The sequence below is a fragment of the Trachurus trachurus genome (genome assembly GCF_905171665.1).
Source record: "Trachurus trachurus genome assembly, chromosome: 15".
Lineage (NCBI taxonomy): Eukaryota > Metazoa > Chordata > Actinopteri > Carangiformes > Carangidae > Trachurus > Trachurus trachurus.
The window spans coordinates 13,163,106-13,307,284 of record NC_139906.1 but is presented as its reverse complement, the minus strand read 5'-3'; the positions used below and the strand labels follow the sequence as shown (position 1 = coordinate 13,307,284).

The window sequence follows — 144,179 nt, the reverse complement described above, 5'->3', positions numbered from 1 at the left end:
CTGTGTTTCTTCTGTTTGCTATCTATTAAATACCAGCTGCTGTCCTTGATCAGGGAAGCATGCCACTGTAATAAACCTGCCTGCTACACTTGTACATGATATACATAAAAGCAGGAAAAGACGCACATACTTGCGCACAAAGACAGAAACACACACGCACATACACACGGTGATAAATGAGCTTTATTATAAGCAGGCTATTAATTCAACAAGGAGGCTGAAAAGAGACTACCACAAGCACAGTGCTCATCAGAGGTGGGCTGAAGAGACAAAACCGACTGTCATTGAAAAGAAGTCTTGTCAGGTTGCACTGTTCATAGCTGAAATTATAAACCCCTGTAAACGAACACTGCTTCCTGTGATGGTTCGCAGTGCGCCATCATGACTACAGTCGCTATCTAATGTCTCGCTCCCCTTTCCTCCAGCCTTTCATGCTGGGCAGACTTTCTCAGAGCCCCCTCCCTGGAGGCTGGATGCAGCCAGACACCCACCTTGGCCCCAGTTCCCAGCAAACACGTCTGTGTTTTTGGGTGTCCTTCTTATATATGTGTGTGTGTGTGTGTGTGTGTGTGGGCAGCAGCATTCAGTGGTGTTCTCACAACCCAGCTGAGACTGACAGATGGAATCATTTCACACACCGACAGAAAGGCAGGATACAGGAAACCTGGGTGTTTTTAATAGTCCTGGCGCTGCTGTGGTTGGTATTAATCTAGGTCAGTGGCGTTCAGCTCACAGCGAGTCGGCCTCTGGGGCAAACTTGGCCTTTACTTAACCCCATTTACTCAGCTACCTTACATTCTGCTCACCTTGTACTTAGTTTGCTGTTAAAGAACCTACTGTAACACGATGTTGTGCGACCGCTGGCAGATTCCTACTGTACCTGGCTTAACTAAGTCCTTTTGCAAATCAAAGCACAGTGGCTTTTCCTTGCAACTCCAGATGGCTTGTACCATTGAGGCCCCTGGACCTTTGATAATGCACTCCAAGATGTTCAGCTCACAGCCTAGTGAGTGAAAAGCTTTGCTGAGCTGGGTTAACGTGACTAGCATGGCTTTAGGTAACACAGCGCCAGTAGGGATGGGAGTACAACCTCAAAATCCTGAGTACTAACAGCTGTCATGTCATTAGGGTTCGCATGAAATGCTCTTCAAGATTGTTTTTGTTCTGTTTACTTAGTCTTTGAGCAAGATATTTACTGATGAAAATCATAAATTTTGTTGATATTGAATCAGCTTTCTTTGGCTGCGTGTCTACAGTATCTGCTCAAATTAAGGTCAAAAAGATTTTAGGCTCGTAATGTGATGTTAGGAAATCATTCAAGTTTGTGTATGTGTGGAAAAATATTTGCGTGGGAAAAGATTTTGAACGCGTGTGTGCACAGATAGAAAGCATAAAATTGTCTAAAATGACTGGACTGTGCTTTGTGATTGGACATTAATTGTCCAGTCTGGTCTGTTTTTGTGTAACCTTATATATAGGTTTACAAATACAAATTTACAACCTTGAATTTCTCATGCAGATCCATTTCTTGACAATTTGTGCATTCAGGGCTATGCAATGCAGACACGGGTTCAGGAAGCTCTCTCATTGTGACATTTTCGTATCAAGGTTTAGCTCCTTTGGAAGTGTGAAACTGTGAACCAAAGCTCATTGAAAATATGAGCATTTGCACTCACGTCGTGAACTCATCTCTACAGTTAATTTGCAGTCTAATTGCTTTTACAGTTGTTGCATATGCATCAGGTGCTCAGTCGTTAATTGGTAGGAAGAGACAGATCATCAGGTTCAACAATTAAAACAGGCACTTGCCAACCTCAACACATGAAAGTGTATCTAATTTGACTAAAACTATTCCGAGGGGATTTTGCAGAAATGGTTTACAATTGGGTATTATGTAGAGACTATATTTTCTGACATGGAGAAGATGGTATTTACGGTATGTGTGCTTTCACAAACGCTCACTTTGCTCTTTAGACCCAGAAGCAGTTGTTTTGAGAGTCACTCTTCATTAGTCATGCTCTGTGTTTCTCTGAAAATCTTAAATTTACTCCTGAAATGGGATTGTGGCATCTTCATCCTGCAATCACATATTTCCAGGTTTTTAAAAGATTGGCTCTTTTCCAATGCATTCGTTTTTCATTTAATTTTTTTTTGGGTAAGAATTTCAAGGGCCATCTCCCTGATGCATAATTATTTCACAGCCCTAAAATATAATTGCTTTTTTGTCGCTCATCTTTGCTCTTTCCTCTGGGTTTCTATCGCGTTACAGTTAAATGGTTTTAAATATTTTACTCTGGAGAGGTGTAAGAAATCAGTGAGCATGAGGTTAGATATTTTGAGTAAATGGAGCTAAATTGTTTAGACTTGAGCTAAACGATAACAGACATTGTGCCTGTGTTTTTGCTCTGGCCTTGTGTTAATGAGCTGTTAGCTGAGGAATGGAAAGGTACTAAAGAGCTGAGAAAGTCAAGGTGAGATGGCGAAGACAGCATCCAATTGCAGTTTCACACAGTCTGAAGACACTGGAGCAATGGCAAGACTCCTTTCCTTATCTTACAGTATGAAGAAAAGACAGGACATGCCAGATCTTTGGTTTGTGCAGCCTGTGATGTTGTTTACCCTTCGGTTGAAGTCACAGTTACCAGGTGTTGCTCACTAGGTCAGTTGCACCTGCATATTTCAGCTCCTTTCAAGTTTAGAGAGATAAAGGCGACTGTAGTGAAGTACAAGAAACATCTTGTTGCCCTTGTTTTAATCAGTTTCATGTTCACACTGGTTTTTACAAATGAACCTTGCTGTACGCATGAAGTCATGCAGCACTTAACTGCGCCCTATGTGTTTATTTATCTTCGCCTGTGTCACAGTGTGTTTAACAAGAAATAACTGATTAAGATTTTCTGTTGCAACTGCAGCTCGGCTTCAATTCATGAATAATGACAAATGAATGACAAATGAATAAGGAGCTGCCGCAAGAGACGCAAATAGTGCCCACTCTCTTTTTAATTGTGATCCGTTTTTTATTACTGCAGTTTTAATGTGATATATTTGTATACATTTGTTCCTACAGTTCACTTAATGAAATTGCTTTCCAGACAGCTCATGTCCACAAAATTGATTTTAATTATTAATTGTTGACAAGTTGAATGTTTAGAGTGTAAAATGTCTCATTTTGTCAGGTGGTATTCGGCTTTGAATTTTATTGAACAGTGAAAATAGAGAATGCAAAATATTTGGCATTTTCTGCTTTAAGGGTCTCTATGTGGGCTACATTATTGCGTTTGCATGAGCAGCTGTTAACCTACCAGTCCAAAGAAATGTTGCAAGTTCAGCATCAGACTTCATTTCTTTACTTGCCAGGAGCTTTTGGCAAGTGGTGGAAAGCAGAGCACCACTGTTAATGCTAACTGCTAATTTTTATCCAAATTTTCTCTACTGAAATTAGCATGCTAACTTGCTAGCACTGCCCCATCTCATCACTTTCCGATAGTGATATCTCCTCCGGCACCTTCCGCCTTCTGCTCTGAGGGGGTATCCTCTTGTCTCAATGATGTCTGCAGCCTTTTTCAAGCAATAATCACCACCACTCATTCAGAACCAAGTTTGAGACAACTTATGTTTATATAGCCCCTTTTAAAAACTGTACGTTTGTGTGTATTAATATTCAAATAGTTGACATAAATTTTCTAAAAACAGATTAAAATCAGTTAAAATATCATTAAAGCAGAAGTGAGTGGTCCGGTCGTTTTCGCTAATGCTGCGTTCCAGGCAGGCTTTTGAAATCGTAAATTACAGCTTCAAGTCACAACTTACGACTTTGTAGCGTTTCAGGCAACCCACTCGTGTTTTTCCGACCTGTTTTACCGGTGAAAGTCACTATAACGGCCACTCGTAACTTCCGACCGGTGAACTCGTACCAGATCGAACTGGTACCACTTCACGGTCGGAAAAATATGAGTTTCCTTGAACGCACCATAACAGTCCTCGTCGCTACGTCACCACATTCACGGCGTTCCTTGGCTGCACACACAGCCCTGCATGCCGTTCTCTCTCCTCATTGGATAAAAACTGTAGGATACGATAAATGTTTTCTCTTCGGCTCAGAGCAGAGCAGAGTGACTGAGAGACCCGTGTTTCAGTCCAAACACTCCATGTAAGTGATTGCTGTCGGAAGATATAACTATTTAAGACTTATATTAACACAAATATATCACTCACTTCTGCTTTAAGCTTTTGAATTTTCACTAAAATATCAAAAGTGTAGTTTGTTTAAATGGAACCAAACAACCTACAAGTGAAGGCAAATGTACAAACATCTGTCTTAATTTAAAAACAAAAAAATCTAAAATCAAACTGGCCCCACAGTTCATCAGCTCAGGGGAAGAAGCAGACTCGTGTGTGACCTTGTGTGTACATCCCACTTCATGTACACACAGTATCAAGCATCATTAGTTGTCCCTTATTTGCATTAATTATCATGATGTAACTATCACCAGTGAGATTGGTCTCAGAGTCCCAGAGAAACCTTGAAAAGAAGTTGATCCAGTTCTCTCAAGTGTATTGTCCATATATGAAGGTTAGTATGTGTGTGCGCAGTTGAGTTCTCAGTGTTGGTCTTTGTTCCTCAGAGAAAAAGATCTGATGTTGAATGTCAACAGGAAAGTGGAAAAGACAGATTTATTACCACAATAAAAGCATCTTAGACACAGCATTTTACCTGTCAGCTTAAGTGCTACTGGTTTTGCTGTGATTGCTTGTTTGTGTGCTCTGTGTGTTGAGATTAGTAAATACTGTATGTTTTCAGTATCTGGCCTGTCAGGTAAAAGGCAGAAAAAAAAATACCAAGAGAATATTTAGAGACAAGTTTACGGTCCTTTTTTAAATTTAATTCAAACGTGGAGTCTGTATTGCTCAGAGACTTCAGTGGTCTGCGTTGTGTAGTGGTGTTGTGGAAAAATAAATTGCCAATTATACCAGTGGAGATTTTATGCCAGACTTTGTTTTAGTTCATTAGATGTAAGGAGCTGAAGAGAGGAGGAATGCAGGCCACGCCAAAAGCCTCGACGGGTTAGGCTAACAGGCTGCCGTGCACAATAATGTCACCATTATGTGTTTCCTGGGTGACTTAAACGAATAGGCATTATTACAAAATTGTGCATTAGCCCAAGTCAGCAGTTAGTACTGCTGCAGTCTCATTTCGTTTAGAGTTGAGAGGAGAGAAAGATGGAGAGAGTGTGGCAGGAGGGAGGGAGGGAGAGGGAGAGGGAAATGGTTCAGAGAAAAAGGCGATGTAAAGGAGAAACAGGGAGTGAAGAGGACGCTATCTGCTAGAGGCTGACAGGACATTCAAAAGAAGGTTAAAGGATACACGGAGAGGCACAGATGGACCGACAGACTTGTGGGATCGTGATGATGATGGAGAGGTAGAAAGAGGAGAGCTGTAATTATCAGTAACTGGTGTATTTAGACAAGGAGGGCTGGAGGAAGAAAGAGGCTGGCAAGGAGAAGGGAAGTGTAAATCAACGGTCTGAGCGACAGCTTTACGTGCCCCTTGGAGCCCCAACTATCAGATTAATGAGAGAAGAGAAACCTTAACCACCTTCTCTTCTCCGCCGCTTCCTTTTCTGCTATCTTGCACTTTCAGGAACATAAATCACAGACTCTTAAGCAGTCACTTTAGGTAGCTGCTACACAACTCTTCCTCAAAATGTTGACTAAAATATCCCTGTCCGATTATGTGCTGCGCTAATGAGATTTCACTGCAGCTAGTGACCATCAAAAACGGCATCCCCTGGTTTCTAAACCACGTTCACTCCAGTTGTTAGAGTATAAGTCAGTATTATGTGAAATCTGATTAATTTACTTTCTTGCCAAGAGTTAAATGAGGATATAAATATCACTGTCACGTCTCTATAGTGACTACAAAGCTCAGGCAAGTAGCTTAGCCTACAGTGTAGTTAGCCTAGGTTTGCATTAAAACTGGAAATGGGAATACAACTCTGTTCCAAGTAAAAAAAAAAAGTTTTTTAAATGTGTTAATTAAAACTTTTAAAACCCACTGAACATATTATATCTGATTTATTTAGTCAGTCTACATAAATTAAGACCAATATTGTTACTTTTGAACACTTAAAGCAGAAGTAAGTGGTCCGGTCGTTTTCGCTAATGCTGCGTTCCAGGCAGGCTTTTGAAATCGTAAATTACAGCTTCAAGTCACAACTTACGACTCTGTAGCGTTCCAGGCAACCCACTCGTGTTTTTCCGACCTGTTTTACCGGTGAAAGTCACTATAACGGCCACTCGTAACTTCCGACCGGTGAACTCGTACCAGATCAAACTGGTATGACTTCACAGGTCGGAAAAATACGAGTTTCCTTGAACGCACCATAACAGTCCTCGTCCCTACGTCGCCACATTCACGGCGTCCCTTGGCTGCACACACAGCCCTGCATGCCGTTCTCTCTCCTCATTGGATAAAAACTGTAGGATACGATAAATGTTTTCTCCTCGGCTCAGAGCAGAGCAGAGGGACTGACAGACCCGTGTTTCAGACCAAACACTCTATGTAAGTGATTGCTGTCGGAAGATATAACTATTTAAGACTTATATTAACACAAATATATCACTTACTTCTGCTTTAAGCCCACTGCTTGACTGTCTTTATGCTGAGCTAAGCTAACTTGCTGCTGATTTTAGGTGGTTATTATCCGACTTTAACGATAATGACATGAAAAAGCATATTTTTTTAAATGTTAAAAAGGTGTGTTATGTTTTGAAGGCTGTCACATAAAGAGAACAAAACAGTAAAAGATAAAAAAAAAAAAAGACAGCAAATTGACTTTTTTTTCTTCTGATCACTGCACAAGTAACAAATAAAGAAAGATATTTTCAGTTTATCTGAAGGGCACCAGGTTTTCTCTCTGCTCGATCCTTCACCTACAAACCCACACTCTTGTAGCTCAAAGCTTTTTGTGTGTTTATAGGCTGGTGGTCATCGCATTCAAAAAAAAAAAGTTCACTGAGGTCGAGGGCTGGATGCTCGGTTGATGATCTAAAAAAAAGAGTAAGAGAAAGAGTAAGATGTTCTTTTCTGAAAGCCCCCTTTTAGTAAACACCTGCACAGATATTTCAGTCAAACGGGCGTTATGAGAAAGTCAAAGCCGGAGATTTTCTTCATCGTGTGCCTTTTCACCTTCAGCCAAAGCCACAGGTTTCTTAATCTGATGTGAGGGCCCCTCTGAGATATGGCTTTAGTGAGAAAAAGACCTTTCTCTTTCTCTTCCCTCTCACTCTGTCTTCAGTGCTATTACTGTACCAAGCTAAACAAGGCGCCCTGGCTTTTTTTTGTATTTTTCTGCACAAAAGGAGCAGAAAAGAATGAGTGCGAGGTAAAAAGATGTAGCCTAACGTACCGAGCTGAAAACAGAGATGTGTTTCTGAAGTGTAAAACTGTCTCTCTTTATGCTTGTGAAATTTCCCGATGTACAGGGCGTCAGATGGAAAAGCACTGTGTGAAATCATAACCTCTCTGAGTGATGCAACAGCTGCAACAATGTAGTGTAATGCCTGGTGCGCTTGATTTTCTTTTTCTTTTCTTTTCAGAAGTGTTTTTTTTTTTTTTTTACTTCTGTTTGTTTCGTCTGTGAGACAGAGAGGCTGTGGTGGCATCTGTGGTCTACATCTGCCACATTTCAATCAAGTGTTACAGAGCTCTTATCTTTGAACACCACTCAGCTCTGTGCCATTAATTTATCCACTGTTAAGAGAGATTTATTTGTGACGTCCATCCCGTGTGTGGCATTTAAATTATTTGTAGAAATTATCACCTATGTCGATGCTTCTCAGGGTGACTTCACACTTCTGCAGCCCAAACATGTAACAGCCTTTCTGTGCAGTGTAAAGGGCTTCGTATGACATGAGAAACTGTCACAGGCATCGGATGTGAATGATTTTCTCTGTAGTGGCTTGCAGTGTTAGTAGTAGGGAAAATGTTTTGGTGGCGTTTTTAACCATCACTGGGGAGTTGAGCTTTGTCTTTTCACTGCTAGTGAAGACACATTTTATTTTTGCATCTGCATGCCATGGAAACATACGAAATGACATAAGTTGTACTGCATCAAGAGCAATGATTAGTTTAATTTAATCAGTGGATTGATTCATTTTAGTCTGTTAAATGTCAAAATATCACTGGTGTTCAGTTTGCAATTATATGAAATTGAGACAAGCTTCGCAATCCTCAAATCACTGAAGCTTCAGTCGATATATATTTGACATAAGTCAGTGAAAATTAATTAAGTATCAAAATAGTTGCAGGTAGAATGAATAAAAGATTAATCAACAAATTCTTTCAGCTATAAACACTAGAGATCAATTTGAGCAAACAGTATCGACTAAGTGTACAGGAGGATCATCTCCCTCAGGTGGTGCTCAAGCTGATAATATAAAACGTATAGTATATTAAAACGTTTACTCTCAGGAAAAGGAATTCCTTTAAGTGACGCTGATGCATTGAAATCTTGGGTTAAAGATACAGACATCAACAGGATTCACTGCAGGAGAAACTGACAGTACTCTAGCAGATACATGGTATAGTATGTATACAATGTACATACCTTGAAAATGGTTTACATCAGGCATTATGGCGTACTGCAGGTCACAGTCACAGTGGTGAGTCCAACAGTGCGTAAAATGCATCCGAGTAGAAAGGCAAAATGTGATTACAAAAATCACATCTGCAGATTGGCCACACTGCAGAAACGGTGCGTTGGGATCAAGTCATAACTCTGCCTCATAAATGACAGAATTTTATGTATTGTTATAAAATCCATATTTTTTTTTTTTTTTTTCTTAGCTCACAAAGTAAAAATCCTGGCATGGAAAAGTAAAAAAAAAAAATCTTGTATTACCAAGAATATTGTGAGGTTTGCATCACTCGTCAGATCTGACAACAGTTACATTGCTCACGATCTGACTTGGTAACATTCGCAGAGTTGTCAGAGAACCTGTGAACACGACTACAAGCCACAAGTAACACAATGACGCGTGAGTGTGTGTGTGAGCCAGACAATCCCTGGAGTTGTGTATTTCTGTCGTTCTCATGTGTGTGTGTGTGACTTTCTCCTGTGTTTCTCTTCCTCTCCTCCGGCACGGAGCACGTATTTTCTCTCAGGTCAATCCCCTTATTGTTAAGTTACATAACAGCACTTAGTCAAGTAACAATCCAGCAGCGATGGGGCTAAGGGCTGCAGGATAACTGTACTTCCTCTCTGGCACTCATCTGGCGAAGAGCTCTGCTCAAAGTTGTTGTTGACTTTTCAACCCGCTTAGTGGAGTCGACTTTTATTTATTTCTTTTTTTTCCCTTTTCCTCTGGAAGTGGAGTGAATCTCCTTCTTACATGAGTCAAATCTCTGGAATTAATTTATGGAAATGAAGTCATAGATACCACAGCTTTGGGCTTTTGGTAAAATGTAGCTCTCAAAGTGCTGACTGAGGAGGCCGTTCCTCTGAGCTGGCGGGACTTTGCCATCCCATCAGTGGAGAGACCACCGGTGAGAAGTATTGAAATGTGCCGTGTTTGAAATGATTCCAGGTGTAGATGATAGTTATTATTCTGAGTGACTAGGAGAGGGGGTGTGGGGGTTAGGCTACATGCCCCAAGTTACATAACATTGATGTGATAAATAATACAACAGCTCAGGTTCTGTTTATTGAAAAGCAGGAGGCCTTTTTTTAAATAATGCATGGAGGGGATTTTATTTTTCAAATATATTCAGTGAATTTATTGATAATAAATGTGGAGTCTAAACTATATGAAGTGGACAACACCTCATTTCAGGACTCGGTGATCACAGTCATCCTAAAACAAATGTGATAGGTATATCAATAAGTGATCCAATTAATGGGCAGTGGAATTAATTGTGTTAATTATCACACAATGAAAACTAAAAACTTGGCATGTTATGATCCTATCATCATAAAACCAAATCTGAATATTATAACATTGGCTCAGTTTATAATCTCATTCAAATTATTGCTCCATGTTGAAACTACTTCAGAATATTAACTCTAAGTTGCAGTTTTAACATAAAATAAAGATGAAAAAAAAAAAAAAAATCTTGTATCATATTGTGATGCATTTCATTCCCATATGTTATTATATGAGTTTGTCCACTGAGGCAGTTGGCTGTGAAAAGTCTATATCAGGAGAGTTTATAGTGTCTAAATGGCCAGATGCTCTCATGACCTATAGTGTTGGTGCTCTGCAGCACAGAGTCTGATGCCCGTGCATGTCTCCTCCGGTCTATTCATAGACAAGGCGGCGTGACTCCCCCGCCTCTGACTGACTGTTTCCTGCTTTCCCTCTTGCTCAATTACTTCTCTTCTGACTCCCACATGTGGGTCTTGGGCTCTTTGGCAGGGAGGCTTACCTTGTGGAGGAGGGAAGCGGCAGCCGCAGCTGACTTGTGAAAAGCAGGCAGAAATATAGTAGCTCAGAGTGTGTTGAATGCAGCAGAAATACAGCACCTACAGTAACGTGTCTTTTAAATTTACTTAACTGCAGTGCACTGCACAGCCTCCTCCTCCTCCTCCTCCTCCTCCTCTCCCCCTCCTGTAGTCTCCCACAGCTGGGAAAATGCCCCCAACAGCTGGCCAAATAAAAAGGCTATGCATCAATTCATCATTCAGCCATATTGCTTATTCTGCCCTCCACCCCAGCAGAACGTAACAGCTATAATTGCAGTCATAGCGCAAATATCAATACATCATCACATAAATAGTCAAGTGAGAGCCATTCTCAAAATGTAGCGCTCTAGGATTGGACCCAGAGGCCAGTATGGAAAGAAACGGAGGCGAATGCAAAAGCAGTGAAAGAGATACAGTGAAAATGTAGGAGGAGGATGGCGTCACACTGTACTCATCCCGTTAGATGATGTTTTTCTAGTACTTTCCTCTCCCTCCCACCAACCCCCTTTTCATGTCTTTATTCTGCTGATACAACCTCCTCCCGTCTGCTGACTAACTGACCCACATTCCTCCGTGTGACTCGCTGCCCTTAGACTGTGTCTGTGTGTGTGAGACTACATTTCTGCGTGTCATCTTGCCTGTCTTTTTGTGCGTATGTGCACATAGTTACCCATGTGCACATGTTCTTGTACCTACCCCTGTCTGTGTCTGTCTCCAAAAAAAAAAAAAAAAAACTGTGCCGTGTCCCTCAGGCTTCAGGAATGAATCAGTGAGGGGGAGGCTGCTGCTCTTTACAGGACCCTCAGTGACTGAACATAAATGTTTGGTAAAACGCCTCATTTAATCACTCGCTCTGCATTCATCGGTGATGGGGCTCTTGATTGCAGAGGTGACATTTCATCATTACGTTAAATGAATGGTGGTGGTGGCGGCTCTGTGAGATGAAGCTCCCTCTAGTGGAGAGTGGACCCCGCAGGGCAAATCTCACATTTTTGCAAATTCAGTGATTCTGCCCAAGACTGTGAGACGGCAACAACCGTGCAGGACCTCTGACTGTCACATGATGAATCCTCAACATGTTGTGATGCCTCTTCGTGGGAAATCATGGCTATTTATTTGTCCGGTTATATCAGATTATGATGATTTAAAGTCATGCAACGCGGTCATAGAGCTGTTAAAGCCACAACTCTCTCTTTCTCTCTGACACTGCATTTATAATGGCTGTGTGTGTTTTATGTGTGACCTGCAATGTGACTGTACTTCTAAATTTCAAGACATCTCAGATATGACTCAACTGTGTTAGATATTTTCCCTGGCCCCTCTTGAACCATTCAACTAATCAGTCGGTTAAAAAAAAAAAGATAATTAGATTAGAATTGGAATGAAAACCAGCAAAATTAAGTTGTGAAATGTCCACTTGTCTATTCTGATATGATCATTTGTCCTTTTCAGGTATAAATCAGCTCATTAACATCTGGAGGATCTGAGACTTCGGAGGACTGGAGGGGAGCTGGATAGAAAACCAAGAGACGAGGGAGCGGTTCAAGCTGTGACAGGATGGCACTGGTCGACAAACATAAAGTCAAACGCCAGCGGCTGGACAGGATCTGCGAGGGTAAGATGAACTCTTTTACCCTTTTACTCCCCCTCTCTCTTACTCTCTGTTCTTCTGAGGTGCTGGCTTCACATTCGTTGGTCATCAGAAGCTGGTTATTTAGATTGTGGGATACGTTTCTTTGTCTGTATGTGTGTGTGTGTGTGTGTGTGTGTGTGTGTGTGTGTGTGTGTGTGTGTACATGCTTGAATGTATTGACTCCACAGGTTGATGTTGTAGCCATGAAAAAAAAGATTTGTTGTATGGAAAACAAGTTTCCAGCAGCATTCAAGCTTCTTCAAGCCTGCTGCTACAAATTCAGTGAAAAGCCAGAGGGATCGTTTGCATAAGTGTGTTTGTGTGTGTCAAAAGGGAGCCCTGGGACCAGCCGAGGCTCCAAACTTCAGCTTTGAAGCCTGTCGAGAAGAGAGAGCGAGTATGTGTGTGTGTTTGTGTGTGTGTGTGTGTGTGTGTGTGGTTGAGAGGAGGTTCGGTTGATGGCTGAATGAGACTTGAGTTCGATGTTTCCAGATTGCTAGCGAGATGAAGTAGTGAGTTTGTAATAAATTGAAGCGCTCCTCAGAGCCCTGGGTAGGGGGTAGTGGGATTGATTTGCGTGCAGATGTGCATTTTATATCTGTGTGTGTGTGTGTGTGTGTTTATGTGTGTGTGTTCATGCTTTGAGAAAAAGATTTTCCTTTCGTTTTGGATTACTTATTCTTTACTTAACCACCAACCGGAGCCTCTAAATTTCCGAATGTTCCCTTGGCGTGTGTGTGTGTGTGTGTATGTGTCCACACACACTGAGCTCATGTTCATGCTCTAGTGATACAGACACTATAGATAGTATTGTCTCCTTTCTGTAATGAGATAAAGCAGCTACCTCACTGCAGCCTCTCGCCGAGGGTTTCTTTCATCTGTCTTTGTGGAATAGTCAAGTGTTTTCCTTCTGTTTGTTGTATGTTTCAAGATAAGTGAGACTCAACATCAATTAATCTGTCGGCTTTCAGAAGGTTATAACCTGCCATAATGTTTTTTTTATATAAAGGGTTAGTTCTTGTTCCTTAAACTCACTCACCTGCTGGTCAGACAGTGTTTAATTGAAACCTTGTACGTTCACTTTCTGTATCAAGAGGGATGTAGGTGTACACACAACCCCTTCTGTCAGTTTTTTCCTTGTACAAATGAGTGCAACACACTGAGTCCTTCAAGGACACACTGTTCAAAAGTGTGCGCCATTATTCTCCATTATAGCATCTTACCCTTCTCTCCGGCTGCTGCCTTTTCACCACTGCTCGGAGCTGCCATAAACACAGCAGACAGCTTTTTGGACGTTGCTGGATGACATGTTGTATAAAGTAGTTCGCTTCAAGCATTCCCTGTCCCGTAACTGTTTCCTCTGTGTCCGTAATATCAATAGCCAGACTCTCTTCTAATGCAAACTTTTCCAATCGCTGTCTCAGTCCGACTGCGACTGCAAAACTATGAAATGACATTCAAAAGAAATTCACTTTCACATTCCTAATGGAGTGAGCGAGAGAAAGGTTATGTTACATGGCTGTATGTTTAGTCATTTGCATTATCTCAAATGTCAGTGTGATTTCTTCTCAGTCATGTAAAAAGAACACAGACGCTGCATGTCTGTAGAAGTGAAACCATAGGTTTCTGTTCGCTGCCACCGCCGACTTCACATTAAAAGCCTCCTATTTGTTCCATTGAGATTGGGAAACAAAATATAATAGATTCCTAAATGAAGCAGTGATGCTCTCTGTTTCCACCCTCAGAATGAGAGCCACATGTTGGCATCTCCAACCTCTCCAAACCACCGACCCTGGCTCGCTTGGAAACACTTTTTCCCTCCTTTTTTTTTTTTTTTTTTTTTACCCGAGAAGAATGACTCTGTACTCTCTCAGGGGGCAATGTGGGGAACATCACATACCAGTATTTTCTGATGTGCACCATTTGTCCCGCAGACATCTTAAGCTGCGTCTCCTCTCCTTATCAACAATGAAATCATTCTGCCAAAGAAGACGGGGGATTTTTCTTTGCTATTCTCTTTCTTTCTTTCTTTCTTTTTTTTGTGTGCGTCTGGAGCAGTTAGTCACCACAGCTGCTCTTAAAAAAATGTGTAGAAGAGGGTGATTCACATCGAGGAAGTTAAAAGATCAGAGGTTGGTGAATCACGCTGTTCTCACAGTAGCGTTAAATCTGTTCAGCCATATAAAAAAAAAAGGGCATTTCGAAACCAGAGGCATGGGGCTTTTTCTGCACCATAATGTCAAAGCCACCCACTATTATCTATAAACAGAGTGTCGGGACTGAGGCGTGAAATAGAAATCAAAGTTCATATTATGTGTATTGACAAAAACAAGAACGTTACGGAGTGATTGTGATTGCGTCGCCGCCGTGGGTTTGCGCCTGGCGAGACGGCCAAGAGAAGCCTTCCTAATCTCCATTTATCTCGGGAGGGTAACTGTGTCAATCCAATACTTGTCTCACAGCGGAGCGCATTGATTACATCTTTACTCATTGTGATGAGTGGCTAACTGAGCCGAGCCTGTGGCCCTAAATCGAATTCGAAATGGATGATCAAGTGTGGCTGTTTACTCCCATCAGAAGTAGTCACAGTCGCAGGAATGTGATGCGTTTTTTTTTTTACCGGAACAGTGGATGTTTCACCGTTGAGGATTTCTAATTTGATTCACTGTCCTTTGCTTTCATGTTTGATTTTTGTGGTTTTCAAATTGGACACGCAAGGTCAAAACCAGGGCCGTCTCTCTCTCTCTCTCTCTTGTTCTCCATAGAAATCCAATAAAAAAAGGCTTATTTCATATCGGCGAACACTACAAGACTTTGTTTAGTTAGTATCAGTAAAGTCACCTTTAATAGATGATACAAATTGCTCAATCTATTTCTCTATTAAGCCTCCCAGCATTGTTTAGTTTAGATGTCAGTTTTCAAGATGTATATTGTGCAACTGCTCCTTCTGTTGTGGGTTTGATAAAAAGCCAAGAGGAGTGTAACTGCAATAAGGGAACTGTGGCAAACATCTGTTGTGAGCATCAGTTCCCATACTCCCTCTCTCTCATTCTCCCCCTTTTCTCTCTCTCTCTCTCTCTCTCTTGCTCTCTCTCTCTCTCTCACTTCCTAACTCTCTCTACGTCTCCTTCTGTCCGCTCCATCTGCGTACCCAGCATGCATTGGCTTGGGCAAGCAGTGCAAGTCGTTGCCATCGCCGTTTAGCCAGAGCGGGCTGACTGATCTGGGCAGGGACGGGGATGTGAGCGGCGCCGGCGACGTGAACTAGGTCGCCGCGACAGCATGTTCCTGAATGTTGATTTACAAGTTGTGAATCTGTGCTTGGATGCAAACACCACAAGGTGGGGTAGTGGAATTTGTCATGGTGCTGAGTCCAAGTGTTGTAGTTGGCAGTTAAATAAACATGTTAATGCTTGATAATGCGTCTTGTTTTGTCATGTGTACAGCAGGAGGAAGTGTTTAAACAGTGAGCAGTAAATAATGTGGTCAGTCAGGATAAAATACTTTAAAATTTAGCCTTTGAATTATTCATTCAAGTTATATTTTTTTTTAAATATTTAACAAAATGCCTCATATCAAATAGAAAGAACAACCAGGGAGACTAGGGAGGAAAACGAAACGGGGTGTCCTGATGTCGGGGAGGAGGGGGAGATTCAGACTCAGGACTCACTCTAGTGCATCCACCTCTTTGCTTTCAACACCCTCCCTCGCCCCCTTCACTGGCATCCAGCTCTGGTATGAAGTCATCGGTGCGGTGTCTGGGTTTGACCCCCCCTTCGGGCTCGTTCCAGGCTCCTCACCAAAACCCGCGACCCCTTTATAGGCTTTGTGGAGAGGCGGGGAGGGGCATGGAGCGCTGGGGAGGGAGGAGGAGGAGGAGGAGGAAAAGAGTGGATGAAAAAAAGTGCTGTTTTTCTTTTAGGGGAGGGGTGTTATAATCACTTATAGGAAAGTGGCACGTGTGATTGTGTTATTATTAATAGTGTGACTGACTTATAAGTGTTTTCTTTTCTTTTTTTTATTGAAGTCAACTGTCTGCACTCGTCTTTGTAGAGCTGGCGTGTATCTTAGCCGCGGTTGTTGAAAGTTGGAAATGAGTTCCTGGAAAATATCTTAATTTCAAAATGAACTCTCCAGCTACAACACTAAGCATTATAATGACCTGTGGCTTTTCTGGATCCGCCTGGAGAGTGGAAGAATGATGAGCGAGGGAGGGAGGGAGGGAGGGAGGGAGAGATGGATGACGGGATGCACCCTAAGGAGATGGATTATGGATCGAGAGATCTCTCCATAACATCGCTGATATAGAGGAAATTCTGGAGAGTTTGTGGGCTGTGTGTGTGTGCAGTGCATGTATAGTATCAGAATGGGAAAAAAAACAGTGTGCTTTTTTGAAAATGTTACACAAAGCAAGTATACGATTGTCATTTAGATAAGTGCTAGCTTCACTGCCATCAACATCCATTTAACAGTCCATCTAGCGGTCCCTATGGAGATGCTTTCAGAGACAAATAATCCCACTGGAATCACATACAAGGCAGCCATGTATATAATGTATGTCAAGTGTGCATTGCAATTTATCTGACAGCATTATTCTTTGCAGCCGTACTGGCATTGTAATCCCATTTCCAGTTAGTGCCTCCTGCCCCATGCTCATGCATAAGTCAATGTGCGTTTAACATTCACATCATGCCACGAGTATGTGACGTGTCACACCATAGGAGACAGTTGTTTTTATTTCTGTTGCAGCGCAGCATTCACTTTGAGTTAGCGTGTGATTCTTATTCATGTATGCACGTCAGGCCAAGGCCAAGGCTTTAGCGGCGGCTTGCGTGCGTGAATGAAAAGGGACATTAACGAAGCGCCGTGGCCGCTGCTGTCTCTGCTGCACGTCAGAAAACGAGCAGAACGGGCTCAATAGGATGAGAAAGAGAGTGGGAGGGGTGGAGGGGGGGTTACAGGATTGTGCAAGCCATACATGTGCGTGTGTGCGAGTGTGTGCGAGAGGATGAAAAGGTGGAGGGGTGAATGGGCCTATTGCATGTGAACTCTGTCATTTCAACATTTGGTAAAGCATGCAAACATTTTACATGGTCAAAACGCTCACCAGCACATGCACAGGAAAGTAAGTCCACCTCTATTTCTCCTGCAGCATTAATGAGCACTGAGAGAGACACCGAGATGCTGAATCTTCATCAATCAAATGCAAATGTCTTGTGTTTAACTACGAATCTGACTGTTGTTGCATCACGTCCTTGCTGCTTAATGCAGACGTCTCAAACACTGGGAGAAGTGTGGTCCTATCAGAGAACACAATGTAAACACTCTATACAAGGCTGCAGTCAAAGGTTTTCTGAAATCTATTAGCAGCGAAGAACTCTGAACTATATAACTACATTCTTACACAAGGTTCATTTACCCGAGGTTTCTGTATGTTTTAGTCGTTTCAAATTTTTCCTCCGTCAAGTCTTATTCAATGTAAGGTCTTTATAAGCTTCTGCTGGGGTGGTATTATATTTGTTCTAAAATCCCCAGCTTAATTCCTAAATCCCTCTGTTACAGTGAATCTGGCGTTGTGTGCACAGTCTGGCAAGTATGGCAAATGGAGGAACATTAGAATTTGAAAGTCAAACATTGTTTAGTTTGAGACAAACAGAACACTGTGATTTACTTTCCTGTCAGGATTAGATCTGCAAACCCTGAGTACACACCTCTGCCCCCGTCCCTCTGTTTGAGGTTGACTTTATGGGGATGTGTGATCTACTCGGCGCTGCTGAGCGCCAGAGTCTCCTGAGAGTGAGTAATGAGAGGAGTGGATGAGGCTGGAGAGAGAAGCCAAGGGATCATATATATACTGCATTGGCTGTTGCTCTTGAATTTGCAGAAAGGTAGAAATCGTCCTTCAAATCACAAAAAGAGACAGTTAACAATTGGCTTCAAATAAGCAATGATGCTTTTTGACATATCTATGGAAGTAGGGATTGTATGTTGGCTTCTACGACCCCTGTTTTATATTTCATAAAGGCAGATTTATAACTACAAACTTTTTGAAATTATTTGCAAACATCGTTTTATAACCTCAAAATCTTTCTGACCCTAATCTGTGCCTGAACATAAGCTCTGAATAAAAGCACAGGAGTGACTTTGAGCCTTTAGGTGATGAATGGACACTATTGAAATTGAATGACTATAAAACTTGATTGACTACATAAAAAAAAGAAAAGAAAAATCAAAACTCTTGATTGTTAAATAAAATCAAAATGGTCCTCAAAAGTGATCTTTCCCCCCCTCCAAACCTCAGCTTTGATTTAATAATTCATCTTTAAAGTTGGTTTTAGATCTCCACTCCTTCCCTTTTTAATTTCCTTTTTACATCAAGCTGACTAATGTTCCTTCCTCTGACCTTACAAAAAAAAAAAAAAACGTTCTCAGTCATCTGCACAATTGGTTTTGGAGCCACTGTCATCAGCGTTTTCCTGTCATCTTGAGCAAACAGCAGACTTCTCCGCTCCCTCTCTGATCTCTTCCTCCTTAATTACACAGCCGTGATTAAACAAGATATTAGCGCTGATGACAGACATGCCTGCACAGTTTCCACGTGCCCTCTGTGAGATATTCAGGAACTTTTCTCAACGTGCTGATTTTAACGGAGGTGTTCCTCGCTCTCTGAAATATGTTTTCCTGCCGCACTACGGTTAGATCTAAGATTAGATTTGGATGCGAATAGACACTTCCTCACCTTACATCTGTTTTCATGCATTAATAAACAGGGATCATCTGCAGAAAGGATCAGGTTTCAGCCACAATGACATGAAGTGTGTGCAGGCAGCTATGTAGGTTGGTAGACTGTGTCCCTTGGAGTATTACACTACATAACTCAACAGCACCTTGGTTGAATAAAACGATGAATGTATTCCATTAATTACATCTTCATGTGTGGCTCATGGCCAAATCTTTAGCTTTATAGCAAGTAGTTTTTTTTTTCCACTATGGCATATTTGAATGGAGTGGAATGAGCTCCTGTTGTGTGGCAGCTCAAGCATCGTGTTTTTGCATAGCAAAGGTTGTAGGTGCTTTGGATTAACTGCTGATACAAAAAGAACCCTTCCCCCTTTCACACTCATAATAACACACACACACACACACACACACACACACACACACACACACACACACACACACACACACACACACACACACACACACACACACACACACACACACACACAGTTTTACTTTTCTGTGCAAAGGGGCAAATCCAGATTACAGAGTCTCTCTCAGTGAAGGAGATCAGAGGAGCTTTGGGAAAGAGGGGGCAGGTGCTGTGTTTTGCTATAACAGTAGTATGTATGTGGTTTGAGTTTGTGTGGTTATATAAACTGACAAAATACACAGTGTTGAAATCCAACATTTACATCCAGCATTTTATTTCCCCAAACAAAAGTAGCAGCAGTATTGATTATCAAGCAGATCGTGCGGGAATCAGTGCCTTTTGGACAAAAGGCAGGTGGGGTTTGTTGTGCTGTTCGGTCCAGTGTGATGTAATTTTCAGTGTCCTCCAGTTGACATCCAGAGTTGCAGGTCTGAGTGAGAGTTGGGCAGTGACAGCGAGCGACCACAGAGGCATCAAGGACATTTCAGAGTGAGTTGGACAGCAGTTGCGTGGTGTCTCTGCCGCAAGCATAGGGCCCGGAGGATTAGTGTCCAATCAGAGTGGATTTGATGTTTACTGACAGCACATGGGACTTAGCTGAGAGAACTGTATTTCATTTGTATTCAATGAAGCTGTGTGCCCTGCCCGGCCTCCCCTCCCTGCACTGTTACAAACCAAAAACCAGGGACCTGTTGAGGACAGCGCATCAACAACAACCTCAGGTAGGTGACTCTGCAGGAGGAGGGGAGGAGGAATGATGGGGCTGGGAGGTGTGGGTAGACTCTGAATCACTGGGCATCATCATAACCATCATCATCATCATCATCACCACCATCATCATCACCACCACTATCACCAGATATGCTTGTATCTGGTTCACATGACGTCACAGTGGGAAGTGGAATTAAACAGGCTTTATTTAGATGTAATCCCTCAGAGCAATCGGCAGAGCGAGTAAAATGTCCAGGAGAAGAGAGAGATAAACCCCACTGGATTAGTACAAGCCCCTGCCCACCCCAACCTATAACCCAACCTATCCCCTCTTTTCGTGTCTCTCTTTTTTTTCTCTCTTTTTTTATGAGCGTTTGGTGGCCATCTCACCCACGCATCCCATTACAGTGTTTTCCATGGAGTAGCTGTTGTACCTCTGCAGTGTGCTGGTGTTTGTATGATTTGGTGGGATGTGTTTGTGCGTGGTGTCCTCTTTCCTCGTGCACAACAAGCCGGCATGACCAGAGATTAATTATTCAAGGACTGCAAGCCAAAGGGAGAGTAACCTGATAGCACGGACTTACAATATTACAACCTGATATCAGGTGAAGAGGTAGATCCTGCTTCGTTTTCTTTTACGGCATCCACTCGCTCATCCTGTCACTCTCCGTTCCTTGTCATGATGCTGCGGTGCTTGACGATTTGAAAGATAACTTTTCTTGAACGCTGCTTCGAACTGAACTTTTTTTTTCAGTTTTGTCTTGTTTATTTTTTCTCCGTTACGACTTTCTCAGCTTTCTCTTTTTTTGTTTTTTGCCAATGCTTGTCCCTAACAAACAGTTGAGCCTTGGTCGCTCCCACAGTTGGGACACATTAGGGGGGAATGAGGGTCAGTGGGACAGAGCTGACAGCGTCTACGAGCATCAGGCAAGAGTAGCAGGCCGACGGAGCTCTCTGTCCTACGGAGAGGGAGGGGGCTGGTACGAGCCTCCACCAGGGGTGCGTCCCCCTGACCTGGATTTGAAACGTGACCCGTATTCCTACCAAGACTCTCTCTACGGACAGGGTTACGCCGATCGGCACGACCCGCGGGGGCTGAGAAAGGGCTCTGTGCCGGATCTAAACCACTACGAACGACCGCCCATGGCTCATCGAGGATCCATCCCACATCAGGATTACTACTCTCATGACCCGGCCATGACTCCTCGACCTCCCGAGGGTTTCTACCGGCCAGAGCACCAGCCTCCGCCGCCTCACCCTCATCCACTCAGTAGGTCGAGCTCTCATTTTGGGATATCTCCTGTGGCTCGTGCTGCATGGGATCAAGGTCAGGGAGGGAGAGCAGGACCACAAGCCCCTGCATCGCCTCTACCTCCTCCTCCTCCTCCTCCAACTGCTCATGAGTTGACTCGGGGTTACAGGGAACCTGGTGCTATAACAGCTGCCAAGATGTTGCCAGATGCACAACAGCGCATTCCCTCCCGAGAACCATCTCCTGCTCACTATGGTATGGAGCACATGTCTCCTCGGTATGCCAGTGAGCCTCCACCTCTGGCCGGTCAGTCGGTTTATACTGATGTCAATGGGCGCCCAGTGGATCCACAGCAGCAGGGTGCCACCTGTCTAGTCGTGGATCCTGCCAGTCAAGGTATGATTATGAGGCAAGAGACGGCCTCTCCCTACACCATCCAACAGCAGCAACAAATCCAGCAGCAGCAACTTCAGCAGCAACAGTTACAACAACAGCAACTTCAGCAGCAACAACTACAACAGCAGCAACTCCAACAGCAGCAGTTACAGCAACAGCAAATGCAACAGCAGCAGCTTCAGCAACAACAGTTGCAGCAGCAGCAGCTTCAGCAAGAGCAGCTGCAGCAGCATCTGCAACAGCAGCAACAAGCCCTGCCACCTCCACCTGCCATGCCCATCTCCGACCCCAGCCTTTCTATGACTGCTCCACTTGCTGCTCCACCTGTCCCAGTGCAGACCACTGCAGTTGTCCCAGTTGCACCTGCTCCCATGGAGGCTGTCCCAGCAGCACTCCCACCTCCCCCTGTAACACCACTTCCTGCCCCTCTTCCTGCTCTTCCACCCACTGCCCCTCAAACACCTTTGCCCATGGACCCCAAGAAATCAGTCGATCCTGAATTCCTCGCCCTGTTGCGAAACGAGGGCATCTCAGAGAGCACCATCTCCTCCCTCATCCAGCAGGGCTTCGACTCCACCAGCATGCTGGTTGTGATGGAGGAGAACGATGTCCGCACTGTCGCCCCCAACCTGGGCCAGGCTCGTGTACTTTCTCGCCTGCTCCACAACTGTAAGCGTCCCGCTGAGGCTCCTCCAGCCCCCTCCCTACCTCAAACACCCATGCGAGGCCGCTCCAATAGCTTCAGCCATCGCTCAGATGTCTACCATCCGCAACAGCACCACCACCCACAGCACCCTCCGCAGACTTTAACTGTGGACCCCCAGATGATGCCCCCACCGACTCCTGGGGGCATGCACACCATCTCCCCAAGAATGGGAGAAGTAATGGGAAGGAGGCCCAACAGTGCCCCCTCTCAGCACCTGCTGGAAGCCTCCGGAGGCTACCCAGGCCAACCACCTCGCTCGCCGGGGCCGTATTCTGGAGCCCTAATGCCCGTTCAGTCGAGACCCATGTCCGCCTACTCTTCTGGCGTGGCAGTGCCGGGGATGTCCATGCACGGTATGCAGATAATGCCACAGCATCTGACTGGGTCAATGCCTGCCATACCAGGGTCTATGCACTCTATGCAGGGCATGCCACAGCAGATGCCCGTGTCAATGCCGGCTTTACCGCAGCCACCGCAGCAAGTACCAAAAGCATACAACACCAATTACACAGTGCCCATGGAACTGATGAAGAGGGATAGGAACATACTGCCGTTGTCACCCATGCACAGCCCTCACCCTAGTCCTCAGATGATGCGTAAGGGTGGGGGGTCGGCATCAGACAATGTCCACGTCCCTGTGGGAGCACCCATTCAAGGCCAGGGTGCCCTGGCTGCGAACCAAAAGCTAAGTCGACGCACAGGTCCACCAGTCATCGTGTCCACTATGGCGTCTCCAGATACAAGTAAATACATTTTAATTTTTTTTTCTGCCTTTCATCCTTTGCTTCTGTTTTTTGTCTGATTTCTTGATACATTTGGTCTTGTTTTCTCTTGACTGTTTCCCATGTTTTTAAAAGATAAGAAAATCTATTCATGCTAGAGCTGCTCTTCTTTTTTTTTTTGCATGGTTTATGTTATGACAGCATATTCCATTCCTCTGATTGTTTCCTCTGATTGTTTTGAATAGTTTTGAATAGCTCCATGAAGCAGAGCTGCTGCATTGTTGAGAATCATATCATGTTTTCACAGTTTGGTTGATATTTGTAAGAGCCACTCAGTGGATTGACAGCAACAACCTCAGCATTAGGTTCCAGGCATTTCAGTGTTGTGATGAATCGCTGTCAATTAAGTTTCTGTTTTGTTTGTTTTTTTGTATTCTGTTTGTGACATTGCCTCTCAGAATGCAGTTTGTGGTGTGTGATGCTTGGGGCTTGAACTTAAGAAAGTTCAAGCACAAAGAGAATGTTTACTGAACATTTTTGAATCATTTTATCATCATGGTCAATGCTGTCATTTGTTTGCTGTTCTGTGTTTGTTCTCATTACATCAACAATAGATAAATCGTGGGTCTTTTCTTATCTAGGCCAGCGGAGCGAAATCTAAATGTTGCTGCTTATCTCTTTTCCAAAACTGTTGTCAGGATTATGAATTAATACCGTAAAAGGATAACTTTTGCCATTGCAACAATCCATCCCCTGTCCTACTTTGCCATGATCCTAAACTGATACTTACATCTCGTTTCTTGTCTGCTTATCTCCGTGAGAGCCAGATTTGTCAGAATTCCTCATACTTTGTGTGAAGACCTTTATTATTTCAGTAATCGCATGCAGTTTCTTTGTCAGGATGACATATCAGCCCATTAAATACAACACAAAATGGCACTGACGAGGCGCAATACAGAGGATTTGGGAGGAACAGCTGTCAACGCCCTTTCTGATACCTTTTAAATTTTAACAACTGTGCACGGTCCTCATGTTACAGTCTATCAGTCATTGCATTCATGTGTGAGCAGTTCACATTAAGACTCCTCTGACCAGAAAAAAAACAGATATTGTGTGCAGTATGGTGTTAGCTGTCTTGGAAAATGAGTTGTCCAGGCAGGCATGTGCAGTGGCTTGCAGTGGTGTGCATCTTTGCACAATATGTGTGATTGTGTTTTGCACACAGTCTCCTTGCAGAGGTTTTTTCTTTGTTCTTCTAATTTCTTCATTTCTTTCAGTGCTTTTATCAGCTGGATGTAATGTCCTTGGTGAGTAATTGGAGCAAAAGCAAAAGAGCAAGCCACTTGTTAAAATCACATAATCTCCCACCACACAACATTCAGAAAGTTGCATAAAGGCGATAACAGCTCTGTAACATTGGTATAGTTGTAACAGCCACTGTTTTTGATGGAGCCCTTTCTGCTTTGCCACACACCATCTCCCAACAGCCCCCCAAGCCCCTGGTGTTGTAAACACGGATGTCTTAGTGCATTATGATAATCAGGGTGCATCAATGTAGCCTGGGAAGGCTTTATAGCCACTTGGACTACACAGCCTTCCCTCTGTCCTGCTGCTGTCAAGGTAGTCCACTGACCTGCATGGAATAGTAATTAGCTTCATCTACTTCTTCTTCAATACATATAATGCACATACGTATAAAGCTGTTAAATACATTCAGTATATCCGTACTGTGTAACCAACTGAATGTGGATACATCCAGCTTTGGTTCAGCAGCATAAAAGATGCTCCATGAAATTATTATCTGATTATCTGACCTGATGATAAAAGTAAATTTTGGGCAGTGAGGGCTGATTTCCTCCGTCAGCACCTGCTCACCAGAGGCTGAATAGCAGCATCACTGGACAGATAAAATCGAATTACGGTGCTGATGGCCGATGTGTGATTGTGTCATTTTCTCTGTGCAAGTTGTAATGAGAAGGGGGGTGGGGGGGGGGTGTTAATCCTTCAGATCCTCCATTTCCACTGCTGCACTAATCCACACATTCTCTAATTCGGTTCAGAGCAGCCTTCAGGCTTCCTGTGAGACTCTGTGAACTACTGTACACACAGCCTGTGGACTGAAATGGACATTAATGGAGGCTGGAGCAGAGCGAGAGTGAGTGATTTAACTGAGGTGGTTTTGTTGGCGTTGTTGTGATCTTTAGGCCCAGGAGAACACATATTAAATAATCCCCATTGATTGTCTGTCAAAAACAGGCTGTTGTAGCTTGGGAAAGGATTTCTTCAAGTCTGCCACATACACGTAAATCACATTGTTAGTACACACACAGTCAGCGGAGTAGACCTCATTTGCATGTGGCTGACATTTGTTGCTTTGGTAATTTCATCTGTTAATGGACGCGGCCACAAAGCTGCTCTGAAAGCATATTCCTAAATTGTATGTTGCTAGGCAACATGGGTTTTGGTGGCAGATTTGCTTCTGGTTAAAGGGTCGGCCCATTGTCAGAAAACACTGCAAATTTACTCGTTACTTTTTCTTTTTTTTCTTTTACAAAATGACTGGCTGAGCTAATGCATCAAGAAGAAGGTATTAATAAATCATGTTCGCTCACTTCTTCTCAAGTGGGATAAATTAGGAGGCTTTGCTTGGGAGACATTATATGCATTTTAGACACAACAAAATTTCATATTAATAATTTGTCAGGTAGACAAATTACATTGTAATGGCAGCAATAACATATTTTGTATTCCTCAAAATCCAATTAGCTCTGAGTTTATGATACCGCCTCATATTCTGACAACCTCACACAATTCATTCGTTACAGCACTCAATTGTCACCCACAACCAGAAAGAAATTCCCTCTGAACCAATAGCCCCTGTGTAAATACAGATGGCACGCCACCGCCCACCTCAGCGTGCGATGCTTCGCAGAATACCCTTGAGCAAGACCCCGCCTTTTATATGACTAACTGGGACTCACTCCCCATCCCCCACACCAGCATAATCACTGCATTTGACACTTCCACTTCTTTACTTCCATCCTGCGGAGTGTGTCGGTCGGCCCACCGTGCGTGCGCTGCGTGGACCGGCCAGCGGTCACTTCTGCTCTGGATGACACACTAGCCGCGATTCTTGTCCTCGCTCGGGCCTAGCGTGATGATGGGGGAGGGTTGTGGCATATTAGTTCTGGAGATGGCAGATTATGTATTAACGGGGTCCAGGTCAAAGCTACAGACAGTTGTTACACTGAGTGAGGGATTAAGGAAACGGGGGAAGGGAGAGAGGAAGGGAGACGTACACATACTGCTACTGATAGATGATTATTGCCGAGCGCAGGGTGGGGGGAGGGTGCTGACAGCTGTCAGTCAACTGCGGACGCTCTGTGGAGATGAGGTTAGCTGTCAAATGTTGCATCTAGACTTCAGTGAGGGTCAAACTTTGGCCTCAATCTCGGTTGAGAGTCAAAGGGTCGTCATGCTGCTGGTCGCTCGCACACGACCTTGAATAGTGTAACCACTGGATGAAATTGCAGCAAGGGATATATTATATCCACACATTATCATGATTATGGCTTTAAACATCTAAAGCCTCTACTGCTGACTTATTCACCTATACTCTGGCGTATTTGTAAGGTTGTGTACATATAAATTAATAGTATAGTAATTTTGTGTAGAAACATCTGACCCTTCATCTGAGGGATTTTTTTTTTAGAAATGCGATGGTGAATTCAGGACTTTAAATCAACCCATTTTCCGATTCTAGGTTAAATTTAGATGGATTTAGAAACTATGAGGTGGGACTTTGTTCATAGTTGCAACAATGAAGCATTTGTTTTATTGTTCATATTTGAGCTTGGCTGGCACCTACTTGTTTGCATTTCCAGCTGAGTTTCATGGGCATCAAAGTATTCAGCGCCATCTGCCAAAACCAATTCAGTGGTAAACAAGTGATTTTCTTAAAAATGAAGCAAAAATAACTGAAGTTGATGAGCATAACATTATCATTTTGTGATTGTTTAGTGTTTTGGGATAACATTAACAGAAAAGTTAGAAAATAGCACATAGCTTGTGTGGATGATGCATGTGCAGCAGGTGTCAGTGGTGATGTCTGTTAAGGCACAGTGCAGGGCTGCTCTCCCTGCCAGATGTTCCTCCTAATATCAATGATTTCCTTTTCCTTTATGAGTAAATAAAGTCTCTGGTTTCTGTCACCCTGCCAGGAATTACATTCATATAAATCATCTTCACTGCTCATTTTCTATTCATCACTTACTCCCTTAATTTTTTTTCTCTGTTCAAATTGACCCCAGTTTCTCTTTTCCTCTGCCATTGTCTCTTCGTTTCCCTCCTGGTCTGTCTTTCCTCTCTGTCACTGTCTCGTTGCAGAGAATGAATCTTTGTAGGAAATGACATTCCCCGAACTCGACTGAGTGAGCTGGGGAGGGGAAAGAAGTTAGAGGTAATAGAAGAAATATGTTTCTAAACAAACGTCATACCCAGCTCAGCAGATTCATTCATGACTGTGGGTTGTGGGTTAAAGAGCCCGTCTGCGGGAAAATGAGGGGGAAGGGGGGAAATGAGGATGAGAGGTGATTGAACCCGACCAGAGAGACATCACAGAGACTGAGTGAAAAACACAGGGAAGAGGAGTTTGTTACGTATAGAGGACTGCTTTAGATTAGATAGCGAAGGATCGGCCGCTTTAGGGCCAGCGAGTTTAAAAAATGGGTGGAGGAGAAAATGGGAGATTATCTAAATGGAAACTCTGTCATGCCAACATGGAGCGAGTGAGGGAGGGGAGGAGAGCAGTGCGAGGACACCTCCACACTGCGCAGTGATCTGTACAGATACTTATACGAGACTGTCCTTCAGTTAAACATGAGCCCAGAGGTCGTTTGTTCAGCGGCTAATTATGAGCCATAGTTACCATTCTTTGTAAAGCAACATCTAGTGGCTGTAAGTATGACAGGAGCAGAGGAAGCGATGTAGTATAAAGAGCCAAAGGTATGATGGATGGATGGATGGATGGATGGATGGACGGATGGATAGATCAAAGGATCAAACACAAGAATTTCAACTAAGAGATTGGGGGTTTGAATCTCCTGTTAATGTGGTGCGTGTGTGTGTGGGTGTGTGGGTGTGTGTGTGTCATGATATTTTTCTTACCCGAACCAAATAGGCCTACTTTTATTGCCTAAACCTAATGAAGCCACAACCGTTATTTTAGTAACCATGGTGACAATCAGTACACTGGTACAATCGCTGTGGTTATTATCATAACAATGATAACTGAGGTCCATTACCTGTGGCGCTGTAGGTGCAGTATTTCATGACATTCTCATATTGGTCGAATGGGAGAGACGTGTTGATTCATTGACAGAAGAAGAAGAAGATTGAACATTATGGTTTTCTTGCAAATTACAGATGAAATGTGAATGAGTAAAACAAAAAAACTGTAAATCTGAACCACTGTCGTCATCTGATCCCTTTCACTTTTTTAGATAATGTTTAATATAAAAATGTATGAAAGTTATTTTCTCCAAGCAACAGTCAGGAAAAAAATGATTTTCAGTGACGAGAAAAACAGCAAACTCTCACACATCAGAAGATGTTTAGTATCAATGACATAAATATTCAGTAAATCAGCAAATTGTTTATTTTCTGTAACTATTGAGTCTTGTTTCAGTTCAATCAAGTCTCAATCTGCCACTCTGCCTTTTCCTTTAGAAATGTACCGGTAATTTAAAAAGAAACACACATCCACATCAATAACCTCTGAAAGTGGATACCACAGAGACACTGGATCTATTTGCATCCCCGTGTGTATGTGTGTAGACCCACTAGTACACGGAGGCTATAGATAATATACAGTACAGGTGTCATGAAAGGAAGTTGGACCTTGAGAGGCAAAGTCTTATAGAGAGGCAAAAAGCTCTTTCTGGCTAGTTTGCTGCACCTTTCACAGAGACTTGAAGTGATTAACTGCTGCTGGTGGGAGCAGAGGCGAAGGAAGGACAGAGGAGGTCACACGCTCAAACATTTGCAGCTCAAAAGGTAACGAAAAAGCAAAGAAGAAAGAAGAAAGCAATGGAATGAGAAGCTGAAAGCCCCCTGACTCCTATTTTTTCTCATCAAAAGTCATACTACCTTCTAACTCCTCTCCACTCCTCTTGTCTCCTCTTCTTCTTTTCCTCCCTTTCGCTTTCCCTCCTCTCTTCTCATTTCCTCTTCTCTCAGTGCCAACCAGGGAGTCACCCTGAATTATTCATTTTGAGAAAATGAAATCTTCACGGGTGTTAAACCAGAGCGAAGAAGAGGCAGGGCTGACCATGTTCTCTGTATACAGTGTCTGTATGTGCGTGCGTGTGTGGCGAGGCGTCGCGTTAACTTATGCGAGGGGTAGATATGTTTAGAGGTGCAGATGAATTTCATTTGCACCCTAGGAAAACATTATACATTTCTCAGTAGGCATGTCAGCCATGTTTCGTGGCTGTCTGTTCACACTCTGTTTGTCTAAACCGGCAGCACAGGAGCCATGAAACAAGCAACGCCTTCGCCCATTCATTCCTGATCGTCTCTCTCACACACACTCACGTCCTCTTTACATCTCTTTCCCTCTATTTGAATGAGAGAAACCGCCGCCTACCTAAAATAAAGAAATAAAAAACCAAACATCTGTTGTCCACCTGCAGCTGTGCCATCCCTCCTTCTCCCTCTTTTTTTTTCTCCTCCTCCTCCCCGCTTCTCCTCTCACCCTGGATCTCGTTTGTGCTTCAATCATTTGGCAGCGATGCGACATGTAGATCACAGGAGGCAGATGGGATGGTGAATTTTAGAGGTCAAATTATACAGTAGGCCTTTCTCCCTCCAGCGCACTCCTTCCATGAATGAGGCTTTTTTTTTCTTCTTTTAACTCCAGGCCCTGGTTTGTGTCGTGTGCTCTGGTTACATGTTGTAACCAAACCTCTTCAATGGAGCTCTTTAAACTCACTACACCGCTATTGAGTACACGCAGTACTTTTAACACAATTGAACAGCGCACTACAATAGATGGAGTGTGTTTATTTTTTGCTCAGAAACTCATTCATTCAATCACTTCAACTAACACAGAGTCTATAAAATATCAGAAAAAAAGTGGAACTTATGATCATGACGTCACATCTGAGACGTTTTTGACATTTCTGCTTTTGACAGGTGATCAAAATAGTTAAATAGATTAATTCCTTTTGATGATCTCATTAAGTTGCAGCCGAACTGATGCCGGATTTCCAGGTGCACGCTGCTGATGTTTTGATGTTTATTGTATCATAGTCATTTTTAGCAACATCAACAGTCTTGATTTAGATGATTCAGAATCAGCTGACACATATTGACTGGAGATGATAGGCTGGTTTATGGTCTGCACACTGAGCCCCAGCCACTTGCACTTATGCAACTGCTTAGCTTTGTTTAATATTATCGCTCAGCTAATAGTGACATCATCCTGCTGTGACATCATAATGTTCTGCAAAAACTCATCTGGCCACTGTTCAGTGTTATAACTCTTCATATTAATATTATTATAAGTATTCTCAGAAGTTTTAGTGCACGTCTGGAGGGGATCTTTAAAGCTGAAAGGAGAAAAATGACACTTGACTCTGTCTATAAAAAAATGCACCTGAACACTTAAACTTACAGTATCTGTCAGTACATGTATCATGTTAAGCTGATTTGATTGATTAATTTGGTTTTTAAAATCTAAAACTTGTGAAAAATGTTCCTGAAAACAAATATTTTCATTACGTCCATGCAAATCGAGGAAAAATAAGAATGAGCTGTTTTTGCTTTTACAACTTTTACACTTGACAATTAGTTGATTATCTTATAACTTTGTTGATCTGCTAATTTGCTCTAATAGCTCTGACAAATAAAACGAGATGGCTCACCGTCGCCTCAGAGGTGTGTTTTCCCTCAGCAGGAGCCGTGTTGTGTCTGCGTATGTTGACCTGGGGGCAAACACTTCTTAACCTTCATTATTGAAATCCCTGCAAAGCGTTGGTGCTGCTCGGCGCTGTAGCGTGGCTGTGAACACGCTAATCTGTCACCGTGCTGGTGTTTAAATCTCCAAATCAACTCGACTCCTTGGAAGGATTTTCCCCTAAGAGGAGCCACAAGTTCACATGTAGGAAACGGCTGCACACACACACACACACACCCTGAAGTGTGAGTGATTTGTAGATATTTTTTTTTACATATGGGAAACAATTTTGCAAGTGAAGGATTTCCAGTCTTCTCGGGTGGTTGCACCGTACATGTCCGTCTCGCCTGAGCCGTCACCACCATCACCTGTGTGTCTTGTGTTTGTGTGCACGTCTGAGCCCTTTGTGCGGGCGTGACAAGTATTGACGCGAACATTGAGTAACGTTCTCGCACCGGAGCCTCAGAAAACGATCCACTTGATGGCTCGTTGAGCGGCCAAACCGATCGGCTTCTGCCTGTGCTCGTGTTAAAGAGCAGCAGAGTGGGATTGTGTAAAAGCAGGAGTTTTGTGAAGCAAGTGGGAGTGAGACTGAGAGAGCGGGTGGTGGGGGGAAGGGGCTGGCACTCTTAAAGGACCGTGAAGGCCAGATCACAAATAATAAAACAGAAAGACGGGGAGGGAGGGAGGGAGGGAGGGAGCGAGGGAGGGGGGTAGGAAAGGAGGGAGGGGAGGAGAGGGAGAAAAAAAAGAGCGAAGGAAAATATGTTGAGCGGAGGGGAAGGTCGGAGAGAATGGAAGAGGGAGTCGTTCGTGTGCCAGGAGCGCTGCACCTCTCGCTGTGACTAGTGCTCTTCAAGGATTTTATCCCCCTCCTCCTCTTCCTCGTCCTCCTCCTCCCTTTCGTCTCTTTTATTTACCTCCCTCTGTTATTTTCTCCTGCATAGCTGTGGCACCGGCTTGTTTTCTCTGTCTTTTTTCCTCTTTTCCATTCCTCCCCCCCGCAAAACCACCCCTTCCCCTCTCTCTCTCTCTCTCTCTCTCCCTCTCTCTCTCTCCCTCTCCCTCTCTCTGTCTTTCTGTGACTTGCAACAAAAGGCTGACGGAGTGAGCCTGACGTCTGAATGAATAGCCCAAACCTGCCGTGAAGGGACAGAAGAGGGAGACGGAGCAGGAAAAAAAAAAGGGGGGGAGGCTGACGAGAGAAAAGATACAAGTGATCTGGCTGAAGAGGCGGAAAAGAGGAGAGCGCAGAGAAGAAGTGGTGATTGCTGGCTGAAGACAAATAGAGATCCCATCTTTTTTTTTTCTTCTTTTTTCCTCCCCTTCTCGTGGAGATTAAAGGAGTTGGAGGCACCGCTTTAAAACCGCACAGGCTGGTGACGATCGTAGTTCTTCTCTCTCCCCCCCCCTTCCCCTCCTCCTCCTCCTCCTCCTCCTCCTCTTCCTCTTCCTTCTCCTCCCTCCCGCCGCTGCCCTCCTGTGCCACCTTCCCACCCCCCCCACCCCCACCCCCCCAACTCTGAAGAGTACCAGTCGTCTGAGAAAAAGAAATGGAGCTTCTGGGGGTGAGGTGACGAAGGAGGACGGATTTGGAAACAAGCAGCGGGAGAACAAGTGAAGACAGCGAAGGAAGGAAGGAAGACAGAGAGAGAGAGAGAGAGAGAGAGGGAGGGGGGGGAGGCTGGAGGAGGAGGTTGAGAGGAGACAAGAGGATAACCCCGGGGCATTACTGTGTGAGAATCCCCCCAACACCCACTTCTTCTCTTTTTTTTATTTTTTATTTTTTGTCCCTCTCCACTACATTTCCTCTGCCATGTGCAGCTCCTGATTTGAAGAATGTGGAGACAACATTTCCCAGGCAAGGAGCATGTTTCACGTTCTCTTGTACATGTGTTAGTGTGTGTGTGTGTGTGTAGTGTGTGTAGTGTGTAGTGTGTGTGTGTGTAGTGTGTGAAGGGTAATAATAAAAAGCTGTGGTGTGTGTGTGATGGCGAGAGGTGAGGGGGTGGGAGGGGTCGGGTTTGGCTTTAAGGCTAATGAGCCTCTTATGTATTTGCAATGAAGTGTGTCATGAAAACTGTGTGTGTGTGTGTGTGTGTGTGTGAGGGCAAGGACCCATATGAGTGTGTCAGTGTTTCCTTGGTTTGTAACTGCAGAGCTCGGCGCAGCAGCGAGAGCAGCGTGTGATTAGACTGGTTGGTTGCCATTTGGGGGGGTCAAAGGTCACGGAAGAATGGGCATACGAGTCGTCGCCTGTGTGAGCGCGTTAACGGCGGTTTCCTGCGTGTGAACGCCGTCTGTCTCAGGGTGTGAATTCAGGCATGAACTGTGGAAGTAAAGACGGATTTGGGGCTCGTTATTTTAGATTTTAGAAAAAAAAAATACTCTGTGGATTTCTCAGTGCTGCTTTATAAAAATGAAAACAATCAACAATATGGGGGTGAAAACTGAGCAAAGATAGGATTTGAAGCGCAAAACAAACAGCTTTAATTGTATTGGGACTGCGGCGCATAATCAGCAGCTAAATTAACACTTTCTGTTTGTCTTTACTTTCAATTAGCAGAAGCAGACACGTCCCTGAGAAGCCGTATTTACAGTAAACTCAGTGTCGCGTCCTCAGGCAGCGCTAAACACAACTTCTACTGCACGTTCCTGACCTGCACACACCCACTTGTGTGTGTGTGTGTGTGTGCGTGCATGTGTGTGTGCCAAGAAGGCTCGAAGTGCACTGTCCACCATTCATTTGCTCTGACAGCTGCTTTTGTCTCGGGGCCCGCGATTGTTTGTAGGCCTTGTCCGCGAAGCACAAAAGACAACATTTAAAGAGATGGTGATGGATGGATGGTGCTCGTCTTCTCTCTTTGTGTTGTCAGTATCACACTGACATCACCTGTGATATCTTAATGTCAGCGTGTGTTTTCCTCCTTTCTTCTTCCCCTGCGTTGTACATTTTTTTTCTTCGTAGTTTCACACCGGCTTCCTGTCATCCTCCTCCTCCTCCTCCTCCTCCTCCTCCTCCTCCTCCTCCTCCTCCTCCCTTCGCCCCCTCTTGGCTGGGTGTTCGGGTGGTGATAAGTTTTGGAGGAGGGCAGGCAGAGGGAGGACAAACAAGGTCTTTGTGTGTGCACATAGTGGAACAAGAGACAGGCTGGGGTGGCGACGTTGCAGCCGGGCGCTGATAGGGTCCGATGTGGGGGCCTGGAGGAGGCAAGTCTGCCAAAATTAAAGAAAAAAAAAAGGATTTCACCTCCCCTCCTTTCTACAGATGCCAGGGGATCGTAAACACACTCGAGAAAGCAGACACTCCCCAAGAACACAGGCGCCGGATTCTTGTCAACATGTATGCACAGTTGTGGAGTGTAACATTGCTGCTTTATAGTAAGTACTGTAAGAGTGCAGGTGGACACACAACCAACAGGAAGCAGCAGAGTCGCTGGGAGAATTGGCACCGAGAGCTGTGAATGCCCTTGAACATTTTATTTAACAAAATCCGTGACACCGCTGATAATCGCCGGTCATTAACGGCTATCATCTGTGGGTGTGTGCGAAGATAAGTGCAGCCAAACTCTGTGTGTGTGTGTCTGTGTGCAGCGCTGAAGCATGTTGTTAGCCTCCCGATGTCTGTTGGGAAATGCAGAAGAGAAACACTCGTGTGTTTGCTCGGATGCTGCTCTGCAAACCTCCTACAAATTTGGGTTGCCAGGTTGGGTGATTTTTCATATCATGGCATCCAGCTTTTTCCTCTCTGATGTTGCTGCACTTGCCACAAAGAACAAGAAAGCCTGCTGGGTTATCAGCTTGTCCCCCCACCCCTCACACACACACACACAACCCCCTCCTTCCCTCTTGGACTATCCCATCACTGAAGCCCCCACCCACCCCTTTCCTCCCTCCTCAGCTTGGGAGTTGCTAGGTAACCAGAACCAGCTGTTGGTCCTAAGCCCCGTTTGAGCCCGTCTTGGCTCGGCGTCAACCACCGAGTATTTTTCTCCTAAAGCTCGCTGTGAACTCGGTGACCGCCGCTGTGGCCCTGACATCATCGTGCCATGGAAAGAAAGTTAAAAAAAAAAAAAAATCTTGCCTGGCTTCCTTTTGTTTTTCCAGTTTTTATTGTTCCGCCGATGTGAGAGCGTCCACGGCGCGTATCACACCAGTCTGAGTAATTTAGGAGCATTTCATCACCTTTCATCACACACACAGTGAAGAGGGGGCAGGAGGAGAGTGAAAAACCCCAGGCTGGTGGGTGGCGAGGGCGAGGGGGAGGGGGAGGGGGAAGGGGTTGCCAGAAGAAGTCACATGTAATTTAGAGTCAGTTGAAAATGACATCCAGGTATAAAAGAGAGTCTCTAAAGTGTGTCACTCCTTTGTAGGAGAAGATACTGAACAGTCTCTGAACACTATTAACAGAGATTTGAGATGGTAGAGTACACAGTGTAATTTATTCAGGAAATCACAATAGTGCAGGTAAGATAATACCACTCTGCAGTCCCAAAGTGGACCATTTACCTTTCAGTGTGAGTGAGTGAGTGAGTGAGTGTGTGTGTCTGTGTGTGTGTGTGTGTGTATACCTGGCAAACAAGCCGCAAGTAAATCTGAGGGGAGCGCATTAACTTGCAAATGGAATCGTCTTTGTAAACCAAGCGAGGCGTGTTTGAGATCCATGAAACCACAAAAACCAGAGCGCATGATCTGTCAGAAAATAGAGCTTGAGAAGTAAAGATAACCGATGTTGTTCACTGTTATTAAATGCCAATTTCAAGATTGGTTTCCAAAACCCGAGGGGGGGGGGGTGGGGTGGAGTGGGGGAAGAGAAGCACCGGGGTTGAGCGACGGTTTATTTTCTTTCATTGATTGTTTGCGCTCTATTTAAGAAATGATCCTTCTCCCTCTGAAAACTCTGACTCACAGCGTCTGGCAGCAGAGCTTTCTCTGAGCTGCTTTTCCAAGATCAGCCCGTCCAAATGAGAGAATTAGACACCAGATCGTATTCACTGAGGAGAGACATATTTCTACGAGTTCTGATGATTTTTTTGATTTTTTTTTCTCTCTCTCTCTCTAATGTTTGAAAAGATGACTTCTATTTCTGTTGTCATAATCCAAAAAGGCTTTTTAGTGTGGAACATCTGCAATCCATTTGTGGTTGAGAGTACGCTCTTGCCAGCTCTGCCAGAAAGTTTTCACAGAGCCTGGAAGAATCATCCAGTTTGTGATTAGCTTTGGCTAAAGGATGATATCAACCTTAGTACATAACAGCTTCCCTTGAGGGATGTAACGGCACATGACCTCCACTGAGCGAGGCTATCGGCTGTCACACCGAACACGGTTTAGATTTACTTAGTCAAGCTGTTGGCTTTGTTTCTTTATTACTTGCTGGCCTACAGACAATGCTGGCTGTTGTGCTATGATAAATACTTTGGGTACAATAACAGGAAATTGGCACAGGCAATTTGCATTTTTATCCAGCCAAGATATCCTACCGCTTAATGTAAACCATCTTTCAGTCGTGTTGTTTCTGCCGCTCACACAAGTTTACGTAATAGCAAATAGGGCTCTTGAAAAACCTCTCTGTGGTGCAGCTTTTTTTTTTTTTTTTTGGTCCTGCTTTAATGTGAGTGTGGTGTTCTGTGTGATGTTGGGTGGGACTCTGTGTTGGACAGGGAGAGGTCTGGCTTTCCTTTTAGTTTTCCCAAAGAGTCCAGGTTCTGGGTCTGGCTGCCGGGTGGGGCACGGCTGGAGAGCTGCCTCCACACTCCCCATGCAGGCTGGGTACAGGCCCAGGGGAGAGAGAGAGAAAGAGGTAGAACAGGAGTTTAATGAAGTTTAGTTTTTCCTTCATTAATAGCTGGGCCTCTGGGCTGTGAGTTCTGGCTTGAGACCAGCTCCTGTGTGGTCAGTGGGTAGGGTGGAGGAGGGTACGAGCCAAACAAGGGTGACACAACAAATGTAAATTATTGGAATAAAACTCACTCACGGTCTCCCCTTTTGAATAAGTCGCCTTCAAAGGCGCCGTCCGAGGGAGAGGAAGGTGTAGGCTGTGATGTGTTTGTGAGTTTCTGTGATTGGGAAATAAATGACTGTGTGATCTCTCAACACAACAGGCTGTGTTTTGTCATGATTGCAAATAAGTAATCCATCATCTCAACTCTAACTCAGATTGTCTTCTCATAACCGTCTATTCTCACATTAATCATCTAAAATCAACAGACATACGGTAACCATTCCCAGTTATTTTACCGCTCGAGTTTAACATCAACAGATGACTGTTATTACAGCCGTCTGCAGCTGCAAGCTAATTCTGTAAACCTCTGTAATACTCCACAAGGACCAATAATGCCCCTATGGTAATGAGCGTTGAGTTTACAGAAGCCTGCAGTGACCAAAAAGGTCATACAGTAAGGCAGCGTATAATATTCCTATAATATTAAACCAGTGGCCTTAATGGTGTAACATACAAAAGAGGTGTTTTTGCCTGTGGCTGCTCGTACATGTACAAAATGTGTTAGAACTGGGAATTAACAGTATTTACAATGTTATTGTAATGAGATAATTTTTCTGTCCAGATGAACTGCTCCACACGTTTTTGCAATTAGAAAATAACAAAATGAATAATTTAAAGTTTTGTTTTGCATATTTATATAAGGAAAAGATGTATCTTGTGCAACCTGCATTTTATATATCGTGATAATACTTTCAACTAGAGCTGCACAAGAAATAGCACTATAATCGAAATTGCTATATATGGCAGTATGTAAATTGCAGGAGATGTACATTGTAGCACCGTAAGTGTTGTGTTTCTACAGCGAAGCTTGTTCTCAAGATGTAAAGGGACATGTTCGGGATGTGAAAATGAAAATGAAAAGGCATGTCACACATCAATATATCTTCCCATATTGCTGCTATATGATGTTTTTACATATCTCGCAGCCCTAATTTCAACCATGCCTCTCCTTTTCTTTTTAACAATCTCTGTGTTGGTTTCCGACCCGAGATTAAAACCACAGTTTTGATGTCCTCAAGATGGTAGGCCATGTTCTGTTCTTCAACACAAACCAACAATACATCCGGACCCTCCTCTTCTTCTGGTCCCGCACACTAAAAAACAAATGTTCTTTCCTCCTGCTAACAAACTGAATAAACCAGAACAGTCATTAAAATGTGTTGTAATAATAAAAAAATAAGTAAATTAACACAAAAGCTCTGTGAGGACGGCAGAAAAACTCACTGGCCTTGGCCTGACCTTTTAACCTCGCACAGTGTGACACATTTTCTTATATTGAAGGTGAGATGTTTCCTTCTCATGCTAAAGAAAGTCTGCTAGTGAGGCAGCTTCCTTTCATCTGAGCAGCTCTGCTTGTCTGCTTGTGTTTAGTTTTGGCTTCGCTCACGTTTAATGACAACTGCAGTTGATTTTGGAGGGGTGAGAAAAAAAACGCTATAGAGATGTGAGCTGTTTAGGGCTAATTTAAAATGAATGTCACCCTCCATGTCGTCAGTGCGGTCCTATTTCTGAACAACAACCCCCCCCCTTCCCTGATGCTTGTAGTGCAGTTGAAGTGTGTCACTGATGATGGATTCTGGGGGAAAATGCCATGTGGTGTAGAGTCTATATAGTGTACCTCTGTTCTGTTCTTCAGCGTGAGACAAGAGACCAAAACTCATTAACTGTGACGTGACAGACGATCCCCAGAGGGATGAGTGACAAGAGGCTGCTCCTGAGTCAACAGTCAACAACACCTTTTCAACTGAGAGTCTGTTTATTCCTTTGTGAACACACAGGTGTCTGAGCAGGGAGGATTTTTTTTCTTTCTTTTTTTCTTTTGGTTTCTGCATCTTCGTTCTTTTTTTACAATGAAGTCTCCAAAACACACAGTGTCTCGTGTTCTTTCTCTCTGTGAGCTTCAAATCACCGGCCAGGTATCCCAGTCATTAAGACCCTCATTAACGGACTTGTTAGCTGTTAATTATCCACAGATTCATAATATGTTAAATGCGGTGCCACGTTCTGCCTTATTAGGCTGGAGAAAAGCTCTTAGCCACCAGGAAATAATTAATCAACAACGTTTCTGACCTACTTCCTGCAAGTGACGCTGCTTTTTTAGATTTTTTTTTTTTTTTTAATTTCTTTCCACCAGCTGCTTTTTGTGCAACTCGGTCTGTGTTCGCAGTTTTAGTCCCTACAGTGTGTGTGTCTGTCTGTCTGTGTGTGTGTGTGTGTGTGTGTGTGTTGTGAGTAGCGGTGCGTTTCCTCGTTGTGCGACTGTTGGATGACAGAGGCATCTGATTCCTCAGCCGGTCGGAGCTGTGATAATGAACTCGGCGGGAGTGTGATGAGGAGGCGCAGGGAGAGCTGTGGAGCCACAGGTGTGTTTGGCGAACAGGCTTCTGCCTCGCTGTAACACACACTAACCACACACACATACACATACAGACACACACACTCACACACACACACACGCTATATGGGTCCCTCTGGTGAGAATAAAACATGCTTTCAGCTCCTAGTGAGATTGAGGTCGCTTCGACTCGTCCACGTTATTGTGTTTAACCTTTTCTTTCTTCTTCTCTCATCATTCTTCTCCTTTGATTTGCCATTTAAGCTTTTATGAAGTCCTGCTTTCATTAGGAGCACTGCACAATAATAACATTGTTAATGGCTGCAGTATAATAGAATATAATAAAAGAAATAATAATTTTCTTCGTCTCCAAAGCATTTTATAAAGCGCAGTTATAAAGTGGCTCACACAGCAGTTATAAAAGCCTTCAGCTCATAAAATCTAGAGCGATGTAAGCAAGACATAAAACATAAAAGCAAAGCAATAATATAAAATCAACTGCAGAACAAGGTCAGTAATAACCAACAGAATATCATTTAGTAAAAATAAAAAAAGAAGCCCATAAAAGAGAGTTTCAATTTCCTCAAAAGGAGGATTTTATCCAAAAGTGTGAATGTGTAATTCACTTTTGCACTGTGAAGAAATATAATGATCCAAATCAAAGCAGCAGAGGCACCGACATCTTTCTCCCATCTGTTTCACACAAAGCAGCTCTGTGGCTCCGTTTCTCAGACCCTCTCCGCCTCCTAAATGACCCACAACTTCGGTTTGTAACTCAGATTTTGTGTTGAAGAAATGGGTGGCACAGCCCTTTTTAAAGGCCCGTCCATATTTTTATAAGCGATCATGCAGCCAGCTGGAAATGTGAAGTTTAAGAGATAACGATGATAGGATCACACTCTAGTTTTCCTTCTCAAGTTTTTTTTTTTTTTTCTTTGGAGCCATCACCAGACTTTCCTCCTTCCCTGCTGCTCTCCCTCTCCCGGTTCTTCATCTTTAATTCCCTGACTGGTGAACTCCTCTCCGGCTCGTCTTCTCTGCTTGTCGGGATTTTGCGCCTCTACACACCTCGGTTTGGTTTTCTCGGCCCAGAGACGTCTGAGCGCGTTGCACCTTCCCCTGTGGTTTGATAGAAACAGGGAGAGAAACAGACAGAGAGAAAACAAGCAGCGCTGAGATGAATTAACAGTAAAGGGGAAAAAAATGCAGGCTGTGTGTCAGTTTATCAAAGCTGGGATTAATGACACACTGCTAAGCTCTTTTTTAAATTATTCCCATTTCCATTTCTCTGTAGTGCAGGTAGTCTGTTATTCTCTGTGTTGTCTGTGTACGTGTGTGTGCGTGTACGTGTGTGTGTTTGTGTGCAAACGCATCAAACTGCATAATTTACAGCCTTTGGTTTTCAGTATCACTGTAGCACTGCAAACCTTCAGAGGATATGACACTACAGGGGTGTGTGATATGATTATTTTTAATAAACACACTAATAAAATGTGTAACAGTGTGTTTTACTGAATTAAGCCAAACTTTCTCTGATGCGAATTCTCTATATTTTGGACTAAATAAGCAACAATCACAGTCGATGTGTGGAAAACGAACATAATTGGTTATTATTATAAAGAGTTTAACGCTGCAAATCTCCACTAATCTCCCTCATAGTGTGTTTGTGTGATGAGATTTTTTTTTTTTTTTTGACAGCAGCCTGCTAACATCAGCCAACTGCCCAAAAAACCCACTGTCAAATTTAGACTCAGCTGCTGCTAGATTCTGTCGGATGCATGGAAATTTACAACATCTTTTTTTTTTTTTTTTTCACAAATGAACTCCACCCATTTCACAGCAGGGAGAAGCACCCTCCAAAAAAAAAAAAAAACACCCAAAAAAACACCGCATCTCTCATGTCAAATAGCCAAAGCTGTTCCCAAAAGCACCTCTTGCCTTTACGTTACAGTACATGCATCTGGCGTGTTGAAAGCGGCGCATGTTGGCGTGCTGCAGCTGTGTAGGTCACAAAACAGCGTCCTCGCTTCCCCCAAAAAAACCAGAGGAGTTAGGGCGACAGACAGGGAGGGAGCAGGCAGGCCTGGACGTCCTCTCCAGCAGCGCAGATGCCACTAAATAAAATATTTCATAATCCTGCCCAAATCCTCTAATCACCATGACAACAGGCAGCAGGGAGCCAGAGTGTGGTGATGTATGGACCCCCTCCCTCCCCTCCCTTCCTTCCTTCCTCCTCTTTTTCTCCTTTTTCTTTCCCCTCCTTTTTCCCTCTTTTTTTTTTTTTTTTTTTAGCAGAATGTGGGTCCATGCTGTCAGATTTCTTCTCCAGCGTTGCTCTGTTTTCCTAAAGTAAACGTCACAGTGATTTTAGGGAGAGTAAGAGGAAAGTGGCGCACAGTGTCACAGCCGGCTGCATCACTCCATCTTTTAGTCAGTCATGTCAGATACTCACATTCACAGTTCTTGTTCTGTAGAGCCACACAACTCGCCACAAACTCTCTCAGAGAAGACAAATCATCTTCATCATTTGAGTTTATAATCTACATCTTATCATTTGGCTGCTGAGAACGCCCTGAGTTTAGATTTAATTACTGGGGATCAGCTGATATTCTTCAGTGTCGGAACGAGGCTAGTTTAAAGTGTTATGTGTGCGATGGGTGTAGACCCACACACACACACACAGAGGACACACTGTAGGCCTGCCGGCTTCTGTACGGTGATAGGATAATGGAGGTGATGACCTCATGGGGTGAAAGGACCTGTTGCCTGGTAACAGTGTTGTTAACAGCAAAGGAGAGGGGTAGTCATATCACCAGCATTGTGTGTGTGTGTGTGTGTGCGTGTGTGTGTGCGTGTGTGTGAGTGTGTGTTGCCAGGTAAGGGAGATGATGATAGTGGTTTAAAGTAGAGAGCAGCTGAGTCCGGTTCAAAAGTATCGATCCCACTTTGGTGTGTGTGTGTGTGTGTGTGTGTGTGTGTGTGTGTGTGTGTGTGTGTGTGTGTGTGTGTGTGTGTGTGTGTGTGTGTGTGTGTGTGTGTGTGTGTGTGTGTGTGTGTGTGTGTGTGTGTGTGTGTGTGTGTGTGTGTGTGTGAGTGAGTGAGTGTTTGTATCTGTGTGTGTGCGTGTGTGTGTGCCACTGATTCAGTCCATCACACAAGCAAAACACACAGTCCTCGCCCGTATAAACACTTTCTGCTGTGGGATGCATTTTCTGCATTTTACTGATTCTTTCTGCAGCTCCCTGTGTGTGCCAGACATAAATAATTAACTCCCTCGCTCCTCTGTCTCTCCGGCTCTCTGCAGGTATTCGGCCCCAGATTATGAATGGGCCTATGCACCCGCGCCCTCTGGTGGCGCTGCTGGATGGCCGCGACTGCACCGTGGAGATGCCCATCCTCAAAGACCTGGCCACTGTGGCTTTCTGCGACGCCCAGTCCACACAGGAGATACATGAAAAGGTACAAAAGTCATCAGCACAGTCATCATCATCATCAGTCTCATTTTATTCTATAGGCCTGGATTAGTCCAGTTGTCATCTGCATGAGCACAAACCTGTAGCACTAACCTGTAAGATGGTTGCTTATCCAAAACCTTGAGGGTTTGTTATGAAGGCTCCTTATTTATACTCTAATTTTAGAAGCTTTTTGCTTATTTTAATTTATGCCTGTTGTTTTGTTTTGTTTTTTTGTTTTTTTTAGTTTTAGCATTAAAAAGGACTTTGCAATAAGCCATTTTTATACTTGGAGAGCCCTAAAAATTTAATTATTTTACTGTTTTTCTTCAGATCATATTCTTGTCATTTTTGTCTCCATGTTGAAATTCTATGAAACAAATCTTTTGCACTCAAAGTTTATTTGCAGGTCTGTTTCTGGTGCTTCTAGTGGTTTACTTTTTACATTTCAGTTAGATATCAAAAACAAATGTCACAAAAAACTGTAGAGGAAATAATCAAAAACGAAGTAAAACAGACAAAATTAGAAAATAAGATGCAATGTCAAAATATTGTTATTTGCCAATATGAATTATATACAAGACTTATTTTTTGTTTCTTCCACTGTCTTTACATGTAAAAGATGCATAGTTTCACACACAGTAACACGCATTATATCTATGAAAAAAATCTGAAACCATCAAACTGTACTGTTCTCTGTAACACCATTAGTGGTGGTGATATCTGTCGCAACTCAGAGGCAGAGGCAGGCACATGCTGTGATTCTCACATATGAACTTTGAATGGGATTCTTGAATAATTTGCCGTCAGATGAGCTCAGAAGAATCATCCCTTTCCTCTCTCTCCGTGTCCCCTCCTCTGTAATGTTTTAATAATATTTCAGCCCACTGGCTTGTTCCACTCTCCCAGTTCAGCCATAATGGTTTCATCACTGACTCTAATCCCACTGGGTGCTGAAGTGCTGCTTTGTTAAATAAGGAGGAGGAGGAGGAGGAGGCCGGTAATAGAAATGCAGTATAATTGTTCTGAGCCAGAGTGGGTGAAACATTTGTCTTATTTTACTGTCAAAGCACTAGAGCAATTTTACAATCCAAGCTGGAGGATTTGTGTCTTTACACTCAGAAAGAGAATAGGCAGAGTTTCACTTGATGGTAAATCAGCGCACTAAATTATCGAAAGCTCCAGTGTTTCTCACCATGAAAAAGGAGTCAGTTTTATTTTAGTGCCAACTTAATAACAGGAATTTAAAAGGTGCAATGAAAGAAATGCAAAATAGAAACTGGATTTTTTGTCTTTTCCTTCACATTACTTGGGTATTTTCTTAGCTCACACACACGCACATGCATACAAACAAGCAATCTCTGCCCAGTAAGATGTTCTCATAGTGAATACATTATACACACAGAGGACCCATCTGGGAGTATAGTTGTTGGCAGCAGTCCCACGACTATAACTGCACAGCAGAGGGTACAGATGGGGCACTCACACACACACACACTCATACACACACACACAAACACACACTGACTAATAACCTCAGTGCCAGTCTCAGTAGTGAAGTACTGTTCACACACAACTACATAAACAAACTCACACAGCAAGTGAGCAAACAACAGGACGCTGCTGTCTTTTTTGCAGGTGCTGCCTGAGAGCGAACAGATGCATCGATTAAGGAGTCTGTCACTCAGGGAATCTGTGGAAACTGTAGCCAGTGCTGAGCTGTGGAAATTTAGTGGCCACGTTAAAAATCAATTTATTGGAAAGCAATCACGGCCCGTTAACTACTGTGATACAGTGCTGCCCTTGAAACGGCCTGTTTTTCAAGTGTCTTTGGTATCACTGTGACTGTAATCACAGCTGAAGTAATGAATTGCTGCTGTTTTAGTGCAAAGTGAAACCACTCAACACTTGAACCACAGCTGAGGACGTGGACTAACTCAGAAAATTTCTTTTATGTATCTTGTTCGTGCAGAAAACGCCACGGAAGTCAGGACAAAAAGAACATTTGAAGAGAGATGAAGCATGTCATGAATACAAGAATGACTGCGCTCTGAATTGATTTATTTTGTGTTTTTTTTCTAGTCATTTATTTGATACTTGACCTTGTAGCGATCAGGGACGTTGCGGTTATTTAGTAAGCGCCTTCACAATACTTAGACGCTCTGTGTTTTGAATAATCTCACATTTTTGAGTAATAGAAAATATTCATGTATAAAAACGAAGGATCAGGACTTGGCATATCTTAGCTTCCTGCATTGTTGTCCTCTGGTGAATCACCAAAACCTTCAGTCAGACTCTTCCTTTGACTGAAGCCCATTAGCCTACGATCACAAAGGAAGGTTCAAAATACACAGATGAAGAGACGGTGCTAACAAAGGTTTTGGAGAGAAAAAAAAAAATCAAATGATTTATTCAAGTAGTTATGTGGGTCAAAATTGGAGCACAGCCATTAATGAGAGGACAGTATATGTCTGCATGCTAATAAGGAAGCCAGAGCCAGGTGGTGATCATCATCTTAGCGTAAGGAACATAGTGGGGAAATGTGTGATCTGGCTAATTTTAAAGCTCAGAATGAGTTGACCTGGCCAACTTTGAAACAAAGAGGCTGACCAGGCAAATTAAGCGAAACTTATTAACTGAGATGGCTAACTTTGAAAGCTAAACCTCAGCGATTAGCATAGCATAGCATAGACTCACTCCTAAACTCAAAAATATATCTATAAAGTTACAGTTCTATTAACTTCCTATTAAAAACTGAATATCCATACTCAGTTATTTCTCACAGGCTGTAAATATGTTAATATTTCAGGCCTGCTGTAGAGAGTTGCCATTGTTAATTGATGCATGGGCTTTCTTTGTAAAATTCATGATTCCTCCTTCAACTAATTAGCACAATACAAAACCCATTTGCTCATTTTTTCCACTTCATGTCAACTCCCTCTCAGCTTAAATTCCTGTTGCTGAAGATACCGCTGTGATTCTTCTTCTTCGTCATTTTCCAGCATCGCCTCCAGCCAAGCCTGCTATAACGGCCTTCTTCTCTAAAAGTAATAGGATTAATGCACGAGGGCAGCTTTAACCTTGACTTTAGCATCCAGTTCCTGCTAAGGCTAGCTTCAATAAAAATGCTGTATGAAAATTCATGGCTATGGTAATCCGGCTTGGTTAGGTTAATTCAGTTAGTGGGTTGTGAATTTAAACCTGTTATTTAGCAGCCGTGGAGCAGCAGCAGCAGCAGCAGCAACAGCAGCAGCAACAGCAGCAGCAGCTACTTGCTTATGCTTTCTGGGTTCCTCAGCAGCTGTCAGTTTACTTTATGGGGCTGCCTGCATCCACTCTAAGCTTGTTTGCATACAGGCTGAATGAATGGATTGTGACAAAAACCAGCTTTGGCAAGCACTCATAATAAACACACAGACAACCACTCATATTTTAGAGCGCACATAAACAATCCATTTGCATTTAGATGAAGAATAGCAGACATAAACTTAGGTCCAGGAAAATGGGAGGTGGTGAAAGCACTCTTATTCATGTTAGTCGCAACAAGTTGCTCATACATACACCGTTGTGGGAAAACCATCTGAATATCAATGTGGGGATGATAATGATTACGAACAATAATGACATTGTGATCGTAATAAACATGCAGATGGAAATGCTCCGTTTTCCTTCACGTCTCCAACACAGGAAATGATTGTTTAGGAAATACTGATTGCAATATGACAGTGATGACCAGCTGTAAACCCCCCCCCCCCCCCCGCAGGTGCTGAATGAGGCAGTAGGAGCCATGATGTACCACACCATCACCCTGACCAGAGAGGACCTGGAGAAGTTCAAGGCGCTGCGCATCATCATCCGCATCGGCAGTGGCTACGACAACATTGACATCAAGGCGGCCGGGGAGCTCGGTGAGACAACGGAGGAGGGAGATAGATATAAATAAGTGAGGTCGTCGCGTGCTGAGAATAAAGAACGAGGAGAGTCCTGTCTGCACATATGGCTCATTTATTCAGTAGCACATGAGACGAACTAAAGAAAACATCAACAAAAAGAGAAATGATGCATTATGAATAAGGATAGTACACCTCTGGACCAGGGCCAAACCAAACTGTGGTTGTATTACCGACTTAATATAAACAACATATGTAACAAGAATTATTACATACTGTAAACAGAATATGTAATGCTACTGATTGCATATTCAGAGCAGATGCTCCAACTGGTATGAAACTCTCCCCCAGATTCCCATTTGGCCCCTTCGGCATATGTTTGTATGAGAGCAGGATTCACTGTGATATCCTAATTATTGTCATTTGTGCTGCTAATACATTTCAGTTTTTGTTTTTGAGTTCTTTTCATGAACATAATTAGCTGTTATGCTCTTATCCGTCTCAGTTTAGTTTCACAGTTTTATTTTTTTATATTGTACAAGGTCAAAAAAAGAGAGAAATTTCCTGCCAATTATTTTGTGAAATAAAAACCTACAGACAAATCTCTCCTCAAAACACCTACAGTAATTATAACTATTAGATCTGACAGGTATTTAAGTAAGTACTAATTTGAGGTGTGGGTCATTGCCATTGTCTTTCCCAGGCATCGCAGTGTGTAATATTCCCTCAGCGGCGGTAGAAGAAACAGCAGACTCTACGCTCTGTCACGTCCTCAACCTGTATCGACGAAACACCTGGTTGTACCAGGCCCTCCGGGAGGGCACGCGGGTCCAGAGCGTGGAGCAGATCCGGGAGGTGGCGTCGGGGGCAGCCAGGATCCGAGGAGAGACGCTCGGCCTCATCGGCTTTGGTGAGTGTCCCCCCTTGGAGGTTTTACTGCACCGACGTGACACCATGTAAAGTTACAACAGGTCGACTCGGTGATGCTCTTGTGACAACGTATGTGGGAGTGTTTGCGCTCGCAGCACATCTTCAGAACCATTTGCTCTCAGAGGAGCGTGGGTGAGTGTGCGGCCATCCTCAAGCAGAGGATTGTTCTTCTTTTTTTTTCTTTGACAGGACCTGTGTGGTCAGTAACTTTATGACTACGACTGTGTCCAGCAGGGTCTTACTCAGACACTAGAAAAATCCTCAGACGTCAGATATTAAAATGTATTTTATTTTATCTGCCCATTTTCATATTGTGAGAGCGACTGTTTTTCCCTGTTTCGTTTTTTCAAGGCAGCTGTTTTATTTGAGGTTGGATCATTAAAATGTTTTGGTTTTTTTTTTTTCAGATAGAAGTGCTAATGTGCTTATCACTTTGTTATGTTTTTATTGCTTAACATGTTTGTTGTTACTCATTAAGGCTGTAAAAAATATTATTTCAGTTATTGACTAATCCGTCTGTGTAATTTTCATAATTGTTAAATGTCAAAAAGGTGTGAGCAAGACAAAGAGTCTATCACCATACTGTGAGGCTAGCACAGCAATGACAACATGGAGTTGTTGAAAAGTTAGCCTCATTAGCAGTAGACAAAAATTATAGCTGCGGCTGTAAACTAGAGGATTAGATACATTACAATTTTAATGATGATGGTGATGCTATGGGATCAGCTCAGGGAATATTATTCATCCCGAAGGGGACACAACCTTAAAAACTGAATTTCATGGAAATCCAGTCGATAATTGTGGAAACTTCTCACTCAAAAATAAAAATGTCAGCCTCATGGTGGGCCGAAGGAAAAGTCAGAGATCAGCAAAATCGTTTGGATACATTGTCTGGAAAACAAGAGCGTTTTCCAGAAGCTGAGATCTTTTATAGAATATGATAAGTAGAAACATCCTGATCAATCACTAAATCACAGCTGTTGTGATCAATTATCTGTCAAACAAGTTATAGGTTAAAGAGTCAATCTTTTCAGTGTGAAAGTGATGAATGTATTTTCCAAAGGCCAAGGATAAAAACTATTCAACTGGAGTTTAAATCATCTCTTTCTTTCTTTCTTGCTCCTCAGGTCGCTCAGGCCAGGCGGTGGCAATGCGGGCTAAGGCGTTCGGCTTCAACGTGATCTTCTACGACCCCTACCTCCAGGACGGCTTGGAGCGTTCGCTGGGCGTTCAGCGGGTCTACACGCTCCAGGACTTGCTCTACCAGAGCGACTGCGTCTCCCTGCACTGCAACCTGAACGAACACAACCACCACCTCATCAACGACTTCACCATCAAACAGGTCGGGGAAAATGAATAGTTTATCTTTATTCTTAGATAAGCCTCAGGTGATGGAGAGTAAAGGAAACTGAATTTACATTAAACACATGACAGTATCAAACACCAACAAGCCTTGATTTGTCAGAGGCTCTCCCTCATTACCCTCCAGAGCAGCCTGCACACTCTCCTTACCAAGCTAATGGTTCTCCGAAGTTGGTAGAGCAGCTTTAACCCAGCAAACTGCCAGCTGACTTGGCCGGCCAACGGCATTCTTTGGCTGCCAGCGCTCCTTTGTTAGCAACTTCCAATTATAGGCTGTTTAAACAATCTTTTAATGAGTGGTGAGACACTCGGAGTAAGTCCATGCAAGGAAATACAAAGGAAAAAAAAGGATCCAGAATAAGAGAGATGTAGAGATTTGGGGGAGGTGCATCTTTTCATATTGTTGTCGATACATCTTATGTTTCTGTTAGTGTGACCAAAAGAATGCCAAGATGTTTGTGTGTGTGTGTTAGAGCAGTACATATATTTTTATGTTTAACAACAAAAAAAATTGTATTTATATAGTACATTTCATGTGACAAGCGCTCAATGTGCTTCACAAAAACAAAACAAAGCAGGAATACACGTAAAAGCACAAAAAGACAAAAAGAAGGTAAAGTTGCAAATTAAAAACAATTAAAAACTAAAAGCTTGTGAGAAAACAAATGTTTTTAGTCTGCTTTTAAAACAAGATACTGTTGCAGCAAACCTGATTTTGTGTGGTAGGGAATTTCAAAGAGTAGGACCATAATGGCTGAAAGCACCATGAGCTGACTTTGAGTGTATTCTTGGGATAGCTAGTAGACCTTTACTGGATGATCTCAGGGTTTAAGTAAAAACAAAACTCAGATTGTGCACAGTAATTTGACATTCTTACACAATAAACCTTTGAACATTTCCTCCACATGGAGTCAGGACATTTATCCTGCAATACAATCTGTATTTTGACATACTTGTGCACACCACACCTATTGTGAGCTGCCAGGAAAGCGACAAACCAAAGAATGCCACCGCCGGGCCAAGTCACAGTTGGCAGATGAACGAGCTGCATGTCCAGGCAAACAAGTTAACCAGGCCTGTGGTGAATCAGCAGCTAAGTTAACAGTTAACAGCATACCTTTAACTATTAAGGTGTTTTTTTGTTTGTTTCTGGATTGGAGGTGGGTCAATGATAAATCTATATGAGCAGATTTGATAAATGCAAGAGACACTTTGTGCAAAATCTTACTGCACATCCTCCTCTTCTGATCACTGCTGCCACCTGGAGGAGGTCGACTGAAGTGCAGACGGTGTTTTTATAACTTCATCCATCCATTAGCTATACCTTAGATGACATCAGGCGAGAGGGGGGGGGGGGGGGGGGGGGGGGGGGGGGCTGTCAGGCTGTCAGTCCATCACAGAGACAAACAACCCCACGCACTCACACTGACACTTCCGATTAACCCTAATGCACAGCAGCTGAAACTGACAGACCCGAGTGTTTTCGTCACTCTTCAATCTGCCACGTTCATCTAGTGCTAGTTTCTATTAGACCCCAAATAAGAGTTTGTGTGAAGATGAAAGGTTAAGAGTTAATTGTTATCTTGTCGTTCTTTATTTAAAAGCATTTTGTCTTTCCTTGTATTGGGTTTTTTACAAAATATCCCCTATGCAGCACCGAGCTAGTGACAGCACCTCTGGGTGAACCCATCCCAGAGCAATTATGTGTTTATTGCAGAATCGAGAGGATAAAAATGTATCTGCTATATATATATATATATATGTTTGTGTGTGTATAGATGCGTCAAGGTGCTTTCCTGGTCAACTCTGCACGGGGAGGTCTGGTGGATGAGAAAGCTTTGGCTCAGGCCCTGAAAGAAGGCAGGATACGGGGGGCCGCCTTGGACGTCCATGAGTCAGAGCCTTTCAGGTGTTTATGATGATGCATTCATGGACTCAGTTCACTGTTTTAAAAATGTTCTTTCTCTTGTATATGTACATGTCTCACTTTGTTTCTGTCTTTTGCTGTTGTAGTTTTTCACAAGGTCCTCTGAAAGACGCCCCCAACTTGATCTGCACGCCCCACACCGCCTGGTACAGCGAGCAGGCGTCACTGGAGATGAGAGAGGCCGCCGCCACGGAAATACGCAGAGCAATCACTGGTATGGTGACGTCTTTGAACGCACACTTTGTTGTTTTTTATTAACGTTTCCCCCCCTGTTCTCACTGATCTTCCATCTTGCCCCCCTACCCCCACCCCGCGCGACACAGGCCGGATCCCCGACAGCCTCCGAAACTGCGTCAACAAAGAGTTCTTTGTCACCTCGGCGCCCTGGGGGATGATGGAGCAGCAGCAGCCTCAAGTTCACCCTGAGATCAACGGCGCTGCCTACAGGTAGGAGGCGGGTTTATGTGAATCCAGCAGGCAACTCACATCACGCAGAGACCACCTGTGACAGATCAACACCTGAGGCTTCACACAGAGGGGGGGGGTCTAGTCTAGTCTAGATGTTCATGTGTATGTTTGTCACAATTCTGACTTTCTTTTCCTGAATATTATTAGGACGGGTCCTAGTTTTTGTGGCGTATTTATACACAGAACGTGGCCCCAAATGAATTTATCCCTTGGTTTCTCAGTCTCTATAGTGTCTCAACCAGACTGAACTGCTTCTCTCACACAGCCGAGTGAACCAAACCATGGTACAGGCCATAGCAACGGGGGGAATGCAGGACAAATTATATACCTAATTCTCAACCAGGTAAATGAATCCTCCCACAGCTGGCCCACAGGCCAGGGCTAACGAAAAACATAATTAATAAAAAAACAAACAAATCCCATTCAAATCTGTAGCCTCTTCCTACTTCACACTCATGTCCTGTAACTGTACCCACACTACCCAGCATCCCATCAATGCCCCCAGCTCCCCTGCCCCACAGCCACCCTGAAACAGAGCTGCAGAAGAAACCTGACTACAGTTTTACAGATTGTGTAAAGATGTAAATGGTGCAATGACTGTTTTTTGTATTTTTGCTGTTGTAAACCCCCTGTCAACAAACCTGGGAGATTATCAGTTGTTTCATTTACTATGAAAGTTTCCCTCCACACTTTCACCGTAGCTCCCTGTAGTAAAGGATCAATTCACCCAGAAAAAGTGTTTTCCCATTTACTGAACACACGATTTTTTGACACCATGAAACAACCAAAAAATGGCAATTTGGAAATTTGAGCAAACAATCAATATATACTGTACATATAATCTGGGTGAATGAGCCTTTAGATCCTGATTTACACCACATTAGGAGCCCTAACATTCTCATTGATTGCCTCCATGCACTTTAACCTTGTACCTACTGTATATTTATGTTTCACAGAGGTGACGTTGCTTAGATCTGTTGACTGTTAAAGGGCATTTCCAGTCGTAATCAATGTTTACCTCAGATAGGTCACCAGTTCATTTCATACCATTCATACTCCCAACTGCAGCATGTGGACATTTATATTCTATTTATATATTTATATATTGCAAGTAACATCCTTTTGACCATCATTTATATTTTAAAATTCGCTTTACAATTAAATTAAATCAAAATTCAGACTTACCGCGGCTTCTTCTTGAACAAAAACAAATATAAATGTCCACATGCTGCAGTTAGGAGTATGGATGGTATGAAAATGAACTGATCATAACAAGTGACCTGATATCTGAGGTAAACATTGATTACGACTGGAAATGCCCTTTAATGTTTGAGTGTATACTCCAACAGTGTATCGATATATGAGATCAGTTTAATACACATTTGTTCTGATTTCATGAGTTCAGTCTTTCTATCTTAAGCTCAGTTTAACAAATATTAGTTGAAGGTTTATAGAGCTGATCCTGCTCCGAGCAGCTGGACTTGTCGTTCATAGATAACGTTACTTTCAGTTGAACAGTTTTCCCTTGCTGCTCTGCTCTTCTTGTTCATGTCCGCTGATCACCTCCTGTCCGTTTTCCAGATTCCCTCCTGGTGTGGTGGGCGTCGCCCCCGGTGGGATTCCTGGACCTATGGAGGGGTTGGTGCCCGGGGGTGTTCCCATCACCCACACCTTGCCCCCTGGTACCCATCCGTCACAGGCCACCTCCCCCAACCAACCCTCCAAACATGGCGACCCCATGAGAGAGCACATGACTGAGCCGTAGGACTGCTGCTGCTGCTGCTGCTGCTGCTGCTGCCGCCGCTGCTGCTGCGACTGAGCAGGGGAGGGGGCTTCAAAAAAAAAGAAAAACCTCAGCGACCTACCAATTCAACCATCCAACTGTACGCTTGACTTCAGCCATCTGAACCTACCAGCAGACTGCCTGCCGGGCAAACGTTTCACTCTTTTTCTTTTTTGTAATGAAACCACTAGGCCCAAGTGGAGGACAGTCAGTGGACGTTAACACACACACACACACACACACAGACAGACACACAAACACACGTGCTGCCACACTAAGATGGGACTGACCATCGAACTCATGCGCCGAAGATCTGAAACTTCTCCTCCCTTCATATCTTGTTCTTGTTCCTCCATCGATTTAAGTCGTCCTTTTGTTTTTATCTTTACTTTCGAGTATATTCCAGGGAGATTCCTCCTGACGCCTGGGACACGTTGACGCTGCAGCGTACAGGACGGAAATCTGACCTCCCTGCTTTCAAGGAAGAGCATGACAGGACAGTGACTTGGTCGAGCCTCCTTTATTCCCCTCCTCCCTCCACAGTTTCACCCATTTCAGCGCAAACATGTCTTGTGTTTTTTTTGTTTTGTTTGTTTTTTGTTTTTTTTACTTCTGTTTATCCTATATTGTGTTTCTGTTGCAAATGAATATCTGTTGTTCTGTTCTTCAATGTGTGAAAATGAATGGATTTACAGCTACACATATGTTATAGCAAGACAAGAAAAGTCAGCTCACGACAACAGCAGCATCAGTTATAATCTGGACTCTTGGCATCTTTGCTCTTTCCTGATTGTTGTGGCTTGTGGCCCCTGAATGTAGAGACGGGACGCGGGGCAGTCCCAGGAAGGACATTTTGGCTTATGAGATAAAAAACCAAAAAAAATGAATTAAAAAAAAGGAAAGAAAAAGGAGAAAACAGACTTCCAGTCGGGGTTAGATATTATACGTCAAATTGTGCTGTTGTAACATTTCCAACTCTGCTGAACTGAGGTACCTATGATATTTGGTTATTGTGTCCCAGATATGATCTGTTTTCATCCAAAGGACCTGCAGTACTTCCCAGCACCAGCTCGGACCAGGTAGGAAAAAAAACAGTACATTTCTTTCTGACTCAGGAAAAACAAAAAAAAACTAATAATTAACCTTCAAATCTGTCCAAATCTGAACTGAGAAGAAAAACAAGTCTGGATTATGGCTTTTCATGTCTCCACCTCTATTCTCCATTGTGGTATTTTTTTTTTATATATCAAATGTATGTTTTTTGATGTTCAAGGTTTTCAGTCCTGTTAGATTTGTATTGCCTTGTTAAATGTTATTATAATCATAGTCTTATGTGACCGACTCCTCCTTCCCTCCCTCCCTCCCTCCCTTTCTCCTCCTCCTTATAGTTTCTTCTTCTTTTTTTGTTTTTCTGCTCTAATGAAAGCCAGCTGTGGCCCCCGGAGGCACCGTGCCCTCTGAGAACAGCAGCAGCCACATCCATCCCTTTAGCTCCATGATAATAGCAAGAGACAGCTGCTAGCAGATTGTTTGGTTTTTAGTGTGAGTATTTGTATTTGTTTCTTGTACAAGGTGAACATATAGTATACAGTGCAGCTGGAAACAATAAATAAAACTTGCTGTTCTGATTGATGATCGGCTCCGTGGAGCGTTTGTGGGATTTTTGCTCTTCTGTGTTTACGGTTATTTAAAAGAAACTTGTTTTTATCCCATGAAGACGAAATTTGATAGTCACGCTCCATGTTCCAAGAGTTAGGAAATACAGTTTCCATTATTTCTGTTTGATGGATTCCTTGAGTTATTCTGTGAGCTACATGAACCTTGATGTGATCTCTAGCTGATATTTGTTTACATTTTGACCTCATTAAAACAATGCCAAATTAGCTATCATTGGTTCCTGTTTGCAGGGTCTCCATGGACGCACAGACGACTGTCACCGGATTACATTTATGCTTTAAAAAAAAGGGCTTCTCGGGCAAATTTAAGATCTACAGGCAGATTTATGGCCAGTTATTCAAGCTGGACTTCAGAAACATTGATATCCTGGGAAAGTGCAAGTCACAGAATCTAGAAATGTGTGTATCATCAGCATAACGTTAGATCAGCATGATCTGAAGTTATCAACTCTTATACGCTTAGCATTTAGGAACAATAAAAAGTATAAAAGTGATCTAATGATTAATAGTTGATCAACTGGCTACCAGTATTTCAACGTTTTTAATGACCACGTCCTATCATCATCGACCACAGATCTTTACAGTTTCTTTCGCTGCCTTGGTTCATTGTGTTGTTTTCATGAGAGGAGATATTTCCCTCAAGGATTAGTGGAGGAGACCAAAACTGAGCCAAAACGAGACTTTATGTTCAACAAGTAGCCACAGACAGGAAGTCAGATGTCATCGCTAAATGTGTGCATACAAGAAGCAGTTTGCCAACATTCATTCCCAAGCATAACCTACATTATAAAAGATCAAATTCCAGATGTCTTGTTTACCTCTTGTTTCTGCTGCTGCCAAATAAAAATCATTCATTGCAGGCAGCTGACGTAGGCTACTCAACAGAATCACAATGCATTCAGACAAAAAGAAAACCTTTTTGAGACCTTATCTCATAACTTCTTTATCTCACAGTTATGATTTCATATTTCATAATTAATTAGAATAGCATCTCATAATTACAAATAAAGATGATTAGAAATAAATAAGTGTCTTGTTTTTTTCCGCTTTCATTTGTTTACATTCTGGATACTTATTAAGCTGAATTAAATGATATAGTAAGTCACAATTGTGAGACTCCATTTTTTCTATTTTATGAATACAGTGCACTTCTATAATATTGTAACAGATATAAAACCAATTAAATGATTAATGTATTTCAAGTTCTGCTGTGATGCATCTGTGCCTGGTGTATAGTTAATGACTGACAATCCAACATGGTTATAGAAAATATAACTTCATACTTAACATGAAATATGAAGCATTTGTTTTTGTAATAATATCCGTCTTACTCAATAAGTCAGTATGTTTATACTAGACTAGTGGGGAGACCTCGAGGAGAAAATAAATTGAGCATGTTGGCCTTGAATTTATTTATTTTTTTCTAACTACTTGAGCTGAAATGATGAGTTGATTAATTAGAAATTAATAAGCAATTAGCTCGGTAACTGATCATTTCTGTCATTTTTAATCAAGAACTGTCAAAAGGTCGCTGCTGCCAGACCGTCCAATGTAATTATTTGTCGGTTTCCTTCATCCATTATGATAATGAACTGAATGTTTTTGGTTTTTTTCCTCCAGTTTTTTTTTCACATTTTATGAATCAGATCATTGAAAATAAATACCACCCACAGATTAATCAGACAACAACTGTCAGCTGCAACTCCTATAAACCTTATGCCCATTTCCAAGGTCAGGAATGGACTTTCAAGGTCATCATCTCTTTGTGAAATCTGTGAATACTTAACAGACTGTAATCTATTTTTTTCCATGTGCAAAATCACAAAATCATTATTCAAAATTCATTAACTGCTTATACAACAGTAACAGATGTATTTTTTACAAAATAATTTGTAATAAATGTTCTTATATCGGTATACAACTATATTACAGTGTGTATGGTGTAAACCATTTATTACTTTTTAAAAAATACTAATTGGGGGGGTTAAGTGTTTGTTATTGATCTTTAGTTGTCAAGTGAGAAGTTTCCCTCCACTAGAGGGGGCTATGAACCTTAACCCACATAGAGCAGCTTATGTTGTGTTTCTGAGCTGAAAACATGGACCCAAGAATATCAGACAGGAAACAGTGTAGTTGGACATTCAAAACGGTTTTCCTTTATTTTTTTTTTCCTTATTTTACTTGTTCTTTGCGTTACACTCTGTATAGTGAAGTCAGGCCTAAATCCACAAACCATCATAGTCACAACTGCAACTATTGCATAAATACAAAGCAACATACAGGTGATGCTCAAAACGTGTATGACTCGAATGAAACACGAAAGAGGTTACAGTACGCAATGGCAAGGAAAAACAAAATGCAAACATTCACAGCAAAAAAAGGTAACGAAAACTCGTGTTTTTTTTTTCTTTTTTGTCAGCTTTGGTTTTATATGTTGCAGTCTTTCACAACAACCTTAATCAAAAACTTAAAGATGTCTTCACATAATGACAACAAACAGGCGTAAGTTACAGAGGAGGTGAACTGACGTGTACTGTGAGGGTGACTGTGACGACGGATGCTGTAAGGAAAGAGGGACAAAGAAGGAAGTCGGAGACTGAACGATGATGAGACAAGACGTTGAATGTGTCTCGATCCCTCACTTGCCTGCCCCCCCCTCCCTAAAAAGAGGAAAATCAAAAGCACCAGATTTTAGGCATCCAAATGAGGTACTAAATCGCACGCAACAATATAAGTAAACTTTTCACCGATGGTCATGGTTGGTTCTTTCCTCACAGCAACAGTGTTTCTGTGCAACATGTCTTCATCAAGATTGAAAATAATTAACAAAAACCACAAAAACGAGAAAAAATATACAGAAAGCTCTTATTAGCTCAAATAAGTTTCCAAACAATAAATATGTAGTTCATAGTTCATAGAAGAAAAACCACACACCCACACATACGCGCTCACACACACATGCACAACTTTTCAGTCAGTCTGAAAAAAAAAAGAAAAAAGTAGTAAACCAAAGATCCAACATGAATGTTTGTGTGCTAAACCTTAGTGAGTGTAGATTTGACTTGTAAAGGAAAAATCTCCCTTTTCAAGAGCTTCATATAATGACCTTAATTCAAGCCATGATACTGTATTTATATATAAATGTCTTAATAAATGTGCAGTGCTTAGTAATAAGGATTAAAGTCATTTAATTATTACACAATCTCTGGTTCTCTAAAGATAATGATATTTATTATTGGCTTTGTCCCTGCCTGTTCAAAAACAAAATGCTAAACAAGCCAACTGTGTTACAACTGGAAAAAACGTCATAAAATCAATTTGGAAGTGTGCTTTTGTCAGTGCCCATACTGATCGGATATAAAGTTTTGTTTTGAATCAATGCTGGTATATTTCCTTACTCTTTTTTTTTTTTAAACAACCACATGCATTTTACATCTATAGATAAAGATTCCTTTTTTCCTTTACATTGTTAAACTCAACACAAATCAAAAGGTCATCTGAATTCGTAAACCTTTATTCTCTCTCCACGTCTGTGTGTTGCAGCACAGAGGCGTTTGTCAGTCTCAGGTTGGTCTGGGTTAAAGTGTTGAACGTGTTTCATGTCCCGGTGCCTGTGTGTAGTAGTCGCAGTGTTTCTTTCTCTGTCAGGTGGGAGTTGGGCGGGGGGCGTGTAGTTCCCTGTCTTCTCCTGAAGGCTTCACAGTTTGTCCGTGTCAGGAAAAGAGGAAAAGAAAATAAAAGAAGGAAAAAAAAATTATAAAGTAAAATTGTAAGAGAGAGGAGGGGGGGAGGAGTCCTGCCCCGTCCCCCCCTCCCCAGTCCCTCCACTTCAGTTTTGTCACTCGTCCTCGTCGTCTTCCTCCTCCTCGCCGTCGGACAGAGAGGCGCAGGGTCGGATCTGTCGGTAGCCGTCCAGCCACTTCTCCACCATCTGGGTGACGAGCGGGTGGTTGCGGCGGCGGGAGCTTTTCTGAAGCGCCACCAGGACCCCGCCCTCGGTCACGCAGCAGTCCAGCCACTCCCGCAGCAGCTTCTCCTGCTGCTCCTCGTTTCCCATCTGAGACGCACGATGGAGAGACATGGAACAATCAGAGTGAGTTTTCAAGTCAACAAATTTCATACTCGCAACAAAAAAACCATACATTTTCTTGATGTTATTTATATGGAGTTGTCGACAGCACGAATAAATGGGGCTAAAGAGGCGAATGTCAATATGTGGTTCATTACGGCTGAAACACTGAAAAGCTCACTCTGTGACCTGTTTGTGTATCTGACTTACCTCACTTGACATCTTGTATTGATCTGCACATCTGTATTAGCTATCCCACAATTCCACAAGTCTTTCTTTTTTGATTATTGTTGTTTGGTTTAGCCGCGTTGTCTTAATTCTCTCCTCCCCCCTTTCCTTCTTTCAGGATATTTTCATATGTATTTTTTAGTTTTTTTAGTATTTGGGGGGAGGGTGGGGTGGTTGATGTAACGGTATGTTCAGTGGCTGTATATCAGCATTTGTTTTGTGTCTGAATTAAAATAAAATAAAAAATTTGATCAAAAAACCCCCATCAATTTTCCATACGACTTAGTGCAAGGTGCTTACCTCCTGCGCTGAGAGGAAGTGAATGTGGAGCAGCTTCCTCTCGCTGTCCACCAACGGCAGGAACGTGACCGTCACGTCATCGTCCGTGTTGAGGTTGGCGCCCGCGCCGCGATTGTCAAATCCGTCGTTCTCCATGGCCACCAGTGCTGAGAAGTGACCCCGCGTGTAGCCCAGAGCGATGGGGCTCTTCCAGCAGAAACTCTGCTCCCATAAAAGGGGCAAGTACACACCTGGAGGGGAAGGAGGACGGAGAGTGAGACGAGTGTTTTAATTGTTTTCTGAAACCAGTTTTACAGGCGTTATTACACAGTCAGGCTGAGCCGGTTTCGCTACAGAGAACGTGTCCAAAACAAAATGATATAACAAGCAGTGCACAGAGAAAAGATTAAATACAAACAAATAAAAAGCCAAAATGTGATGAGTTATGTCTTCATGTTGACAAATGAAACATTGGTTCAGTGCATTGAATTTGTCTGAATAAAACATAATTTGAGAAAAAAAAAAATCAACATTCTTGAACAATTTGATGAAGTGTTAAAACAATGAGCTTTGAGGTTGGTCAACAGTTACTAGGAACAGACAGATCTCAAATTTCTTTTGTTTTTCCTTTTTGTTTTAATCAGAGGGTGAATGACAGAGCCACTGACCAAGGAGCTATTAATTATTGACCAAATACTGAGCCCAACAGTGTGCAGCATTTTCTAAAGTGGAGCAGAGGGAACTATCAATCTCTAAAGGGACATTTGGGTAGGTAGGGTGTGGTGATGTCCGACAGCGTACGGTGTCAATTTTGCTGATAAAGGATCTGGAGAAGTATCCGCAGGTGTCCGATGTTACTTTGAGACGACTTGTGACTGTGGGGAACTGACGGCTTAATCTCACAGAGCAACTGACTCAAAACTTGGACCTAAAACATGTTACACAGGTGGAGCTGTGAACCAGGGTCCAGGAGTCAGTGGATACAGGATACAACAGGATCCAGACGGAGGAGGAAACTGTAGCTCCATTGACACACTTCAGAGAAACACACCACTGTGTTGGTTCAGGAACATCATTTTACTCACAGTTTTCTGACAAATAGACTTAATTGTAGTGCTGGAGGAGAGCATGAATGTTTCCGAATAATTAATAATTAATTTGGCTTGGTTCATTCATCTTGAAGAGTCATGATTAAAACAAGTTAAGTGTTAATCAGGATTTGAAAAAGAGTCAAGGACCCTCTGTGATGTATATGCAGGTGTTGTACAACAAATTAAAAGCAGAACAAAAATATTTGCTCTCAGTTCACTACAGTACAATACTTATTTTGAAGGCGGCATAATGAACTTTTGATTCTTTCATGAATACCTGTGAAACTGAGAAGCCTGTGTAACGCTCCTCTCCTCTCCCAGTAACAACTGTGTTTTTACTGGGTTCTCTCGGTCGCCACTTTAACGGAGCTCCCTCTGCAGCCTATAGGCGCTGTGTGTTCAACATCGGCTCATGGCAACAGTAAATCACAGGCTTTACCACAAACACTTGGCCCTTTACCGAGCGCTTTCATCATCCCCAATGCAGCGTCACTCAAATTGAATCCAGACTGTTTTTACTGCTGGCAGTAAAGGTGGACCATAGGACTGTTCGACTCGGGGTCCTGATGATTCACATATGTTCGCATGTGTTTGGACGTGTGTGTGTGTGTGTGTGGAACATTTTCCTGCAACACGCTTCTAAATGTGCTCTGGTGATGACGGAGGGGGTGTTTGTTTTGTTGTTTATGTTATTTCGAGTCCCACGCTACTAAAATAACCCCTTAAATGAACGACACTGGACTGATGCATGTTGTAAATAGCAATTACTGACAGATCAGAGGGGCAGTTATGTCAGCTATGTCAGCTATGCAGACACATGTAGGCTGGAGCTATTTCACAAAGGAAGTCTAGTCCTACTCCCACCAGAGCAGAGCTGCATTCACATCTGACGATATTTGACCAAAACAACATCGACCCACGCCGTCGACCGGCCGCTCACCTTGAAAACGGGTGTACCCGAGCGTTTCGCCACGGAAACTTTTATAATACTTCACTCCGTAGACGATAATGGGCCTGCGAAGTATGTGTGCAAGAACGAAAATGTGGGTCTGCTCCAAGCTGGATCCTGGCTGTGAGGAGGAGAAAACACAACACAAGAAAGGGAGTAACAGTTAAAAAGCCATGTTTGGTGAAATTACAGCTACGACGACTGTTGATTTCTGCACGTCGCCTCTGCCAAGTTCCCTCGGCAGCACGCTCCCAAATGTTAAAACACAAAAAGCACACAATTACTACTCTTTCACGCCCAGATATAATAACAACCCGCCCAAATACTTGGTCTGTGAGGTCACACAGAGCGGAGAGAAGCAGAGAAGTGCTGATGACAGCCAGGATGCACTTTCAGAAGGCATTGCAGATTAACTACAGTGTGGTGGGAGCAGTAAAGCCTTTTGCATAATTCATACATCATTAGTGTGTCACATCTTTAAGCACATCGAGCTCCTGTCCTCCATGTTAATGTGTTTGCTCTCATGTGCACATACCTGACTGGCCAAAGAAAGAATAAAAGCCCAGTCTTCCTGCCACTGCTCCTCCCGGAGTGAAAAGTGGAGGCCGAAGCTCTGGGAATACCACGACTCCCACTCCTTCCAACGCGTGTAAAACCTACAGACCACACACACACAGACAAATACTGTTATGTTTATGATATTTGAGCTCTCTGTGCAAAGGTGTGCTACAACTCCTCACTAAATCCCCCCCCAACTTTGTTGCAGGTGAGGTTGGATGGCAATTACTCATCATAACAAAGCCGTAATTTTCTCAGTAAAAAAAAAACACGAACCCACAGCTGCTTAGACATGAGTCACACTGGGCTGTTTTGTTCATGTGGAGCGAGTCTCACATGAGACTTCAGACCTCGCTGAACAAGCTGCCAGTTAAAACTTTGGAGAAACCAGAAATGTCCCAATATGTGACATAGTCACGCGAAGCACAAGAAAAATGAATGTAACCTGAGAATGTTGAATATCATGTTTCCGCAGTTTTGGTGTCCTCGAGGGAGACACGACAACACAACCTGCTCACTTCTTCTAAACATTTCTCTGAGAAAAGCTCAGCTAAGTGCTTAGAGTGTAAGGGTAAAAAGACCTGGCTGTGTTGTTATTGAAACCTGATGGTTCAGAGGCCGGGGATTCAGTAGAGAAATACACATTTACTCCGTCTGCAGTACATGTACATTTATATATACTGTATATTAAAGAAGCAGTACATCCACCTTTGCGCCGGAAAAGCAGCAAACACCAACTCACCAGCACTCACTGAGTCAACACTTTTCTATTATTGATGTGCGGTGCATCACTAAACACAGAACTGAGACTAGATGGAAGTCTTGAACACGCTGTAACGTGTGCTCCCGGTCCCTGGTCTGCAGGCCTCACCAGTGAGAGCAGTCGTGCAGGCTGTCGTGGAGCGTCTTGCGGAGCACAGAGTCCTTGTCGTAGATGCCCCACGTGGCCTGCAGCACCGAGTCGAGCAGGCAGTCGCCGGCCGTGCGGTTCCACAGGGCGTACAGTCGACTGTCCAACCTGGTCCCGAGCTCCAGGGACCAGTTGATGATGGGAGACTCCTCTTCAAGCTCTGAACACAAGAGGAGAGGAGAAGGTGAGTGGTGTATCTCTGCAAAAACCTCTGGGGCAATTAGAAGCCAAAGTGTTTTTGTTTTTTTTTCAAGGCAGCAAGACACATGATGGCGAAAGAGTGAAGTGTGTTAATGGCTTCTAACACCTGTCAAAATAGAAGTGACATAACAGTGTCTAAATAGATCTGCATCCACACCACAAAACCCGCTGACTGCCACAACTCAGAGTATATAGACCGTACAACATGCTAATATTTATAGGAGAGAGAGCCAGGGAAAGCGTCATCTGTTGCCCTGTGACGACCGATCTCTGTTCGCAGCCGAGCAGACAGAACACTGTGATCTCTTCTACTGTTTCGTGTTATTGCGACGCAACTGGCTGAACACAAAACAGCACATTGTCTTTTAAAATGCAAAGTGAAGTCAGTGATGGTTGAATGCTATGAGTTTCAGTGAGCATGCGTTGTCAGTACTCAGATTTCTGACCAAACCTTCCACGATATTTACTACCAGTGCTGGTGCATTTAACGTATTTTACTCCACAGAAGGATCTTACTCAGCCGTTTTAACAGACTCTTTTGGGCGGGTGCAGCTTTTGAATTGGCAGAGCGCTGAGACAAATGAGCTGTGTAGTGGAAGAGCACACACTCTTTTCCTACTGTGACCATGTGTTTGAAATTTACAAATGACCTTCTGTTTCGCTGTAGAAAGTGATTTATTTAGCAGTTTAGCTTTTTAGTTTGTAAGAGCAACAACAAAACAAGGTCAATACGGTTAAGTTCAATTCAAATCAGACTCAGTCCTGAATCATTCTGGACACAGCCGCGTAAAACCTCTCGTAATGATCTCACTGCTGTTTTTCACAGCAAATGCATTCACATCGTGCACGCTTAAGAAAGGTGGAAGGGTTTACATGTCCCAGTAATCAGGTTTAAAGTAGTGTTAGCTGGTCTTGTCTTAATCCCTTAACAAGGATACAAGGTTTTTCTGTTGACTCGGGCATTTCATGTTTCTGCCAAAACTCTTAAGTACAAACGCATGTAGAGGATCTTGAAGGTGAAAGAAGGATTTGTGTCTCCCCTTTAGTCTTTACCTGCAGTCCCCGATGTTTGGTTTGACACACTGGGCTGATTATACACACAAAGACACACTACAGAAAGAAAAGAGTTGCTGGAATATTGTGCCCTTTAAAAGTGTGTTTATATGTGTGCGTGTGTGTGTGTGGGCCGAGAGGAAGTACAATCATTCAGCGGGGATCAGAGAAATCCCTAAAACTCAATTAGGCTGATTAGGGTCGACGCAACTGGTACACACGATAAAGGCAGACCTCCTGGCAGGGCTGACAAACAGGCGGGCAAACACTGCGTTGGCAAGAGAGAGGATACAAGTAATAAAACACTGCCAGTGCTCGGCAGCCTTCCCGTTATAGTATACAGTTTGCGAGGGGGCTCCTGTGTTTGCCAAGCTGCCACACCACCGTTGTCAACTTGGATCTGGTTTCTCTCTCCCTCTCTTTCAAAGCAGTTGCATGAATATGTAAGCACAGCGTGTGAGAGGTGTTACTGCTAGGCTGATAGAGAAAACATTTCACCTTTTTGTACGTCTCGGTCCAGCACCTCATCAAACAGCTTTTCCTGAACTGCTTGGGGCAAGTCCTCAATGTCTGAAACAAAAGACAGACACAGAAGAAGCGTGGTATCAGACACCCAGGTTATTGTGAAGAACACATTCATCTCCATCTAAACTAACTTCACCACTTAACTGAAACGAGTGAAAAGGCCCAACTAGAAATGTTTTCAGTTGTGGCTCATTTCAACTCAAGCCACCATGTTTTGTTCTTTCCACAATAGCCACTGGCTTTCACTGTGTGCTCCAAGCTCTCGTTAACACAGTGGCTCATTCTTTCACTAAAATAAATGAATGCATTGACTTGTGTGGAACTGAACAGAATGGCTTTCTATAGTGGCCAGAAGCCAAGTTCTGCATTGTCCTGAACACTCGGCCTAACAAAAATCCTTAGCTTAGCTACCAGCAACAGGCAGGACCATAATAGCTATTCCCTAACAATGAAATTCAACAGAAATGGCACTGAATACATGCAATTTTACACAGAGACATTGGCAAAAATGCTAAATATAGCTTTGTTATAGAGACGAGAGATATGCACCGTTGGCAGTCGGTGTACTCGGTATTCAAGAACAATGCACAGACAGTGAGCCAGAAGTGGCCTCCGTCTTCTGGCAGTTGGAAACAGACAACTGTGGCATTATGTCCCTTCAGCATCTGAACAACAGGCAATTTCATACGGCACAAGTAAACAAACAAGAACTCTATCACACACTTGGAAGGCCAGAGGGGACGACTGGACTGGGTTTCTTCAGCTACAGAGTTTTAAATTCCCCTTTCCACAAAAACTCGTGAAAATACACTTTGACAGCTTCTGGAAATCATGTCATGACTTCTGTCAATTTGTGTGAGAGAGCGCTGTGTGTCGTTGCCGTCGTCGTGGTCATATTTGTTTATTTGTCTGCTGATGAGGTGCTGACCTGCAGGCAGGGTAAAGGTCACCAAGTCTGTGAGGAAATAGCAGGTGAAGTCTCCCTTGCGCTGGTGGAGGGAGGCCGCCACCTCACGACGGATCTGCTCCGTTAACTCAGGACAAACCATCGCTGGAATACACTTGGCTGCCTGTTGAGACACCTGCAGAAAAGACACAAGGATGTGTGAGGAGTATGCAGAGATGAAGAACATCTTGCAGCAAATCTACAACAAGTTTTGGATGATTCAAAAGTGAGAATTTATCATGCTAAAGTGATGTTGTTGTCTACAAGCCTGAATACTTAACAAAAGCCATTACTGTTTCGTGTGTTTGGGTAGGTGACAGTGATGTGAGCTAATTTTACTTTCTCTAATCTAATCCAAGTCTCCTCTAGGACAAGAGGATGAAAAGAGATGTCTCTGTGTTCGGTGTTCGAGCCGTCGTCAGCTTTGAAGCATTTTCCGAGCATGATCCAGCGGTTGCTCACTGACCCCCCCCCCCCCTCCTCCTCCTCCTCTTAGAAAAAACAAAAGTCTGACTGAGTGTGGGAGGAGAGGCAATCCAGGATCACAGTGCTGACAGCAAGCAAGCTGCTATCAACCTTGGTACACACTGTTCACACTGTTCACTCAACGAGGCTTCAGTTCTCATCGGCACAAAAGGGAACTAATGTTTTTCTAACAGAAGACTGGATGTAAACGTCACTGACAACATAGAATAACTACTGGGGATAAGACCATCACATCCCCGTCTGGTTCTGTGCTGAGCTGAGATGGACGAGGAGGCGAGTGTAGAGCCGACTTCCAGCCTCATTCCTCTCTGCAAACCCATTGTCCTTATAATTTCTCTTGGCTGATCTCATTGGATGTTGAGATTAACAGACTTCACAGGAAAAAGCTGCGTCAACTCTGACTCATAAACAACATCCCATAATAAAAGGGTCTATTTCCCACCAGTGATAAAAATGACTATGATTCAAGTCTGTTGCTACTAGATGAGACTTTACCTTTTTTATGGATAGAGCCCAATAGTTTTTGCTTTGTACTTTAACGCCTGTGCAAATGCACAAATTATGCTGAATCGTTTGAGATTTGGTTGAACCTTGTTTTGAATACAAGTGGAGAGGGAGTAGGAGAAACAAATGTGAGTTATGTAACATGACTAATGACTGGGAAAAGGCTTAAAATCTGTATCTGTTGCACACAACTAATCCATAGTGGATCCCTGTGCGGCAGTAGCAGGTTGTCTCCACTGACCTCTGTGAGTAACACAGCCAGCATGTCCTGCCTCTGGAAGCGGATGGCCAGGTGAACCAGCGTGAAGCCGTCATCGAACGCCGAGGGACGATTTAATAGGCGCACCTCGTCTGACGTCAGCTGTCGCGCTATGTCGCCTCCTGATGACTTGTAGGCCTCCACAGCCGCCAGGTCGCCTTCCACCACACCTGTCAGAGAAAGAGAGAGAAAGAAGAAAAGGTCACATTAATAAACAACAGTTCAAACTGGAAACTATTTTCTTTTGGTATTTGGTATTTATTTGGTACTTTTAAATAATTTAACATAAAAGAACCAAATTATGTGGTGTACAAAGTGACCAAAAATAATTTTTTGCTCCAACACAAGTTCGTATTTTAGAGTGTGTTACAAAGACCTTCAGCGATTGATTTAACAACTTCAGAACGACTTTGAATCAAACAACCTGATAAATAAATCAAAAGGTGTTCATCAGTTTACTTTTTTGTTTGCATCATGTAGCTTGATGATTGTGCTTTGCAGACAAATCAAAGAGGACACCGAACAAACATCAGTTGATCAGTGAGGCTAGAATGAGCTGGCATGATGGATAAAAAATTGACTTATCTTCAGAACAACCTTGTGCAGAGGACATTTTGTGCTCGACCAAAAAAGTATGAAATATTGGAGATCAAAATGTGCTTTATCTCCGTCACAGCTGAAACAGCTTCACCGACTTTGAAGTCAAGGGGAAAAGACAATGGGGGGCCACTTTGTGATCTGCCAGTTATTTTTTGCACTCTTAATCTGCAGGCTTAGATCTTAGCGTGTGGGTGGAAGGAGGTGCTGGATCAGATACGTGCAGGTGTCCTTTCTGTGCTGGTGCAAACATCAAATACTGAAAAACTACATACAGACAGGTGTCAAACACTATGTAGAGCACAAAATGACTCTGTGACCAACTCACCATGGCAGCCAAACTATTGAAAATTATTTACGTAACTGTCTGCAGAAGGAGGGTTACTACAGTGTACACCCACTTGCCTTGAGGTTATTATGCTAAATAAGTTATTACAGTAATCCAGCACTAAAACCATTCGCTTAAAAACACACTGACTGTTTGGATGTGAACTTGAACATTTTCCATCTGTCATCTGTTACACATTTGGCGCACAAAAAATGTCAGCATTTTTTTTGTATTTTGTATTTCAATGAAGTGAAGAAAAGGGTGTCTCTGGGTGAGTGTGCAATAGTAAAGCTACAATGATAATAGTCAACTCATCAAATGTGGATGGTTGTATGATCAGAAAATGTCTGTTTCAAGCCTTTGTTACTGTGATCAATCCAGCACCACAGTGAGATGAAGCCAAACTTATTTCGCTTTTGAAAGAGAATGAACAGTTTGACAAGAATTAGAATAAAATAAAGCAAAACCTTTGAGTGTGCACAAACTTCAATGCGACACAGCAACGCAAAATTTCTCTCTGCATTTCCAGCATATACAGTAAATGCCCATGTAGCATTCTCTCGCACATTTGACAGCATGAAACACTGTTGAGCTTTTGTTCTCATGTCAAAGGACCACACACAATGCTCAGCTGCATATCTGCGCGAGAGTGAGACAGAGAGCGAGAGAGACATGTGGAGTGGGTGGAAGGACACGCTGTGCCATGTGGAGCCGGCCAGCAGTGTGAGAGATGAAGAGAGAAAGTACACAATGGCAGCGCAGTGCGATAGAGAGAGAGGGATCACAACCACTTTGCACAAAACACTCCATTAGTGTGGGCGTGTCTGCAGCCCCGCAGTCAGTACTGTGCTCTCAGTACTCTCAGATCCTTTAGACAACACAAAAGGCACAAAATATGCAAACAGGCGTTCACTTTAAGACAAGACTGATGAAAGAGAACGGACGAGGCTAAGTGGTGCTGGTCTTTTCCCTCCACACTGTAAATGTTCTTTTCCTTTCCGTTATGTGGAGAGTGGTCACCTGTATCATGGGGATACGAGCAACAACCTGCTCAACCAGCCACTTCAGAGGGTAACTGACTACCAAGTTAAAGGAATAGTTCAACATTTTGGCAAATTGGCCCATTGCCATAATCCCTATAGTTTTAGCAGTCCAGTGTTTCCCCCGAAAATGTATTTTTGTAACGGCGAAGCAGAGCCACGAGCTGCTCAGAGCTACGCTACGGAGGCTTATGGGATTTCTTGGTTTCCCCTCATCAAACTCATCAAATACACAATCCAACAACTCCAAAACGCTCTTGTGGACAAGTTGTGACCTGCACATTCATTTTTCCTAATTTTCTGGCAATTGGAGACAAACCATGAATTGGGGAATTGGGAAGTCAATAATGATAAATGGTCATTAGTTGCAGCCCTAAAAAGAAAAACTAAGCATGTCCACCTTTGCCTGAATTTTCTTGAATTTCTTAAAACAAGCAAATAAAGTGCAGTTCATTTCACGAGTTTCCATGAATGATTGAATGTTTTGCAGGATAACATTATTCATCATAACGCAGCAGTCTGCCTCCTTTTGTTGCATTTCAACAATCTCAGCCCAGTGGCAGAACGGTAAGTGCTGAGTGCCGAGTCTGACACATTATTAGCTGTGAAGATAGATGATGGGTGTTGTTTATTGTAAACCCAGTCCCAGTATGATGGCTTTTACATGAGCTCTCACAAGACAAACAACCCTCACATCTCTCTCAATATATAGACTTTTTCAGTTCACAGTTAACAGCTGTAACACCGCATTGACATGCAAGTTTCTTGGTATTGTGTGTGTTGGCTCACAGACATATCTTACTGAGACACCCAAACAGATTGGAGCCATTATTAATACCATTAGTTACGCCCATGCTTTTCTTGCAATAACATGTAAAAATGTCTGTCTTCAAAGTAGCCAGAGATTATGCTGGGCTGGGTATTAAACTAGAGAAGAAAAGGGGTCATTCACAAATACATTTTCTTAGTTTTTCAATATGATGAGATTTGCTAGAAATCCACATTGCTTTCTATTTTGGGAAATCAGACATGTCATGTATTGTCAAATGTCTATAATATATCAGTCTCGAATGCGAACATTTCATTCTTGTGGGATAAAAGAATTTCTATTGTATTACATGTTTTATCTATTTTATGGAAAGAACTTTTGATAAATGTCTTTTTCATGCACACAGTTAATGGTATTTTTTGTATTTTACCAGTGAACGGTGGTAAATCAGTCATTAACCAATTTTGTTTTTGTTCCCTGTGCACACCTGATACACAGACTTTCTTCACAGAGAATGTGTAACTACCAGGCTACACAAAGCCTAAAGTCCTGAGGTACGAGTTTTGTCCCGTATCACTCAGCCCTTGTTACTACTGTCACCTCACTGAAAGTAGGACACGCGTTTGTTTAGTGTTTGCACATTCCCCCTGTGTTCACTTTGGCTTCCTTTGACGGTGCTCCTGTTTCCTTTCACACTCTCAGGCCAGGAGCACTGGAGACTTTGAACTGCATGAAGGTATTCATGAGTCTGTGACGGTGAGTCCATCATGTTATCACTGTAACGGACTGACACCCTATCTGGGATATTTCCCAATTCATCACCCTCATATGATAAGTGAGGCCCCAGACCCCTGTGCACACAGAGAAGAACACATGATCGAAGTTTACACTGTAAACAAGGGCCTAATCTAACCTATTTTTGAGTATACTTGTTGTTCTATTATATTTTAGTAATAGTTTATAGTTGGCCAGTAACACTACACAAGTAACACTAAACAAACTTACAGTGATCCAAGTGATACGTAAAAGAAAGCTACTTGTAGCTCATCAAATTCATCGGAAAAGTCCCAGGCATCATGCATCAGCATCAAACTGCCCACTGTCAATGCCATTCACCACGTCTGAAGGAAATCTTTGCAGAGCAGCTGAGGCAGCCAGCCTGCAATGTCAGCATTTGACCTCGAAAAGCAACATCATGAAAGTCACTCGTCTGAAAACAGATGAACAATCACAATCCTGTTTATAGCATCATAAACAGGATAAGCGTGTAATGCTCTGTGACTGGGTGGAAACGAGAAGTGCCCACACAGACACCACATGTGTAAGCGACATCATTTGAGCTGGCTTACGGTCATCCACACAGCAGAGGGGCGAAGGTCATCGCTATTGCCCCAGACTTCTTTATTTTGGACGTCTGTTTCATGGGTTTGTGCTATTTCTGGAGTAGCAGGCCCCTCCGGGAAACTAGGGTGTCTACTCTGTCAGAACTTTTTTGGCCACTGTTTACAAACACTGAGGTCTATACGTCAGTGACAGGGAACCCATCCAGAAGCCTGTCCTCATCACAACTGAGCTATGAACTCCCTCTATGTCCTGTAAGACCGCAGCTGGGTCAAACCTCTTCCACTCTCTCAATATTCCCTACGTAAATAACACTTGGTAATTTAATTTACTCTATGTTTAGTATAAAACTGAGCTGTCAATTGTGAGTCATCTTGTGTCGCTGCTGACAGATGTAGTGCGACATTAGTAAGTTGCATCTGTCATGATGTCTGGAGTGAAGGCGAAACTTTGCATTGTGGGTTTATTGGCAAATTTCAAGTGTGTAAAATATGGACACTACATCGAGGAAACATTTGAGGACAAAATATCAGACACTCACAATATCTGGAGCTGAAACAATCAGACAACCCATCTGCTAATCACCAGGCAACCATTTTAATTATCATTCAATCATTCCAGTCATTGATGAACCAAACATGCTCCTCGAATGTGAATATTTTATGCCTTTTCTTTTCCAAGACAGTAAATTGAATATTTCTGAGGTTTGGACTGTTTATCAGACAAAAAAAATAAAAAAAAATACTTGAGTCATATGTCTACTTGGGCTTTGGGAAATTATAAGAGCCACTGTTCTCAAGTGATTAATTCAGCAAATAAATGCCAGATAATGATCGTGAAAATAATGATAGCTGAAGATCTCAAATCTTCCAAAGCAGATAATGAACTTGGTGGCAAAGAGAGAGTGATTTCAGACGTGGTTTGGATTTAATTTCCTTCAAGGGACAGCAGAGAAATAAAAGGGGCACTTCCAATCAGATAAGGAGGGTGAACACTTAAATACGCTAAAAGAAATCACAGCCACTCACATCAGGCACTCTGAGCAGATGAGACATGGCCTCGAAGGGACAAGCAGCGCCGACATAAGTGAATTCACCATGTCACATGCAGTAAGACAGCCTGTGTAGGACCAGAAGAAAACTAACTGCAGTGATATTTCTTTGACTTTCGTATCGAGTGACTCCTTTGCTCTGAAGATGGTAGGAGCATGAAAACCCATAAAACGTATTAATCACAACAAAGGTGTCACTGGGATCAAATGCACGTGTGGCCGTCACATTTGTGCTGTCAGCGTGATACTGAAAAATCAACTGTCATGGAGATAGATAGGGAAAAAGGACTGGCTGTTGAGTGGGTGCACAGAACAAACCCTACATAGGCATGGCGAACGTAGGAGAAACAGTGAGATAGCGGTGTGAGTGAGGGAAAAAAAAGGCAGTTGTTCTTAAAATGTTCATCCTCCCTCCCACTTCACATTCACCAGTCTACAGTGTGGGTGGCCGGACACTTGCTGCTTGTGCAGAGAAGTTTTACACTAGCTCATAGGATTTCTCTGTATATATTCAACACCAACTTTAGTAGGAAACCAATTGGGGTCATCTTAGAGGAGAACTCCAGTCATTTTCAAAGTAACGCTCTAGCTCTAGGTCCCCGAGTGCGACCATAGGAAAAAATCCATCAAAAATATGTGCAGCTAGGACCTAGCTCTCCTCCTGCTAGCTGCGCTACACTGCAGTTAAACAGCGAAGTAATGGAGGCAGTTCTTCTAACCGTGACTTTGGCCTCTATATAATGCTCAAAATATCACTACAGTGTGCATAACTCCATTAATATGAGAGAGCAGTGTTAACGTGTGTTTTATCACATACCTCTGTTTACTCTAGCTTCCTGGGTAGACCTTACTAGTCGACTGTCAAGCTCAGGACTGTTTCCATATCAACAAAAACATGGATTTAGGAGGAAAAAATGATTTTGGATAGGGAAAAAATTATCAATATGAATGTAACTGTTTTTTTCCCCATCCAAAATCTTTTTTCCCTCCTTCCTGGTAAGGAACTGGTGAATGTTGCAAAGCATTTGTAGTGATATTTTGAGCATTATACAGAGGCCAAAGTCGTGGTTAGAAGAACTGCCCCCATTACTTCGCTGTTTAATGGCAGTGTAGTGCAGCTAGCAGGAGAGCTAGGTCCGGTTTGCACATAGTTTTTTCATATTTTTTCCTATGGTCGCACTTGGGGACCTAGAGCTGTAGCGCGTTACTTAGAAAATGACCGGGATACTCTGTAAAAACTGCATTGCAACAAATTGCCATGTTGATGGTAAAACTATATTACTCATTCCCGAGAGTTCTGGGAAATCCCATTTCACTGTGTTGGCCTGCCTTACATAATTTAGTTGACTCATCGCCCAACTAACAGCACAACAATATACAAGGAAAGCAAGTGTAAAGTAAGTAAATCCTATACTTGAAACTCACCAACACAGGCATTGAGGAACAGCCAATCAGTCCTTCTCATCCTGTTCTTGATCTGCTTCAGTTTTTTGAAATCCACCTCCAGCTCCTCTTTGCTCCCGATACCAGCCCCTGACGCCAATTCAATCCTCTGAAAGTCCATGTTCACGTCTGACTCCCGCTTTGATGTTGGGGGAGACCTTCTTTGGCTGGTGCTGCAACCCCCCACCCCACCCACCACACCCCCCATTCCCTGTCCAACAACACCCCTCCTGTTGTCCCTGTCCTGTTCGTTAAGTTTGGAGGAAGGTTGTTGGCTCTCGGGCTCCGAAGCCAGTTCAATGGGTTCAGTTAGTAGACTGTTTGGCCTAGGGTGGTCACATACCACACACTTTTGTGCCTTGGCCCAGTTCTCGTAAGTGCAGGCAGTGCAAGTCCAGTGCTGTGCATGAGTGTTGAGCCTGTTTCGGTCGTTATATTCCTCACAGGGGTCTGTAGTGGTGGCCAAGGGAGACGGACGGCACCCAGAGCCTGAGGTCTGAGGTGACTCTGTGGGGCTGCGTGGCTGCTGGGTATGAAGTCCTTGATGGGTTGCATGCTGCCCATGCTGTTGTTGTTGTTGAGCATGCTGCCTCTGGCACAGACACTGAGTGCAGCGGATGGCCCGCGGCCAGTTCAGGTAGGTGCACATGTGGCATGACCACTTGCTGCTAGTCTCAGGTACATCAGCAATGCGGACACGCGGTCGGGCACTGGAATCTGGACAGATAAGTAAACTGGAGCCTCCTTGGGGTGGGCTGTTGCTCAGGCCTGCAGGGTCCCACTGGTGCAGACTGGCATCCAGAGCGGGGCTGCTCTTGAAGGGCTCCTCAGTAATGATGGCACCCCCACTGGGCCTCTGAGCGCGGCACATGGTGCACTTGATGGCTGACGGCCAGTTCTCGTATGTGCAGTATTCACAGGCCCACTTGGCAACCAGCTCGGTCATCGTCGCACCGCCGCTGAGGGAGATTTCCTGCCGTACAGAGGGGCTCTCAGTTCGGCAGACCCACTCTTGCGGAGATCACACAGCAAGCAGTACACTGGGTTACAAAGGGGGGAAAAAACACAGGGCATTTTAGCAAAAGCATTTTATGTAAATGCAAGCATTTTGAACTTGACTACACTGCATGATTTAAGAAGACAAGCCAAAGTATCCCCAAACTTGCAGGCAAACATTTTGGAAAGGTGAAAAGATTAACAAGACATTTCAGAGGAATGCATGTGCACTCAAAAAGGCAAAATATGGTGCTCAAAATGGCAATGTCTTAGTGTACATCTCTCCAATAATGCATAATTACACAAAACTCAAGCAAAGCATTCTTTAACACAGCCATCTGTGCCACTCTGCCATTTGGTCCCACACTGCCAGACACTTCACAATGTTTACAGTGCTGTCTGCTCTTGATCTAGCAGCGATCTGTAGCAGCAATGTTTAGAGACACACAAAGTACTAAAAGTGCTAGGTCAGAGGAGTGCAACACTGAACTTCACAGTACTGTTAAAACCTGACACTGGCTTTAAAAACACACACACACAGCAAGTTACATACACCAGGCGACTGTGCCCTACAGCCGAGCTGGGTAACAAGAGACAAGGGCAGATGAAACCAGACACCCAGCAGGGAGGCGCGTGACTGGTTAAGACACTTACTGATGCACTGAAATTGAATTCGCCCCAAAGCCTATTATTACCTGCATATGAAACTGAATAATCCAAACCACATGTCATGTGCCCCAGTTGCATTCTGAACATTATTATTATTATTAGTGGGATGAGAGATAATAAAGACAAAGTCATTGTTACAGCCCGGTAAGGCAGCTCAGAGAGGAGTCGGTTGTGCTGTGTGTTTACATCACCACGCCTCCAAGTTTACCAACACACACACACGTACACCGTGAGAAATTCAACACATTTGCGAGAGAGAGAGCTGCAGGTTGTGTAGTCAAAGTCAATGACACACTATGATTTAACGTAACCCATGCTTGACAGCTACGACAGTCACATTAAATCAATTTATACTTGTGGAAAAAAGCTTCGTACACTATGTATGCAGGGCTCCAGACTAACTTTTTTTTTTTTTTTAACCAGGAGCACCAACTTCAAATTTTAGGAGCGCAAGCAGAACATTTCAGGGGGTCACACCATAAATCGACTTGCAAAGCAAATATTCACATTTCCTTTTCATTCATGATCCTCATACACCTTGGCCTGCCACCTGTAATGACAGATACCAGATACTCTGAGCCGTCCCTTCTATGTTTCGCCAGTGTTAAAAGAAAAGAAAAATCGGTTTTAGGGTTTTTAAATTTACTGGTTGCACATGCGCAAGTAGATGAAAAAAAAAAATACTTGCACTGTCTCAAATTTTAGGGGCAAAATGCTCCCATTTAGGGGCAGTCTGGGAGCCCTGAACACACACACCGTGAGAAATTCAACACATTTGCGAGGGTGCGAGAGGGAGATAGAGAGAGATGCAGGTTGTGCAGTCAAAGCCAATGGCACATTATGATCTAACCTAACCCATGCTTTTGACAGCTACGCCAGTCACATTCAATCAATTTATACTTGTGAAAAAAACAACAACAACAACAACAGCTTCGTACACTATGCAGAATTCAGCTAAAAAGAAAAAAGCAACAAGCTAACTTTTAATGTCACGTGTGCATTGGCCGTTATCATTACTTAACTCACAAACTAAACTAGCTACTAACCCCATTATCGCGTGTAAACAGAGCCATGTAGCGAGCTAGCTGTAAGTTATCTGTTAGCCAAGCCAAGCTAGCTGGCGGTTCGCTAACGTTAACGTTAGGGGGGATAACGTTAATGTAACCGTTGGAGAGGCCCCTCGGTCGCTCGTCAACTCTGTTTTTTTTTTAGCCGCCTTACCTTTGCTTTGCTTCGCCGTGTTTACACTCCGTAGTTTTCACACACTGCACCCAAAACAAATGGAGCTTCCACCACCGGAGCCCCCCCTTCTCCTCCTCCTTCTCCTCCTGAGTCCTGCTGCTGCTCCTCTCCGTCTCTTTCCCCCAGATAAACCCACTCCAATCCGAGCTCAGGCTCCACTCACTTGACCGTCAGCCGCCGCATATTTACTTCGCCGTTTACTTCCATACGTAACCTCGGAGCTGGAAAAACCCTCCCCCCCTCCGCCGCCACCATCATCACCAACAACACCAACAACCCCTAGTCCCATCCCTCGGTCTGGTCCGTCCGTCCGCGCTTTAACTCATTTTTTAAAATCCTTTTTTTCCCCGACTTCCAAACCAAACACCAAAGCCGAGGGGGCTTTAATGGCGGCGGCACAAGGGGAAGAGAAGTAAGTAGCCGAAGAAAAGGCTGAAAAAATACACTACGAAAGAGAGAGTAGAGAGAGTGGGGAGCTCTCGGGGCCGTGTTTCACTCACAGAGGGAGGCAGGATCAGGATTTACCACCTGAATCTGCCAGCCACGCTGATTGGCTGATTTTTGTGTATCCCCCTTCACGTTGACCAATCAGATTCCACGTCTCTCATCCATTCCAAGCCGTTAAAAGGCTCCGTGGAATCAAAACAGGCTCGACTGTCAACATTAGTAACCAGCGTTTTTCGTTTGAAGATACTTTTTTTTTTTAAGTCGATGCGGCCACTTTAGTTACAATAAAAACATGTTTGTTTTTGATTCGAGCATCGCAGTGTTACATGTCTCTCAAGAAACCACGTGGTATTCTACCCTCAAAGGGAATAAGGGGGTGATGTCATCGTTAAAATACTGCAGCAAGCAATCTGCAGTAATGCATGACAGCTGGAGCAACACTGCTCAGCGATGAATTGTTATGCACGTTATTATCGTCCTTGTTGACGGGAGACTCCATACACTCCGACGCTTAAATTTTATTTGCACGGAAAATTAATGTTTTACTAAGCAATTTCTTCAGGAGCGACAATTTATGGATGTATGCATCTCTTGTTTACGGAAGGGCCGTCCCACTTCAGTGTGATGTCATCGACACAAGCACCAGTAGGTCTTGCGCATAGATACACACGACCAAAATGAATGTGGTTTTGCAAGTACTTACCAGTGAATGGAACAAATCTAGGAAAATGCTAAATAATATTTTTGAAAAAAAAAAAAAAAACTAACAGCATTATTGTGATCATGTGTTTTTTGGAGCATGCAGAAATCATTGGTGCTAAAATTACAGGTAATAAGAAAATCAAGACACATCATATCACATATGCATGTCTTATTTATTATCCCCCAGTTTAAGAACCATACTCTGTGCTCGTCCAACCAAGTCCTTTGTCTACTTTCGTCAAGTACACAAATCCAGATAAAAGCTGAGAAGATCTAAGCTGTGCACTGGACTTTGTGCTTCAGGGAGGTGTTGATGTTGCAACGGCCCACACAGGGAAGGAAGGGAAGGGTCACTCCATACAGTAAGAGTACGTGAGTGTATATTTGTATTATGTTGGAACTTGATAGGTACAGGATCCTAACAATGGTAGTCCTCTCACACGTTACACAACGCGGTCCTCAGCCCCAGAGCCCTGCTGGGTTGTAATTCTGGCCCTGAGGTCAGGGTTACACCTGCAGATGCCAGAAAGTAAGACTTAAAAAGCAAACATCTAGGGCCAGAGGACCAGGATTTAGAGTGAGGACCAACACTGAAAATTGCTGCTCTATACCACAACACTCAACTGAAACAAGCTTATACAGTAAGTGCTGTTGAAATGCTACCCCCCTACCCTCCCTTGTCTACTATACATTCATTATTTATTTCCTTATTATATTCCAGTACTCAAAGGAAACCACACTCCTAACAAATTGATTTTATCGTTTTTTTAAACATTGTGTGATTGTGTTGATCTGGGTGATTAATAAGTAAGATTTTGAGTGCCAGTTCCCGATCAGTGATGCATTAGCATTGCACACCAGAGCAAATGAATGACCCTAAGGCAAAAAACATGATGTACAAACAGGCTGTGTAAATAAAGCAGAGCTTGTTCACAAGGCAAAGCCTCTCCCACCACAAAAACGTCTTAATTTCCAAACTGGGTGCAACCTGCTGATCACGATGTTGGACGCCCTCCATGTGCAGTGCAAACGTCTGTCCATGCTGAATATAATAATGGTGCCTAGAACTAACCAGTTCATGCAGGGAGGGTGTTCTTCATCCAGCACCCAATCAATCCACACCTCAGTTGGACTTCAAAAAAAATAAAAAATCATCTGCATGTCAGTTATGCTCGTCATACAACTTTGCCCAGCAGGGTGTTCAGTCACCAAACAGATTCCTCCTGACTTGACAGTTATAATTCCAGTTTTAAATGATGACGCGAGCAAAAAATCAAAGCTGCAACCAGGAGATACAGGTCCAATTTGAAGCATCATGAAAATTAAAAAGGGGAAACAGCTTTGGAAGCAGTGATGATTGTTTCAGGTAGACAAAACACATCATTCAAAGGGAAAGGGAGGAAGGCATATACAATAAGGATTGATTAAAAAAAAAAAAAAAGGAAAAAGCTGGAAGTCGATTATTGCAAACAAAACACAGTTAGTTATAATTTCGCCCCTCAAGAGAGATCTGTAAATGTGTTCTGCGTGCAGATAGAAACTGCCCTGAGTGGAAGGCACTGTATACTGAAGCAAGGTCATGTTTTCATCACATTATCCAGGTCCATACACACGCACACACAACACTGACCCAACCAGGTCAGAATACATGAGGTCTGCTGTCAACTATGCCGAGACAGGAAGGTGAACGCTCGCTTGCTGTTCCCAAGGTAACAATTCACACACTACAGGGGGTAATCAGCCTTCCGTTATGACTTTTAATAGGGAACAAGTCGGTGAGAAGTGTGCTAAAAGTGGTTATATGATCACAGTCAGTAGTATTAGACAACCAGCACTGTGAAGTGGAAGTAGCAGCCAGGTTTTTATATGAAGAAGAACAGACAGATGCAGTTTGCTTTTTAGTGGTAGCGCTCTGTGTTGCAGCAGCAGCAGAAGGAAACCTTAAGCATCTGGTTAGTAAAGCTACAGTACATTTTGTTTGCCCTGTGAAACCAACGCACTAAAGCTGAGCAGAGTTTGGCTCAGGGTGGTCAAAGAGGACTAACTCAAGTGGCACAACATGACAGCATTGGTATAGCACAATAATAAAGAAATCTTAAATTTTGTTAAGTGCAGCAAAGCGCATACAATTTCAGTGTTATCCAAGAAGAACTAGACATCGACATTCTTGTCAATCAATTTAGATTAACTGTCAATCTGACAATATATCTATGTATATATATATTTATATATAAAGCACCCATTATAGAAGTGGCAGAGTAAATTTTGTTTGAAATCTATTCTTCATCATTTAAATAAGAAACTGTATGATTAAAGACTGTCAAACAAGAAAAATAAAAGTCCAAAATCAAATGAGAGAGATGTGTAATTACATATATGTTTCTTTGTTTCAGATTAAAAAATAAAAAGTTAACAACCATTTGCCTACTTCTTTAAAAAAAAAAAAAAAAAAAACTGAAGGCTGCGGAACATTTTCCCTTTGCTCTTCTTACATGGTTTGTTTAAAAGATGGCAAAAAAAAAAAGTGCAAGAGTTAATGCAAAAGTGGGTGCTCAGAGTTGATGATGCAAATGTGAAACAAAAAGATAAAGAAAGAGTGGGCCTGTCTTTTAGAGAGCCGCCCTGCCAACCAGTTGGCATACACTGTTGTCATATCCACTTCTCACCCTGAAACCAGACACATCCACACTGAAGGACCCAGACCGATCCCATTCCTAAATGAAAAAAAGAAAACAGACGACTTTTTCCCCCAGTGAGACACACCTGCAAAGCCTAGCAAGGTTTCTCCATAAAATGGAGAACAGACTAAGACAAGAAGAAATACACACAGCGGGACACCACCTGCGCATGCCTTTCACTTTCAGGACTGGCACTTCTTTTGTCTATATTTGTCTCTCTTTGATTGCTTGAGATGCCCACCTCTCAAGGTGCGTCACTTACGAGTGTCCCTTACACACCCCGTCACGTTTCTATGTGGTCTGTGAGCCACGTGCGTCCCCGTCGGGGCTGAGGGCAGCTGGTCGGCCTTGAGCTAAAACGCCGGCTGTGACCATAGGTGGGTGAGTGGCTTCACTCACTAAGTTCTCATATTCGCTACTGTCTTCATCTTCCTCATCCTCATCCTCGTCGTCTTCATCATCTTCCTGCCCTGCAGCTTGTCTGTCTAACGAGTCAGAGCTCGATCCGTCACCGTTGCCAAGGTATGGGGTGCTGGGAGTGGTGACGGGGTTGGAGCTGGTGCCGAGGCCGAGGCCCAACCCGAGGCCGAGGCCCATCCCCAGCGGGCCGGGGGTAGGGTGTCCTGGAGAGCCCACAGCCTGGGGCCGGGGCAGTAGAGCAGCACTGGTGGGTGGCGAAGAAGAGGAGGGCAGAGAGTCGTCCTGGGTCAAGAGGTCAGCGTACGATGGCGGGTTAGGTGAGGTACTGGGCCGCTCCGGGGCAGAGGGTGTGTGGAAAGTTATCCTGGACAAAAGGGAAACCTCAGACGGTTCTGTGTTCTCCTCTGGAGTGGAATGGGAATCTGCATTTTGGGCCTCACGCAGCCCTGTGGAAGAAAGGGAAATATGTAACTGGTAAAACAGTAGTCACGCTTGTAGTCCAGGGTACGTGAAAGAACCTGCAAAGTGCTGGCACATGAAATCAAGTTGGCCTGGTTGACTGATTAATTATTTAAAAAAGGCCTGAGGGAGAGTGAGTAACTCTCAGAAGAACTTTAAGGGGCCATGTCCACCAAACGAGTTTTTGACGCTCACTGCGTCTACTTTCTACACAGATCCTATGAAGTCTGGCGTTCACAGCGCTCTCAGCTGAAAAAACGCTCTTAGGGGTGACCGTTTTTTGTCGACACACTCAGAGCGCTTCGAGTTGAAATCTGTCCGCTCGCCAAGGTCATTTTTCACACTTTGGCCAATCAAAATACAAGAAGGGGCAGGAGCGGGACATACATGACCGACAGCAACACAACCAGAGACACGGCTCGGTTTATAAGTGTCAGAGGACTCGTTTTGTAACCTAGCAACAGCAGCATTCTGCCAAGAGGCTGATAGATAGAGAGAGCGCTCTACGGGTAAAGTCGAGGGCGTCATCAGCGCAAAAAGCATGTTTGGTGGACATCGCCCCTAATGACATAATCCCAGTTTAGAGAATCCAAAACAGGTACGTACTCCTCTCCTCTTCCGCCGTCTTGCGTTTCCTGAGAGCAATTTGTTGTTTGAGTTTGTTTACATCCTCTTGAATTTTCTCCTTGACGCGTTCGCTTTGTTCTACCTCCCCACACACAGCCTAAAAACAAGACAAACAGGTGGAAAGAGACAAACAGAAACACCTCCTTTGAGCCATTTGCTAAGCAAACAATTTCACTACACACTCAGGTTAAATCAAACAGCTGTCTCTTGTCCAACTCACCTGCACTTTGTCTTGTAGTGCACTGTAGACTTGGAATATTGTTCGGATATCCTTCATCACACCGTCTTTGTCAAAGAATTCAGCCCTGAGGACATCAACCAATGACATCATTAATACACAATAACATCGCAGAATACGAGTTTCCCGAATCCGTTCAGTCAGAGTATAAATCATGGAGGCTTTAGAGCAGTAAAGGTGCAGTGGTTTAAACTGTGTAGACTTTCTATATCAAAGTAAAATCGAACAATATTTCACTGGCTGCCACACATCAAAACACTGATCTTATCAAAGGATGGATAGACATGCCTGCAGTCTGCCCCCTGCAGAGCAGACGACACTGACACATTATTCTACTCGTCTACGACTACGACAGAAACAGTGAGTCTAAGTTTAGACACAAAGATACAGAAATACAAGCAGCAGCATGTGCAGCATGTCACACACCAGCTTTCTACTGCAAATACACGCTGGTTGTACAAACACACAGTGTCAAGTGTAAACTAGGACTAGCACACACGCACACATATTATATATAAACAGGCAGGCGCTTGCTGGATGTCTTGGCTGCTGGGGTTTGCACACCACCAGAGAACCACGTACTTTAACAACCCAAGCAATGCACCCCTCCCCCCCAAAAAAAGAAAAGTGTCTCTGGAAAGGAATCAACTCCTACTGATTACTTGTGGGGGGAGTGGGAGGGAGCTGCACATGCTCTGCCCTGAAGGTGAAGCTGCAGTAGGCTGTCAGATGAAAACAGGTGGTTGCTGCAGCTTCACACACACCAGAGGAGACACGTGTCTGTCTAAAAACCCTCTCTGAGCCAGAAATGGGGGCAGTGAATGACATGGGTGCAGTGCAGAAAAATAATGATGGAGTCCAAACCTTACCCGTGCTCTTTGATGACCTTGGCGTAGTTGAGTGAGGTGTTGGGCACTGAGGAGACTTTGTATTCCTGCTGGCTTGTGTTGCCAAGGTTTGGGATTGTGAGGGTGATCCTCTGGTTGTACCTACTGAGTGGAAATGACCAGTTAGTACTGCTGCCATAATACTTGATACAAGTATTTGCACAAACTTCACTTTTTACTACAATTTTGTTCTAACTTTTGAGTAGAGTTTATACAAAAGTAGGGCTTCAACTAAGGTTTTCTTTCAATACCAGTTCCTGTTTGGTTCCAGTGCTTTTAAAATATGTCATCAATCTGTCATTAATCTCTGTGTGAGAGAACATGAAGCCAGGCACCTGGTAACAGAAGCACGGGTTTGTGTGTGTGTTACCTGCTGTTCGGTCTGAAGAGCACATATTCCAGTGCGTGTGTGGAGCTGTTGGCGGTGGAGATGAAGCTGAATAGAAGGAAGACGAGGTCGGGCACACCGAGCAGCTGAGTCAGCTGTTTGTGGATGATCTGTTCCCTGAACGACATCTGTTGCTGCGTGTTCCTACGGAACCGGTACCAACCAATGACGTTCTGCATGACACAAAAAAACAGATCTTTCAAAATGTGTTTACTCCAACAGAGAAACCACTAATCCATTCCACAATTTGGGGTGAAGTGACTTCTAGTGTAATTTATAATTTGAATTGCACCAGTCAGTCCCTCATTAGTTTACAATAGACCGTGAATGGAAATAAAATAAAAATGTAGTACAAAGGCAAAAAGAGGGCATAGGACACCAGTCACAATGTATGTCAATTATAAACATGTAAAAAAGAAAAGAAATCACTCACTTTCCGCCTATCTTTAAGAATGCTGTTGAGATTCTCTTCACTGACTTTGCCTGCGTAGTCATAAAAGCTGATGAGGAGGGAAAAAAACAGGTAAGTTCAAACTGACTCATCACGTTCCTGCTGCTCCTCTGCCTACTTGTGTTGCCCAATCTTGTAAGATGGGGCCATCTACTGTCCAATGTCTGATTAATTCAACCTCTACTGTAATTGATCTAAAGAAGACAAGTTAAACTGTCTGTCACTATTACAGTGACCTTAAATCTAAAAAAATATATATATAATCACAAGGAACCACTACTCTGCACAGCACACACGCACTTTTTACTGTATCATAAATAATTATACAGCTCTCATTAATTCCTGTTATGCATGTTAGAGCACATTTGTCAGGACTTCTTAAAATTGAACAATCCCACAATGACCATATTATCTCCCTACAGCAGTGTCTGTCTACAGTAGTAAACAAACATGATGAAATTCTGGCACCTTGCATGATATGACTAATGACAAGAGAAAATAAAAAGCCCATATCTTACCTAAACAACTGTGCACAAGGATCATGGTTATGGATTTCTGGAGGGAACAAATAGTAACAGGTGTTACAGTTATATCACTCTTATAATATAGTGGAGCCCATAGATGATGTAAGGACTGCTACTTGCACACACATTCACATTCACACATTACGGGATCCCTGGACTCTTGCATACACCTTGACTTTTAATTATATTTATACGTATGATGTTTCTTTTTAATGTATGATTTGTCTAAGTATGATATGTGTTGAGTGGGATTGTGGGGATTGTGGAGCTGCTGTGCAGCACAAATTTCCGTAAGGACAATAAAGGTCTTTTAAGTTTAAGTTAAGTTACTTATGACTGTTGTTCATTATTTTCATGAAGACAAAACTTTTTAGCCCTTTGTTTTAATCACACAGCAAACTCATAATGCATAAATACTAATCTTACTGAATAATATGTTACATTAGCTTTTAGTGTCAGTCATCTTCATTTACAAGACAAAACACACACCAACCGGATTCTTATTACAACCTCTTTGAATATAACTTTACATAAATCTGAACATTTCTGTGGCTGAGTAAACCGAAACTGAGAGATAACAAAATAGCTTCTCGCTGGCATCATTTGGAAGGAGAAATTTAGGAAGCAGTAAAAAGAACACAACTTAAAACTTCTCTTATTTTTATACTTTTTTTTTTATTCATATTTTGTCAAATGAAACTCTAATACTTCTTCCTGAGGCTCTTCTGCAGTTATACTACCAGTAATTGATCCTTTTTCAAATTAAAATGTAAACTTGAGTAAAACTGACAAAATAATTGTGTTTATTCTACCTGCTCTTTAAATGTCACCTTGTCCACATTATGTTTGACTGACTGACTTGAAGGCCAGCTTCAAGTGCTAATATCAAACTTCTTAAGGTGGGCTGAGGTGGGGCAGTGCTTTTTATAGGGAGTGACCTGATTTTGTGAGAAGGACTGCAGTCTTAAGAATGATAAAAGCTGTCTTTAATAGCTCCAACTGATTTAAGGGGAGGAGGGAGATGTCAGTCTGCACACACCTACACAGTCTTGGAAAGAGCTCTCATAAGCAAATATGTGAGAACACGTGTACAGACCATGAGTGTGCAAGACCTTTAACATAATTGGATTACGTGAGCTCTAATATGCCACATCTTTTTGAAAATAGATCAAAATTGCTAAATGGTATGGTAATAGGTTTTATTCCCACCGGCACACATTTTGACTTGTCAAAGTACAAAAAACAGATGTGATTGGGATTTGTGGAACTGTGACCCCGCCGGTGAACCTCTTCGCTGCCTTATAAAGGCTGCTGTCAACATTTGGCATTAATCCACTGCTACTTCTTGCTTAAGATGCTACAAAGTTTGTGTTTTGTCTGCTTCGGGGCTTACCTACTACTTGGAGCAATTCTGCACTGCTGATCTGTGTGTCACTGATGCTGACAGTCTCTTCTTGCCTCACATCTCCTAATAGGAAGCCCTCCTGTGCAAACACATTTTAAAAGAACCAGAGTTAAGACACCAATGTAGACCCTTTAGATCACTTTTAGTGTGTTAAACAATTTGCAGAAAATTAAATCAAAAACTTTTTTTCAAAGTCAGATAGCCCCAACCAAGTATTGAGTGCATATAGATGGACATACGTTTCAGAGGGCCAATATTTCCATATGAAAAATGCTTCTTTTTTTGTCATATTCAAATAATTTGAGATACTTAATTTTAGGTCTTAATTAAGACATAATCAGTACAATTAAAAGAAATGTAATAAATAAAGACATGTTTCATTCTGTTTGTAACAAATCTATATAATGTAATAGTTTCACATTTTTAAATGAATTACTGACATAAATAGATATTTCTATGATATTCTAATTTATTGAGATGCACCTGTATTATCTTTGGTTTTGGGAAAAACTGTCATAGAAAACGTGCACTCTATATATTTTTTTTTTTTTTTTGTGCAAATTTTACAAACTAAACCATGTATATTTAACAAGTTCAAAAGGCATGAGTCATGATACAGTGGTGAAATACGAGGTACTTGGGAGACTAATGGCCAGAGGATAAAGTTTGGGTAGTGATTTTGTTCATACCATATCAGAGTCACAAGTTCGTAATCTAAACATTCCTTCGTTTAGCATAAAGAAACACTTTAAGCTTTTTTTTCCAGGGATAAAAAACCCTGTCGTTTACTTCATGTGTGAAGGAACAATGTCTAGTTAACACAGCGCTGCCTCTTAAGGAATGCAGGCGAACTCGTAGGCAGCAACAATCCACCTGCTCGACTTCAAAGTCTTGTTATGAGGAAAACAGATGTAAACAGCGCCCGGTGTTAGCTTAGCTTTCTCTTTTTTGGTTGTTGTTGTCGTCATGATGTATTTCTCTATTTAATTGCACGTCTGCGCCAAGCACACCAAAGTCGAAATAAAGAAGAATATTTTTCCACGCACGTCAGTCATTTTGTAAATTAAGCTGCTTTGATCTAAATGCAACTCACATTATCCAGGTGGCTAAGAAGCTAATCTAACCTAGCTATGCGGAAACGAGTAAAACAAAAGAGGTTATGGTCTTATGATGCGGGAAACAACGCGTGCAGTGTCTTATTTTTCACGAGATACTAAACCACAATCAGATATCATAATGAAGTGTCTGTAGATATAAGCAGCACCGATACACGTAAGTCACTTGACTTGGTAGCTTCGCTAGCATGCTAGGTGGTTAACTACTGAGTATTTCCTGGACCTCTAACTTTCCTAGCAGCAATTCCCATATTTATTTTCCTGTACACGGCTATTTGTAGCTCATGTTATAACTTGACATTTAACGCCTATGTAGCTACTACAAATTACACCATTTTAGATAATTATACATGTCTTTTTTATTGCTGTAGCTGCACAGTCTGTTCAGACACAGCCCGTCGGTAAATAGACGGGACCAATACTAGCTAGCCAGCAACAGGATGATGACACTGGGAAAACAACACAAACTAATGACGCTGGTGAACAACCAGACGCATTTTCGAGTCACCCAAATTTTTTTTGCAAACACTGCACGGCGGCCTGTCAACACAATCCAGCATACTTACATGATCTGAGTTGCTGTTGGCGCTATGATAACACACAGAACTAAAAGTATAACCTGAAATGGATGCCGCCATGATGGAAACATCCCTATCAATCCCGATGCCCCCCGCGGTTGCAAGCAAAGCACACACACTCCTCGCCGCGCAAGGGCTTCTGGGAAGTGTAGTCGGATTGATACTTGACAAGCATGGAGGACGCCACGGAAGGCACACATGGCTGTGGTGGTGGAAACACCTCAGATCAGGAGGAAGACAGAGCCTCGGAAAACGATTTCGGACCGTCAATACTCGGGACAAAGGAATAGTGAGTGTTGTGATTGTTGTTGCTCACTAGGTTTTTGTTTCTTTGTTGTTATTCTCGTCATCATCAGGCTCCACCAGAGCTACGAGACAGACAACAACAAAGCTAACGAACGTAACTTCAACCCTGTGTCTAATATATTTTAGGATCACATAAGTCACCTTATATTCATGCATTTTACCACACTAAATGCACATTATAACAAAGCTGAAATGTTATGACCATACACTCAACCAACATGTGATGAAGAAAAGTTCAATTGTACAGTAAGCTTGCTACTTGCAGTCGGGTAGATTGAAAAGACGTGCAAAGATGCCATGATTAATGAATTGAAAGCAAAATGATTTAATTATGTAATAGTCATTTAGATACATGTATAAGGGTGCTGGTTCAGGACAGGCAAAAAAAGACACATTGGGTGAGGGTACCGTATATACAGTGTATACTGCACTACACTCCTGGTTTTAGGGCAATGTAGCATCTGTGTCTATTTTTTTATATATATATAACTATATAACTATATATATATTATATATAACTAATTGTCATTGACTGTCCTTTTCTGCAGTTGGGAAAAAGCGTACCAGAAAGAGCTTGAGACATACAACGACATTGGGGATGTTGGTGAGATATGGTAATTACAGAGTACTGACACACTAAGGAGCTATTGGCCCGAATTAACCTCACATTTCCACTGGTTATGATGGGCATGAGTGTATATGACAAAAATCTACTGATTTCTAAAATACAACTTGTTTAATGCAGTATTTTTGTTTGTATTAGCCTTGTTATTTGAGTCTGTGTTTCTGTCCTTTTCTAAGGTTTGGCGAGGAAAGCATGAGTCGTGTGCTACGATGGATGGACAAAATTAAGATTCAGGAAAATGCTGCTATTCTGGACATTGGCACTGGAAATGGAGCCTTTTTAGTTGAACTGGTATGAACAAAATAAAATACATTTTGACACTATTACAATGTTGTTGTTTTTAACCATACTTAGTTTGGATGTTCTTAAAGGTCATTTAACAACATAGCCACATCTATGACAGGGACATTTTGAGGGAAATACTCATATTTACAGGGTACAATCTGAATGCCATTCACCTCCATATTATTTGAATCTCTCCACCAAGAGTTAAAAGGAAAATATATTTTTGATTTTGGTGAACTGAGCCTCAACAGACACTTAGCAAGTGACAGCACCGTCTACTGTGATGACCATGTTGATAAGCTACTTATATTCCTGGGCATTTCTTTTACCATTTGATAAACCTTGTTCTTTCTCTGTTTTTATTTCAAGGCTAAACATGGATACAGGAATCTGACAGGAATCGACTATTCTCCAGCATCCGTAGAATTGGCCAAAAATGTTCTGCAGGCAGAGGACTTGCCGGATGTTACTGTAAAGGTGGGTTCAGTCATGTTCATAAATTTACTATTACTGTACAGTTAGTTTACACTAGGATATGTGCTACAAGCTCCTGTGTTTATTGTGCAAGGCAGTGATTGGCAGTTGAAAATATACATTTTTGGGTTGGTGGGCTGCTAATGAAATGTTTGCCTTTTGTTATAATACACTGATGATGACAACATTTACACTTTTAAAGGGGAACTATGCAAGTATGGTCGTTATTTCTCTGTTTTGGTTGCTTTTTTTTTTTGCTTTTTTTTAGCTCCCCCTACAGTTTTAGAGACAGACCTTGTGTCTGGAGCTTCTGTAATGGTCTCGCCAGGAGCAGTTCCCATAGTGAAACACCGAGCGAAGTTAGAAAAAGAACCTCCATTCTCCCCGTAAAAAGTCATTTAACCATCACAATTACTCTGAAGCTGTTTAATTGAGGTAAAGCTCTTCCATAATTCCCCTTTAATTGATCACTGTTGTACTGTATGAGTATTTGTGTGAAGAATGCAAATCAACACTTCATTAAACTAAAATAAATTCATCATTAAGTTTTATTTAATCTGGTGGATTTGTTGCACAAATCACCCATTGATAAAAAAAACGAATCCCATTCATTCCTAAAGCCCAATGATACAATATAGCTTTCAGCACTGGAAGGATGGAGGAAACTCTCCTGTGTTTACCATGTGGGAGAGTTGGATAGTTAGAAGGCCCTGAAAGTGATGGAAGTCTGCCCACCATTCAGATTAATCCACCTCAAACCCCAAATGACTTGGCAAGATTTAACACGTCTACTACTAATGTGTATGTATGCAAGAAAAACAGGTAATAAATGCTGCTAGATCTATAAGGGATGTGATGAGTGAGTGTTCCTCCCTTGTGTGCATAGTACACCTGCATATATGTTATATGCATAACACACCCATGACAGTGCGTGTTTTCCTTGGACAGTAAGCCTGCCATCGAAGTAAATGTTGACCTTAGGTGGGTTAGGAGAGCAGTATCTGTGTGTGCGATATGTTGGCATCTTGTAAATATTTTCCAATATTGTAGAATGCCAAAAAATGTGTGCAAATGTGCTCATGTTTGTGTTTATGTGGCCACGTGATGAATAAGGCCATATCTCAAAGGTCACCCTTGGTTTCAGATCTATGCCAAGCCCTGTCTTGTCTCCATTAGTCACTGTCCACCTCCTCTGTGTGCGTTCATCCTCACAGTTTTTTTTTTCTTTCAAAGTTCACACTCAAATTGAACCCAGGTCACTTGCAATAATATATGAACATTTCTGTCTCCACTGTTGATCCCCTCTCATAAATTTCAAATTTTGTGACCCTTGGCTTGTGAGTATGTGGCTCTTGAGTTCAACCTCGAGATCTGGTTCTCTGCCCTCTGTCCAGATAAAGGCCTCCTTTCACTGGTGGTATGGTGGGTCAGCAACCTTCTCCGAATTATGTCAGCAGCTGGAATTTAGTTTTAAAGTGAGCCAGTGAGGTATAACGCATTTCATCTTGGTCGATGCTGAAAGATTTCTGCTGCCGGTAACTACATAGTTAGAGAGTCAGACTAAACATGAGGCGCCACGTTTTGTATTTGAACAGAAGTCTTTAACTTCTCATTTTTTTTAATTTCAGGAGATGGATTTCTTAAACTGTCAAGGGGAGCTAAAGGACTTTGACGTCTGCATCGACAAAGGAACATTTGATGCAATAAGTTTGAACCCACACGACACAGAGGAGTGCAAAAAACTCTATGTGCAAGCTTTAAAAGGCGCTCTAAAGGACAAAGGACTCTTCGCTATCACCTCCTGTAACTGGACAAAAGAGCAGCTGCTAGACCGATTCAGTGAAGGTGACGGAAATTATGTCTGATCATTTATTTTAATCAGTTCCGTTGAATGTCAGCAGGAGAAAACAGCTTAAAGTTTGCTTGCCAGAGCGTGCTGTTCTCCCAAACAACCCCAAATCAGCTTTTTCAACATATTGAATGGTTGCTGTATTTAGAAATTTGAAAAATGGAAATTCAAATTATATCAGTTTATAAGTTAATTATGTAGATTTGACCCTGCTTTAATCCTAAACCCAACCTAAATATGTTATATTTGTTAAATGCATTTGTTTTGCAATGTTTGAAATAGGTTAAAACTCCCACAGAACTGTTGCAACGCATTGTGTGATTTATAGTTGTTGTGTGTCTCTGGCAAGTTAACATCTTTATACATCTGGGTGTTTTGTTGTCTGACCTTCAGTCAAAACACAGACACAGCTCTACAACGCTGACAGTTACCTGGCAGGTTGTTAAGCTGCAGGCAACAACAGCCTTGTAAAGGCAGAATTTCGGCAAGCGTCCATTAGCTGTCACTCGTCCCAGTGTAGTCACTCTGAAGAGCCTGCAGGGGGCCAAAGGGCCATGAGATCTCATCTGTCACACTGACAGCTTGTCTTTACTAGGCCCCAGAAAGCAGCACAGATGGCGGATGGACAGCTCTTTGCTCACAGCTCTCCTTAATGCCCCGTAGCCATAGTCCACATGGAAAGATTGTAGGAATCTGTGTGTAAGACAGCATGTTGATGTTAGCTGCTGCTAGTTTGCATAATGCACATGTCTTAACCTGCACTTCTTTTTCTCTGCGTTGCCTCACAGGATTTGAGTTGGTACAGGAGTTGCCTACACCCAGTTTCCAATTTGGAGGCAGGACAGGCAACAGTGTGACAGCACTCGTCTTCAAGCGATTACATTGATTCACATGTCCCTGGAGGAGCAAATCTGTCTTTTTTTCCTTTGTCCCATCAGTTCTGAGATTTTTCTGTTTATCACAGGAAATCATATTATCTGTGTGCATTAAGACATTTTTTATACAAGATCTGATTATGTGGATCATTTTTAAAAACTTTGTGTGCAGACGCAGACATTCAGAGTGGGACATTTCTTAGAAGATGAAGAAATCAGTTTTGTTTTGGTTCTGTCATTAACTTTACACTGATAAAGACGTCTGTTATGTATTTACATGAAATTATTCTGTAATGTTTGTGAAAGATGTATGCATAACAATAAGATTGACTGATTTATTTAATGCTACTTATAAGGTTGTTTCTATAAAATAAAATTATTGAGTGCCTTGGTAGTATTGCAGAAATAGTATCCATGTCATTTTCCATCAGAAGTGTTTTAGAGCATACTCAATACGTGTGATCTGGTGATTATGAAACAAAGATACAATCTGTTATTAATCTCACATTGGAGGTGTTTTAAAATTCCATGATGTAAACGAGTTTAAAAGCTGAATAAGACAAACAGCTCGTGCTGAGATAATCCTCAATTTAATTTTGGATAACAAGAAATGCTCCCACATGAAACCTCTTACAGCTGATTAACATGAGTTCTCCCTGGCCCTTGATGTAATGTAGGTTCCCATGTCTTGTGGCATTTAGAGCCTTTCATATGTGAACTCTTCACCCCTTTGCACCTATTGACACCTATTTGAGTGAAACATTTCTTTCATGATGGTATATGTGGTAATAATCCAGACAATTATTCTGGTTGTATTTAATTTGATTAATTATCAGAGACCTATTTAGTTTGACTTCATTGCCCCTGAGTAAAACGTTTTCATATCTCTGTATATCACAGGGATGTACAGGGGCCTTAAAAAGAAGAAAAAAAAGGTACATGCAGTAATTTGTACTGAACATGGCTCCGTGTTTCATAAGTCATCTAAGGACCCCTCAATTGACTTTGCAGGGATCCTGTTGGGGGTCTGACCTACAGACGTGACAACTGCTGTTCTGTCTTACCAGGTAGTTAATTGCATCCATCTTTCATGTCATGTGAAAAATAGCCCCTAACCTAATTGGCTAAACTGGAAACCAGCAGAGCCTGGGGTCCCGAGGACCATGATTAAGAACTTCTGACATAATGAATAAACAAGAGGCCACAGCATCTGTGAGCAGAGGAGCTTGTCTGCCATTTCCTGTCTGAATGGCATTATTAATAACTGCCAAACTCAGGATCCTAATTGCATGCTGGGCCACAGGCCCAATGGGAGCCATCGATGCTGAGGCACACTGTTGAGTAAACACATGCAAACTTTACAAGAATTACAGCCTGGGATTTTACAAGGCTCTGGATATCCTGCCTGGATGTGCATATTATGCCCAATTTTACAACTCTCACAGAGACTTTCCCATGGAGCGAGATCTCCTCTGGGCTGCAGCTCAGTTACAGTTCAGCTCAGTATCCTCTCCTCTACGATTCAGTCACCTTTCACTTTCACTGTCTCTAAAACATCTTGCAATGCAGTTCTTTCTCATTGGCTCGTTGTGTCATTAAGTATTAAAGTTACCTTCTTGAATATAACATTGCCCACTCATTTCCCATGCACAGATGCTGTTGCTGAGAAACCAGACTACACCACAGTCCTGTTTGCCCAAGTAGAGTCATGTGCCTTTTGGTCAGTTTTTCCATGGGTTGTTATAGTGGATCCTGCACTATAACAGAAATGAAATTCAGAAAAAGTATTAACTTTCATAGAAGATGTTTAACACTTGTTGTTTATAATGAACATGAAAAATCATGAATGAATAATTAGGTTTTGTGGATCTGCTGAATCTGTTTGAGCAATGTCCTGCTGACTGTGTGATGACACATCTGTGTCAGACATGCCACAGTGTACTGTAGACTCATTCAGGAAGTCAAACAGGCTTTCCTATTAAAAAGACCCATTTTAAGCAAAAGGGAATTTGGAAGCATTTCTTTCTGTAATCTTTGATAGTTATTTCCGTCCTCACCATGTAGTAAAATAAAACAAAACTGTGAATCTTTCTTGGTTGAACTGAGCCGTAGCTACAGAACATTTACAGCTGTCAGCACTTTCATGGCTTTTGGAGCTGGCACATGTTTGAAGCTGCACTTTTATTCCACTCATAAGATTATAACCTATACGGGTTTTTGGATTTGATGCCACAGCCCACTGGCTGCCCTACCAGCATGAACACCAAGGCTTTCATTTTAACCTCTCAAGTGTGATTCTGCAAATATTTATGTTTTTTTCACCCCATCTCCGTGGAAACACGTTTGAAGGTCCCCTAATAGGATTTTCGTGGATTGATTGAATTACTGCACCATGTAGCACTGTGGTTTTCCATGGCAGGGGAGCCAATGTGGAAGTGGGAAAGACTTTAATGCTTTCAAGGGCATTTCATACACTTTCACACAATCCCTTTTCAGCAGTGACTACCATGTCTACACCACTGCATAATATAAAATCTCGCCAACAAGTAAATTTTGATCGATTTATCTAATTTTCCTAGGCTTTAGCTACTTGTCTGGGTCCTTGTTTTAAGTCCACCAGAGAGGGCTAGGAGCGAGAAGCAGTGTGTTGTGGAAACTTTTTGCTTAGTTAAGTTGTGTAAAGTAAACTTTTCCTAGTGGTACTGAGATGTCAACAGCGATTTGCATCATTAACAACAACGAAAGGCATAGTAATGAAAAAAAAAAAAAAAAAAAAGGAGCACATGAGTATTGTAAATGCCTTGGGGAGGATCGCAGTGGAACATACCAACTCGGAAGGGGTGTTCGTTATACCTAAAACTTCGAGTTATGTGTAGTGAACGCTGAAAATGTGTGTTTATTTTAATGAATGATGATTAATGACAGATTTCAATGAGCTGTAAACCAGACGATTACGGGGGGAAACCCTAATCGATCAGTTTACCACCCCCGTCTCCCTCCGACCGCCCCCCTCTGTCTGCGCGGTTGGTCTGTACGCGGATATTGTTACAATCAATGCTGAGAGCTGAAAGCAGCAGTGAGCTCTCAGCTGCTCGCAGTCCTGCTGGGTCCTGCGCTGGCCACGCCGAGCTCGTTGGCTGCAACTCCAAGAACCCTTTGTGATTTCTTTTGTTTTTAAAATTTTAATTTTTTCCCTCTGCCTTCTCTTTGTTGAAGATGACCTAACTTCGACAGAGCCTCTGCTGGCCAGGTAGTAGGGCATTTGTTCAGATACATGATCATTACAGCTGTGTTCAGGCATGCATCATCATGTTTCTTCTTTCTCTCATGTGAAGTTTACTTTGTTTGCTCATGCTGGGTTTTTTCCTCTCTGTGACTCAAACATAAGATGACAACATTAAGTTGCATTAGTTGTAATAGCATTGTGTCATTCAGTCCCTGCTACCTTTAAACCAGTGCACCCTCAAAAAAAGTGCAGCTTGTGGCAACTTGCACCTTTTTGTGGGTGTTAAATTATTGACTCCAGTTTAGTTATTACAACATTTCTGGTCTAAATCAGCTGAGGTGGAGTTTTTTTTTTTTTTTGCAAGTGAGTCCCAGCATCTGTATATGACAACATGTTTGCTCACTCAAGCCTGACCAACCTGTTGCTGCATCAAATAAGGTTCTTCTGCTTATGGGCTTTTCAAGGGGGTGGGGGAGTTGGGAGTAGAGGGGGGGTCGCACACAAGCTCTACGAGCCTGAAAACTCCCCTCCATCTATCACCCGGGCCCTCGTAATAAAGCTCGTGCTGTTGTCAAACAGTAGGCTACCTGTAGGTGGAGAAGGCAGTGCGGTTGCCCTGCAGCTCGTATTGACACAAAGCTCCTCACCACAGTCTGTGAGAGGAGATTGAGATACGCTCCGGGTGCTTTGAGTCACAAGGCCTGGTTGTGTATCTCTCACCAATCTCCACCACACATTCGGGGTTATGTTTCCTCTTGAAAGACTGATCTGCAATCACCAATTCTCTGCTTTTCTGAACACTTTCATTTTATGCTGAAGAGGTTGAAACTGACTGGGTGTCCTTCCTCTATTTTGTTTCTGTTGTATGGGCAGAGATATGAGACTGCATCCTTAGAGTCCAATCAAAATACACACTGTTATGACTACGCACCAGAGAGTCATACAATACACCACATTTATCTCATGACTCATTTATAAAACTGAGCTTACCTATATTGATAAGAGGTGATTACAAATAAATGAATCACATTTACAGTGTGTAAAGACTTTGCCCACACTAAGCCTCAGAACTGTTCTTATAGTTTCTATTTATATTTGGTGGTTGTGTCCTAATCACAGGGAAGGCGTCATATATTCATATTGCAACTACTTTATTGCCTGCTTGGCTCAGAATGAAAGTGGAGCACCATGGCTGTGTGTGCAGTCTTTAACAGCTTATTTGTCAGCATTGTTTCCCTTCTTTTGTAGGTTAGGAGGTAACTGTCGGTGCTTATGTTTTGCCCTTTCTAATATTGCACGGCAGTTGGTTGATCTTTGTGGACACCATAAACAAAGTACCACGAAGAACTGGTTTGGTACCAGGGTACCCTAATTGAAAATACCTGGAAATGTTTCCTGCTGCCGCCATAGCAGCGGTTGTCCTTGACTCTCTGGGATGGATGGCTGGTTTGGTTAAACTAAACAAGAAATGTCAGTAGTAGCTGTGTCAAGGATCCTGCAGAGAAAACCCTCTCGCCTTAATGCGAAAAGTGTAGCTGAAATTCAGGTCGGAAGGGAAGCGGAGAGCAGGGCAAGGATTTCACTACATGTCAGCTCTAGTGTCTAATTACAAAGGGGATGTTGATAAGGGTGCCTCACAAATACTGGCTCAGAGGAAACCTGTTCTGAGCGACTTCAAATCTGCCTCTCCTGGTTTTGGAGGATCACGATGACTGCTAACCTTGCTTTGATTTCCAAAATAAACCATCGCTGGAATGTCACAGCTCGGTGTGAACAAGCATTTACAGCTATCAAATGTTATCATGTGAGTCTGCAAACGTGTTGTTTGCAGTACCTGTTGATTTTTATCACATGAGGAGCGGGCTGATAGATACTGGTGCCAATACCTGAGTTTCTGCTCTGTGCAAAAACTATGTGTTTTGACTACAGCAAAAAATATCATTTAAATCTGTACATATGTCATTACTAAGTAAAAAAAAAAAGTTTAGATGGCAGTTTTTATATGTTATAGGGAATATTTGGTCTTTATTCTGAAAGAAATTTTGGCCCATTATCAGTGAGTAACAATTCCATCACATTGACTGATTATCACTTTTTCTTTAGTGGAGCACAACTTGATGCTCTGCACTTGTACCCAACAACAGCTCTGGCATTGTCAGCCTGCACACTCGTTTTGGACATACTATAGACATAATTTATGGAGGCAATTAAGGCCGGTGGGGTTTTTAAAGGGGATCGCTCTGCGCTCCAGTGTGTGCTTAAGACGCTCACACTGGCAGTGCCTTTGTGTCGCAGGCAAAAGGCCCTATTAGAGCTCCATTCTGTCAGTGCGCAGCTGTGTGCCTGTGTGCTGAGCGAGCCACTGGTCCATTCTCCGTCTGTGTGTACAACTCTCACTCAGTCCACACACTGACGCACATGCTGCCACTTTCCTCACTATGTCAGTTTTTCTGTTGTTTTGCCTTCTGTGTATTTCAGTCTCACGTTTTTTTTTCCTCCTTGTTTTTTTTTTCGCTTCTGTTTGTCTTTCTGTTCCTCTAATGCTGTGGCTCTCTTTTCTTTCACTCATTCTCTGGCCTGAGGCATTATGCAAAGCTATCAGAAAAGGATTGTTAGCCATGCCTGTCTGTGCCTCCATGCTACTCTCTGTTCATTTCAGAGGCTTCCCTTTCTTCTCTGTGACCTGCAGTCATAACCGCTGCTGCCTCAAACGTAGTGAAACTCGTTCCACTTGGCTGTAGGGAATTAAAAAAAAAAAATACTTTGGTTGTTTCACAGTATGTTTTATTTCAATGCTGTTATTCATCATTTTGTATATTCCTTGCTCATTAACATGATAGATTTGTAAGTCTGGCGTCTCGACTCCCACAGAGCCAAAGACCTGCAGCTGAAAAGAAAAGAAAAGAGGCATTCTCACATACACCAGAGAAGCACTCCCCAACCCCCCAAGACAGGCACCAGGCTCTGCTTAGAGATGAAAAGCATTCTGGGATGTAGTGGGAAAGCTCCCATCAACACATCCCACGAAGATGTTTCTGTGTGGTAATAGTTAGGAATCACTTTTTTTGGGGTCTGGTATTACTTATTTACTTTTTAATCTTTGTCTGAGAAAAGTGACAATTCATTCCCATAGATTTGTTATGAGCCAGTCGATCATTACAATCCGACATGTGGCCCTTTGCTGCCTTTCAACGCCTCTTTCTCCCCAACTTCCCTGTCAGTCTCTCACTGTCTTTATCAAATTAAAGACTAAAACCAATAGCAAAAGTAACTTAAAAAAAAAAGTGGTGCAGAGAAAAAGGATTGTGTATGTGTCATAGTTCAGGTGAGCTAATGTTTTGTCTTATTGTTGCCTTGCCTTTTGATGTCCCCTCAGTTGTGAATGGCCGTAGCTGACATTCTTCTGATGGGCTTCTCCTCAAAATGGCAGCCGTCACGTAGCTCCTGTGTGAATCACGTTGATGTGGATCACCAGTCTGGTGGAACAATACCTCAGTTACGTCCCTAGGAAAAAGAGAAATGAAAGCTAATGTTTGTGTTTGACACAGACAACCCAATTTGATGTATTTATAGAAGTGGTTTTCCATAGTTGTGATAAAACACCCAGCTTCCCCTTCAAGATACACTATAGGTCTTACAGTTAAAGCGTTCCTCATTAAAACCTGCCACTTAGATCCAGAGGAAGTTGATCTTTGTGCAAGCCTAGGCTTGAGGATGGAGCCAGTGTGTCCTGACAATCCTGCCTGCACAAAGAAGGCCAGTGATCATGGGGAAGTATGTCATAACTCCTGACTGCTTTGTGCCATGGTATATTGTTCTAATTGGTTCACAGGAGTCGGGGTTGAGTCTGTCAGCATGTTTTACATACACCTGCAGGTTATTTCAAACAACGGCACAAGACTGAACACCAGCAAGCAGCAAGATTTGCAACCAATTAGCTTCCTGGCAGAGAATCAGCTGATGTCAGGAAGCAGATTTAGGATGGTGCAGACGGAGATGTTGCTGAAGTGTTGCAATAGAATAGCTTAGTTTAGCCAATTTTAGTCTGGATACTCTTCCTCCTACTTTATTATTGACGAGTTTATGGATTGTAAACCACAGTTTAGTCAGCCGTAGAGTCAAGGTGTCTTCCTGTTCAGCTCTGAAGAATAGAGAACTCAAAAATATTTTTAATTTTAAACTATTTTTAGCCTCATAAACAGTAGCCTATATGATGTTTAAGTGAAAACACCCAAAACTGCACCACATCTGTTGATTTGACTTGCACTGGGATATTTTGCACCCCGCTACACACACTATGCTGAGCAGTCAGAGGGTCCATATGGTGAGCTGAGCCCCCTTGTGAATGAATGAATGGGCTGAAGGAATGCTGCTCATAGTTTTCTTTCTGACAGTCCCATACACCCATACACACTCTCAACCCCCCATAATGCACAGTTTCAGCGTGGCATTATGTAACAGCACAGCAGCAATGTCCCGTTATTGGTTGATTGGTAGTGACAACCTGTATATAACATCACTTGCTTATACAACGTAGGAGTGGTCCCTCTTATTGGGCCGAGCAATTGCAGAGGATTGCAAGCAGCACTGGAGGCTCCCATGTAATGTATCCCTGATGGATTAGGGCTCTGGTTAGTGTGTGCAGAACAGAACAGGCACTCATGGATAATGGAAGAAACCACGGGCGGAAAGGCAGGGATTGATAGAAGAGGGGGGGGGGCAGTGTAATTAGTGGGGTACCTGATGTATGGAGAGCCATGGCATGCGAGGGTCAGTCCAGGGGGCAGGAGGCCCCATACCTTCCTGAAACACTGAACACTGAACTGAAACACCTGATGCTACGCCTGTCAAACTCTTTATGATTTCAGCTAAGCCAGTCCTGGTCTGAGACACACGGGTCGACCTGGACTGGAGTGAAATTCAGACTGCATAAATGGAGAAGTTGTGTCATGATAGGAGGTTGTTCAATAGTCCAGTTTCCTATAACAAACATGCACACTGATAAAGACTTGATAGTTGTGCCGATATTATTCTTTAGTTGCAGGGTGATGTCTGCTTTTTTAGACCAACAGTTGTCACTGTTATGCTTTGTTTTGTATTTGGTTTCTATGGCTACCTATTAAATTCCTTGTAACGGAGTACTTCTTAGCAACTGTTTCATAAAATAAGTCAGAGAGAGACTGGTCACCAGAAATATCCGAGAGAAAATCTTCCTGGATTGATTTTCAGTTGAAAAAATGCTTTGATTCTCGGTGCTGTGACCAGATGATTTGAAGTTACATGTTGTTCCTGAGTTATCTGCTCTCTGGCAGTAAATGCAACAATAACTGATATGATATGCTAAGCTATTCTTATCTTAAAACTATCACAGTAAAGTAAACATTGTGTTGGTGATGAGCCGAGTCACTTCTTACTTAATGGTGGAGCTTACTTACAGTAAATGGTAATGTAAAATGATGGTGATTATGGCACTAGTGTGTAATTAAACAGAAAGCCTTGATGAGTGAGTCTGTGCGACACTGACTTTGTGTAACAATGCGTTGAGGATGTCACTCAGGTTTTGCTCTCTGCATGCATTCGGTAAAGTCCGTGCCTTCCACACCCAATTCAGCGACGGCATGTGACCACAAGGGAAGCGGCACCCGCGTATACCACAAAGGGAAGTGAACTTTCATATGGGTGTTGTGCTAGTGTGTCTTCATGCCAAGTAAGCAATGCGAACAACACTAGTATTAACTGGACTGTCAGGTTGCCTTGTGAGAAAAGGCCTCAAGAAGTTCTTTGAGTTATGATTCCAGCTTCTGTTGTCTTTTTACAGAGCTGTTGTTCCTGGTAACACCTCCTATTTCAAAGTAAAAAAAAAAGTGAATGATCTTTTTAAATTGCTCATTAAGTAGAGACTTTAAGTGCTGGTTGTATTTATGTAAAGGTTGATGGTCACTGTCGTTGGAGAAACGATCTGGGGAATCTGTAGCAGAAGGCCAGAACCTGGCTACTGACAACGCGTAAACTTTGACTGAATGAGCACTTCATTGTTGATGCACTTCTGAAGATCTAGTGGTGTGATGGCGTGTTGTTTTTGGCCGGCGTTCCCCTGCCAGTGGGTACTAGGGTGATGGCCAGAGGATTCAGTGGTATGTCTTGACCTCCCTAGGACCATTTTTACGACCTCGGCCGCATTATATGAAAGAGGGGTGGCTGTGTGTTCACCCTGAATTAACAATCCACACCGCAGACTTTCACAAAGGAATGGCTCTTACTTTTATTCAATGGCAACTACAAAAAACCTGAGTGTGCAAAACTTTTCCTTTTGATGTTTTAATTTTGTTTCCCATGTGAACGTCCAGCTTCTTGCACCGTGAAGTGTGTTAGAACGCACAGCCTGTTTGATTAGAGAAAACTATAAAAGCGAGAAAATGAGTTGATCACTGACTTTTAACCTTTTCAAATTAAGAATCTTAAGTTTTCCACTTGCGTCACCCACACAGTGTTTTGTTTGTTCGGTGCTCATCGTTTCATTGGTATGAAATGAGTCGCTTTCCTCTCAGCTGCAGCCACCGATCAAAGTCTTGACACCAGACGCGCTCTGCACAAGTATGCAGTTACCAGAGCCAATTGGTGATGGACACCAAACACCCCGTCACAGAACTTTAGGGGGCCCCAAATAGGCTTCTATTCATCTGCCTGTACAAATCACAGCCTGGGCAAAGAGCCATATTATCTTAGCTGCCCTTTCTAGTGCCCTCCTGAGTCACTGGCTATTGTGAGCCAAGAGCTGCTGCCTGCACCCCGGCATACACAAATCTGACCAGAATTAACATTAGATTTGAGTCCACCATGGAGGTCAAATTTGGCTACATGGACCTTGAATGTTTTATAGGCCCAAACAATAACATGGTCTCCTTCAGTTTCGTCTCAGTCAAATGTTGAATGAATGAAACCAAATTTGACACAACACTGCAAGTCTATACATCGCCTCTTAGACATTTGCGTGGGATAGGCATTACTGAAAGTAGGATGACTATGATTACACCACTTGCTGGGTTGTCATTGATCTGTGCTGCTGACTTTCAAACTGGAAAATCATGGCAGCTGGCAGCTGTCCTTAAAATGTCAAAATCTATTTACCTGAATCAATCCTTAGGCAGAAATAGAACATCCAGTTACAGGGACACATGCATCTGGACATCTGTAACACCTTGTTTAAATTACATATACAACATTGAGAAGCAGTAAATCAATTTGTCATTGTAGCCACTCCCTTTTGTGCACTGATCGTTCTGTTTTTTTTCAGCAAAGGATGTAGAACAGAGCTTGTGGGGTTTCGGCTGGTTTCATAAGACTATATTTAACAGCCCACATAATGGAAATTGTTAGAGCCTGACCCATCAAACCTGTAGGTGGTGTCTGGCAAATTGATTTCTGTCTAGATTTTCTTTTTAGTGGGACAGCAAGTCAAACAATACAGCCTTTTAATAAGCAGTGAAAGTCTTATCTGATCAGTGGAGGCTCCACAGTTCCCTCTCCATTAAGCTCTGGTTTCCCCATCATGAGGAGTCGCTTCATTAAGTAAGCATGGATCGAGGGTTGAATTCACACTCGGCCTGCCCTCTCCCATGACCCCACTTGCCAGTCACTGTGCGCGCACACGAGCGCAGGTTAGCATAAATAGTCATGCACGTACAGACACACATGCACACACACATCCATTCTCACTGTGGAGGTTGCCGTCTCAGCCCGGCAGGAGCACCTCACACTTCCTAACTGCATCAGTCAAACGGCAACACTGTAACAACCTTTACACATAACCGTCATGCTCCTCAACTCGCGCACAAACCCCGTTACATCGCCGCGCCCATTACTCACTGTCAGTCCTAATCAGTAAAGTAATCTGCAAAACTGATCAAGAAGAACATTCCCTTCTCCTCCGACTCCCACCACCAATACCAGCCCCTCTCGCCTGCGGAGGCCCAGTTGTGCTCCAATGACTCTCCAGGATAAATGGAGATAATGGGAGTCATATGCTAGCAGTTGGTTTGGGGCAGGCCTACATGAAACATTTATAGTCCTCATGTAGTCATGGGGCTGGAGAAGAGGGAAGGGATAGAGATGACATAGTAAAACAACAAGATATGACTAGAGTGGTATACAACTGCTTTATCTAACCCCTGTGTGAACAACCCCACCTCTGTGTTTTCTTTTATAGTATGCCATTTTTACTGTGCACAAGTTTCTGTCATTTACTACCCAGCGTGCACTTGCATCCGTCTCTCCAAAGGATGTTATATAAGTGCAGCGACCCTTTCCTAACACGAAACCGCATGTTGAACGCCGGGCAAGGCTAACATGGTCGGTAGGCCTGGAAGATCCATTAGCCTCATGTGTTGCTCCACAGCAGAAAGCTGTCATTAGCCAGCACTTGATTGGGGGATCTGAACCATGCTGGTACTCTCTAATTCAATGTGTCAGTGTGTTCGGTGGTTGGCTAATGAAGGAGAAAGGCTCAAGCCCAAGGTCACTGCAGTTATTCCTACTTTTGTCCTCCTCCTCCACCACCACCGCCCCCGCACCAGGGGTAAAGAAAGCGTAACTGAACCTGCCCATGATTTACTCAGATCTTCCCCATGCATTATGTAGCATCAAAACGTCTGAGCAGAGCAGACATGACGGGGCATGTTTGTCCATCTGCCTTCCATATAACTCCCTCTGAGGGTTTTAAGAGTAAATGTCATGCTCCTGCAGTTACTGTCTGTGCTTTACCATCTGTGTGTGCAGGCAGTCAATGCAGCAACCGCAAGCTCCATATATGTTCCTTTTCTATTCATGTGTCTTCTTAGCCACTAAAGCACTCACATGATGCGGGTGATGTCGTTTTCCCAGATTAGCCAGACTTTGCTTTCTGTTACAGTATGTTTACTTTCCCATTTGTTCAGTGGATTAAGCTGACGTGCAAAACATTCTATTATTTATTTACAGGCGTAAGGAGACAGTTTTTCCATATAGAAGCAAGCATGTATGTGACTATAAATGTTAGGGTGTTAAAGAAATGAATGGAAAAACATAAATTACTACTCCCTCTTTTCAACCTATGTATATGTGCTGTGAAATAATCCTATTCATTTGATTTTTGCTGGTGAAAATTGATCCCTGGCTTTAAAGAGAGGAGAGAGAGGCAATAAGGTTCAAACAAGAGCTGGTTTTACATGTACTGTATGTAATTATGTTCTCTCGTACCTTACGAAATGAGTGATTGTAACAAATATTTCACAATATACAATAAAGCATGCCCTACTTCATTTATGGTTAAATGGAAAGTAGGCTACTGCTGTATTCGCCTCAGTGAGGACACACCATTACTACGGCAATTTGGTTTCACTTCCAATTAGGTTTGTGAGAAATTTTTGTAGCAGCAGATAGACCAATTCACAAAGTACTTCATTTAAAGATCCCCTCCAGACATGTTTTAAGACATATTTTAATTCTGACTTTTTTTTATGTGCATCTGGTATGTTGTTTCCCCCCACAAAATAGTGTGTTCAAATTCTTCAGTGTTCCTCATTTAGGACTTGAATCTATGAATACTCAAATAATATTGATTTCAAAAGTTTAATTCTCAGACGTTTTCTTGAGAGAAAAGTCTGCTCTTAGTGTCTGTGCACTGATGTCTGCATGGTGCTTGTGTGAGAGAGAGCACCAACTAAACAGCTTAGTAAAGGAAAAGGCACTGTAGCCTAATTGCAGTTTGCATGCATCTATCCACATGTCTTATTTATAGGGATTTTAGATGAGCTGTGTCCCAGACTGTTTTTTTCCACCTCTGCCTTTGTGGCAAAGTGGAAAAATAAATACATGATAAAATCTGCCCTGTAATGGTCTGTTGTGATGAGATGACACGGTTTTAAACCTGCGAAGAAAACTTTGAGCGTCAATATTTATATTTTCCTCTCTTCTTATCTCTTTCCCTTAGACATCTTCCTACCTCCACCACCACCACCACCACCACCACCACCATCTTCAGCACTTTGAGGGCTGCTCTGCAGATGGGAGGTCACGAACCGGTCGTCTGCTTTGCTCAAATGCACTATCTGCCCTCCACCCTCATCTAAGATGGCTGCCCGTGGCCCTCTTCTCCTGCACCCAGACAGATCGGAGCAGAGCTGCGTGCTACCATGGTGATCATTTTATCCAAAACACTGGAAAAGAAGAAGGGTGTCAATGATGTAAGGTCCAAGAACACCGAGAGACGGCTGGTGAGAGAAACTTAATCTATACACACAGTCACACACACACAACAAACAGGTTGTTAGTTATTATAGACACAGTGTTTTTACATGCTGGGTGGTATAGTATCCAAAATGATGAATATGCAATCATACTATAAAGTCAATGCACCTCAATGCCACTCCTGCCACTGGTAGTCACTTGGACACAGTGAGCGAGGGCGCCAACACCACACCACAAGCTGCTAATCTGCAGTCGGCTAATGGTAGTGAGTAATTTTATATTTAGCTGTGTGTTTATCTTTTATTAATGTCCCCTTTTCTTGTATTGGTTGTTTAAGCTACAGCCTGGTGAGCAGAGATATCAATTTCATTTGTGTGTGTTCAATAGCATGAGATTTGCTGCATGATTAGCCTAGCTTAGCGTAACAGTTGAAAGCAGGAAGCTAGTTAACACAGCCAAGTTAAAAGTTAAAAAATAAAATAAAATAGGTAGTATGACTTGGGAAAAAAAACATTTTTACAGCTTGTATGTTGTGCATTTAACATAACAGAAAACAAAGCAATGGTAGCCTATAAAAGGGAGTTAGCTTGCAGAGGGTATGGTTAGCTAGTAGCCGATGATGGTGATGCTTGGGTTCACAGTGATGTTAATGCAGTGTGTTAATTTGGTGGTTTCTGGAGGATTTGGATGACTTTCTGTCTATTTTTGTTTGATTTTTTTTTTTCTACAGAAAAGTCAGCCAAAATATTTCCATGCTTCATATTTAAGATTAGGCCAAACATGCAACATGCATCTGTAGGCAGTTGACAAATAAAAATAGATAAATTAATGAGCAACAAACACAGATGCCTTTGAAGGCCTTTGAGCATGAAAAATTATGTGAATCATACTGACTGAACACATATGGGACATGTTGGATTGTCCACTATCATCTCTCTGAGACAGCAAATGAGACTTGTAGGCTACAATCTCTGTCTATACTGCTGGACCAAGATGAAACTCGTACACCCTCTTATTTGACGGTGTTTCCTAATATGTCAATGTTCTTTTAACATTTAATTTCACCCCTTGCCCAACGTGTTGCAACAAGCTTATAATGACCTGAGAAGCAGCATGTTCAGTATGTTGCGTTTTTGGGAGGTTCCTCCTAAGAACTATTTCCTTTTTCGCAGACAGTACGCTTTGGTTTCAGTTCAAGTAATACACAAATACACATTTACATTTTATTTTTATCACCAATCCCCTTAGTTGGCACAATAGAAGAACTGTGTAAAATCTGTAATCTGATCATAGCTCTCACTCTTCCAGTTGTTGTTTCCTCTATAAAATCTCATTTTGTCTCTGTTGTCTCTGCAAAAACTAAACACAACCTCCAGCCTCTCAAGTTATGGTGAATCAGAAGAATTCTTTAACACAGATAAACATCAAGATGTTTTTGGTAAGACAAGTCTAAGAGTCCCTGAGCAGTATCCTCCAAATTACATTCTTTTATGACCTTTAGAGCCTCACCAGGTCTTGACATCTCTTCTACACTATTGTAGATATCAACTGCAAGCAAAAGCAATCAATGTAGGAATTATTTTGATTTTCCTGTGTTGATATGGGTCAGGGTAAATGTCACTTTTTTGTTGACTGGACTGATTGTACTTGTAGTCCCCTCCCAAGTTATGACCTTTTATCTTGGAATTTATACTCTACTGTACATCTCAAGAGTAATTTTTTTCTGTCATGATAATGACCTAGAGATGAGTCAGAGCTACATACTATGACATTCATCTTTTGTCCTTTGTGTTGACTGTCTCCACCCTGTTGTAATTAGTGGTTTATGAAAAGCATAGGTGTCAGACTTTACGACGTATGGTCCCTAAATAACCTTGTTCTATATAAAAACTCAAACATAACCGGTTTGGTGTCATGTAAGGAAAATATCTATGGCTCCTGAGCTGCTAAATCCTCCTCTGTGTTTGCTATGTGCTATTTTCTGCTGAGCAGGTAGCAGACAGATGGTTTATCAGAGCGTTATTGGTGAACACATCAGCCCATTTCTGCAAACGAGCCTGACAAGAGCAATGAGCATGAACCAAAACAATAAAGTTGCAGGCTGTAAAACTAAACTGTGAGCTAAGAGATGCTGTAAAGCTCCATGGAGCTGAAGAGGGAAACTGCAGAGTCTGCATTACAGGCACCTTTCAACTGAGATTATAAAGAAATTGATTAGTGCAGCTTTTAAGTAAGCACTTCAAAGATGTATCTGGTTGAGGTGAAGTTATTTTAGCCATTTTTATACTATTTGGCTGTGAAAGTGAATTTGCAGCATGGTTTATGGTGAGATAAAAGGTGAAAACTCAACTGAAGTGCAAATAGCTTTGCACTTGAGTAAATATACCTCTTTACTTTCCATCTGTGGTTTACTATGTTCCTGGTCTACAGGGGTATTAAACATGCAGAACTGATACCTATATTCTCATTTGGTTGTGGTGTGAAGGGAAACATTTAGACTTTTGGTTTACTCTGTAACTCCCTGACTGTCGGCCCTTCTGTTTGCCCGCCCCTCCACAGCGTGAGCTCCACACCATGAGCAGAGGGACCACCCTCTTCTCCTGTGGAACTGTGGGTGAGTCATCTCCATTCATGACATTTCTGTTTGTCTTTAGGCTACTTTTTTTTTTTTTTTTTTGGCCTTTGCTTCCTCTTTTTCTTGCAATAAAACCTCTCGTCTGTCTGTTCTTTGCATTCGCTCAACATCTGGACAGAGAGCCGGTTGAGGTGGGATTCCTTTTTTGTCAAAACATAATTTCACAAATGTAATGGGATAATGGGTTGCCCCTCTGATTCCTTGATAAATTGAACCATGAAGGTGCGTGACCCCCCCTACTATAACCGTCTCATTGTTTATTCCCTCTGTCACATTCAGTCTCTCACTTCTCCCTTTCTTCAGCTGTCACTCATCCCCCTCTCATGATCAGGGTGCACCTGCCTCCACACAACGTTGCACACCGCTCTCATGGGAGTGAACTGTAATTGAATATGCTGTTGCCTATGTCAACAATTTCCCTCTGGCTCTGTTAGTGTCGCAGTAATTACCCCCTGTGTTAAAAGACATGCTACTGTAAATACAAGCCACTGCCCCCTCCACCCCCTCGCCATCACTCCCTGTCCTCTTTTCCTTTTGAGCGGAGGGGGGGCTGACGTCACAGGGAGGGGTGTGGTTGTATCGTTTCCAGTCTTAATGTTGCAGTTAACATTGTCTATCGTGTCTTGTTAGTTCACCCAGCACTTGAGTCACTTGCTTTCAAAGGGTGGCTTTTTGAAGTTCATCCCTTTCTCCCTTTGTCGAGTTGTTTTCCTAACATTCCTGTCAGGTCGTCACTGTAGCCCCCGTACATTGTTTGTCCGCCCAAAACAATGATTTCCGTCCACCAGTCTCTGAGAGAGCACGCCAGAATTGGAGGCAAGTATCCCAAAAAGGATGGGATTTGGATCAGCGCATGGGTCCTTTTTGCCAAAATCGTCAAGCCACTATGGCACTTTACTGTAGGTGTATTATCTCCCACAAGTGCGTGATAGACTCCTTTGTGCGGATGGTGGGACAGCTGGCGAGTCGTACCGCTTTCCGATGCATAATCCTGCTCACCACTTGACTAATGGGACCGTCTTTCCAACTCTTTCACTGGCTGATTCATTTATCAGCAGTCGTGCAGGTCCAGGTTTTAAGTATTCAGGAATGTGGCCTCTGGAAGAAGCGTTCATAACCTTTAGTGAAATGACGTCTGCAAGACATTACAGATCTTCATAATGAGCACCACAAAATACTTGATAAATAAGATCCAGCTTCTCCAGACCTGATGTCTTAAAACCCATTTAGAATTAAATATCAGGTTTTAAACGCCACTTTGCTTGAGGAAAATGACTCACGTTCTTTACATCTCGCTGTCAGTTCAGCCTTTGGTTTCTGGCTTTCAGCTCGGTTACAAATGAGCAGTTCTGGTTTGCAGCTGTGCAGCTGCAGTGTTATTTCCTCAAGGCTCAATCCTGTCATTCCTTTGAAAACAAATGACTGATGACAAATTATTTTATTCCTTTTTTGAAATGCACCAAAACTCGTAAACTTCTGTTGATTTTTGTGCTTAGTGGTGTATTGCTGCCCTTAAGTGTGTGTTCAGTGTGTGTTCAGTCTGCACTCAGCAGACAGTTGTCTCCCTTTATTTTCCAAACATCTCCTCTTGCCTTAAGCGTGTATCCTGCCTGTTCGTGCCTTTGTGTCATTTAAAAACTTCATAGCTGCTGTGATCATGCAAGGGAGATAATGAGGTCACAGAGAGTGAGAATGTATGTCTTGAACATTGCAGAGGCAGATAGGTGGCTGGACCTGGGGCGGAGCTGTGCCATCCAGCAGAGAGCTCCATGCCAGTCCGGCGCCACCCTGGAGAGTCTGTGGGATGTGATGCCTGAGCCAGGGAGCGGCCACTGGGCCAAGGAGCCAGGCAGCGCCACGGCTATCACCAGCCTGATAGAAGATCTCAGCCTCAGCCACAGCAGCGTGACCAGCCCCGACTCCCACAGCACGTCATCCATCACTGCACACTACACCACTACAGCCACCGGCCAGGCTCCCACGGCTCCCCCGAGCAAACGCCAGTGTCGCTCGCTGTCGTTCTCCGATGAATTCGGTGGGTTCCGCTCCTCCTGGAGGCCCCAGGGCTCCCGGGTGTGGACGACGGTGGAGAAACGGAGGTGCCACAGTGGCGGAAGTGTTCGGGGAGGAGGGGGTTTCTCCGGCGGCCACTTTCCCATCATGCAGCGGAGCTCCAGCTTCAGTTTGCCCTCGCGCTCCAGCATCCCCTCAGACGGAGCCCTGGACTTACCGTTCTTCAACCAGCGACTGCCTCTCCACCCTCAGTTCACCGCCTCTCCCGTCTCCCCTACCTCTCCCTCTTCGCATCATCACCACTCCCGCCATCACCACTTCCTCCGGCCTCTCTCCCTCTCCCACGAGCAGATCAGCCTGCCGGAGCTCCAGAGGGAAGAAGCGTCGGAGGCCAGCTCCCCAGACTCCACCCCAGAACTGGGGAGGCGAGCCGGCCAGAGAGCCGGGGGTCCGGGGTGTCTGTCCCGGAGCAAGTCCCAGCCCTGCGTGCTAAACGACAAAAAGATTGGTATGAAGCGCAGGAGACCGGAAGATGCCCAGGAGCAGCGGCCCTCCCTGGACCTGGCAAAGATGACTCAGGTTAGCTGGAAAAGTTGAACACACACGGACACGCACAGACAAGCACACATACTCACAATCATGTGAATGTTAACTCATTAAATTTCACTCATATCACAGGGTTTAGGATCACTTACGTGCTCTGATTGAACATAAATCAGCATCGACTTATTGCTAATTTTGTTTTACGGCTGCTAAATGGGCTCTATTGCACTTGGTTAAATCCTGGATCAATCGCTCTGACCACACAGACAAGTACCTTTTTGTTCCCGAGACCAAGTGGAGGTTCAAGAGATCCTCAAAACGTAACTGGGCCTTTCTCTCTCTGGGTCTGATCAGGGGCTGGATTAAATCAAGCAGAATTAAGTTTTCTGGGTTGTTGGTCCAAGGCTTCAGGGCTAAGTGATCTCAGGCCTCCTTCCTTCCAGCTCAGGGAGTGGCGCTCACTAAAGAAGCATTCCTCATGTTCGGTCACGCTGCCTAGCGCCACACTCTAGCAAGCCTGGCTCAAGTTTGTCATCTCATTTAGTCTGCTGGGTAAACAGCCTTTCCAAAAGTTGACCCCCCCCCTCAAAATTCATTTGATTCCTCTCTGCAGCTCCTACTGCATATTTTTATCTTTCATTCACTGCACTGCTCCGCCCCTCTGTCTACTGTAAAGGCATTTAGAGCACCCAAAGGTGATTAATAGTGGGGGGATATTTGGATGCATAGCACTCTGGATCTCTTTCCCTCATGACAAGAGTTTGTTTGTTCTTATATGAGATCAGAGGAAGCAGTGGAACAGCCAGAGAGTACAAATGACCTCCGGACAAACCCAAACCAAGAATAGAACCATAGAAGTATCTTGATAGCATGCGTTGTTTTGACACTTGGCAGTGCTCTGATGTTTTTACGAGGACCAAAAAAATCTTGATCTTGTATCACATCCTGCTTCATTAGTCATTTGAATGCACTTGAAATTGTGACTAAAAGTGACAGCAGCAGCAGCAACAGCAGCAGCAGCCACTGACATCACAGCCAACCTGTTCTGGATAGCCCAGTTTCCCTGCACTCATATGACAGGCTAAAATACCTCCTGTTCAGGAAATACTGTCCTTTTCCTTTTTCTTTTATTAGAACGTGCCATCAATTTATCCCTCCACCCTCCCTTCCTCTTCCCAAAGATTTGTGTTCCCAGCCTTTCACCCTCAGGACCTAGCCAGGGTTGGATCAACAGGGCTTTGGTAATGGAGCCTAGCGAGCATGTTTCCTCTAGTCATGCCAGCTGCTAAGAGGGGAAAAATCAAGCACGATGATCACACACGTACTCACAGATTCACAGACACACACACACATGGAGTCAGGGTTTTTTTTTTGGTTAATTCTAGTTGCGGCAAGGATTAAAACGCAGGAGCACACGTCAGCAGATGATTGTGAAAGTATCATCTGTTCTCAGTGACTAACTGGCTGAGCCATTGTTTCTCACCTCTATCTTTTCCTTCACAACTCAGTCTTAACTTGATGGTGGTCTCTTGATAATCCTGCCTGCCAGGGTAGTATTATGCCACATTAAATTAAATAACCGGGAAGTCCTAAACTACAGGCACAGGCACCCAGATTTGCATAGTTGTCGTGAGAAACCAGGTGGTTTGAGCCAAATGGAAAGGGGAAAGCTTCTAGCTGGCAAACTGTCTGGAAAAGGAAGCGATAGCGTGGAAACGAAGGGTTTGTTACAACTTGTGTCTTTTCAACTGAGGACTCAGCACGAAAGTTGCCATCAGGGTTGGGCATAGATACAATTGATTTATTTCTTTTTACAACCTCTTGTGAGAAGCTCTGCATGATTTGCACAAAGGGTTAATACAATGTCAGAATCACATCATACAGTATTTATGGCATTTTATTATTGTACTCAAGATGTTTCAGGACACACCTGATGTGTGAACTGAACTTTTTAATTGACCCACTCCTTCCCAAGAAGTGGGTGAGTCCCATCATAACACCCCCGCTTGGCCCCGTCTGACAGCGTAAATTAAGCGTTATTACTTCTCCTCACACCTACACATACACACTTCCTCTATTGTGCGTGAATGTGGAATACAGTCTAAAGTCCAGGTAAAGAAAAAGTAAAGCAATTAGCGCATGTGCATCTGTAATTTTCCAGTGACATTCGCAGCAGCGCAGATGTTTATTTCTTAATTTTCTGGACAATAAATACAAAAAAAAAGACAGTCTGTTGGTGGTTTAGGAGGTACAACAACGTGGGTCAACTCATAACAAGTCCCCAGTGTGTGTTGTCAGTGGAACATGGTGTAATTTGGCCTCTAGATTCCTCGACCACGTCAATGAAGGAGGGTGTGAATTCTGGGGATGCATGTCGTGCTAATCGGCTATAACTCTGACTACTGCGGGGATTTACGTGTGGTCACCCCCAAATTCCACGAATATACTCCCTGTCAGCCATGCGTATCAGTTCACTGCTCTGTTTGCTGCTTCATTTTCTTTCTGTCTTTTTTTTTTAAATTTTATCCCTGGCTGCCCTTCCACCTCGGCCCTTCGTTGTTTTTTCCTCTGCATAGCGAGCTGTCGGACTGGGAATGTTATCTTTTGATATCTAGGCCACTTGCTGATTGATTGTTGACGCAGCTCTCACTTTGCTTTTGAGGAAACGGCCAGTGTCCAGCGGCCCCGCCAGGCCAGATTCACTCGGATGTATGTTTGTCCTCGCGGCCTCGGTTGACAACTCCACTTGGATCATCCTCACCATTTTGAGGACAAAATTACAGGCTATCGTTGGCTCGGCTGTGTTCGCAGCAGAGGTGGTAAAAGGGGTCGTGTTGAGAGTGAGCGTGTGCGGTTGCCCGTGCGTTCAGGGGGGAAATGGCAGGGCAGAGAAAGGGTCTATTATTTCTGCAGGGAAGCTGGCAGACAAACTCCTCACTCCTCTCTATTAATATCTTCTCGCTGGTCCACGTTCGAGGCGCTCCGCTCATCCCCTCCTCTTTCCATCGCGCTCCATTCCTGGGATGGCAGACATGGTGATCATAGCTGAGTGTCAAGCCCCACAGGCCGGAGGGAACACCTAGGTGGGCGTCTGGAGGTGCGGCAGTCACCATGTTGTGCAGGGACATGATATTAACCCTCTCTGCTTGTTCAACCTTTGCTCAAAGCTAACCCTCCTGCATTTATCTCTTTTTTCCATCTCTTGCGAGGTATTCGCACGTATCTTTCTGCCACGCATTCTCTCTGTGGTACAGTGAACGCCAGACAAATGCACGGACTGAAGCAAAGGTGTTCACACGGAGACACCAACAGAGATAACTGATGCAGCATTGTGCAACTATGTAGTCTGGCTGTCAGGAATGAGTTAAGCATTCCTGTCTTTGCTTGCACCTCTGCCCTCTCTTTTGTTTTACAGTTGTTTGCTGTTGGAGGTCTGTTTGCCTCTCTCCCTCAGAGCAGTGGACGCCGGTGTTTATCTGACCTGATTTCAGCACAGAAATATATACTCATATCTTGAATCTATACATTGAATATATTGTACAGAGCTTGCACGATTCTTCTTCTTGTTGTTTTTGTCTCAAAGTCATAGTAAACGTAATTGTCTCAGGAAATCCGGGTGGTGGAGGTGTAGAAACACAAAGCAATCGTAAAAATATATACAAATACAGCAACACAATAAATAGTGGCCCCTTTCCTTCCCATAACACATACACTCACTCACACCCACACACACCCTCAATTAACATACAGTAGGCTACATGTACTTGAGATACCAACTCTGCATCAGAATTAGAGTCAGAAATGTTGCACCATACAAGTGTTGCACAAGAATTACTGTTGCACATAGCTCTCGCCAGAGAATCATCAAATCTTTTCTTGTTTTGTGGCCTTTTCCTTTAACACCCTGATCAAAAACAAAGGATCCTTCCTCTGCGCCGCGAGCTTGGCTGGGACCTGCTGTGTAGAAGGTGAGCAGGGTCACTGAGGATGTGCTCAGTCTTACTCAGAATGAGGTCTTTCCACAAACCAAGCGAGCGAGCGAGTGAGCAGCCGACGTCTGGTCACACCCAATGACTCTGCTTGCCATCTTGATCATGCGCTGCAACTTATCTCGGTGTCTGGTTGCGCATGTTACCAAATACACGAGTCAGGGCCAAAGGACAGGATGCTCCGAAGGACAGTCTCGTAAAACAGTTGCAATATATGACGATCGACATCGGTGTAGTTTTAAGAAGAAAATTTCATTTTAACTTTTCCATTTCTGTTTTCTCCTCACTCTCTGAGCGGGTGTTCAAATGAGCACATATAGACCTCGCTGTATATGCAGTGTGTGTGCTTATTTGTCTGTGTTGGTCCACAGCAGGACCTTTGCCATTGTGCTTAGCAGGGTGTTGTTTATTGTTTGCTCTAATTATCAGGAGGATATTTGCTTAACCTCTTGACTTGTGTTTGTGCTTCTCCCAGAGCAGCTGCCTTTTGATCCCATATTGTAGTCAATGTATTTACAGTGGACGTTTTGTTGTGTTTGCCATGAACAGGACTAAAGGCTAATACCAGAATAAGTTATAAGTATAAAAGAGTGTTGTTGTGTTTCTGCATGACCTTGGTGAAGGATTAAGAAAATGAGAAACTAGTCGTGCTGTTACAGAGTAATCCATCAGATCTCCTGAATGGATTAATCTGATAGTTTGTGGTATTTATGACTTGCATTTATCACAAATAGCTCTTTAATTGATTTGCACTCTTTCATTTTCCCTTTATCTCATTCAGACTCCACCTTCCTAACTCAGGTTTCAGACTGGGTATATGTGATACCCTGGAAATGATGTGTGTGTGTGTACTGGATGTAATGTGTAGCACAAAAGCCTTTTAATTTGAAAGATGAGTCATTCATCGGTTTAGTATCACAGTGTCAGATGATATTGTTTACAGTTTTTGTTTTGCTGTGTTGTGAGCGACTCTGCTTTGTTTTTCTACCACCAGTGCTCGACACATGTGTAACTCCAAACACAGCTCTGAGACCTGGGCTGTTAACGCACCACATGAACTAGAAGTGCAAACTTAAAGAGAGCTCCAACAAGTTTACGCACGACGCTCAGTTATGAGGCGTACTGCTCGGCCTCTGAAAACAATTATATAATGTTCTCTGTGGCTTTGGTGCAGCTTTTCTAAATTGGAAAAATAACCCTGATGGTGCCTGTAATGGTTTAATTAGAGACTATCTAGCTGCATTCTGGGAAATGCACTGTTCAGGGTTTTAGACCAAAAGTTAGAATGTATGTTTGTCGTCTTTTTAAAAAATGTTTATGTTCATCTCTGAACTGTGTGAAAATGAAATACTAAATCACTAGAATACTCCTTTAATCCAACTTTAACGTGTTAATCTCTCAGTCTGAGAATGATGAGATCAAAAAAACCAAACTCTTGGCTCTGGTAGTGACTTATGAGACATGACAGCGCCAAATTAGAGCCTACATGCATGTGTTTTGATGGTGAATATAGTTTATGTGTGTGTGTGTGTGTGTGTGTGTGTGTGGACCTAATCCATCTGGGTTGGGGTACATACTGTAGTAGAAATCCTACCCCACTCCCCCTGACCTGCCACCACACCCACCCAAATCCCAGTCAGCTTGAGTAGATTTTATAGAAAGCATATTGCGGAGCGACTGCCTCTGCCCCCTCCCTCCCTCCCTCCCTCCCTTCGCCTTTCCTTTCGTCTCCTCCTCTGCTGTGATAATTAGTAGTGGGGTAATACCGGGGGTAGAGCAGAGAAAGCCAGGGCTCAGAAATCCCCTTTTCCACTCCAGTGGGGTAACTACAGCGTGGGCCTCCCACCTCCTCACATGATGATCACCTCAAGCGTTTGCAGATGAACGCTCCTGCATCTAAGGAGCTAACATTTAAAAATCAATCCAGCCAAAGTCAGACAGCCAAAAATTCAGTGTTATAGTTTGGAGTTTGGATCGTGCTGAATCGGGGCGGGAGGGGGGGGGGTCTCTAAAGTGAGACTTAAGGAAGGGAGACTCCCACCTCATTGTAACAGGAAAAGCAATGTCCTAACACATGCTAGGGAACATTAGAGGTGTCTGTCATGTAAGCCAATGCTCTATAGAGGGAACCTCATCTCTATTCACCTCCATGCCTCCAACATCTGCTGCTGGGGCACTCCAGAGATCATTAACCCTTTCACTGCGCTGCATGGCTGCTTGTCTTTGTTGCCGAGAGGAATTCACGACGGAAAGAAAAGCATGAAAGCAAAACGGGAGACAACTACTTAGTGGATTAAATCTCTTTAAGGTCAAATGTAGGGAGCAAAAACCCTGACCGCATGTGGTCGTACATTCATTCTCCTAAAGAGCACACAACTACAAACCAGCATAACAACTGTGAATAACACTGGCTTGGACAAGAAATGTCCTCCACTACTCAGTGTTGGGTTTCCAGTCACAGTGGCCTACGGTGCAGTTTGAAACAAGATACCTTTGTGGCTTGCAACTCCTCTCAGTGTTTTGTGTTTTGTTTTCTCATAAGATCCAGAAGGTTTTATTTTCTGCGTGCGTTCTTCGATGACTCGTGTGTGTGTGTGTGTGTGTACTCGTGTGCTTATGTGTTTACATGCTCACATGCCAACGATGAAAGAGCAGGCCAGCTTTTGGCTGCCCGAACCGAAACCCAATCTCAAACTGACATTCTGGAAAACCCTGAGCCTCGAGTCCATTCGCCTCCTCCACACTCACAAACCATTCTTCTTTAATAGCCAGAATGTGAACAAGTGGTCAACAAACTAACACTTATCTTTTGTTTTTCTTTTTGTCTCTCCCATTCAGAAACTTCAGACTTTTCAGAGCTTGAGCTGCCCCGGATTCTCGGCCACGGACGTCTGCCAGTCAGGCCGACCGCTGCCCTTCCCCGAGACCTCCGGCCAACCAGATTCAGACTTCACCGCTGTGTCCGAGCTCGGACTGGAGTCGCGGCAGGAAGTCGCGGGAGATGATGAGGAAGAGGATTCATCCTACGAAGAGCTGGACAGCGATTCGGCTTGTAGCGTGGACTCGCGGCCCGGGTCCCCCATGCGCATCATGGGCGGTAAATGCACCCTCTGGAAGGGTGACTGTGGGACACAGAGGGACATTTTCCAGCTGGGGGGAGAGCTTGACCTCGACCAGATTGAACGAAACTGAACATTTTATAGGAAATTTTAAAAGACTGTGTCTGGACTGTGGTAGAGGGTATCTGGACGTTGACGATGGCTACGAAGAAGGTCTGTGAGGAAGAGGAAGAAGATGGCGTTTGTTTTGAAAGGGAAAAAAAAGGGAAGGATAAAGAAAGTGATAAAGATAATGAAGGATTGGGTATGTTGTTAGCAGCTGGTTTCTTAATGACACATTTGCCTTGAACATTCTTACTGTTTGAATCAAAAAGCCGTGACCTTAGTTGTTTTTTTTGTGAGGGGGAAGTGGCGGGGGGGTTATTCAGCTTAACTCAGGAGTGGGAAAGTGAGGGTTAGTCTTAAGAAAAAAAACCTCCCAGCCCCCACTGTCTTCTCAACCTGATGACCTTTCCAAAGTCGGCTAACTTTAGGTTTGTAGTACTGTAGCAGTAGCTGGGCTCTCCTGTATTTAGCTCCAGTTTGTTTTTCAGAGAAAGTGAAGTGGGGGAGTCAAGGATGGGGTGAAAAAGAAGAGAGGGGTAAACATGAGGGAGAGGTATCCCCTCACAGATTTACCCTTGACCTTCCTCATCCTCTTTATCTTTAGTGCACACATGAAAATCTGATTTTTTTTTTTTTTTTTTGCTGAATGTAGGCTCAATAAGCTTTACGAGGAGTTCGGATATTGACAGTGCCTTCTTTTGGATGCTTGCTCTCCCAGTTCTCTTCAAGACACTGGCCTCAATCAAAGCCACCATTTCTGACCTGTTTTTGTAGTTTCTTCATATGCAAATTGTATATTTGAATTTAACACTGAATCTCAAGTTTTCAGTCCTAATATCAATGTATATTTTTCTAAGTAACTGTTTTTTATGAGCTGTTTGTGAAGGAGCAAGAATACAAGGTCTTTCTTCTAACAGAATGGACATGAAATAAATTTACAACCTGCACTCATACTGTATGTCTGGTTCTATTTTCACTTATTAATGACTGCTTTGTGCTCGACGTGAGGTTTTCTGTAGAAGACAGATTTCACTTTTGGCAGATCAAAAGTCAGAATAAGCTGCAAAGTTTCCAGATACACTTTAGAAGTTGTACTCGCTCTCCCCCGCACTCACTTCCTGCATCACATTTCAGAAACACTGCATCAAAGCTCACTCATTCAAACTTCACTGCTTTGAAAAGTTGCACTGATGCAGTTTTGATGTCCTTTGGCTATGAGGCAAATTAACCAGCTATTTTCTTTTCACAGCGTCTATACCTAAGCTATTAACAGCTCTTGATGAACACAGCAGGTTAGGTAATAACATTTGTGTTATGCCCTGATGTTGCTCACCAGTCCCAAACAAAATGGCAGGAAGTCTAGACATTAAATACCCCTGGCCAGTAACCCAGCAGTGACCAGAGGAGGTGATGTCAGGAGAAAATGTCCCGGGACCTGTGAGGCAGACAGACAGACACGTCGGCCGTGCGAGTTTGTTCCTCCCTGGGATTTCCTATCATGTCTCTCTTATGTCTGTCCAAGTCGCTGAAACAAACTCAAAGCACCTGCCACCTTTTTAAGAGGCTTAGCGAAGCGGTCTCGCTCTTTTTTAAACTGCATTAAAGGCTTGTGTCGTCATTATTATTGGACGCTGGGGAGGCTGAAATAAAGTGATAGGGCAGATTGTTTTTCCAACACAGAGAGGAAAACCCTGGCTGCATAACAGTGTTTACGTCCAAAACAGGATGTTCCAGCCTGCTGCAGCTTTTCCTTCGATCATAGCCTTGAAGGAAGGTGACTGCCGACATCTCATCCCTGAAGTGTTGGCTTACACAAACGCACACCCAAACACGTACAACACACATTCTCATTCAAAGGCTCTGAAATAGATACTGAATCTGATATGCTCACATAGGCAGGAAAACTTGTCACCTGACCTGGAAAGCTGGATTAGCAATTACTTTTTCACTCCCAGTGGGTGAGAGTTTGTCTCTTTTGTCTGTAGATGTTGCAAGAAAAGAGATGAGTTGAGGAAAAAAGAAGGCACAGGGTTCACTTTTACAGGATGGAAAACAAAAACAGGCACAAGCTGGTGAAAGGCTCAGATATCTGTTCACACCTCACTGCTTTAACTTGACACAAAAGACTGGAAACACAAAATCCCGTTGCTATCAACAGTAGTCTGACTGCTCGCTACTCCCAAAGGTCAGTAAACCACACACAAACACGCACTCACTCACACACACACATTTCCTCTCTGGCAGGAAGTGGCAGGCAACGTGGGGAGGGGAGTTAATATCTGAGGTAAAAGCACTATAAATAGGGAGCATTGTGGCTGCGGCTGGCAAATGTAGACATTGGAGCGAGGGAGAGAGGAAAGGCCGCATTACACAAATTTACAGCGTCCTGGACTGCTCGGCCTCGATTACATGTGAGAAAACATTGGCTGTGTTTTCAAAGAAAGCTGCGTTTTTACACCGTCAGCAAAATCACTCTGACTGTCCTTTGAGAACTTCAGAGGAGGTCAGAATAATGACATCATTATTTTCTGCCTCTTAAGGAACAGGAATCCAGTGTTTACGTCCAGCCGAGTGGGGATCATACTCGCATCCCAGCTTCAGAAGAATGTTTCTTTATGCTCTTTGGAAATACTAATATGTTTGAGGCCTCTTCAACTCTGGATGAACTTGCATGTGTGTTTGTGTTTGGGGTGAAGGCTGCTCTTCTTGTTGTGCAGGGGAAAATGAACAGAAAGTGCAGATGGGTCGTCAACAACAGAACAACAGGAAGAGACAGGACATTGTACTGTATTGTATATGAGCCTAATAAGAAAATAAAGAACAAATAACATCTACGTGTTACTTCCTTGTTGCAAAAATCAGGTCTCATTCGTAAGCAGCAGCATGGTTAGCAGCTTTAATGTGTTCACTTGAAACTGCCAGTGATTGACACAGGTGGTGGTCGTGCTAATGCTAATTCTTGCTACTCATAACGTTTGGGCAATTCACTTTATGCACAGCTGCACTACTTCCTGAAATAAGCCAGCTCGTTTAATTCCTGTCTTACATTATTGGACCAACTGATTAATCCAGGTGTGTCTGACCACTGTGACTACTCAGACACACCTGGATTAATCAATTGGTCCAATAATGTACAGGAATTAAACGAGCTGGCTTATTTCAGGAAGTAGTGCAGCTGTGCATAAAGTGAATTAGAGAAAGAGAAGTGTCCATCAAGATGGTCGGCACAAGAGAAAACATCGGAGTGATGCTGCCACATGTTTGAGCCCCAGTCAGACTGAGATATTCTGTAAAACAAGATAAACTACTCACAGCTCACAACAGTAAGCATAGTTAACATATTTTATTTGTTTATAACTCCTGCTCTGTGTACTGCTCCCGCCCTTGTTCCTACAGTTCAAGTGACATATGAAACCCCGACTGCCCTGCCCTATCTTATTCATACACTGCAATTGTAAGGTGGAAATACTATTTATTTCACTCATGTCTTGTATAAAGAAAACATCTTATGGGCAAGTCAATAAAGTGAAAAACGTAATAATGATCATCTGCATGTTCATACTGTCACCTCATAAATCGTATTATCACTTTGTAGGCTACTGTATTACAGTGTATAGGGGGTATTGGCATTGGTATTGGGGTCTGTATGGTCATTAATAATAGTGGTAGTGAAACCAAATGTGTCTGTGATAAATGATCTGAAAATGGGTAAGAAAATTTGCTGTGGTGGAGAAAACTGAATGAACAAATTAATAAATGATAAAGTAATACGAAGAAAACAGCAGAACAAAGTGATGATGTGTGATGTTCTCTAGAGTCAGAGTAAAAAAAATGCTGAGAACTAAAACTCCTCTGGTTTACTGAAGGTACATGTTGTACTTTAGGTCGGTCCGATTAATCTTCCTGTCCAGGACAGCTGCGTTTATCTGCGGCTACATACATGCTGGTGAGTGCACACGTGTGTCAGCAGACACCTATCGTAGTCAGACAGGTGGCCGGCAGTGTCACATGTCACTGATTGACTAGTTCTCCACTCAAAGGTGGCAGAGGGCAACCCAACACTTTGTCACCATGGTTCCCATGAATGCTGTGCCCTCCCCTGTACCTCTGCACCTCAGTGTGATTTACATCTCCATAATACGCTGTAATGAGTGGGTTTCTTAAATGCCAGCTACGCGAGAATACCTGGAAATCCCTGGAGTACAAGCCTGGCCCTACTTTTTTCTTTTTAAAGATGGCTCTGATGTTACATAGGCCAATCACAGATGTTTAAGCTGCCATGCCCCTGGTGTGCTCACATCACTTTAAGAGTTATTCCTGCAGGAATTAGACACTAAATCCTGTAATGACCTGAAATCTAATGAGGAGTTTTCAAATGGCTTCATACTCTCAAAAACTTGAAGAGCACCCAGGGAGTGCAGACCTATGCCAAGGCCGAAGTCAAAGAACATAAACCAGAATTAAGAAATAAAATCAAATTGATAGTAAATGATAAATGATCCCTCAATTAAGTTTGGTGCAAAATGGTGCAGTATGTTTTTGCAATGCTGACAAACAAACGTGGGTGGCAACACATCATCCATGACAAAGATAACAAATTCAAGTAATAAATGAAAAATAATGGAGTGACTGCAGATAAGTCATCTCATTAGTCTCTTCTAGCAGTCAATCATTTGGAATAACAGACATTCATACTAAGCTGCTTAAACATGTCTTTCACACATTTGCTTCAGGGGGTGTTTTCTTTTATTTTTTTGGATATCAGCATCATTAATTTCTGCTCTAACAACAGTATTTTCCTCGCAGCTGCCGCTCTGGAAGAGAGAGTGAGATGGTGATGGGCAGCTGACAGGGCCTCACCTGAGCAGTACATGCTGTTGACTTGACTGAGATAAACCTTCGGAAAACCCGGACTTCGTGTCGTGACACAGCTCGTAAATTGTGCTCAGTTTATGGGGAGCAGATGGTAACATTGTTTGGTGTTGATGTGCTTTGGCGTATTCACAGCGACTCATTCAAATCAAGTGTTTCTCAGAGGACCGATGGTGCCAGCCCCGTTAAGAGCTCTCGTGTTACAAGAAAAAGGAGTGCCATAGGGCCACAGACGCATTTGACAACACATATGCTGCCAAGCATTTATTCCATTTTGGAAATGTGTTGCCATGCCACCCAAACATTTCCCATTCTGCGTATGCTACAGTGGAGGTTGTGTATTACTGAATATGAAAGGAGAGGAAAGTGGGAGAAGTGCAGTTTTACTCAGTGGAAGGACACGTGCTGAGAGGGAGGAAACACATGCTCCCTTTTTTTCTACGAATCCTTTTTCTTTTGTGAGCAAACGGGTAGTACGCACAGGAGACTGGCTGCTGGCCTGCTCCATACACAGTGATGACTGAGTGCCAAACAATGGAGGACTGAAATAGACATGTTGTTGCAGCGGCTGGTCCACATCCATCCATCATACCAGTCACATCTGGGTCGACTAGTGCTGCCTGCCCAGACTGGCTGCTTCTCATGGATCAAGACAAAACATCAGCCGTGCCACTGGAAATTCAAGTCAGGGAATAACTGCAGAAAATAATTAACACCTCCCGAGGGAGATGCTATTAAACATTTAAAGGGCTGTTGTGTGACAAATATGTCGGTCAAGGTGACCCTTATGACCCTTACACAGCAGCTTCAGCACCAACTTAGATAAAACTCTCAATAAAAGTACAATAATAGGTAAATAATCACTAATGTGTGTAGAGATGTTGATTCCTGAACTGTCTTCAGGTCCTCAGATGCTGCTGCCCTGTCTGTCCAAATCGCTGGTGTTTGTTTTGTATCGCCAGTTTGTGATGTGACTGAGCGAAGCAGACAGGGTTGAGTCACGAGGACACATGAGCTGAAATCAAACTGAAATCACAGATTACTCAGGAGCGACTACCACGAAACATAACAACCTCAGGAGCAAGAACAAAAACCAACACAGCTGCAGCCAGGCCAGTTTACCTTTAACCTTGGGTGCAAAGGTAGGGAGGTCATTTCAGGAGCGCGTCCCGCCTGGTCATGGCTAATCGAGGTTGAATTGGTGTGACTACCACCTGGGGTGATAATGGATGTGAAGTGACGCCTGGTTTGACAACGTCATTCAGGTTAACAGGAATTATTTGCACGGATTTGAAAGACAATACTTCCATTTATTATAATAGCTTAAAGCTATGGGTGTTGTTGTGTAAATACAAGTGGTTTTATGATCCGTGCCAATAAATGGATAAAAGGGAAGAAAATTTCCAAAGTCTGTGTTTATGATGAAAGAACTCCAGACAGGACAGACACCTGGCTGTTATCACGGTTTAAGTCCTGACTCCTGGATTATAACACACAGCGACTGAGACATTTCACCTTTGACCTTTACGGCCTGCACCTGCTCTTTGAGGAACTGAAAAAGTCAAGGTGAGTGACAGAAACTGAATGAATCCCAAATGGCATGGGATGATAAAGATCTGCCGGTGCACTGCTTTTACACTTGCACATGTGCAGTTAACAGTTGTATATTTTCTCTACAAAGGTTTGTCTGATGTTTTATCCTGTCTCAGAAACCCGGTATGAACTTGTACACAGACTCTCTGCTCTTATTCCCAGATACCATTTCACAATCCATCTTTGTCAGACAGACTTCAAACAGAACAGACCTCTCCTGTACTTGAGTGTACTTGAAAAACTGTATTATGCAGCTGTGGCTGAAGCCGTCCAACAACATCAGCGAATATGTATGAGGGTACAACAAGTACAGCTGCATCACTTTTAACCGTGCTTATTGCCACTTTCCAGTTCGCTACTTACAATTTCTCAATTATTTATCTAGCAACATCAGTGGAAACAACACCAGAGCTTTGTTAATTGATAAACAAATCTAAACTGGTCATATTGATTCAGATCCAGATCTAGAACCAGGATGAAGTTTCACACTCCTCATCTCAACTCACATCATTATCACAGAAGTCTGCATTCCCCAGATCTCTACAATGTAAATGTTAAGCAAACGTGTTGTCATGACCACAACAGACAAAAACAGGAGACTGTATCCCAGGGTGACAAATACTGGAATTTCTTTTGATACGAGGGAGTTGTGTGCATCTAAGCCTTCTCTTGCAACATGACACATTAACATTTGAATGATACGTGTAGGTGGTTTTGTTTTTCTAGGTGTGGTAGCTGGACATCTGTTAGTTTCTCAAAACAGCACGAAACAGCCACAAGAAGACTAATTGATAGAATGTGCATCAATACTAGTAAATAAATAATACGAAAAAGATTTCCTGTGTACATGACATTAAATGACCTGACAGACAGCGATTGCACCTCAGAGAGAGAATAATACGTCTGATGCACATCAGATCTAGTCCACCACCCCTCGGCTGGGTCCTGTGGGTGCGCACAGGAAAGGCGCCTGCCACGGTCACACGCCTGTAAACATGGGCAGACGAGTAGGCAGCAGTGGGCGATGTTATCGCCACAGACATTAGCTGCTGGGCAGACAACAAATGGCATGAAAATGCACATTAGGTTCAAATTAGGTCCCTGGATAAACTGGTCGGTAAATTACTGGCTGATCAACAAACAGCTAGAAGACACTTGACTTGACTGTGTGGGCAGTTTATGCAACTGTATAAACAGCTGTATATGTTTGAATAGGTGGTCTTTAAGTCATTACTTTGTACTCTAAAACCTCACATCTTATAGAAGTTCTTGAATTTTCCTTTAACAGAGGTTTTTGTAAGTTTTGCTACTGCTACATAGCCAACATTAGCATCAACAGTTGTTTATTTACCAGCCTAAAGGACATTATGAAGTCAGCATCAATCTCCATTTCTTTACTCCCTAACTCTCCGGTGGTAGAAAGACACGTTAGTGTTAACTTTAAATTTTGTCACTTTTCTTTCTTTCTACTGAAGTTACCATGCTAAGTAGGGAGCCCCGGTCTGGTCTGCCAACTGCCTTCCCTTTCCGATACCGAGTCACAGTAGCGCTCTGGTTGCTCAGTGGGCCTATTACAACCTCTTGTATTGTAAACTATAGCTGGACGTTTTGACTGGTAAACAGTTGTTGAGGCTAAAGCTGGTTGTGTATCAAGCCATCGCAATGCTTGCAAATGATTCCTGTAATTCAAATGTTGCAAGCTTTACACTCTTTCACATACTCAGTGCTAAATGTAGCTTGCGACACAAAGGAAATCGTCAAAAGGGAGAAATTTGAAAAAAGGCTCAGAGAACTGGCAGCCACAGACTAATTATGGACTGTATGGTCATGTAAATTAGATGAACATGAACTTCTTGCTTCTGCATTTTGAAGAGGCAGCAGGAAGCCAGTATCCAAACTGGTGATCTGACTCACACACTGGTGATCAAACTCGCCCTGCATCCTACAGCGTATTTATTCTTTGATTTGATCCACCTTTTTCCTTTTCCTGTACAACAATTATAACAACTCCTCTGCCCTTATTCTACTTTGCAAAGTGCTCATGAAGCGACCGTAGCTGCGTGACAAATGGATCCAGTTTGAGAAATGTTTCCCCTTTGCTTCCTAAAATCTGAAGGGAGGAGGAACAAACAGGATCTTGGAATGCCATCAAATCCTGTGGGAGAAGATATTCTTGATGCGGCTGCTTTCTGTGATTCAGGTTCCCACCAAGTACTGACAGATTACTAATCTGTGTGAGCCAGTGTTGCTGCTTTGGTGTGGGTCTCTGTCAAGGATAGGCACAGATAGTCCCGTTTGATCTGGAGAAAATTAGAGTGCTTAGAAAATCCTTGCCTTTTTTGTAGCAAAGTAGTGCACTGGGTGTTGATCTCATTTCTTCTTTTCCCAGTCAAGCAAAGCCTCCAAAGCTGAAGTGAACAATGTCTCTTCTGTAGAGAGGCAGAAAGATTACATCCATAACTGACAGACAGAGAGACAGGGAGCGTCACTGTACATATACTGTACATTTCATCTGTCTGTAGCATCTTTCTTCTTGTTTTGTGAAGGGCTTTAACTTCCTTTGTAAAAGACTTGACTTGTTGTGCTTCTGTTCTCATGTTTTCACTTCTCCCCACATCCTCTGTCTCAGTCTTACGCAGAGAGACACACAAGCGAAGTTGGCCATTGTGCAAAGACTCTGCAGGGTGATCAAGTGCAAACGTTGGGTGTCTCTGTAAAGCACATTGTACCAGCACGGAGATATGAGTAAATGAGACGGACAAAGAGGACAATAGAGCTCTGTGGGTAAGCAAAGACACGGCTGGTGTCTGTTATTTCTGCCTCCCTGTAGGTTTGCATGTCTGCGACAAAAGAGAAAGGCCTCTTCCCATGTTTGCACAGTGTGTGCTTTCCAAGTTGTGCGCCCTGCTTCTGTACTGTTTGTGTACAGTCTGTGCACGCCTTTCAGCGATCAAACAGTGCGGTCGGTGTGTAGGAGTCAGCCGGTGTTTGAGTACGGTACTGAGTGAGTCAGTTGATGTGTACTTCATGTCTGCCTGAGATTTGGATGTTTCCTCCTGTTCTGGCTTTTTTTTATTTTATCACTCCTCCCTTCCTGCGACACACACTCTCATCAGAGAGATGAAGGGATGGGAGGAGTGCTAGAGGAGGGAACAGAGATGGGGGGTCTCTTCTTGTTTTTTTTCTCTTCCTCTGTTCTCCATCATGGAGTTGTCTGATCCCTGCTCTCTGGAGCACGTGGCACTTCTCTCCCAGGGTTAGGGAGCAAAGTCCGCTCTGAGGAGAGGAAGTCAAACTGTCACTGATGCTCAAATTTATCAGCTTCCTTTTAAGATTTACAGCCGTATCGTGGGCTACTCCTCTGCATGAGAATCCACAGGCCGCTGCGGAGAGGGAGGCACGCGCACGCACACCAGGACATACGTGCACACATGCATGACACGCTCGCATACCACAGGCACTCCATCACAATGGTGTACACTCTGTGCATACTTCTGTCTCTGAGAAAAAAAGGGAAACAGAGAGCAAGAGAGGATGAGTTGTGAAATATAGGGGAGAGTTGAATCGAGGATTGAACCAAGAATGCAGCAAAATAACGCAAATGACCAAAATTTAAACAACTCCTCGTCTGCAAATTTACAATGTTACAAGCTCGACCGCACTATTTTTCAACGAGCATGAGTGTGAGAAAACCACTCAGGCCACAGAACATTTTTCAACCTTTGTCCTTCATCACAGGCTGGATGGTTTGTCAGCTGGAGTAAATCTGGGTAAATGCAGCACAATGTAGTTTACAAAGGCCTTGTAAGGAGTTTGGCTTTGGAAAGCCCCACAGCATGCTATTCATTTTCCCTCCCCTGCGCTCGCCAGCCCACTCCACCCGGCTATTATGGCGGGGTTGCTCTCCAGGGACCCCCAACACAGACGCTAGTTTGGAAACCCCAAGCATGCCCGACCGCCTGCATTTCAGCAAGGCAAGATGAAAAAAAAAGGAGGGGGGGAAGGAAAGGACGAAGAAAAGGAGAGAGCAGCCTTGTTCCTGGCTGCATCTTCCTGAGTCTGTGATTTCCCTCCACTGTGAACGTAAACAAACAGGGACATGAAAGAGGAAAACAGCGGCAGAGACGGAGGAAAACATAAGAGGAGGCGAAGGAGCAGAGAAGAAACAGTCAGCAGGCAAAACATATCTTGGCATGAGGCGTGAGATACAAGTCACCAGCTCATTTACTGGTACTGCTGCCAGACACCGAGACAAAAAACACATGCAGGCAACAAAAGCTGGCTTCCAGACACACTGGCACTGAGGGGACCGACTCTGGAGCTCATGGCACACATCAATTTACTAAGCCTGGTGTTCAACATGTGATGACTGAGGAGACCAAAACTAATGTGTAACTTCTACTTTTATCACGCTAATCACCTGCAACCCACAGGGAAAGATTAATGACTGACTTGGACAGATTTATTAAGTGTATTTTATGTTCTTGTGGCTTAATATGGTGTTCTGTCTCCTGATGGTAGAGGACATATTTCTCATTGTTAAAGAAAATAAAACCCATGATGACAACCCACCCACTACATATTCCTATTGACAATGTCACACATCAAAATGAAAACTATTTTTTTTCCTTGATCAGTCACTAAAGTTCACACAAACTACTTAAGAATTTTTTTTTTTTAATTTTGCATAAGTTACATCACTGTTGTGTCACAGTGGAATATGTCCTAATTTTGTTAAAGAGCTTGCATCAAATGTTTTAATGAATCAATAAATAAATAATCAATGTTCTGTATGTTGTTGGAACAAATGTGCAGACATGGATGTCATTAAAAGTTCACACTGTTCAAGTCTACTTATGAACATGTCCACATGTGCATAGAAACCTTTACTGGTCACTGTTCTGGTCTATGAAATTCCCTCTGAATTGCGATGGAGGGATAGTAACACGAAGTGGGAATTAGGTAACAGAGACCAATAATTCTTTCAGTGTAGGTACATATGAACATGTGATTATTGCTATAAGGCAGACATAAAAAAATATGAACATCTCATTTCCCACAACCACTCTCTCTCTCTGCGTGCATTTGCTTTGCCAGGTGATGAAAACACATGACAGAAAACATTATGAAGACAAGTCTTTGCAATGGTTTACTACCCGCAAGCAAGGTTAAACGCTCGAGGTGGTTTATATATACATACATACAGTGCTGGTATGAAATTGATTAGTATCTCTAATAATAACACTTACTTGGAAGGTAGAAAACTTGTGGTCTGCTGTGGAAAATAGTCGGCGGCAAATGTAAAGCACCACATTCATGTGAACTGTCATCATGAAGATTTTAAAGCACAGGCCTGGAGCTTTTTTTTAAACTAAACTCTGTATGCAGCTTCACCTTACAGCTTTATTTCTAAATCATAATGAGTCAAAAGGAATAATTATGAAATACACTGATTTCCTAAGCTGACAGTTAAATTACAGCAGCTATACGTGGGGTGATTGTTTGATGAATACTTCTGTATCAGTTAATCATACTGGCTTTAAGTCATAATGACACCGGTAAACTGTATGTGCACACTATTAACAATGAAAGTCCCTGTCAGCTAATGACAGCTTACGACATCCAGGCCGACTGTTATAACAAACGGTTGCATAACCCATGCAGAACAAAATGGGACCATGTGAAACGGCCTGTGTTCATGGGTGGACCTGTGCAGAGAACAGGGCGTCAGGGACAGATTGATTGGGTGTCAGGAGAGTAGGAGGAAGGAGCTTTATGAGCTGTGAGCTCTAGTTTCTGTTTTCAACATTAGTCACTATTACCTCTGTCTCTCTTTCTTGTTTCCCCACTAACTTCTCTGCTTTCTCTCATCATAAATGCAGCGATAAAAACAAGCAAGGTCCCAGTGTTGACTGAGCAAAACCTCATGTGTGAATTATCTGCAGCAGTGACACCCAGATGAATCTCTCCCAGCATCAAAGGGGTCATGTGTTTGTTTGGAAAACTGGTTCACTTTTCATATTACACGCGCCGATAATTAAGTTGTCCCCAATTTTTTCTCCTCAATCCCAGACATCCCACTTGACCTCTGTGGGGTGAGATTATCAGTTTTGCCTCCCTCTTCTCTCTAATATTCTCCACTGGGGCAAACAACTGACCATATGGAGTCGTGTACAGCTCTGTGTAGACGCAGAGACTCCTTAAAAGAAAGGAGGTTTCATTTAAAGCAATTTCCTTCCTTTCCTCCATTTTCTCCGCTCCATTTTATCGTCCCCCAGTGCAAACCATGGAAGCTATAGTGCCGTTTCCAGCTGCCAGATCCAGCCACAAAGTGCTCTCAAATCTGTGTCATATGGGCCCGTCTCTGTTTTGCTCTCCCCATGGCCTCACCACTTTAAAAAAAAAAAAGAAAGAAAAAAAAGAAAGAAAGTGTGGCCCCTTGTAACATAAAGGCAGAACCCACTGGATGTTCAACAACATTATGTACACTTTTTGTTGAGGGAGCTTAACGTCTAAACACAGTCGATCTGTTTTCTGATCTTTACATATCTGTAATTTAGCTGCAGCTAAATATTTACCAGAAGCTTCCTCCTATTCAGACGATTTCATCTTCGGGACGCTAGACAAATGCATCATATTTTGGAAGGCGGCCAATCACTGCTGTGGCAGGTGATCCTGTGAGGATATGAGCCTTCAGAGCTGCATGCGGTTTGGTATACAGACACAGGCAGCAAAATAACAACAGCTGTGGGTGGGCATGCCACGTGTCCCAGCTCTGACTGTATCTAATTACAGGAGTAATTAAATACAACTTTGACTCTATATTAATTGATTGTTTTGGCCGAGACAACACTAATATATTTTCACTTTTTAAAGTTGTAATGAGGCGTGTGTGAGCATGCAGTTCTCTATTTCAACATCCAGCAGACATGGAGCAACACTATCCTTCATTTAGACTAGTTTTTCTTGCCAGTTGATGAATCGAAGTCCAGTACTCACTCCCCTGTTCGCTGTGTTTGATCTGTACCAATGAAATATCTGGCGTTTTAGCTGATAAATGCTTACAAGCTAACTTTGTCTGTCTTGTGTTTATTGCCAGGAAAGCCAGTGTACACCGGGTTTATCAGAGAACATCTGCCTGCCACAGCTGGAGACGAGAGCGCCGAGACTGGCTCGGTTTAATTAAAACAATCAGCTGAAACACTCTGTAGAGTGGACGTGGTCATTTTTCTGCTGGTTCATTTCTGCAGTCGCCACCTTGAGCATTGTTGACATGTTCACAATCATTCATGTAAAAATATTGATACGACCGGCTCTGCGGTAAATCCACAGGTTTATGGATTATTTTCATTTTCACAGAAAAAAAAAGTTTCTGTGTTTTTCCTTTATCAGTTTCTTCTGATGATTCGTGGGTTGGATCGGCTCCAGGCTTGTGACACAGCTTGTTTTTGTAGATGACTGGTGCTTTCCTTGTGCCGCTCACACCGCACTTGATGTTTTGCTTGGAATTATCTGAACACTGTCTAGTTACTGGCATAAAGCCCTTTGGATTACTGAAGGTGTTTGTCCAACAGAGAGTGTCAGACAGGGAAAGGCACTCAGTGCTGACATGGAAATTGTGGGTTTATGAGAGAGGGAGTGATCCAGGATGCAAAACAAACATCACTCTTCCTTCTTTTGTGAAATCCTAAAGGGAAGTTTTCCTGCATAGTGCTAACTTTAATCTATCATTTGTTAGTCAAAGATCGTATCAAATTAATCTTGAATCCCTTTTTCTGATGAATACAGCACTGATGATGATACAAGAGTGAGTAAACAGGTTGATCATACTTCTACTTTAAACAGCTCAGACAGGTTCTGCCTTCCTCATCCACAGTTTGGTGTAAGGTTTCTGCCTCCCATCTGTCCGCCTGCATGCCCCCTACCCCCCAACGCCCCCTGGCTTCCCCCACTAATGATTGTGTTCAGTAGAAATCTCTGTGTGCAAAGATTTTTTCCTCCAACTCACGCACTCCAGTAACCTGGTTTACCACACACTCAAAATGCCATAAGTCTATTAGAATAACTCACTTAAGCTAATACCGGATCATGAGAAACACAATTACGATGCCCGACTGTCTCTGATGGTTAAATAAGTTACTGAGAAAGTGTAATGGCTATTACGTATTTGGCATCATCACTACTTATCCATATGGTGACTGTGTGAAAACCCTTTTTGTAGATCTTCTGACATCAGGCCACTTTAGCCTCTTTCATAATAACTTACAAAGCGATCCCTTAGCTGATATTTAAAATCGGAGAAGGTCATAATCCCTCTTCATTTATTGTTTGAAGGAATGTTTCGATAATTTGGGGCCATCATCACATTTTCAGTCCATGAAGAATTTGTGATCATTATTATTACGATATCTTTTTTTTTCCTGAGAAAATTCTATAAAACATTATCAATGAAATATGTCTTTCACTTTCTGTTTTGTGATTTGTATGGAGGACCTGGGATTTCACAGGAAAAGTAATAAAGCATTTGCTTAATCTCATCTTTTAATAACATAATCACTATTTCATCCTCTTAAATACCACGGTTAAGGTCAAGAGTGATATCACGCTTAGATCTGCCTGTTAAATATGCATGCAACTTTAAATGTATGCAGTTTATGAGTCATCCTCATACATGCGAAAAATGGGGCGATGTTTACCACGACTCCAAAGGGTTATCTGTAACACAGGAAGTGTGTGTGTGTAATGAAGGAAGCCTAACTAAAGGATAAACACACCACACCTCATACTCTCTTGCCCTGTCAGATCCTGTCTCACTCTGCCTGACGGCTGCAGCGGCAGCAGCCGTCGGCCCAACGGGAGTGGCAGCTGCAGTTGCAGGTCTGACATTTTTAAATCGCTACAAGGCTCAGCTTTTGTTGTCCCAAAAGCATCAAATCTGTTGCAGCACTCCACATGCAAAGACAGAACTAGGTGTGTTCGCTGCGCACAATTATCTCAGTTTCAATGGAACATCCTGTGCTCACAGGAGAAAGATGTGCTGACTAACCGACACTCCTCAAACATACTCACACCTATAAACAAATTCAATCATCATTGCTTGTGGGGGGAATTCCCTTGGTGACACTGTGTATTTGGTCAACCTCAACTGTCACTCCCACAAATGTGCATAAAAAGGAATTAATACAAACAGAAATGCACAGAAAGAAAGTGAGAAAGACGACGTGTTTACTTTATCAACACGTCGTGGCACGGCCCCGAACAAAAGGCCTCGTTTTTCCGCCGCACAATACTCCTTTGCAGGTTATTTCTGGTGCCTCGACGGTGGCGAGGGATGAAAGAGTGACCACAAAGGAAAGAATGCGGTTCCTGTTGTGGTCTTAGGGGGTCATGGGTGAGTAGATGTGGGGGTGGGGTGTCTGACTTTTCACATTGGGTGGCCCCTTGGGGTGCAGGAGTCAAGGTCTGCCGTGGGAGAAGGGGTGTGGGGAGAAATTGGTGTTTATAGGCCAGAGCTGGAGGGATCAGAGGGGGTGAGCTGCGTTATAAGAGCAAGACGACACACAAAAGGTGCCACCTCGGTTCAACCCTGAGAAGGAGAGGAGCGTATTTAAGAAATGTGAAGAGTCATGTTTGACACTGATGCAATATTTAAAACTAGGGTTTGCCTTGCCATATAGTTTTCTATTCAAGCTGTCAGCCACAGTTAACAGCACTGAACAAAAGTCCTGACAATTTCCCTGCAGGCCGGGACATCTTGGCCTCTGCTAGAACAACAGCAGAAATGCAGACAGAGGAGGCACATGACATGTAAATCCCTGTGGTGACACGGTGTTCACTACTTGCATTTGTGTACACTGGATGAGAATGTGTGCGTATGTACACGACGAAAGAGACAGAGGGAGAGTATGCCCTAGTTGTTTCTCTGCGTGTTTACTTTGTGAGTGTCATGTGACGCGACAGTAGAGGTAACACGTCTACGATGTTAACACACATCTAAGAGTGACTGCGTGACACCGGGAGTGTTTTCATAGACATTTTGTGTGCACATGCTCCATTTTTTTTGGCTGACTCCCTTAACTGCCATCAAGTGATGCCACCACACAATCTAGTTCTGCCACTGTCTGTCTGGCTTCTTGTCTGAGCTCACCACGGCCTCGGGGCAGTGGTTATTAGACACAAAGCCTCTGTTATAATTAACAGCTGATGACAGTAAGCTAAAGAAGCCAGCTTCTTTTTTTCTTTTTTTATTGAAAACATCCCACTCAATGGGCACAAAGAAGCCCATTCACTTAGGTACATGAAGGGGGCTCAAAAGGTCTCACTTCCCTGTGTTTGGGCCTTCTGTTCAGGAATCACATGTATTCAAATGACACGGTGTGCAAAAAGGCAGAAAAATCTTTTGCAACCTAAGTTGAAAGTGGGCAAAGGACGAAAACAAAACTTTCTCTTTTTCCCCCCACTCTTTGGCTCTTTTCTTATTTTTCACTCCCCATTTCTCTGTCCATGCGGTTGCGTGTGTGTGTGTAGTCTCACTGAGTCTGTGGCTGCTGCTCGCTATAATACAACTGGCACATCAATACAGGAAGCCAGCACTTATCTGGATGGGATGGGGAGGAGGGTGCGTGCAGCAGACATGACAAGACATATGCAGAAAATGTAGTTTTATTTATCATAAAACCTTCTTTCTTCATTTCCAAATCAAATTGTCTTCTGGGGTGAACTTACACTGTACACACTATATTAATGAGAGGTAGGGGTCAGGGTTGGGTCAGGCACGCCTCCCGGTCAATGGTATTTAAAAATATAAAATTATACCAGTAATCCTTGATTAAACAAGAATTAGTGATAGTTACCGTAAGTGATCCATTAGGCTATAATAATCTTTAATTGATGATGATGAACTCTATGGTTTTACCTAAATCTGAACTTCATGAGACTACTGCTGAAGTGTTTTGTCTTCTGCAACTTTGTGAAACATCAACAGTCTGATTTTTATCCGGGCACAAGATCCATATGACATACTGTGATCATTACACTCTGCTTCAGTGCACAGATTAGATCAAAACAGCTAAATTATAAGATGGAAAGTCAGGAACTGTAATCACTGTAAACACATGTGAATCTGGGGGAAACCACCCTGTTGCACCAAAACAGACCTGAGCCAAAAATCCTACTCTAATACATCAGGATGCCCTCACACAGAGAGGAGAAGAACGCACGAGAGAAACCATACACCTCAAAGGAGAAGAGACATGGTCATCTCTCACACTGGGGAGGGAAAGAGACAAGACGTGAGGCTGAATCTCTTAGAGGACGAAGATCCAGATCCAAAACATCTGGAAATGAGGCGCCGACTGCCAGGGGAGAGGGAGAGGTCCTCTCTGGCTGGGCCGACGGAGCAGCACCGAGACGCTTTAGCTGTTTCCCCTGAAATTCAACATTTGGACAATGGCATTAATTCAAAATGACAAAGACACTGAGGTCAGTCCATCCCAAAGCCCCCAGATCATAAGGCAGCAACTTGATACTGAGACGGAACAGCAGATTTCTCTACCTTCAGCGCTCGTAAATAATCCCACAGGATTCACTTTCACTAGGAAAAGTTGGAGCATTAACTTGAAAAGCTGTGCAATGGCGTTAATACGAGCTGATAGTTTCAGCATGTAGGGAGAATAAAGCTTCATAAGCAAGCTGTTGACTTGGTAAAATAATCTCAGCTAATCAGCCGGTCTGCTCCTCCAGGCTTTGTAAACACACTGAAGGTAGGTAATTGAGAGAGAGCAGAGCAGTGTTGGGAAATACAGCATAAAAAGGCATAAACAGGTTTGGGAACGGCAGCACATAACTATTTATGCACCGGTCCAAAGCTTCTGCATCAGGCCCCTAACAAATAAAAAACACATTATGAGTTGCATCGAAGTGCAACGTTAGTGTACACACACAGAAACCCAATATATTTAGAGTGTAATTCCATTTGCTTGCAGTGCGCGCTAGTAAAAAGCGATCGAGATGCCTATCTGGCAGGAGGACAGGAAATTTGAGAAGCCATAACCAAACCAATAAGCCCAGCGATGATTATTCAACACCCTGGGCGAGAGGCAGCTGTCAGGGAGACACAGTCAAACACTGCGCGTGGCTTTGAACCTGGGCAGAGCCTTCGTGGGAGTAGAGAGATGAAGCAGGGTGGAGAGCTGCACGGCTCTGATGTCACAGTGGCAGCTGTGTGTATACGTGTGTGTGTGTGTGTGTGTGTACAGCTTAGGCAACAATATGGCAGTTAACCTTCCTTCAACTACCCACTGAGGTGACAGAGAATAATACAGATAATGTTTAACAAACACAGTTGACAGGGTGTGTGTGTGTGTGTGTGTGTGTGTGTATACGTGCGTGTGTGTGTGTGTGTCTGTGTGTGTTTATATCTTTTGATAACCTCATCCTGACCTTTCTATCAGGGGCTCGTCTTCAGTCGTGCTGGTCAGGGCCACTAATCATTTCACAGGCTGTTGCACAACACCTTTCATCAGCTCGAAGGAACAAACTGTGCTGCCAGTGACGCTCACACTTAATAGGTACAACCAGTAACCTCACCGTGCCCAACCACACACACACACACTCACACACACACACACACAATCAAATGTGTATAAAAGCCGTCACGCACGCTTTAGCAATATTTGGGCTTGGTAAGTTTTATGGCTGTGAGTAACACTGAACATGTAAAGCTTCAATCCAAAGACCAAAATACCAAGGAATTGTGGGAAAGCACTGAAGCCAACGCAGGGTGTAACACCTCATTACAGAGCAGAGCCAGCAGATGGCAGCATTTTACTTTTGTATGTGCAGAGGCCATGAATCCACAAACTGCACAGGCACATTTAAATTATATTATAAAAGATTTTTATGACTTTATTTTAGTTTTAGTTTAGTTTTATTTTTTGATGCATTGAACTTTGTGCACTCATTATTAAAAAAAGGTAATCTGTCTTTGGTATATGCGACATTGATGCAATGAATTATATAAAAATATAATTTATTGAATCTATCTATCTATCATGTATCACTTTATCAATTCTTTTACAGTACAATAATAAAACATGCAGATCTCCAGGGAACTACTAAACATTTTACAAACAGATGTCAACTATAATCAGATTGAGAAGAAGGAGCAATGATGATCCTAATTAAAAATTAAAAAAAAAAATTAAATTAAAGATTCCCTTAGGTCTCATAGAGCAAATTAATGATAATACATGTTTACTTGTTTATCTAATGTCTTTTTTGTTTTTTATCAGAAGCATATATTTTTAACTTTAAGATTTTTATCTTTTGTTGTCAGCAAAAAAATTTTTTGGTTTGTTTAATACTTTTCCTGCACATTAGCTGTTAATGTTTCTCTGTGTCATTTCATTTTAAACTAAGCAAACAAACACAATCTTAAACCTCCTTTGAGGAACGATCAGCATGAGATCTCTGAGGACACAGCTCCCTCTTCTGACACAAAAAATATCACTAACAGCTCATCCCACTGTGGCAGATGAATGTGAATGTGAATTAATCTTTCAAATATTACAATGATAGGGAAAAAAGTTGCCACTGATGGCCATGAGAGGAACAACAATTAACGAAAATCTAAAATTATTTGACAAACAACACAAGTGATACGGGCCAAATATTATAAAAATTGGCCAAAAATGATTAAAAAACAAAGAAAAAAGCAGAGTGCGGCCCAGTAAGAAAGCAGACGATGTAACAATACTCAGGATTTCTTATCACTTAAAGCATTTAAAATGATCCCAAAGGTCCTTTCATTCATCCCTTGTTGAGGAAGGGACTACACAGGATCCTGTGGTGGAGGCAGAAGTCTGACCAAATAAAACCAAAACTATCTACATAATCTGTTTTCATTTTACTAATTTGCATCAATCAACTTTTTACAGTCAGGCTGGCCTAAATTGTCCTTTGTGGTCCTCGTGTGTAAAAGGTTTAAAATCCCCTTTTCACGCTGCACTGGTTTTAATGACGATTGGCTGAAATAAACAAAACATTGTACCATATGTGTCGAGAAGTATGATTCAGCGTTCTGTCATGTTGCGTTAACTGAGACAAACCAACAGTAAAGACGTAATAATAAGTACGGCTTGATTTCAATTGTTTTGTCTTTGCAAACCAAAGTAAAACTGCTGAACAGGCACTGCTGGTGAAATCCATGACTACCCATCCTTTTTAATTAGGAGCATGGGCTGTAATTGATCAATAACTTAATGTTTGCCAATAAATGGATTAATAGAGGCGTGGAGATGGGAGGAAAATGGAGTTAGCACCCCCTGAGAGCGCTCTCAGCGTCCCAGAGGTCTTATCATCTGCCCTCCTTGTCCCTTATACTGCTCTATTTGCTGCTGACTGTCACCCAGCCAGATAGATAGAGGTCTAATAGAGAGGCGCGCTCTGTTAAGTGATTGAGCTGTAAATACAGATTGACCTGAACTAAGACTCTCATCATCTGTAAACTCATTCAACACTCCCGCGTCCTCTCCCTTGACGTCTGGGAGAGTCTGAATCATTTCCATCACTGAGCAGGGGGGGGCATCACTGATCATGAGATAGACAGAGAGAGAGGGAGAGAGGGAGAAGAGTGGGCCACAAAGCTCATAGTGTAGTGTGTATAGGTGTGTGTGTGTGTGTAAATGAGTATGTGAGAGGGTGCTGGAGCGTCAAACGACAATCCCGAGATGATCTTTCCATCAGCCCCCACGGAGAGCGGAGATTGTCCTGGACAGAATTTATGGAAATGGTCATAAAACGTGAAGACTTCAGTAATGGGATATGTCGATAAAACCCACGTCTGCACAATCTACTGCAGTTTACTGAGGAGATGAGTGGTCCGGCTGTTAGACAACTCAAATCTAATTTTCTGAATATAGCCCTGTAAGTCAACAGCCCTAAAGGTTCCATAAATCATCATATAGGACAGATTCATCAAGGGCGTATTTATTGTTATGGCAGAGCGCCACTGCAGCATGAATCCTGTCACTGCGTGTTGTGCTCTGCTGGCAAAATTAGCTGTTTTCCTGCACAGAAGAAGAACAGATGTTTTTTTTTCCAACCCTGCAATTATTCAAAACTTTAAGCTTAATACAAGTTTTAATTTCTAAAAGATGTCAGTTAATTCTTACTCAACGAAACTGAGATAAAACTCTCAACAAAGGCATGTGTACTTGTGATATTGTATTATTATTCCTATAATATCCTCTAATACAAAGGGAAATTACTTGTAACTTAAATAATAATATCCAATTGTAGCGTGAGTGACTTTGCACAAAGTATTCAATAATGTGCAGTGATAATTGGCAGTGGCTATTTCTCAGAGCTGCTTTATTCCCTGCTCTGTACTGCAGGTGTGAAATCGATAAGGTTAAAGTGATGGCAGTCCGTTTTAATTTCAGGGAATGTTTTGTCATGTGTTATTAAGAGCGGCTGACGACCTGCAGCACCTCTGGCAGATGATCCTCAGCTCAACTTGAAAGAATTACTGGCGATGGGTGAAAGCTAACGTGGAGGATTTAGTGAAGAATTCTTAATGTGCATTGACTGCATTGAAATCTGTGAAGTCTTCGCTCAACAGCGTTTCTTATTTCAGGCTTTCTATTTTTTTTTATTATTATTATTATTTTAATCAGAACTGTGTGAACGCCAGGGACTCATTAAATGATTGCATATTAAAAAAGGCGTTGATGTGGATCATCTGTGTCAAACCACACAAGGGAGATCACAACAGACAAACTCAAACAGTTTGTTGTCAGTGCTGTGAAGTATATTTACCTGAAAGACACACAAGGAGCTGTTTTATTTTCTACCACTCCTCCCTCTTCGCTGGAGTAAGTCCTTTGATTGCTGATGCTCCACATGGGCAGTGATGCCTGCAGAGCCAGACACCCGGGAGAGACGCCTTATGAAAGCAAGCGGCTCCTCCCTCTTGGGGAAGGAGAGGACCCACACCGTTTTACTAGCACAGAAGGGCAATAAGTGCGACAGGAAAACAATTATCCCCCAATCATTTCCGACTCTTCGTGGCAGTCATGGGCCAGAGCAGTGAGGGGATGAAGGTTACAGCGCAGTGTGAACACCGACTAATGTGTTCAACATGTTAAGCTTGAAAACTTACATTACAAATATACATTTTACAAATAGAGATATCTAGCAATATAGTGGATTTTTTGAGTTTTGAGAGCCAGCAGAATCAAAAATGAGTTGGAAAAATGTGCTTTTAATATTAAAAGAAATACCAGTAAGACATTCATTTAGGTGTCTGATTCTTTCTCTATTCGTTGTTGGTCTGTGTTGAGCACACCTGTGACCAAATGACAAAAACAGAAACATATTTTCAGTTTTTCCTCCATCAGTAATTCATCAGTCCTCCCAGAAGGTGTCTCAGGAAATAGCTTTGGAAAGCTTGGAAATAGTTGGAAAACACAAAATCTCAGGTATTTCCATTATTTTGAACTGACAGCAGAGGTTGATATCTTAGGAACTGAATCTATCTGCATGTATAAAGGTGATATACTATATGATTTGTGGGGGTTGATCATTTACAACATGCATTTCAGTGTTTAGACAAGGTTATTTTCGACCAGTAGATTTATTGCTATTTCATCTGTATCAATGCATTTATTAAAACATGTGGTTGTAGTTTATTGCCATGTGTTTGTTTAAGCTTTGTTACTGGATGTCAGGCTCCATCATCAAGGCTGGGGCTACACTCCAGTTTATTGCTCAGGATTAAGGCACAGTGCAGCCCGATCTGTCCCCTGAACATATTTAGGTCTTTATTTGAGTCAGTGGTCGAGCTCAGTGTCAGGAGTGAAGCTGCTCTGGGGAAGCTTGAGCCTGGATCAACAGTAATCCTCCTCCCACTGAGGTCACAGTCTAGTTATAGGAGGCAAAGGTTCCCTCCGCTGTTTGCAGCCCAACTTCCATTAGCAATCTGTTAGCGGCGCTCCACTGAGAGGGAGCACACAAACATACAAAGACACACACACACACACACACACACACACACACGCGCACACAGACACACACACACACGCTCACGGCACAGACCTTGTTTGATGAAAAAGAACAATTAAGGGAGAAATGAGGGAGAATCATCAGGGGAAATGGCTGATGAAGACTTTATTGATTAGAGTAGCTCCACTGATCCAGCTCTCACTGTAGCAATTACCACCAGCCGCCTGCTGCCGGTGGGGGGGCCTCACAGTGCAGGGGCCCCCAACTGAAGACCATGACATGGAAGACACCGAGGAAGCCGTTTTGGACTACATCTGATAAAAGTACAGGAAAGACAATAGCCTGACATAAGCTAAACATAAGCTTGTGTTGAGTTTTATATTAAACTGAAACATTTGTTATTGTAGTTTTTATTTATTACTAATCCTTGATCTGCAACATGAAATAATCCAAACCTTTCTTTACTTTTATCCTAAGGACACATGAAGTCCTTCCACTTCCTGTTTAAGCTTTGTTTACTCTGAATATTTTTGTGGCTTCTATCGTTGATCTATTTTTTCATTGTGTCTTTGTTTCCGGTCACTTTTACTTAAGCTAAACACTGGTATTTCCTGTGTCTAGGCTGGTCTCTCTAAATATATTCCCATGTTAAAAATAAAGGTTGAATGAATTATTAATTCATGTTTTTGATGGATTATTCAGGTATTTAATATTATCTATTACAATTTGATTTCTTACTTATACCAAAGAGCTACAGAATAAGTAGAAAGACACAATAGATGAGATATATAATAGAGATAAAGCAGAGCTGAACGTTTACTGCACAGAATCTGCTCTTCATTAGCATAAATCATTATTTTTCCTGTCACTTTATTCACCCGTTTACCAAAACCACGTATATTATATACACGCATGCAGCAGAGCAGGTTGGGATCTGCTCACGACTGCGTAGAATAAAGCAACGTCTTCCTCTTTTTGTCCCCACGCACACACACACACACACACCACACACACGTACAAAGACCAATGATTAATTCAAATCCCTTGTGAATAAAGCAATAAAGCCTAATGGGGGCACATCTGAGTCAACATGCCTACATACCTACAGCAGAGGCCAGTCTGATCATTTCCATTTGTTTGTTTGCTCAGCTAAGACAGCTTGGTATTTGTATTTAAATCAGACTGTTGTCTCTTCAAAGACCAAAGACACTCGTTGGCAATTGATGTGCATGTTGACTTATCCGCGCCGTTGTTTAGATTGCAGACACACGCATGCATGGCTGAGCTGACATGGCGTCTTCTCTTAGCATGGTGATGAATTGGACTTAGTTTAAATCTAACCGTCGCATACAAACAAGACAAGACGTATAATAGCCTGAAGCTCTCTTTATGAAAGAGAATAGGTGACATCTCATTGTTATGCCATGTGAAGTTGTCATCATGCACCGTGAGGCAAGTGAACTGAACGTGCTGGATCAGATCAAGCACCTTTGGCCAAGATCTCAAGTTCAAAGGTCAGATGAGGTGACCCTCGGGGAGCCTTTGTCTAATTAGAGGTGAAAGGCCACGTTTTAATCTGAAATGTGACCTGGAGCTCTGTGAACAGCACCATGGTGTTCACAAGGCATCTTGGTTCCCTTTTATCATTACACTGACCCCAAAACAACATCATTAAGGATTTGTTATATTTTGAATTATGAAAAAAACTACAAGAAAACAGATCTTTTTTTCTTTTTAAGTAATTTCTCTATATGTTAAATAAATCAGACAAGGCTTGTGGCTATCTGCTGTTGCTATATCTAACATTAAGATCTGAATACAAGAGCTGTCTGTAGCCTTATAGAGCAGTACCAATGTTACATCTTGACGCCATCACGTCTTTTTGTAAACTGCAGTGAGCATGCTGCTACCTAGCTATCCCTGGCTCATCTCATCTTTTTCCTGATAGTGTCCACTGTAGCGTCTGATCTGCCATGAAGACAAAACGCCCCTCAGAGGACAAAGAAGGTTGAAGCTTTTGCCAGTCGACAACCATCACTGCTTGTTCCCTACAAGAAAAATCATATGAATAACTCTCCAATGTATTGAGGAACGGTTGCTTTAGCTTTTATACAAGCAGCTGTAGAAGGAAAGGCCAGGTAAGGGCTTAGTTTTAAAATATTTGACAGAAAAACCTTGAGGGGCAGTGAGTACAGAAGGAAAGGTAAGGATGTGTACATGTTCAACAAAATCTGCAAAATGGATACATCACCAAAAAAATATTTCTCTGCTGAACTTGAAATAAAACAAATATCAACTTTACACTTCTATTAAAAGTAAAACTACAGTATCAAACTCGTTCTGATAACTGACCAGGCCTGAGCTATAAGAAACAAAGGATTTGACGACCAGAGCTCTTGCTCAGTAGCACCACCTCTGTTCGACTTGTTTCATGTCATCATTTCATTTCAGTGTGAGGATGGATGAAAAGCCACCAGTCCTCCCAGTAATATCATTGGTCTCTCCACCTGCAGCTCACTAACTACACTCACACAGTTTCACAACCTCATGGACTATTTCACAAGGGCACAGAAGCAAAAAAAAAAAAGAGATAACGGTCAATGGAGAAATATAAAGGGACAAACACAATCTGTTTCTGCACTAGATGGAGATGAATGGGGCGTAATCCATTGCCTTCCATCACACCTACCCAGCCTGCACCATGGCTCGCCGCTTAACCACAATGATGATTAATCCTACACCCACTATTTATATTTCCTAATTGTAATTAGCACGAATTATCAATTATGGTTAGTGCCTAATTGCCCTTCATAAAGACAGCTCCCCAGGTTTAAACAGGTCCATTTAAATAATGTAACTAATAGCTCTTGCCTTTACGTTGCGGATACATCTTCATTGTTCCACGCGTGAACCGTGATGGTTGCTCGTAATTTAACCGGGCAATCGGGAGAAGGAGTGCAGGTGGCACTGCGGGACTAATTATTGTTAATGAATTATGATGTGACCTTCTCAGAACAATGGCTAATCAATGCTCGCGTTGAGTGACAGTACGCTCTTGTGCAGATGCCAGGCACCACAGAGCCATTACAGACAGGCCTGAGCCATGTGCAAAAACAGGCAGCTGCAGCACTTTCTGTCCATTTTCTCTTGGTTTTTCTCATTATGTTCACTCTCCTCTTGCTCACCACAACACTCGCCTCCATGTGGCTGTAATTGCTGTTTTTATGTGGAC

At 42.9% G+C, this 144,179-nt stretch overlaps 5 protein-coding genes across 5 annotated transcripts; 3 read left to right on the top strand and 2 right to left on the bottom strand.

Annotated features, from left to right (window-relative positions):
* Positions 1-20,779: 20,779 nt before the first annotated feature.
* Positions 20,780-55,077, top strand: LOC310997727 (uncharacterized protein; the record flags this gene model as incomplete). The annotated part of the gene is made up of 10 exons (XM_083987517.1): positions 20,780-21,608; positions 21,942-23,057; positions 42,634-42,788; positions 46,545-46,689; positions 47,375-47,581; positions 48,729-48,943; positions 50,742-50,872; positions 50,977-51,104; positions 51,214-51,337; positions 52,940-55,077. 10 exons carry the CDS (start codon positions 20,780-20,782, stop codon positions 53,121-53,123), a joined length of 3,234 nt encoding a protein of 1,077 aa, XP_083843643.1. The 3' UTR covers positions 53,124-55,077.
* A 1,881-nt stretch (positions 55,078-56,958) lies between these two features.
* zranb1b (zinc finger, RAN-binding domain containing 1b) lies at positions 56,959-76,851 on the bottom strand. Its single transcript, XM_083988388.1, has 10 exons — positions 76,331-76,851; positions 73,427-74,484; positions 66,858-67,045; positions 65,609-65,762; positions 64,654-64,725; positions 62,863-63,061; positions 61,969-62,089; positions 61,425-61,554; positions 59,415-59,644; positions 56,959-58,874 (listed from the first exon to the last, which is right to left on the bottom strand). Exons 2-10 carry the CDS (start codon positions 74,388-74,390, stop codon positions 58,656-58,658), a joined length of 2,277 nt encoding a protein of 758 aa, XP_083844514.1. The 5' UTR covers positions 74,391-74,484; positions 76,331-76,851; the 3' UTR covers positions 56,959-58,655.
* An 803-nt stretch (positions 76,852-77,654) lies between these two features.
* On the bottom strand, positions 77,655-87,362 carry abraxas2 (abraxas 2, BRISC complex subunit). Its single transcript, XM_083988802.1, has 9 exons — positions 87,259-87,362; positions 85,566-85,656; positions 84,167-84,203; positions 83,631-83,697; positions 83,180-83,370; positions 82,792-82,914; positions 81,905-81,989; positions 81,664-81,781; positions 77,655-81,044 (listed from the first exon to the last, which is right to left on the bottom strand). Exons 1-9 carry the CDS (start codon positions 87,328-87,330, stop codon positions 80,470-80,472), a joined length of 1,359 nt encoding a protein of 452 aa, XP_083844928.1. The 5' UTR covers positions 87,331-87,362; the 3' UTR covers positions 77,655-80,469.
* A 59-nt stretch (positions 87,363-87,421) lies between these two features.
* eef1akmt2 (EEF1A lysine methyltransferase 2) lies at positions 87,422-92,337 on the top strand. The gene is made up of 6 exons (XM_083988118.1): positions 87,422-87,559; positions 88,125-88,190; positions 88,378-88,492; positions 88,856-88,963; positions 90,589-90,805; positions 91,598-92,337. The coding sequence occupies exons 1-6, from the start codon at positions 87,444-87,446 to the stop codon at positions 91,693-91,695; spliced, it is 720 nt and encodes a 239-aa protein (XP_083844244.1). The 5' UTR covers positions 87,422-87,443; the 3' UTR covers positions 91,696-92,337.
* Positions 92,338-94,769: 2,432 nt separating this feature from the next.
* LOC310997741 (protein FAM53B-like) lies at positions 94,770-118,407 on the top strand. The gene is made up of 5 exons (XM_083987532.1): positions 94,770-94,934; positions 104,878-105,160; positions 107,694-107,748; positions 109,484-110,361; positions 117,153-118,407. Exons 2-5 carry the CDS (start codon positions 105,080-105,082, stop codon positions 117,504-117,506), a joined length of 1,368 nt encoding a protein of 455 aa, XP_083843658.1. The 5' UTR covers positions 94,770-94,934; positions 104,878-105,079; the 3' UTR covers positions 117,507-118,407.
* Positions 118,408-144,179: the final 25,772 nt, after the last annotated feature.

Coding starts and splice junctions, on each gene's coding strand:
- zranb1b (XM_083988388.1), bottom strand. CDS start 74,390: ATGACCGAGCTGGTTGCCAAGTGGGCCTGTGAATACTGCACATACGAG. Junction 64,726..65,608: donor GACCTTTACCCTGCCTGCAG/GTCAGCACCTCA, acceptor CTTTTGTTTCAG/ACATTGAGGACTTGCCCCAA. Junction 63,062..64,653: donor GGACCGAGACGTACAAAAAG/GTGAAATGTTTT, acceptor TCTTGTGTTCAG/AGCTTGAAGAGGAGTCTCCC.
- abraxas2 (XM_083988802.1), bottom strand. CDS start 87,330: ATGGCGGCATCCATTTCAGGTTATACTTTTAGTTCTGTGTGTTATCAT. Junction 85,657..87,258: donor CCAACAGCAACTCAGATCAT/GTAAGTATGCTG, acceptor GTGTTTGCACAG/GAGGGCTTCCTATTAGGAGA. Junction 81,990..82,791: donor AAGGTCATCAAAGAGCACGG/GTAAGGTTTGGA, acceptor TGATGTCCTCAG/GGCTGAATTCTTTGACAAAG.
- eef1akmt2 (XM_083988118.1), top strand. CDS start 87,444: ATGGAGGACGCCACGGAAGGCACACATGGCTGTGGTGGTGGAAACACC. Junction 87,560..88,124: donor ATACTCGGGACAAAGGAATA/GTGAGTGTTGTG, acceptor CCTTTTCTGCAG/TTGGGAAAAAGCGTACCAGA. Junction 88,964..90,588: donor TGCCGGATGTTACTGTAAAG/GTGGGTTCAGTC, acceptor TTTTAATTTCAG/GAGATGGATTTCTTAAACTG.
- LOC310997741 (XM_083987532.1), top strand. CDS start 105,080: ATGGTGATCATTTTATCCAAAACACTGGAAAAGAAGAAGGGTGTCAAT. Junction 105,161..107,693: donor AGAACACCGAGAGACGGCTG/GTGAGAGAAACT, acceptor GCCCCTCCACAG/CGTGAGCTCCACACCATGAG. Junction 107,749..109,483: donor CTTCTCCTGTGGAACTGTGG/GTGAGTCATCTC, acceptor TGAACATTGCAG/AGGCAGATAGGTGGCTGGAC.